We start from the raw sequence: 144,179 nt of genomic DNA on the forward strand, positions 1-144,179 counted from the left end.
TATTCTGTCAATGACATAGCTAACAAGTGGCCATCCAGCTTCTTCAAGGACAAACAATGTCCCATCTCCTAAATCAGCCATTCCACTTTGGGACAGCTATAACTATTTGGCAGTTTTTTCCTGTCATCAAGACTCAGTTGGCCTCTTTACAACTTCCTGATTCTGCCTTCTGGAGCCAAAAAGCAACTTTAATTCCTTTATGTTAGCTCTTGAACTACTTGAAGACAACTATTATGTTCCCTATAAGTCTTCTCCAGACTAAACATACCCATCTCTTCCAACTTTCCCCACATGACGGAGACTCAAGGTCCTCCATTGGTTGCCCTCCTCTGGACACTGTCCAGATCATCATCTGCTGTGCCAGATCTCAGCTGAACGTAATACTTCAGGTCAGATGAGGGCAAAGTATAGTGGAACTATCATAACCTCCCTATTCCTGGAAGTTATGACTCTCTTAATGCAGCCCAAGATTTCCCTAGCTTTTTTAACTATCGTATTACATTGCTGACTCATACTGAGTTACAGTTCACTAAAACCTCCGGATCTTTTTCAGATAAGTTGATATCTAACCCTATATCTCCTATCTTTTGTGAAGTTGACCTTCTGAAGCCAAGTATGAGACTTCATATATATAAATTTCAACTTATTAGACTTGTCTAATGTTTGAACCTATCAAGATTCTTTTGGATCCAGTCTCTGCCTTTCCTCATTAACTATCTTACTCAGTTGTGTGTCCTCTGCATATCTGATAAGCATGCTATTATAACTTTATCCATCTCATTGATAAAAAATGTTAAACTGAACAGGGATAAGCATAGATCCCTGAGATATTCCACGGGGCCATCATTCTATGTTGTTACTGAATCCTTAACAACTACATCCGAGAAATGGGAGTACAAAGACATGAATGAAATAGTTACTGCCATCAAGGAGCTTACATTCTATTAGGAAAAACGGCTTATTGACATAATAAAGTACAAAATAACTAAAAATTATGTCCCAGGCACTGTATTAAGTGCTTTATAATTATTTCTTTTGATTCTTACAACAATCCTGGAAAGTAAATGCTTTGATTATCCTCATTTTACTTATGAGGAAACAGGCAAACAGAAACTCAGTGACCTGGTCAGGGTCACTCAACTAATAGTGTCAGAGACTGGATTTGAATTCAGGTTTTCCTGAGTCTTTGACTCCAGACAATGCTTTATACGCTGCTGTTTAGCTGCGTAGTGTATACAATATAAATAAATGGTATTTGTGTGAAGTGAGGTTTTTTTTCCTAAGAGGACTGAGGGTGAAGGCAGTAGACGATTGCTGAGATTTTTTTCCAATTCTGAGATGAATATCAGGTACTACTTGTGCCATGAATTGGTTAGGGGGACTTTGGAGGGACAATATAGGATAGGGTTCTTAACTCAAGTCCCTTTGGAAGTACATGGTTAGATTCTGAGAGAATCTATGAACTTGCACAGGAAATTTGACTTTTTATTTTTCTAAATCTCCAACTGAAAATTAGCATTTCCTTCGATTATGAATTGACAAAGAAAAAAAAAAGATTACGAATTGACAAAGAACCCAGGAATTTGAGCAGAGGTCTGTAGGTTATACTGCCATAAAGGGATCTAGGACATACCCTGCATTAGGAATTGACGATCTAATACTCTTTTCCTTACTTGGCATTCCCAATTCCTTCTTCTGCAACAATTCCCATCCCAGTTTCTTGGAGAAAGGGCTTCTCCCACCCCTCTCTGATTTCCCTAAAGTGTTTGTAGTCTATACCCTCCATCTACACCAGCAGCCACAGACCCACAAGACCACACATGATCCTCAATCCTCTGCCCTCTTTTTGTCCATGGCACCATTTCTCCCAACTCTCAGGTCTGGATCTTCGGTGTCATGACACTTTAACTTAACATGACCTGAGCAAATCACTTCACTTTTCCTTTAGACTCAGTTTCCTCATCTGTAAAATGAGAATAATATAATTTAACTTCCAGGAGTGGTGTAGGGATCAAATTACCTAAAGCAGGTAAATCCCACGGCAAACATTATGGTGTTTATTAAACATTAGCTTTTCTTGTTATTCAAGATGCACCCTTATTTCCTCTTCTCCCTTATTTCATGACACCCATCCCCATCTTTGGAGTCACCTCCAGGCCAGTTCCCCCAGGACTCCTGCCCCAATACCTGTTAGGCCTTGACTGTTGCCTTATCAGACCTCATGCTATCACTTTTCTCACATCTCTCAACCAAATTGTCAAGTATTTTAGCAAGCCCCTATTTGGTGGGAGGCTGGACCTCCAGACACAGCCTCGAGCCTCAGAGAACCCACTCTACTTCAGTGGGAGCTGGCATTTGGGTTGAGCCTTGATTGGATTTCAGGGTGTGGAGGCGATGAGGGAAAGCTTTGGGGACAGGTGGTTCAGAACAACATAGAAAGGAGATGTTATGGCATGTAAGGGTGGAACAAAGTGAGTCAGGGAGAGAATAGGGAATGTCTCCCCAGTTGGAGCCAGACCGCGGAGGGCTTCAAATGTCATAAGAAGGCTTTGCCTTTTGCTTTGGGGAGTGGGCCTGGGATTTCACAGGTGTAGATCTCATCGGTGCAGGAAGTTGACAGTAAATTGGCCCCTCCGCTAGTGTAGACAATCAACACTCTGCATCTTATCTTAGGAACTGCCTGCTTCCTATTCTAGCTCTGCAGGCCACTATCCTATCTGTGTTGCCTTTTATTGGATGCAATAATATGTGTTATTAAGAGTCATCATCTTTATGTCACATCCCCACACGTGTCCAATTCTGCACGGAGCAGGAACTCAATTCAAACAGCACTTATTAAGCACCTACTAAGTGCTCCAGTAGCTCCAGCGTTACTACTGAAGCCAAAAGAACTCCTTCCTCCCCACAAATAAACACTTTCTGTCCACAAGCAGCAGCCGTGGCTATATTCCCAGGAATCTGTTCGTGGGATTTTACAGTGTGACATTTCAGACTTGGCTCCTGCCCTCAGGGAGCTTACCGTGTGGAAGTGGGGAATGAAACTAATTCAGGGAACATTTATTAAGTGCCACTAGGTGCCAAGTAGTGCGCTAAAAGCACTGGAGATACATAGGACTCTAGAGACAGTCCCTGCTCTCAAGCAGCTCATTGGCTAACGTTAAGTATAAAAAACCTAGGATAAATTGTAAAGAAACACGTGAGTTACATGTATTCGCTGAATTCTCGCCCCCCACAAGGGTGCGTGGAGAATTCTAAGACATCAAAGAAGACGTCTGGGAACCACTAGGACCCTCACCTTCACCTCGAATTCATAGGGAGGGGGAAAGAGCGCCACATCGTTCTGTCCTTTCCGGCCCTCCCAATTGTCGCTCCAGTCCTTCCCACCCAGCGGCGAAGTGTCGCTGGAGAGAAGGGGGTCTCGCGTGGGAGGTGGCGGGGTGGGAAATGAGGTAGAGGGTCACGTGTCTCACGAGAAACGCAAGTCCGTCCGGCACGCGCCCGGGAGGCCCCGCCCCTTAGGCATTCTTCCCTCCTCCCGTTCCTTCCCCGCTTCCCTACGACCCGGAGGAAGAGCTCCAAATTGGGGCGTGCCAGCTTGCTTTTCTCAGAAAGGGTCGGAGAGGGCGGGGAGAAGTGGGGCGCGTGCGTATCCCGGTTCAGGGAGGCCATTGTCATATGACGCCACCAAGGGGCGGGGTTAGCAACTCCAGAGAGAAAGAGGAAAGGAGCTCGGCGTTGACTAGGAAGCTGGCACTGGGGGGAAGGAAAAAGAGGCGGGCCTGAGGGGGGGGAGGAAACGCGCGCACGCGCTCTTGACCTCACGTTTGGAAAGGCTCATCGCCTGCACGCTGCCGGGTGGGCGGGGAGAGGATGACGTAAAGGTGAAGGGGCGGGCCCCAGGGACTCCGCCCCCTTCCCCCGATGGCCTGCGTGCGGGGAGCGGAGACAGGAGTGGCGGGAGGAGGAGGAGGAGGAGGAGGAGGAGGAAGAGGAGGAGGAGAAGAAGAAGGAGGTGGAGGAACAGGAGGAGGAGGAGGAACAGGAGGAGAAGAAGAAAGAGGAGGAGGAGGAAGAGGAGGAAGAGGAGGGCAAAAGGAGAAGAAGGAAGAAGGGCAGCTGGGCCTCGGCCGGGTCCCGACGGGCTGATGGCAGCGGCGGAGGGCGAGGGGGGACGGCCAATGAGGGCGGCCGGAGGGGGCGGGGCGTCGCCGTCTATTTTGTCCCGCGGCCGCTGAGGGGAAGCGTCGTCGTTCGTATGCAGAAGTGCTGGCGGCCAGCGCGGCTTCAGCTCCCGGCCTGGGCTGTGGCGGCGGCGGGATCCTCGGCTGTGGAGGCGAGCGCGGGCCGCCCGCACCTCCGCACCCTGTGCAGCACTTGCCGCTTCCGGGCCCCCCGACGGCCGCTGCCGCCTCCGGCTCCCGGCTCTCGGCTCCCTCCTTAGCCCGCGGCGGCTGCTCCTGCCCTCGGGGTTCACCTCCCCTGCTCCGCCTCCCCCGGGCACGAGCCCGGCTCCAGCACCCAGGACCCGGCTGCCGCTGCTCCCGCTGTTCCCACTGCCAGCGGTCGTGCCCGAGCCACAGGTATCCGCTGCGGAGCGCCCCGTGTCCGTCGTCCCGTGAGCCGCGCGTGGCACCCGCGCCTGGTCCTAAGCCCCGCGGGCTCTGGGTTTCCATTTAAAACCACAAATTAAGTTTCATTTCTCCGCGCACTCCTCTCTCTCTCTTCCTCTCCTTTAGGTCTCTCTTCCGTTCAATTTTCTTTCTCTCTCTCCTTTCTCCCTTCCGCTTTTTTCTTCTCTTCCTCTTCTTTCTTCCGTTCTCATCTCTCCTTCACTTCTCTCTTCTGCGCTCTTTCTTTTTTCCTCCTCTCCTCTCGTTTCCTCTCTTTTTCTTAACTTACCTATCTCTTTCTTTCCCTCATTTTCCCTCTTTCTCTCCTCTCTGCTGCTTCGCTCCCTGTGTCTCTGTCTCTCTCTCTCATCTCTGTCTCTCTCTCTCATCTTTTTTTCTTCCTATCTCGGTGTCTCTCTGTCTCTTCCTCTGTTTCTTTTTCTCTCTTTCTCTTATCTTTCTACCTCTTTCTCTTATCTCTCTCTTATCTCTCGGTGTCTGTCTCTTCCTCTCGCTTTCTTTTTCTTTCTGTCTCTCTTATCTCTGTCTCTTATCTCTCGGTGCCTCTCTTTATCTCTCTTTCTCTTTTTCTCTTATCTGTCTCTTTCTGTTTCTTCCTCACCCCCTCCTTTTTTTGCTCCGGTTCTCGTGTCCGTGTCGGGCCGCTCAGCTTTTCTCCGGACTTGCCAAGCCTCACTCTAGGGCTGGTGCAGCCGGAGGTTTGGAAAGGAAGGGCTTGGGAGAGCCGCCGGGGGGCTGACCCCTCGCTTCCCAAATGGAGGAAAAGGCTCTCCCTGAGGGTCTCCATCTCGAAGGATAGCTGCGGGCGAGTCCCGGAGAGTGGGGGTGGGGGGTTTTTTTTTTGAGGTAGAGCCTGTGCGGAGGAGAGTTGGGCCGGCGGGGTCGGGGCCATGCCACCTGGAGGCTGCGGGGGCCTCCCAGAACGGGCCAGCGGCATCTGTCACGGGCCGCGCGAGTGACACCATCTGAAAAATGAACGAGTTAGGTTTCTGCGAATTAGTTGAAGACAGCTGCAGAAGTTTTGTGGGTTTTTTTTTTTTTTTTCTTTTCTTTTTTGCAAGACTTTCTTTGGGCTCTTCGTGACAGTTCTAAGGCAAAGTGATTGTACAACTCGAACCCCATTTACTTTAGTCATTGATAAGCAGTCTTATGGAAAGGAACTTCTGGGCCATCCAATATTTGTCTTTGAAAGAAGAAAAATTTTTTTAACCATTCCAAGGAGAAAAATGTGATCAGAATGCAGTACCTTTTTTTTTTTTTTTTTTGCATGTAATAGGCGCTTAATAAAAAGTATTAAAATTAATGTGTTTTTTTTTAATTGTTGACTTGATAAACATTTTAGCCACTTCAAGGAAGAGAGGAAATTTTGATTTCAGTGTTTTGGCTGAAACTGAGGTAATGAGCAGATCTGCCCAGTCCTAATGGAAGATGGTTCAAAATAGATCTTTGTAGTAGTAATAACGGTACTTAAGGGTGTCAACAGAGATGAAACCAGTATTCTGAATGAGTCAGAGTAGATCAGAGATTAGGTATTTTTAATGTGCACATGAAGTCGTAGGCCCCAGGATGAGTTGAACCAGCTGCTTGAATCTCTTTTCCGGTTCACTACACCTACTTTTAAGTTAGCCACTAAGAGCTGTTAATTCCAGTCATTGCTGTTACATTGCTTTAAGCATATATGGGTGGAAATTTTGTTTGAAAGGGTTTTTAAATCATCATATAACAGTAAATTGAATAGGTAATGCAGTATTTTTGCTGTAGAACTCCATAATAAGATTCTATTTTAAATGGTTCTTAATTGAATAGATAGTTGGAAGTTTGCCCTTTTGGTCGGCAGGAAATTCAGAGAACTTATTTACTTTCTAGAAAGAAAATAATTTGAATGATTATACTGGATTTCACTTTCACATTTCTGTCATCTTTGACTTTTGTTAAATTATTGAAACCTATAATAGCTGATTTGAGAAGTTTACCAGTCTACTGTAGATACATAATTTCAGACTTAAAATAGAGTACCTGTTTCTGTTATCAGCTCAGTGCTTTATAGATTTAAAATACTTTATAGATAAAAGGACTTATACTTGGGCTTGCCTGGATGTTCAATGGGTTGGCTTTATTTAAAACCTATACTTTGGCTTGTTTCCTGAATATACTTTTGGTATGGGGATTTATACTAGTAGAATTTAACAAAGACTTATTCCAGTTATACAGTTACATATTAATGTAGGGTAAATTGAGATGTGTAATATAAAGAAAGCGGTTCATTCTGTGCCTAACCAAAGTACTTGAAGAAATTTACAAATAGAATTATTTCAAAGTAATAAGGATAAGAGATTCTCTGGCTTTGCTCTGTGCTTGATTGTGTTGCATTTTGTCCAAAACTTCAGATGTGAATCCATACATTTTAGCTGTTGTTTATCAAGTTGGGATGCTTAACGTGGGAGTATAAAAAAAAAAATCATTCTTTTGGGAGGTTAATATACCTTATTTCATATCTTTTTCTTTTTCATAGGAATTCCCTTGGAGTCTGGCAGCCATTGTTTTCCCCCAAGCATTCCTTTGTGCTAACAGCAATAACGGTGGCAGTTCTGCCACCTCCTGTGGTTTGATAGATTATTCCCTTTATAAACACGTGTACTTAAAACTTTCCTCTCCTGATCTTTGTTCCTGCAATAAATTTTATGATGCCTCTTTGAAAGTTGACATTAATTTTTTAAAAATTGCTCTCTCTTTCAGTGGCATTTAAAATCATTTATTTAGACAGTTTCTACTTCTTCCATTTTTAGGGGGTGCTCTGGGATTCTTTCCTGTTTTTTATAGTTAGACTCTCATGTACATCTGTCTTAATCTAACTTTCACATTTTATGGAATAGTCTTTAGTTGCTAAGTTTCCACTTATGCATTCATACGGGATTTGCCAAATTATATCTCAAAAGACAAATGGAAAATAATTTAGCCAGATTGTCTTGACTTGTTTCCTGCAATAATGCATTTTCCTCAAATGCACACTTTTTTTGCAAGAATTCTTTTTTTTTTTTTTAACTGATTGTCACATTCAGAACTTATGGCTTTATTTTCTTTCTTTCTTTCTTTCTTTTTTTTTTTTTTTTTTGGCTTTATTTTCAGTGTAGAAACTTTTTTTTTTTTTTTAAGGTTTGTAATGTCTAGCTTTTGTCTAGATTTTTAAAAGTTAACAGGAACTTTCAGTTAGCAGAAATAAGTATTCTCCAATTTGATTCCCTGAAGTGATAAATGTAAGAAAATTCTTGGTATCCCTTTTAAAATAACTTTTTTTCCTTATGCATGTTGATCTCCCATCTTCAGTTTTATTTTTTTCATAACCTCTAAAGAATCAGATGACATTAACTTTATTTTTTAATGGTCTAATGGAAACTGAGCTAAAGGCTAGATGTCCTTGGAAAGTAAATGGTAACTAGTTCTTTTTTTTTTTTTAAACTAAGAAGAGTAAAACAATTTTCTTACTATTTATTCCAAAATTACTTTAAATGAAGAAGGCCCCCAAAATGGGAGAAATCAAGAACCAGGTAAGAGTATAATTTTATGATCCTGGTTAACACTTTAACCAAGTTCAGTGACAAGAGGAAAGGTTTTCAGAAGATCAAATACTTATTACCTGCCAAGCATTTAGCTGAGAGGCTTTTACATGGCCGATGGCCAGATACAATGGAGGTGAGGAAATTATGAGAATGAATTCTGACTGTGCAAAAGTTATAAATACAGGTATTGCTGTTTCTCTGTGATTATATTGGTAGATTTGTCAGAAATTTGGTATTAGAGTTAGGTCTTTTGTTATGATTTCTGGCTTATCAAGTTCCTTTTTAGTCACACTTAGATACAAAGATGAAAATTTTATGGAGCATTTTTTCTCTCTGTTGCTACTTTTTCTTATTTTTTACAAACTAATTTTCTCCCTAGTCTGCATTTATACCTATTGCATCTTATTTCATGGACTTTTTGAAACACTTATTGAAAAAAAGCCAGTGTTTTTATAGGGCAGCTAGGGGGCGCAGTGCACAGAGGACAGGGCCTGAAGTTAGGAAGACCTGAGTTCAAATGTGGCCTTCTCAAACACTTATTTGTGATCTTGAACAAAGGCACTCAACTTTGTTTCCCTCAGTTTCCTCATCTGTAATATTAACTGGAGAAGGAAATGGTATTCCAAGATCTTTCCAAGAAAACCCCAAATGTGATCACGAAACATTAGACATGACTGAACAACAACCACAGGATTTAAAAAATACTTTTATTTAAAAATTTAACTATCTTGCATTTCTTTATCAACTCTAGTGCCATTTTATCTGAGTCTCCTGTACTCATTGGTATAAACACACAAGTGAAAATAAATTGAGTTCTCTGAAATAGAATCTGTATTTACATTGACCATGTGATAAAAGGCTTCATACATAAGAATTATCAGCATATTTGAGAATGTAAAATTTTCTTGATCTGTAAAAATATAGGAGTTAGATCAGATGATTCTTAAAAGTCTTATTCTTAAAAACCCATGAGAGTGGAAACAGAATTTTGTAGATTTTGAATTAGGAGAATGTCAAAAATCATTTAGTCCATTTTGGCCTTTTTTCTTTTTTGAATCCCGTGACATTTTTTCTAACAAGGAAGATTATGTTTAAAAATTTTAAGTGCCTTTTGGGGAAAAAAAATATACGAAAATGTTCAGGGAGTTTTTTGATTTTTGATTATTTGTTCCCAAATCAGTATTCATTGGTTTAAAAGTGGAATAATAGTTTTGAATCTTCTATAAAATGTAGGAGAGACTAACAGTTCATTTTCCCTTTAAGCCATGTTATTTTCAGTTTGATTTAACATTAATGATCTTTGGTGTGCAGAACTTAATGTTGATTTTGTCAGTACTAAAAGGGAGATGAAATGGTTCCTGCTGTCGAGAAGCTCACATATTGACCTTCACAGGCAGAACATCAGAAATCTTGTCAGAGGCCACCTCTGGGCTGTTGTCTAGAAAGCATTGAGGATTTACAGCTGGGGCAAGTAAGTTGAGGGAGCAAGAGCTGTACTAGTAGACTGGGAGCAGCTTAGACAGAATAGAGTGCTTTTAATAAGGCAGCTTTGCAATTTATTGTCCTGAGAGGTGCTTGAATGACTTGACCCTGGGGTCACCCAGACAGCAAAATGTCCAGGTTTTCCTGCTTCAAGGCCAGCATGTCATCCTGTCAGGAGACAAAATAATAAGAAATAAGATCGGAAAATATCCTGAATGTATTGTGATAAAATGGTAGTGCCTTCCTATGTAGTCTGTCTTTGACTGCTCTGCAGAATGCTAACCTACATCTCAGGTGGGATTCCAGAGGAAATAGTAAATGGTTGTATTCTGTTATCATCCATCTTTGATCTTGGAGTAAAGGGCATAACACTTTAGTAAATTCTTCTCTAAAATGATTTTTCAGAATGGTTGAACTAATTCATGTCTTCAACAATCTTAATGCATCTGGCTTCTGTAGCAGTTCCAGTATGTAAGTAGAGTTTTTTTAATCACCTGTACCAGGTGTGACTTGAAGCCTGGGTGTTTTAATTTGCATTTCTCTTACTGATTTGTTCCTTTTACTTCTTTTAAAACTACTCATGTCCTTTGCTTTTCTTGGGACTAATCAGTTTTACATATTTTTGCCAATTTGCCTTAACTCTTAGGTATCAGACTTTTATCACAGATGATTGATTTAGAGATTTTTTCTCCCTGCTCAATAATTGTCTTACTCTGATTGTTAATTATAGTTGAATGTGTTGAAAAAACTTGGATTTTTATATACCAAAATTGTCTATTTTGTCTTGTGACCACTGCTATTCCATGTTTGGTTATGAATTCTTCCTCTAAATATAGTTGTGAAAGATAGCTTTTTTTAAAAATGAGTCCTTTTATGTTGCTCACCCACTGTGATAAAGTTTAAGGTGCTGGTCTGAAGCTGCTTTTTTGCCCAATCACTTTCTAGTTTCTGGGCAGTTCTTTTCTAATTTGAAGTTATTTCCTTAGTAGCTTGTGTTCTGGGGTTTATTGATAATGGGCACCCATGTCTGATTACTTATTGCTTGTCTTTTCTGTTCTAACCTACTTTAAAATTTTTTTTACCTAGTATAGATAATCATGTAGTCTGAAATTTTTTAATAAGCTTAACACTCAAATGCTAAATATTCAAAGTGCACTTTTTGTGGATAGCAGAAAAACAGGTGCCAATAGAAGGAAGCAAGCATCTATTAAGTGGCTACTGTGTGCCAGATATTCTGCTAAGTGCTTTACAAACATTCTGCCTTTTGATCCTCATAATAACCCTGGCAGGTATTATTATCCCCATTTTATAGATGAGGAAACTGAGGCAAACAGAAGTGGTGACTTTTTCAGGGACAGAGCACTTGGAAAGATAAGGGCTGAATTTAAGCTCAGATGTTCCAGACTCTACTGCTGCACTCCATACTTGCCTCTGGCTGCCCTTGAAGGTGGAATGGCAGAATTAGTTATATTATAACTAATGTGAAGATTTTAGAGATACATGGACTTAGCTGGGAAGAAGGAGGAGCCAGCAGAACACCATAGAAAACATGTCTCTAATGTAAATGAAAGCTGCACATGAAGGATCTGAGTTCAGATTAAATGTTCTCTCTCTTCACTCCAAAGGAGAATGAAGCCCACTTCCTTTGGGTGAACATGGCCCACTGAATGCATTGGCATGGCTTTGCTGCCTTTTATTAAAGGGACTGTACAGGGATCAGGTGGGCAGGGAAGTATTGGGAAGTAACTGGCGTAAGAGACAGATGTCGGGATTTAAATTATGATCTAGTCGAGGCAGGTTTGAGCCCTGAGTTTGATTTTTATGGAAGAACCTCGGCTAAGTCAACTTGAGTCATATTTTGGTCATCTGTAGAATATGGTTAATGTTTGAACTACCTTCTCAAATCATTCTGGCAAAAGGACTTTGGAAGCCTAAAGTCTCTGTAAAAGTAAGAGATTTGTCCCCACTGCTAGGTAGTAGTCCTTATTAAGCCCCAGCTGACTACACTTGAGATACACGCTCTTTATAAACTTGACTTTGGTATAGTTTTCTCTCCATTTCTAGTTTAAATTTGTTCTGAAGATTTCAATAGATTTTTAGCAGTACTTTTCACTTGGTTAGTTTCACTTTTTAATGGAAAAAGATTAAACAGGGTAAAGTGAAAAACCAATACCAGTTTGGGGGTATCTTAAATCCTGATCTTAAGTTTTTATTTAATTTTGAAAGATATTTGTTAGTAGTGGGTAGATGGAAAGACTCTCCTAACTTTGACCATAGCTTCTTTAATTTATTTAATAGTGTTCATCAAGTGCCTACTATCTCAAAGTATAAACTGGTTCTTATTCTTGGGTTTGATTTTTTTTTTAAGCTAAAACTTTGTTTGGAATTTATATTCTAATTCTCAATCCCTTATTTTTTCTCAGCAGTGATTGTAGCAGCTGCTACAAAAAGTCTAGAGCAGCATTTATTTCCCAAGTGAATTTGGCCTACAACATTTTTAAGTTTGAAAAATAATAGTGGTACCTGTCAGTGTTATTCTAGGGAGAAAGGGTAGTCAGGGAGACTTTGGTACAAAATGGAAGAAATTCAGTTGATTTCGAATTGTACTGCATCTCTGTTCTGGCATTGTAATAGTTTTGAAATGGGTCCCGTTTTAATTGGCCTCTCCCACTGCTTTCATACTTAATTTCCAACTGATGATGCATCTGGTCCCTACTCATCTACCTTTTAGGATGATATCATTCCCTGTGTGGGTTATTTGTCCTAAGCAAGGCCACAGAACTACCAGGTGATGCTATCTTGGGAGTATGAATAATCTCCTGTAATTTTATGGCATCCCAAAGTTTACAATATTAAGGATTGAGAAAAAGACCTAGAGGCAGCTTGGAAGCTTGCCCAGGGCCACAGCAAAAAGACCCAAAAGTGGACTCTACTCCAGGAATTCTGACCACTCTGGAGCTTTTTGTGTGCTGAGATTTTTTCTTTTATTTCAAATCTCTTCAGCCTCTATTTTACACTAAAAAAGACCTCTGAACTTTTTCAGGATCATATAGTTTTTCATATATCAATATTGTGCTTTACCTTGTTCAGTCAGATTAACATTTATTAGAGTGCTTACTATGTGCTAGAGGCTAGGGATTACAAAGACAAAAAAATGGAACAATCCCTACTCTCAAGGAACCACATCAATTTATGTTAATGAGATTTATTTTAATTATTTTACTTTTTCCCCTATTGTTCTAGATCTTTATTTCATTGACCAGAAAATGCCACCTGACAAGCTTCTGTCAAACTTGGACAGAAAAGAGATAGAATAGAAAGTTTTGAACTTTGCTAACAGCTTGGTAAAGGTGGCTTATTCGAATGTTTTAAGAAGTAATGGGTAAGAGACTTGTATCAGTAAATGGTTCCCATATTTTTCCAGTCCATGGTTTCAAGGAACAAATAAAATTAATTCCTACTGTGGAAAAGGTTATTTCTCAAGGAATTTTGGCTAGTTAAAAAGTTAAATAACAATAACTTAATTGCACATTACATTCAGATACCTGCTATTAATTGAAGTTTGGCTAAAACAAGAAAAGTTGGGTACTTTAAATAAGCAACTGTTATAGATATAGGATGGCGACATTCCTTCTTCTCATTCTGTAACCTTAGGAATTATGGGGTACTTTTCTTTAAGGTGACTTTGTAACTTAATGAGGTTAAGATTCAAATTCTATTCTAGAAGATAAGTTTTGTGAATTATTGAGTCAGTAAATTTTTAAATTGAATTTTAAATTTTTAAAAGTTCAATTTTATTTTTTTAAAAGTTCAATTTTGTTTTCAGGTTCACATTCTCTCTCCTCCTTCAACCCTATTCTCTGTCATTGAGAAAAAGAAAAATAATACATTGCAAACCTGTATAATTGAATAAAACAATTTCTCTCATTGATCCAAGTTTAAGTTTTTCTAAGTTTATCACCTCTATCTGGAGGTGGGTATGTTTCAACATAAATCTTCTGGAGTTATGGTTGGTCTTTGTGTTGATCCTAGTTCTCAGGTATTTCAAAAGTTGTTTGTCTTTATGTTATTCTTATTATTATATAAATTGTTCTCTTGGTTCTGTTTGCTTCCCAGGTTGTTAGAAAACTTCCATCAGTTCTTACAGTACAGCGACATTCCATCACATTCATATATTCACCTTAGTTGTTCATGGACATCCCATCAATTTCTAATTCTGTGCCACCACAAAAAGAGCTCCTATAATATTTTTTTACCTATGTTCATTTCCACTTTAAGAAAAATCTAGTAGTAGTATTACTGGATCGAAGGATATGCAGTTTCATAGCTTTTTGAACATAGTTGCAAATTTCTTTCGAGAATAGCTGAGTCATTTCCCAATTCTACTAGTAGTGAGTTAATGGACCTGTTTTGCTACAGCCGCTTCAGCTGTAGCATTTTTGGGGGACAGCTTTGCCAATCTGATGGGTATGAGTTGTTTTAACTTGTATTTCTCTAATGATGATGATTAAAACATTTTTTTTTCCATTCAGCTATTGTGAGCTTTTCACTTTTTCATCTAAAAATTGCCTCTTCATATATTTTGACCATTTATCAGTTGAGGAATTAGCCAGTTATTTTAATCAAATTTTCCTTTCTATACAATGATACCTTGTTAAAGCTTATTAAAATAAAGAATTTGAGAAGATTGCCTTTTGAAGCAAGATCAATGGTAGTTTAAAATCAGTGGAAGTACATATTTCATACAGTATTGGCTGGAATGTTAGGCTTGGCTCATGAAGCCTTATTTCATTTCTGGCCCATCACACTTATGCCCCTTAGAGCCAGTTTTCTCTTCTATAAAATAGGGATAATAGCCCTGTCCTATACAGATGTTGTATCAGGAGAGCTTACAGAGAATAAAAACCTTGGAAAGCTTAGATCACTATGCAAATATGAAACTGCTACTGTTCTGTTCCTGCCAAAACAATAATTGTAGAGAATAGGTTTGGGCTGTGTAGTAATTAATTAAAATATGAATTGTGATGATACTTTTCATATTTTTATTCACTTTGGGCTTTTTTTCCTTCCAGTAAAAAAAAATAGTCTTGGTCATCCTGAGGGGGGGAGGAAGTGCTATAATGTTAATATTTCTGTATAAATTTAAAAAAATATATAGTGTGAGGAAAGGAGGGAAGAAATAATTTATATACTGTATTGCTTCAATCCTGCTTAGCAAAATACTAAGTGCTTACTCTCTATGGAATTTTGTTAAGCCTGATAATAGTTACTGTCAGGTATGAAGAGGCCAAACATGAGGCCACCTAATCTTGACAAACAGCCACATGGAAATTGTTGTTGGAAAACAAAAGTGCTAGGGAAGAAACAGTTGAGAAAAAGTCCCTGCTTTTGTGGAATTTACTTATTTGTTAGTAACAGTATTGCCTGTATTTAAAATATATAAGCAATACATATATGTATATATATATTATTTTTATTTAGCTTGTATATATTGTTTAGTCTACTGGTCGAGTAAGTTGTTCAGTTTTAAAGCAGTAGGACGCTACTTTTCTACTTCAATTACTGTACATTGTGGGTACTTTACCTAGGTAAATACCCATTTTCTTTAGGAGCTGCATAATATTCCTTTGTTTCATGGAAAGCTTGAAAGGTGAGATGGGTAGAAAGATGAGGAAGGGAAGAGAGGAGAGGAACCAGAGGCAGTTTTTACTTTTCTTCTTTGATAAATAAGTAGTTTCCTTTCTCTTTGGATAAATGATTAGATTTATTGGGAAGTCTATTATATCATGGAAGGGGAAGTCAGGTTCCTGCTTTAGGGCCCACACAGATTGTGGTGATGGCTTAGGGAGGCTGCAGGATGGTTATGCTAGGCAGGAGTACCAGAGGCTTGGGAGCAGATGCTTAATTGTGTAGCTGCTTTCTTCATTCTTCAGAAGTAGACCAATTATTTGGAGAAGATAGCATGCTTGTGTAGATAGAAGGAGAGATTTTGAAGGTAGCTCTTCAAGTATTATATGAGTCTTTATTGGATGGGGAGTGTGCAATCATTGGAATATAGATTTTTCATGTGGAAAGGTCCTTTCCTAGCCTACCTCCACATCAAGGCCCCCAAAGTGCACATGATTTGCTAAGGATCCTACAAATAAAAGTGCTAGAAGTGGGGTAGCAAACTTGGAGCTCCTGTTCCTGATCTGATGTTCTTCCAGATACCTTAGAGAGAAGGAGGACTGCGCTACAGAGTAAATAGCTCTCCATCTTGGTAGAGAAGATTTAAAAACATTTCTAGAGCCAATTCTTATATTTAAACTTATACCTCCCTGTTTTGAAAATACAATATGCCGTAGGACAGAGACATCTTAGGAATGTCTGAAGTTATGAAATGGGCTAGTTAACGTTGAACAAACTTTTTTTTAGGGGGGTAAAATAGAAACTTTAGATAAGATACCATCGATGTCCTTAGGGAGCATCTACTAATGCATTTTCTGCTAGACAATTTTCTAATCAATTTTAAATTTCTCTGTTTACAAAAGATTTATACAGAACCCTTCAGTTAATTGCATAAAATAAACCAAATGTGTAACTCAGATGAATTGACTTAAATTCCTGATAAATCTACCTTTTTCGAACCTTCTCTCCTCCTCCCAAATGCTCATCTTCAGCTAGTACTTGATGACTCCACTCTTTGCCATTTGTCCATTTTTCTACATCCTTCTCTTGGATTGACTTATCTGTTTTCTCATCCTTACTGTCTTCCTGTGAACCCATGATTTCATGCCTCTCCCTGTAGGAAATGATTTCTCTTATCTCATTTTGTAGAGACTTTATATTTTTATTCTAATTTGTAGGAGACAACTTTCCTAGTGGAGAGATTTGCCTTGGAGTCAGGAGGAACTTGGGTTCAAAGTGGAAAGGAGAGTGTAGCCAAAATCATAAATTCTCTGTTGAAAGTCTCCTTAGTTTTTGTGACTCTAGGTAAATCACTTAATCTCTGAATGCCTCAGGCAACTTATTAAAAAAAAATATACAACATTTTCTAATCTATACTGATAGGCGTTTCCTTTCCAAAAATTGAAATCAGGGGTTCCGATTGCCACTTCTTTGTCCTTCCTCATACCATCACCATTAATTTTTATTGTGCTATTTATACACACATAAATATGCATGCATATATGCATTATACACACATCAGTTATATATACACAGTGTAGCATAGACCAGCCTGGAAGCAACCCAGATGATGATTTGAGTTCAAGTTCTGACTTGACTCATACTGGCAGTGTGATTATTAATGTAAAAAAAGGGGGTACTGGTTATATAGTAAGGAGGGGAGGGAAAATTGATGCATATAGATTTAGTATGCTGCTCCCACTGTTATTCATTAAATACTCATTAGATTGAAAGTGGGGTATTAAGGGAACCTTTTGAGAAGGACTTAGAGGAGGAGGTGGAGATCAATGCGATCCAGAGCTCTTCAAGTGCTGGTCTTTTAACCCCTTTCTGCCCCTAATTATATGCTCCTTTTTCTACCTTTCTTTTCCCCCTCTTTTTCTTTCCCTTGAATGTTATCTTCACCTATTAGAATGTAAGCTCCTTGAAGGGAAGCACTGTCTGTTTTAGTTATATTTGTATCCCATATCTTAGCATTGTACCTAGAATATTGCAAGTTCTAAATGTGCTTTATCTATATTCTTAAAGTTAGATATTGCATATTACTTATCTTTATTTGCTCCAGCATCTAACACAGTGTATTACATATAATAGTTACTTTCCTAAATTTCTATCAGTGAGCTCTTATGGGAAGAGAAATTTTTATTTCTTATCTATTCTCTTGCAGATTTCATTTAATTGAATAATTCAAATTTAAGTGAATTTTAAAATAGAGATGAATTTTTCCTGAAGTATTTGCTTTCATGATGTGTTCCATGGCCACAACTCACAGGAAGGAAGAAAGGAAAAGCAGCTGAGTGGTTCAGTGGATAGAATGCTGAACTTAATCAGGAAAACCTGGGTTCAAATTCTGATATGGATTTGTGGTACAATCTTGAGCAAAGAGACTATTCTCAGCCTTAGCTTATGCATAGGTAAGATGAGAATAACATGCCTGTCTCCCAAGAATGTCTTGAGGATCCAATGAGATCATATAACACTCAGCAAAAATCTAAAAGAGCTCTAGAAATCAATTCTTTGTTATCAGTTTTATAGAGAGTAATCAAAAAACTAAGGTCAGCATGAGAGGAGGTCAATGAAGCTAAACACCTAAAACCCTTCATTTTGTTTGTTTTTGATATCAGCTTCCAATGAGCAGAAACTGTTTGTGTTCTGGAGGATAAAAATTAAAGGGTCTGGGGTAGCTAAGTGGCGAAGTAGATAGAGCACCAGCCCTGAAGGCTGGACCTAAATTCAAATATGCCCTCAGACACTTAACACTTCCTGGCTGTGCGACCCTGCACAAGTCACTTAACCCCAATTGCCTCAGCTAAAAAAAAAAAAAAAAAAAAAAAATTAATGGGTCTATATTAAATAGAAACATTGCAGAATGAAAGAACTGTGCAGTATCTGACTATTGCATTTTATAGAAGTTTTAATAGTGGAGTTGACATGAAAGGCCGTGAAATAAAGTTTTTAGGATCTCTGATACTGTCCTTATTATTGAATCTGTATGGCAATTTACACTACAGCCTGCCTTTCCTTCCGCTTACCTTCACCTTTAGCTTTCATGACAGCCCTCTCAAGGGGCTTATAATACAAAGCTGCTCTATCAGAGTTTCTGCCCTGGGATAGTTGATTTTTTTTTTTTAAATAACTTTTTATTGACAGAACCCATGCAAGGGTAATTTTTTACAGCATTATCCCTTGCACTCACTTCTCTTCCAATTTTTCCCCTCCCTCCCTCCATCCCCTCCCCCAGATGGCAAGCAGTCCTGAAAACATTAAATAGGTTACAGTATATCCTAGATATAATATATGTGTGCAGAACCGAACAGTTCTCTTGTTGCACAGGGAGAATTGGATTCAGAAGGTATAAATAACCCGGGAAGAAAAACAAAAATGCAAGCAGTTTATATTCATTTCTCAGTGTTCTTTCTTTGGGTGTAGCTGCTTCTGTCCATCCTTGATCAATTGAAACTGAGTTAGATCTCTCTATCGAAGAGATCCATTTCCATCAGAATACCTTCTCAAACAGTATCGTTGTTGAGGTATATAATGATCTCCTGGTTCTGCTCATTTCATTTAGCATCAGTTCATGTAAGTCTCACCAGTCCTCTCTGTATTCATCCTGCTGGTCATTCCTTACAGAACAATAATATTCCATAACGTTCATATACCACAATTTATTCAACCATTCTCCAATTGATGGGCATCCATTCATTTTCCAGCTTCTAGCCACTACAAACAGGGCTGCCACAAATATTTTGGCACATATAAGTCCCTTTCCCTTCCTTAGTATCTTTTTGGGGTATAAGCCCAGTAGAAACACTGCTGGATCAAAGGGTATGCACAGTTTGATAACTTTTTGAGCATAGTTCCAAATTGCTCTCCAGAATGGCTGGATGTATCCACAATTCCACCAACAATGTATCAGTGTCCCTGTTTTCCCACATCCCCTCCAACATTCCGCATTATCTTTCCCTGTCACTCTAGCCAATCTGACAGGTGTATAGTGGTATCTCAGAGTTGTCTTAATTTGCATTTCTTTGATTAATAATGATTTGGAGCATATTTTCATATGTCTATAAATAGTTTCAATTTCTTCATCTGAGAATTGTCTGTTCATATCCTTTGACCATTTATCAATTGGAGAATAGTTTGATTTCTTATAGGATAGTTGATTGATTTTTTTAAAAAATATATTCACCCTGGATGACTATTTCCATTCCTGTGCCTTGGAAGTTATCACTTTCAAGTAGAAATTCCAAAAATACCTATCTGAGTGTGTCTATACCCATATTTATTTCCTCTCTCTAATTTCTGTTAATGGGATCCTCATGTTCTCTGACTTACAGTCTTAAAACCTGATTGCTGTTGTCCTCAGCCTCCATGTTTTAAATTGGCAAGCCATGGTAGTTTCGGGGTAGCATCATAGATTTGGAGCCCGAGAGGATTCGCAGAGATCAGCCAGACCTGCTCCTCACTCTTCTGATGGGGAAGTGATGTGTGCAGGTCTGTGAAGCTGGGAAGTGGTGGCATCTGGAGCTGGAGCTTGGTGCCTGATTCTAGGCCTGCTGCTCTTTTCCCTACACCGCCTTCTTGTGCCTCAAATTTGCCCACTCTTCTCTATTCCCATGGTTGCTACTCTTGACTTAGATACATATTTATGAAGAGGAAGATGTTAAGCATTAAGTACTTAAGCGGTACTATATTATCTCATTTGATTCTCACAACTACCACTTCTGGGAGGTATAAATGTTATTATTCCCATTTTTACAGGTGAGAAAACTCAGGCAAACCAAGGTTGAGTAACTGGCCCAGGTTCACCCAGGAAAGTGCCTAAGGCCTTATTTGAACTTTCTGACTCTGGGCCCAGGGTTCTACTCACCAATAAACCTGCTACCTGCATTACTCTCCCCTTGGCTGCTGAAGTACCTTTCTAATTGATCTCTTCCTCTATCTCCAGTTCATCTTGAACATTGCCGCCTTATTAATCTTCCAGTCTCATAATTTTGATCAAACCACTCTTTACTATTTAAAAAACAAAATTTTGTTGCCTCTTGCATATAATTGCAATATAATTTAGAGTTCTTTCTGTTTGTGAACATGTGTTCTTCCTTCCTTCCCAAGTGCCTTTGCTTAGGATATTTCTTGTACCTGAAGTTCTCTTCCCTCATTTACTCAGTTATGCTACCTTCTTCAAGGACTGACTCAATACGAGCCCCTTCATGAAACTGGATTTTCTCTACTACATACATTGTTATTCTGCTTTGTATTAGTTATTTCTATACACAGCTTAGGCCTTGGAGGAATGTGCTCCTCATTTTGGACAGAAGACAGTTAGATGTCTGAATTTAATTATGGCTTGGCTCTGTTGCTTTGTGATTGCATTTATATCTTGTATTTAGAGTACATCAGTCAGTAACTTGACCAACAGATTAATTGAGTTCCTAATGTCTACTCAGTTGTGCCAGGTCTCCAAAGGGCCTGCGATTGCCTTGCTTTCAAGGAAATAACTTGGTTTTTATATAATTTTAATTTAGAAACAAGTTTAATTTTCTTTGAGGCTGATATTAATTTTAGTTGTAAATTTCTTAGCTTTTGTAACAAATTACAGATGTTAAGTTTTGACTTGAAAGCAAGTTAGTTACAACAGTTTGAAATTGTGTGGGCAGAAAAATGGATGATTAGGAAAAGAAGAGGCAAGAGTGTAGGATCATTAAAATGGAACCTCTCTTTCTCCCTAAGCTTTGCTGTTTGGTGTTGGTGACATCCCCATCCTCCCAGCCGCTGAGGCTTCCAAAGTCATAGTCATCCTTAACTCTTCGCTCACTTTTTCTTAAACCTCTATTCAGCTACTGTCTTTTTTTATTTTTAAATGAGTAGAAATTTGTTTTCTCTCTCTCCAGCCCCTTTAACCTCATTGGAAAAAAAATTTTTTTGTGACAGAAATGAATAGTCAAGTAAAACAAATTAGCCTTCTGACTGAAGTCTCATTTGTACCCATGAGTGTATCATCTCTCTGTAATGGAGAGCACACTTCACTTCATCATAGGTACTCTAGAATCATGGATGAGCATTGCATACATCAGAGGGTTGTTGGTTTGTGTGTGTGTGTGCTCTGTCAAATTTATTTTTAATTAAATTTATTGAATTAATTTTTTTTTATTAAACCTTTTTATTTTTCAAAACATATACATGGATAATTCTTTGACATTAACCCTTGCAAAACTTTGTGTTCCAGTGTTTTCCTTCCTTCCCCCATCTCCTCCCCTAGATGGCAAGTAGTCCAATGTATGTTAAACATGATAGAAATATGTTAAGTCCAATATATGCATACATATTTATACAATTATCACCTGCACAAGAAAAATCAAATCAAATGGGAAACATGAGAAAGAAAATAAAATGCAAGTGAACAGCAACAAAAAGAGTGATCCATACTCAGTTCCTACAGTCCTCTCTGGGTGTAGATGGCTCTCTTTATCACAAGATCGTTGGAATTAGCCTCAATCATCTCATTGTTGGAAAGAGTTACATCCATAAGAATTGATCAAGTTGATCATCACTTGATCTTGTTGCTGATACATCAGAGTTTTTATAGATTTCACAATTGTATGTCTTTGCAATGTTATCATATAAATTGTTCTTATGCTCATTCTGCTCAATTTATTTGTTGTGAATTTGTAAAAATCATCCAAATTGTTTGTTTTTGGAACAGTGATATTATAGTATAAATTGTTCTTCTGGTTCTGCTCACATCAATCTGCATCAATTTGATAAGTCTTCCCATAGCTTTTTGAAAAAATGTATTTTCTTTCCCCCATTTCTTTTTTTAAGTGTATTCATTTTATTTTAAATTAAGTTTTATTTTCAGTTCTGAATTGTCTCCCTGCCCTCTACCCATTGAAAAGACAATAAAAACAAAATCCATTATAATTATATATAAATCTTGCAAAATAAATTTCTGCATTAGCCATGTTTCCTCCTTTTCCAGAGAGAGAGAAAGAATTGTATGAAAATTTACTTTGGTTTACACTGAGTATCAGTTTTTTTTTCCCTAGGATTCTAGATTTTATCTTGATTCTTTTGGAATTGTGATTAGTCATTGTGTTAGTTATTAAGTCTTTAAAGGTCATTATCTTCATGACCTTTATAGGTCATGTTCTCCTGATTCTGTTTGGTTCACTTTTTACCATACAGGAAAGATTTGTTTATACAAATCTTTCCAGGTTTTCGTGAAACTATTCTCCATCATTTCTTATAGTACAGTAGTATTATATCACACTCATGTATCACAACTTGTTTAGCCATTCCTCAATTGATGGGCATCCCCCTAGTTTTGAGTTTTTGGTTGTCACAAAGATCCTGACTCCAACCTACCTGTACAAAACTTAGTGGTTCTCTTATGGCATAATGAGCAAAGAATTAGCCTCAAAGCCAGGATGAACCACAGGTTCAAGTCTCACCCCTGACACATATAGCAAGTTATTCAGTCTCTCATGACATGAGTAATTTAATACTGTAATTGTTTTTACATCCTAAGATTCAGAGAAGGTAACTGCTTGCATTGGTAGAAGAGTTTTTGCATCTAGGAGTTCTTTTTACCTGTGAAATCACAGATCTAGTCTCCCACCCTTACCATTACTCTTTTGTAGCTCAACTACAATAGTAATCTCTATACATTTCTCCCTTTAACCATGCTGTCTGTCATTGCAAATACTGATGCTTTCCTCACATGTAAAAAATATTTAGGGTCAAAGCTCAGTACAGATAGGTGTCTTTTCTTCCATGAGTTTTCCCTGTAGATGCTAGTATTCCCTGATATTCTGAATTGTTAATGTTATCTCTGTGCTCCAGTTACCTTTGCTGTATGCATATTTTAATCGTTCCCACTCCTTAAGACTTGGAGAATTTCTTGTCTTTGAATCCTCAGCTTGTTTGTCAGGTGCTTATTAAATGTTGAATTGAATTACTCACAAAAATAATGTTTCACTTATCTAGACTTTTAAAATGAAGAAACTAAAGTCCAGAGAAGGGAAATGCCTGACCCAGAACATTCAGAATATTTGTAGAAGGCGCCTACTCAGGACCAGGCTTTCCTGGTTCAACACTATGGCCTCATTTTTTCTGTTCCTCTACTTATTTGTCCTTGCAGGATGATGTGGAAAAGAACTTGGAAACTTCATAGGAAAAATCCAAATTCTTAAATCCCTCTTTTTAAAAAGAAGTATGCTAGATCTTTTTTTGCATGTGTGAAGAGCCTAATATAAAATGGAAAAGTCAGCAATGAGAATAAACTGCTTTGGAGGAACCAGAATAGGGAAAGTGAATTTCATTTGCCTCTAAAGAAATCAATTTCCTGTATATTCCAACACTTTGCTTTTTCTCATTCTGAACATGCACATAAGTATATACATATACACGTGTGTTTGTATAATGTTTTTCCCCCCTGTATGTCATCCTTGTAGTTTCTTAGGCAGATCTTAGCAGTCCTTTTCCTTATTGTTCTAGAGCCCTTCTGAAGTGAAATGATCACATGACCTCAGTGGCCAGCATTCAGAGTAAAGCTTTTTCATTTTTTGATTAGGGATGCATTTAAAATTTTTTTTTCTTATTTCCTAATTTGTTGAGAATATTTAATGCTTGTGTTTACTAATGCTATTCTTTGACATTCTGTGTATTTTTCTATGTTTATCAAATGGAGCTCATTATTTCTATGAAAACTAACTTCTTCTGCCTTGTCTGTTTCTTTGTGTGGCACCATCATTCACTTGGGGCCTCATTGTTTTGTTTTTTGTGGCAGTTTATCTTTGACCTCTTTCTTCCCCCTTCCCCCTTTTCATTTCTCATCTGTCAGATCATAGATTTTCTTTGTAGCAGCTTTCCCATCTTTCCCTTCATTTCCATTACCACCATCATTAATGTAGGCTTAGATGAGTGGGTCTCCAAACTTTTTTGATTATGCATCACTATCAGTGAAAAAAGTTTCAAACATATTATATTTATTTATTTAAAAATGATAGGTATGTACCACTCTATTATATACATCATAAAACTTACACAAAATAGTTATTTTAAGGAATGAGATAAAAATATTTGATCCTAGAGACAAAGGAAAGTCACTGGAGTGAGACCTGCATTTTGAGAAAATCAGTTTGTTGCATGAAGAATAAACTGGAGAAGGGAGAGATTTAAGGTAAAAGGTACTGCAGTAGTTAAGGTGATAGGTGATAGATAGGGGACTGGAATTAGGATCCTAGTTCCACTGGTAAAAAAGAATGCAACAGCAGCAAAGATAGAAGAGACAAGATTTGGCAACTAGATACATTGGTGAAGGAGGAGTGAAGAATTGAAGATGATCCTGGGGTTTTCAACTTAGGTTACTGGAGGATAGAATGCTTCCAACAATAAGTGGAAAATTCAGATCAGGAGTGATTTTGGGGGGAAAATGTATTGAAACTACTAATGAAGTTTATCTTCAGTGAAATTATCCCACTGAATAAAATGGGTCAAGGTAGGCTTGCAGGGGCCCATCTACTGTAGCCACAAGTTGATTTTAGGGTCAGGAAATGATTGTGATATTCTGGGGGGAGAGATTTTCTGTCTTGATAGCTTGGGCCTGGTTCAGAAGCGAGGAGCTTTAGGATTATTACAGGAGGGATAGAGTGGGACGAATGGTGGAAGATAAGAAAAGGTGAGAGTTGTATGGAAGAAGAGCCAGGCTTGGAGAAAGGCACCCCTGATCTCACTTTGGAGATCATGGGATTAGATTATTGTAATAACCTCGAGTTAAATTGGAAGGGACCATCGAGATAATCTCATTTGGCCTTCCTCCCCATTTTACAGATGAGGAAATTGGCACCCAGTGAGGGGCAGTGGCTTGCCCACAGCCACCTTGAGTAGGACGAGAACTCATGTCCTCCTGCTCTGGCCCCTTCTTTGTTTCTTTCCTTTCACGTGGGCTTCTGCTCTCTTTTGTAAGTCTGAAAGTGCTGCTCTGCTTGGCCCAAAGGTCAGGTCAGGTCAGGTCAAACCTCAACTCAGTCTCTACTGACTTTTCTCATGGGACTCACCTCTGGGTCCACAGCAGGCAGCCCTTTTCTGCCTCTAATGCTCATGTGCTTGCTTTGCTTTTGCTTATGGGCCTGTGCCCTGCCCTTCCTTCTTCAGGCCTCATGACTGAACCTGATGACCCACTCACCTGCCGGCTTCCTGAAATCTTCCCTGTCAGCCCAGGTCATGATCACTGCTTCCCATTCAGCACAGGAGTCATGTTGTTTGTTACATCCCTAGTGCCACTTAGGCAGTATTTTTGAACTAACTGTTATCCTATTTTTGGATTGAAAACTCTATGAAGGTAGGTGAATTAAGGATTGTAGGGCTCTTCAGCTTCTGTGTTTATGAGGAGTTGTTTTGTTTCTAGGTTTTATATCAAGGTAACTGTTTTGGTATGAGAGAGATAACCCTAAGATTTCATTTGTTTCTTTGTTTTAAGTGTGGTAAGACTTAAATGTCATTGTCTTTAAATAGTTGCATAGAAGACAACTTGAACCTTTTGAATTAGAATATAGATGGATCAGCTTGGTGTCTTAATAGCTAGAGCATTCCTGGAGACGGGAAGACCTGAGTTCAAATGTGGCCTGAGACATTTAAATGGCCTTGTGAGCCCAGGCAAGCCAGTGAACACTGTTTGCCTCAGTTCTTCATCTGTAAAATGAGCTACAGAGGGAAATTGCAAACCACTTCAGTATCTTTGTTAAGAAAACTCTCAAAATGGGGTCACAGAATTGGGCACAACTGAAATGACTCAGCAGCAGCCACCGCCTTCCTTATTCTGGAGATAGCAAGTAGACTCGGCCTTTATAGTAAACTGGGATTCTGCCCAGTGTGCTCACTGTGGGCCTTTAAATATGCATGCAGTGGGAGATAAAAGTTTTTTTCTTTCTCTTCATTCCTCCCTCCCCCCCCAAAAAAAAGCCTTACTTTTTTTGTTTGTTTGTTTTTTTGTGTTATTTTAAATAACTTTTTATTGACAGAACCCATGCCAGGGTAATTTTTTACAGCATTATCCCTTGCACTCACTTCTGTTCTGATTTTTACCCTCCCTCCCTCCACCCCCTCCCCCAGATGGCAAGCAGTCCTGTACACGTTAAATAGGTTACAGTATATCCTAGATACAATATATGTGTGTAGAACCGAACAGTTCTCTTGTTGCACAGGGAGAATTAGATTCAGAAGGTAGAAATAACCCGGGAAGAAAAACAAAAATGCAAACAGTTTATATTCATTTCCCAGTGTTCTTTCTTTGGATGTAGCTGCTTCTGTCCATCCTTGATCAATTGAAACTGAATTAGATCTCTTTATCGAAAAGATCCACTTCCATCAGAATACATCCTCATACAGTATCGTTGTTGAGTTATATAATGATCTCCTAGTTCTGCTCATTTCACTTAGCATCAGTTCATCTAAGTCTCGCCAGTCCTCTCTGTATTCATCCTGCTGGTCATTCCTTACAGAACAATAATATTCCATAACATTCACATACCACAATTTACCCAGCCATTCTCCAGTTGATGGGCATCCATTCATTTTCCAGCTTCTAGCCACTACAAACAGGGCTGCCACAAACATTTTGGTACATACGGATCCTTTTCCCTTCTTTAGTATCTCTTTGGGGTATAAGTCCAGTAGAAACACTGCTGGATCAAAGGTACAGTTTGATAACTTTTTGAGCATAGTTCCAAATTAAAGCCTTACTTTTTTAAAGATTATGTTTCCATCCAGTTTTTAGGGCTTGTGCTGAAGAATAAACTAGTATCATAAAGAGGTCTTAATCTTGATGGACTTATTAGCAAATGGTATTGATTTTAGCAGTTTTGCTTTTTCTCTGAATACTTAGTGTAAAGCTGTTGTCTTGTTCATATATTGTGAAGGGGCATGAATTTATATCTAGCTTTATGGGGCTTAGTGGAAGTTCTTATTTATTGTTGAATAAAGTGACTGAAGTGAGTGTTAGGAATGAACAAAGGCCCTGAAGGTAGTCCAGACGGAAGTGGCCTGGACTTCTAAGCCTCCGGCTGAATCTCCATTTCCAATAGTGGCAAATTCCAGAAAGTCACATTCCTTGAGCAGACTTTTTGTGCTTTGGAAGAATGAATATCACTTGCCATCTGTTACCAATTAGTGTTGCAAGGTAACATGGAAACGTTAAGATTTGTTGTGCCCTTCTTGTCCGCCTGTGTGATGCTGCCACTCACAGGTTTGTACTTTATCCAAAGGAAAATGTTCTGTCCTTGTAGATTTTCAGGTACCCGAAATCCGTTGAAAGCTCTCACTTGTTTCACATTATGCTCTCTACCTAAAGAATTAAAAAGCAGAAGAGCTTTGTATTTTCCACAAAATTTCCATGTCTGAATAGCCTGTCACTAAGTCTGAGAAACTAGAGGAGATTTTTCTGAAACAGCCTGGAAAAACTTGGCATGTTCTTATTGCATTGGGTTTTACTGTATCCATATCATTGTATTTGTTAGTAGGTTATCATTTTTATCCAATAATAATTTAATTTCTGGATTGATCAATATTTAAGGGTAGTACAATAGATGGGATTGTTCTTGGAATCAAGAAGCCCTGAATTCAAATGCAACCTGAGACACTTAATCTCTCTGTGATCCTGGGCAAGTCAGTTAATGTATGTGCCTCAGTTTCATCATCTGAAAAATAAACTACAGAAAGAAATGATAAACCATGCATTATCTTTACTAAGAAGACCCCAAAAAGGATCACAAAGAGTTGGATACAACTGAAAGGACTAAAAAACAACAGTAAGTGCTGTCTAACCGGATAGCTATTTTTATCATGTAGTGATGATTTAACTTCTGAAGTTGATAAACATTTATTGATCTTAAGCAGTGAAATGGTACAGTTGGAGTACCTTGAGCCAGAATTTCACATCTGGCCTCATAAACTTAGTAGATTGATCTCGGTAAATACCTGGCACATTATTGGTGCTTAATGAAGATCAATTATCTTCTCCTTTTCTTTCCTTTTTCCTTCATTCATGGAATTTATCCCCTGTTTCTTTATATTATCACAATTGGAATAAGATAGTAAGAAACACTATATGATATATGTATGTTTCTGCTAGAGAAAGAACAGACTTTTATGGATCATAGTATCACAGGCTTGATCTTATAGGTCATCTCATCTATCTCCATCCTTATTTTACAGAAAAGGAATCTAAGACCCAGAGAAGAAATGACTTAACCATAGTTACAAACATAATAAGTGGCACTTGAATCCATTTTCTTAGCCTATAGTACATGAGCATTTTTGAATGAATAAATCACCTAGATTTATAAATGATTAGATTTGTTACCTTCCTGTCATTAAACAGTCTGTTCTTTGTGGATGATTTTGTTTGTTCCATGCCTGGAGTGAGAAAAATTTCCAGGGCCCAAATCAGGGCTATTCTAGGAAAGGCTTTACCTAAGTATAATAAATAATGTATTTGTTAGCAGGCTATTCATCACTTCCTTTTTTCCCCATCTCATTGGTTTGGAAACTGAATGTAAGTCAGATGGTTTTCCTGGGCTCATGGACATCCCTAGCAAGAGTAGGAACCAGGATGTGAACCAATGTTGAATACTTGTTCAGACTCTGCCTTGTTGCCAGGTCAAACACCTACTTATTGATTGCCTACTTTGTGTAGGGCAGTAGCTTGTGGAGTGGAATGAGGAAAGGACTTTTTTCAAAGCACTGGTTTCCTTAACTTGGGTAGATTTTGAGTGTTTGTGAGAACTTGTATGTGTCTTGGGGTCCTTTTTGAATTAGAAAGGAAAAAAAAAGGAGTTGTGTTAGTGTCTTTAGATGTGTTGATAAGTTTTACTTTTAGTTCTGTTAATTCATGTTTTAAATAGTCATTCAATAAACCAATTTTGTTAGTCTTTTTAAAAATCTTTTTTTTTTTTTTTTTTTTTTTTTTGCTGAGGCAATTGGGGCTAAATGACTTGTCCAGAGTTACACAGCTAGGAAGTGTTAAGTGTCTGAGTTCAGATTTGAACTCAAATCCTCCTAACTTCAGGGCTGGTGTTCTATCCACTATGCCACCTAGATGCCCCTCCCCCCCCTTTAAAACTTAAAATATTCATTCTCTGTGACAGGGAACAACTAAATTGGATGTGAAAAATTCTAATAGCAATATAAAATACAAACTTTTTTATGTTAATGTTTTTAAATCATAGTGGGGTAATGGCTCTTATATAATATGTTATTTAGAATAGTTGGCTTTTGTGAATGAGGATAGTCTAATGAATTAAAACTTCCAAGTGGTGGCTTGATTGAATTAGGATTTGTTGCTTCTTTGGCCCTAAATACCCTCTGTGCAAGGTGTGTTCCCATTTCAGGTGGTTTTCTGTCAGTAGTTAAAAGTTCTTTCATACTTTGATATTTAATTAATAACTGCTTTAGAAAGATGCTGATTGTGAAGTCTATGGGACTTTGAGAAGTCTCCTTAAGTTAATAAAAGCTTCTGATTCTGCTTTTTGTGCCAGGTGCAAAAGAGGAGTTAGTGAGCAGGTCTCTGATCAATTTAGGGAAACTGAGAGTGACATGACTTTGAAACAGGATCATATTCTTGGCAAGCTTGGGGGAAAGGGGAATATGGGGGCAAGATTGGAGAAACATCCTTTCTTTTTAAAAATCATTTTTAAAATCTTGATTTGTTCTGTATTTGTAGTTTCATCCCTCCTTTTGCCAGTAGGCAAGAGGTGAATAAATGGCCATAGTGTCATAGCTCACTCTTGTTCTTGAAAGTAGCTGTTCAAGTCTTTACATAATTTCTTAAGTAAATTACTTAATTTACATAATTAAGGCCAGGGACTAGGCCTTAAAAGTTTAACATAAACAAAAACTCCTCAGGTCAAAAATCTGGGAGTCCTGGCCTGAGCTTAGGCTGGTAGAAAAGACTTTCAGAGAACATGGAAGTAGAATAATGGAGAGGAAATCAGAAACGCAAGACAAGAGATATTGGGATCTTAGTGCTAGATCTGAGGTGCTAGAACTTCTTTTATACAAATTAATGCTATCATCTGTTTCTGAAATAAATCTTTCACATGAACACTTTTGGTCACAGTTTTATAATGGTTGAATTGTAGGGTACAATAGTTGGGAGTCGAGGCGTTTTTAGAGTGGAGTATAAGTACAGACAGTTTCTAGATTGCTTCTCAGAAGGGAGGTTACCCCCCCCCCCCCATGACTAAGCTTGTCTTCTAGTTTTTTTACTGGTTTAATTAAAAATAAAAATGAATATTGGTGTTTTTTTGTTTGTTTGTTTTTGTTTTTTGATGGGCTGAATCTGAGGGTGATCTTGTTAGGAATAGAAAAGCAAGCATTTTGTTTGTCTTATTAATTTTTCTTCAATAGTTTGGGCCTTGATACATCATTTAACCTGTAACAGATTATGATTTCTGTCGTGTCTTTTTTTTTTAGATCCAATACTTGGTCAGAATGCTTAGGGCTTCCTGAGAGATAGAATCCAGAGTGGCTTTGCAGTCTATCCTCATGGGAAACTCCTAATAATCTCTCTTCCCCCCCCCCCCCATCCCTTTAAAGTATTTTACACTGCAGTTTACTTATCTACCTTCCGTTGTTACAAAATAGCAACAAAACTCCAATAAAACTACAGTTTCTGATGATGGCTGCAACATTCTATACCTATATATTAGTGGGAAAGTCTATTTGTTTGATTATCTGTTTCTTCCTCTGCTTTCTTTTGATTGCAAGGCAAATCAGAATTGAAGAATTGCTGCTTATCATCACTGCCTCCAAGCATGTACTTGGTGAGAACAGCAGAAAAAAGTTTTTGTTCTTTGGTCCAGTCTTTTTTGTGTTCATTTGTTTTCTTGCCTGTAGCTCTTGCTACACTTGAGAGCTACCTTTTACAATATATTTATTTATTTATTTTTAAAAATCATCTCTCATTTTGTTAGGATCTATGATTACATTAAGTTGGGGAGTTCCCAGTATGAAAACCTCCTTCATCTGAGCAAATAGCTTCTCAAGGACTTGTTCTTAGAATTGTTTGGGGCCACTGAAATTATGTGGCTTCTCCATTACCATGTAACAAGTCTGTATCATGGGGAGGAAGTATATTCATGTCTTTTGGATTGATTCCAAGACAGAATCATGGATAAAGATCTAGTGCTTGTGATTGAATTGATACTGTTTTAAAAATTTTGCTTGCATTTATATAACGATACAAAAAAACCTTGTTCACCCTGTCTGTCTGTCTTTCTCTCTCTCTCTCTCTGTCCTCTTTTTTCTTTTCTTTCCTTTTTTTTTTTTTTTTTTTTTTAAAGAGCAAATGATTCTGGAAAGTAAAAATTCTCAACAATAGCATTTTGAACAGGACAATCTTTGAGGCAGAAGCAGATATAGATAGATTCACTAGAGTTTTCAAGAATCTGTACATTTTTGGAAATTTATTCTAAATTTATATTTAACAATTTTGGGGAAGATTTGGAGGTATAGGTAAAGTAACCTTACTTGTGTATTTTGAGTAACTTAAATTTTAAGTCCGTTGGGTAGAGGCTTTAAAAAACTGTCTAAAACTCAAAATTAAGGAAACTAAGAGTAGATTAATTTCTTTTAAATCCACCTTAAAAGTATATCTTGTGAATGTAATTTGTGTTAATTGTAATGATTTAAAGATTTTAGGTGATTTTTAAATTAGCTTTTCATAGTTGCTGAAAATATATTAAAGCTCATTAAAATACAGACTTAAAATTAGAATTAATAAAATGAAGAAATTGAACAAATATGTACATTTGACATTTTACTAAAGAATTTATTAGACATTTTTACAAACGTAGTAAGCCATTGCTTACTAGTAATTACTAGTAAGTAATATGCATTTTTAGGGCTTTTTATATCTCAAGGTAATTAATTTGTTTTCTATGTACATATATATAATATATATTTAAGTATATTATGAACTTCAAATTTTTTTCAACATTCATGAATTAATCAATTCTTTCAGTCTAATACTCATTCTAGGAGTCCCATCAACAACAGCCCTTTGATCTTTCCAATAATGAGGAGTATTTAACTGCAGAGCCTCTTTTATCCTGATTCCAAAAAAACCTCCCAAAAATCACCTAGAAAATTATCAGTAAGCAGAAAGCCATAAAATAGGGATTTTACTATCTTGAATCCATTAAATAGTTATCTCTCCTTCCTCTTAAGTCTTCTAGAGTATGTTTGCCTATGGGGACAGATTATCTGTTGCCCACTTGTGTACAAAATTTTGACTTTCTTATTGTCTTTGTGCATTTGGATGGATGTACAAATTATACTCATAAACATTAAGTAAGTGATTACAAGATTGATGTTTATTGGGGTTATCATTGTAAAGTAATCTAATTTGAAAGTGAGGTAATTTTGCCTGTAATTCTTAACTTAATGGTTAACTGTTGCTTTGGGGACAGAAGCTAGATGATAGAAATGATGTTTAGATAACTATGTTGGGTAGAACATTAGATCAGGTGAGTTTTCAGGTGCCATTCAAATAGAATATTGTATAAAAGATAGCATAGAATATGAAGTTTTGGTATGGGTTAAGCATAGGATGATGAGAAAGATACAAGATAGAGATTAGGGCTTTAGAGCTTTAATTTAAATACTCTGGCTGGAAATATAACTACCGTGTTTTCCCGATAATAAGACACTGTCTTATTATTTTTTTGGAGAGAAAAAAAACCACCAGAGGGCTTATTTTCAGGGGAGGGCTTATTTTAATGAACATTGACAGCAATTTTAATAAACAGGTAAATGTGAACCAAAAAAAGTACCTTTATTCAATAATGATCTCATCATCTTCTTCAACAACATCGTCATAAGTATCCATATCCTGAATTCCATCCTGGATGTCTTGTGCCTCTATTTCCTTCAGAAGAAGTGGACCCAATCTGTCATGTCCAGCAATATAGCTCTCTTTAAATGAACGTGTCTTGTCCAGGTAACCTGCTCATAGTGCCTTGGTGACACAGCTGTCAGTAATTTTATCACCCAAGTCACGACTTCTTGCAGACAGGGCTTCACAAAGTTTCCACACTGATTTCTTTCCATTCTATTTTCAGTGTAGTCATTGACTTCCATGCGCAAATGGTCCTTGAATGGCTTGTTTATTGCAATATCAAGGGTGTGGAGATAGGCAGTCATTCCTGCAGGAATCATTACTTGATCTATTTCCTCATTTCTTTAGCGCGGTGAGTGCTGGCTGAGTTCTTTTATCCTCCATCATGCCCCCTGAGTTCTTCTTTTATCCTCCATCATGCCCCTTTTATCCTCCATCATGCCCCCTCACTTCTGCTTACATACCGGGTTTTTATGTTGTCCTGCCTCAGCTCTCCTCCGCAGCACTGCTCTCAATGGCGCCAGCCAGCAAATCACTGGGAAAGAACAGGATGATGCGCTTACTGCTGCAGCTCTGATCGGATGCAGCTTGGAGCGCGGCGTGTGTTTCATGGGGGGAGGAGGGGGGATGGTGCATACAGAAGGTACCGTAATGTAGCGTGTAGCATGGGGGATCACCTTCACTACAGTAGCAATCTCAATAGGGCTTATTTTCGGGGGAGGGCTTATTTTAAAGGAATCTTACACAGTAAGGGGAGGGCTTATTTTTGGGATAGGTCTTATTATTGGGGAAACACGGTATATATATATGTGTGTGTGTATATATATATATATATGTTTATATATAAACAATATATAATAAAGTTATTAAGCTAGAATTTGTTTTGGCTTCTCTAGCTGTTCAGCATTTTCTTAACAATATTTCTTAACAATTCTTCATTAAGAGAAACTGAGATAGCAGTCAAATGAAGCACCTTTCTCTTTTTAAAAATCGTGGTTTACGTTTCCAGTATTGAAGAGAATTGGAAAATGGAAGCATGCTCACCTATATGCTAATATCTTGACTTCTAGTAGAAAGGAGTTCCACAACCTTCACTAGAAGAAGAACCTCTTTTGAAATTCTGCAAAAGCTGCTACCTCTTTGTACACACAGGAAGATTAAAGTGCTACTTTAGTTACTAACACCGTGAATAAAGATGGATTTGAAAAAATGTGCAAAACTAAAGGAAAGAAGGGAGCTTATGAAATATCTTTGCCCTTGGATTTTCAGAAGAAGATAATTGCTGATTTGGTGATTTTTAAGAGTAGTCTTTCTTGGAAGGAAGAGGAATCAATGTAAATTTTAGGGGTCATATCTATCACTGACTTAGAATCTGATAACCTTAAATAATAAAGGATTGTAAAGTTGGCATAAATCTTAACCTGTAAGGAGTGAGGCTGTGTAATTTAGTGGATTGAGTGATTAATTTTGGTCATTTTGCCATTTCTTATGTTAAATTGTCAATTTAAGCTTTTTCAATTGCTGTCTTAATTTCTCCATTGAAAAAATTAGAGGATACTGCCCCATATCATAGGATGTTTTAAGTTAAACAAATAAAAAGATGATGATTTAAAAGTTTTTATCAGTATGATGCTATGTATATAATAGCTAAGTGGCATAAGATGATGACATATGTAGTTATATGTGGTAATTTCTCTTTACAGAAAAGTAGGCATGAACCCCTGAGAATATCTTCAAAGTAAACTCTTCATCTGTAAAATGGAAGTGTAAGTCTTGAGATTGACTAGCGTAGATCCAGAGATGGCCCAAGATTTGTGAAGTGGGACACGGAGGAGCACTGATGCTTGTCAGCGTGAGCAGTGGAAAAGGGACCCCTACCATGGTAACATTAATAACAGAAAAGCTACAGAACCAGAGCTTGGATGATCTCACCTGTAAAACATACAATATTAACCTGGTAAGTATCTACTATATAATCGCTAATTCTCTCATCTCTGGCAATTATTTATCTAAATTCTCATGCTTTCCCCCATTTGATTATCTTCAATTTATGCTGTATGTTTCTTGTTTTTATATAGCCCATTAGGCTGTGAGTTCTTTGAGATCAAAGTTTGTCTTTGTCTTTTCTTTGTCTCCTTAGAACTTATATCAATACCTAGTAGGTGCTTAATGAATGCTTATTGATTGATTGACTGATTGATATTTGGGACAGCAGCATCCAGATTGAAATTATTGTGGTGATAATATATAACATCCCATATCCTTTTGGTAGGTTTTGGTTTTATCTGAATTCTGAGTTCTGTTGCTTGTTATTTATTCATCTAAGAAACTGTCTCCCTTTATTAAGTTTGGGCACTGTACATTTCCCCCTCGATACTGCAGACTGTAGCAAAGCTTTTCCCAGTTTGTTGTTTGCTTCATTCCCCTCTGTCGTGTGCAGGTTCTTATCACTTTCCTCATTATACTTCTAAATTGTCCAACTAAGGTACATGTCAGAAGCCCTAGAAATTAGAGGAAGAAAACTGATATGTTATCCTTCTCCTGCAAAATAGAAATAGACCTTTGGCTTGTCATTAGTAATAAGGTTCTAACCAGTGAGGGGAGGAGCATTCATTAAGTACCTGCTCTGTGCCAATAGCTGTGGGACACAGATGGGAGAAGGCTTGGGTTCCTGCTCTGCAGGACCTTACCTCAGCTTAGAGAAGACAGCACATCAAAGAAAGTCCAGTGGGGATGGGGAGAAGGCTTTGTGTAACAAATTTGTGTACTGGTTTTTACCAGTTGTCCAAAGTAGAACAAGTTGTCATATTGCGAAGGAGCATCTAATGCATTGAGGTGGGCATACACTCTCTGAGTAGAGGCTAATAGGTCTCTTGTTGGAGATTCACTTTAACGTCTGAGGGCCCTTCTAGTTCCAACTTAAAGACCTTCTGCCTGGTGACCTCTGATGCTTCTCTAGAATGTTATCTTCTGACCCAGAAGAAAACACTGACCCTCGGCCCTAAAGTAGTGGTTAATATTGCACACTACTCATCTAGACTGTTCAACTCTTGTCTGGAGAGAGCTCTGCATTCTTCTCTGAGTATGAGGCTGTGTAGTCAGTGGAATGAACTCTGGATTTGGTGTCAAGAAACCTGGCTTTAAGATCTGCTACTGACATTTGTTAGTGATGTGACACTGAGAAAGTCAGACCCAAGTCAACTTTGTTCTCATTGATAGGAGGAGGACAACAGAACTGCTCTGTAAACGTGAGGCAGGATAGCACGTTATTAAGAAGAATGAAGGAACTGACAGAGCTTAGTAGTCTAGGAATTTAGACCCCTGTTCTAGTTCTGATTTTCCTATTAATTAGCTATGTATTTGACCTTAGGAAAATCACTTAATGTCTCAGCAGAGTTTCCTTCTCTGTTAAACAAGAGTTACTCGTTTGAAAGCTTCTCAGGTCTAAAAAGAAATGATTTTGCAATGCCTTGAGTTTTATATAAAAAAAATTCTGACATTCAAAATGATCCATATAAATATATTAAGTCTCACAATTTTAAGTTGAAACATTTTGTGGTATAATGTGTTTTACAATTCTTGTGAGATAGGTGGAGGTGAGGAGCAGCTGGGCCATTTTTTATAAATTAAAACATAGAAATATTGAGAATTATCAGGCATTGTGGCTCCTCATGAGGCTCAGAATAAAACTTAAGTCTTGTGATATGCCCCATTCAATACTGTTTCCTAAAATACAAGTTGTAACTGTAAAATAATATTACAGACTTTCTGGGTGGCTTGTAAACTGTTTCTGAAAAGCTGTTCCAAGCAAAGAGCTCCAAAAATATGTTGGAGCAATGGCAGTCTCCCAAGGGGTGGGCCGCGGGCAGCACATTGAAGGTCACTGTTCATTGGCATAGAGAAGTTCTAGTATGCTTGAAAAAAATCCATTCTTATTACTTTGTCATTCCACATACGTGGCCCTTTGCCTTTTATGACCAAACACAGTTATACTATTGTTTGAATCCGTGCTAACCATGATTCAGAAATAATTTGGAGCTATGCTTGATATGTAGAGTTGAAGAGGAGGAGAAGGAGGATCTGTGTCTCTGGATGCTCTTTTAAAAAGACAAACAGTGTTTGGAGCCAGAAGACCTTTATGTAAGCTACGAAATGAAGATTACAGCAGTTTAAGTACACTGTTAGAGTTAGCAGAATTTTTTTGTTAAGCCAGGCTTGTTGGGACTGCTCTTTGAATCTTATGTGCCATTTAAAGGCATGAATGAGAAAAAAATGAAGAAAACATAACTGACCTTCTTTCTGCCCCTCCATTAACTTCATCCTGTATATATATTTTACTGACAAATAGGAAATGCATGTAGTTGTACAATAAAGACTGGATCTGCCATTAGCCCTTTTTTTAAAATTGGGGAATGGTGGCTATATGATTTTTGACTCCTTTTTGGGAGTATTTAAAAGGTGTGAATACTTTGTTTAGCTTAAAGATACTGAAGTGGCCCAGCTAACGACTGGCTTTGCTGACCCTATTATTGTTCCTCACAAATGAGCTCGTAGCAGGGTCTTGAAGTGACACCACAAGATCTGGATCTGCCAGGATGGACGTGTCCACTGATCTTAATCGGGCGAACATCAGTGCTTGTCTCAGAAATTATTCTTGCCTATCTCTTATTTGTCGTAATTGAGTTTTGTCTGGTTAGTGACCTCATGCTTTGGAGCCTATATAAAATGGGCTCCTATGAGGTAGGTACTGGTAGAATGTAATGTGAATTGAGTGTATGAATGTAAGAATTGAGTTTGTTTATGAAGGTTCTCCATTTAGATCAAGTTGATACATCTGACACAGTCTGACAGTGTCTCAGTTGTAGTCATTACTAATGAACAACACTTGGTTTGATAAACCTTGGACTAGATTTTTTTTTAAATGGACGAGGTATTAAAAGTTAGATCACTTCAAACTTAATGTGACAGGTACTGAGCAGGAAGAGAGTCTGCGCTCCTGCTAAAATCAGTTTAACAAACATAACCTGTGCCACTTGTGTTCAGGGCCTAGGACTAGAGAGACATAAATAGTGCTGCCTTTGAGGCGCTTGTGTTCTACATAGGGATGGGGGAAGAGATGGATACTCCACCTGCCCAAGTCATGCTGAGAGAACTGGGCATCCTAAGCAGCCCCACAGAGGTCTTGAAGGGGCATACATGCCAGGGAGAGAAAGCATAGAAATGGGAGGTGGGATATTAGGAGCTGAATCTGAGGGAAGAGTCACTGGTAGGGGTAGACCAGAGGTTTGTGCAATAATCTAAGCAAGAGTTGCTGAGGGCCTGAGCTAGGGTGGCTGGTTAGGAATGGGGTTTATATAGGCAGATGTTGCTAAGATTAGGGGAAAAGTATAGATCAAGAATGGTTCTGAAATTGTGAATCTGGGTGACTTGGAAATCTTTGAAGAGTGATGGATTTGAGGGAAAAGAGAATGAGGACTGTTTTGGACATTTTGAGTTCAAGATAACTATAGAATCTGGCTTTGAAATGTCACATAGGCTTTTAGTGATGAGAGGCTGAAGCTTGGGAAAGAGGAGGGCTGAAGAAATGATAATTAGACTCGTTAGTGCTAATGAGGTCACCACAAGAAAGTGTCAGGTTAGGAGATAGTCCGGACCAGAAGTTTGGGTTGGGGATGTTCCCAGATGTGTAAGAGATGAGGAAATGGAGACAAGATGAATAGGCAGCTTTGGGCAGGGAGGGGTGAATGTTTTTAGGAAGAACATTATTTCATTTCACAGGTAATATAAAAGTATGATATTGTACAAAAATACAATAGACTCAAAGGAGCCTGTAACTAAATTTAGAAAATACCAGGAGTAGCCCATAAAGTCAATACAAATGTCCTCTATTGCATGACAACTGCATGTATCTTCCATTTCTGGAGGATCCCAAAGTCTTCTAGATAGAACTGGTGTGGTTTGGGTTCATTTGAAAGGTGACTGGTCTGACCTTCACAGGTCTTTCCGAGATCTATAACTCTGGCCAGTAGCTGGGTATAATTCAAGATTTCACCAGGAAAGTAACATATGTGGGACTTGAACCAGGCTTTTTTGCTTTTCACACAGGACTCTTTCTACTCCACAACATGGCCTGGCTATTCATAGGGAGTAGTTGACTTCTGTGTAGTTTTGAGAGACAAAATGAAGATCCTTAGGTGGAAAGAGCAGGAAAAATATCTTTGTAAGAAGTAGTTTGTATGTAAAAACATTGGGGTTCAGAGCATGTGTGTGCTACAGGAAAACTCGGGTTCCATGGGATCCTGAGTTTCATGTAGCTGAAATCACTGTGATAGTTTGAGTCTTTGGCTTTAGAGACTTGGTTGGATTGGCTTAATTCTGTGTTTATTCCTCCATTGAGACTGTTCCCTCTGAGTTACCCAGTGAGCTTTTTGTTTTGTTTTGTTTTGTTTTATTTTTAAAGAAAATGTGTTTTTATTGCTATCTTTTCTTCTTTCATTGCCCATGTTTCCCATTGTCTTATTAACTCTGTGGATCTCTTGCTTAGTGACTCTGGTATCGTCATACTATTTCTGGGATCACATAGAAACTCCTCTGTTTGGCCTTTATAGGTTTTGATGACCTGGACCCAGCCTAACTTTTCAGATTTGCTGTGCATTTGTTCTTTCTTGTTCTTTGTCCGGCCCAAGACCCCTTCACCTTGTCTGTGTAGTGGGCACCTTGGGTCATGTGGGACAATGGGCATCACCTAACAGATGTTCTTAAGTGCATCATAGAAAATAGACAAGATCAAATGGAAACAGTTTGCAGTGAAATAATTGTCGAAACATTAAAAAGATAAATTCATTGACTAAGGTAAAAAAAACTCTGTTCTATTTCAGTTGGCTTTCTTGATATTCATCATATCTTTGTAGGCTGAGCCCTACGTTTGGGATGCCCTTTCTTCTCACCTCCACTCCCCACTGTCCTTCATCTCCTTACAGACTCAGATCAAGTCCAACGTCCTAAATGAGGCTTTCTCCATTCTCCCTCCATCCCACCAACCTGTGACTCTCCCCAAAGTACTTTTAATTTATTTAATATGTAGGTACTTTTGTGTGTCCTTAAATGTTCCATTGCCTCTCCTAAGAGAACATAAACTTCTTGAGAATAGGAATCATTTGCTTTTTATCTTTGGGTCCTCAGTAGCACAGTGCTTAGCACATGGGCACTCAATAAATGCTTGTAAATGGATATATTTAGGGGTCTCTAGATGGCACAGTGGATAGAGCAATGGCCCTGAAATCAGGAGGTCCTGAGTTCAAAACCATCCTCAACACTTAACATTTTCTAACTGTATGAGCCTAGGCAAGTCACTTAATCCCAATTACTTCATCCTCCAAAAGAAAATAAATTCATATATCTAAAACTAAAGCTTAGGTTTTTGATTGGTCCCTTTTGATTCATTCTTTTCTACTTCACAGTAAAACCCACAAATAGAAAGAGTCATTGAATTGGCCCAGCTCCTAGGGATATAAACGTGTTTGTATAACTTAATTTTGACTAGTGCAGGGTAATTTCCGTAGGACTTGTTAAGACTTGAACTCATCATACCACAAAGAAGTCAAGAAAATGAACTTTTTTAGTTCCAGTTCAATAATAATGGAATGTAATTTTTTTCCTGATTCAGAATTAACTTGTCTCATACTTGCTGAATCACTTAACTTCAGTTCTGTGTGGAGAATTTAGAAATCTGAATAAGCTATATATATGTGTTCATCTCATTGAATGAAAGTTGCATAATTTGTCAAGAGTATTTAGGATTGAATCCCAATTTTAGTCTCAGTTTTGATGCTTCTTCTCAGTTATATGAACTCAGGCAAGTTATTTCACTTAAGGTCTAATTTCTTGGTCTGTGAAAATGGAGGTGGTGCTTCAGGAAATCTCAGAATTTGAGAGTGGGAGAAAAGGTGATCCTCTGTAGAGGCCATCTTGTCCATCTTACCCACATAGGAAAAAAAGCCTCACAAAAATAAGTAGTTGCAGAGCTGAGGAGAAGGACCGTAGCAGCAGCTCTCATTGTCAGGAAGTTTCTTCTCACATCCAGGCTGACTTGAGTTGTCTCTTTTTGGATAGACTTGCCCTTTTCCTTCAACAGATCCTCCTATGACAAAGTCCTTGATCATTTGGGTTATCCTCCTTTGTATGCTGTCTAGTTTATCAACGTTTTTAAATTGTGATGCCCAGAAGTAAATACTCCAGATGATGTCTGTAATCTAGCTGCAGTGAAGTGCTTACCTCCCTATTTCTAGAAGCTGGACCCAAAAGTCCTCTTAATTTTTTTGACTGCCCAATCACTGCTTGGCTTGTCTTGATATTGCTATCATCCAGACTTTCAGATCTTTTTCAGAAATGTTATCTAATCAGACCTCCAGATTTGATTTGTTTATATCCAAATGCAAGACTTTACATTTATTTCTCTTGAGTTTCAGTGGTACTAGGCACTTTCAGAGTTGCGAGAAAGCATTTTGTAGATCTTGAGGACTCATAGAAATATGATTTGCTATTATTGTTGTAGAGTACAGAGTTATGTGAAAGCCATAATAATGATGATGTAACGATTGCTTTTGGGAAAGCCAGTATAAGGGTGTTTGTAACAGACTTTTTGCCAAGAAGCCCCTGTGGGTTTTGTCCAGACTCTTAAGGGATTGGTAATTTCATGGAGGTGGGATATATCCTCTTGGTACAAATCCTAACCCATTCACTCTGTCTTCTGTGCTATTCTTAGTCACGTTAGAATAGTGCAAGATTATGGGAGTGTCTATGTACTATAACAATATTTTCAAATATTCCTACTTCATTTATAAAGAGATTTGTTTTCTTTTTGAGACAGGATTTCTGAGAGCTCATCCTCCTCCTCTCCTGTTTCTCCCCCTTTTTTGAGATTCATATTTACATGTGAATTTTAGAAAACTGATAAAGGTAGGCATATTTTTTACCAACATAATTTGACTTCTTTGGAATTGTAGCTAATACCATTTCTTTATTCCACTGTGTACTTTTGTATTTAAATTACAGAAATGATGTGCTCTGAGATGCTGGAATTTTTTCCAGTAGTTGTTCTGAGAGCAAGTGTTGTGGGCCAATTGCTTTTAAATGTTTGATAGTTAGAATAAATCAAGATCCAAAGACTTCTGTGAGTTAGATAAAAAACTGGCTTTCCCCCCCAAGGTATTAAATAAAAATTCAAAATAATGGGAGTTAGAAATGTTAGGCTAGTTTCTTAGCCATAGAATTATTGCTTTCAAATGACAGGAGGATTATTCTTGGCCATTTCCTTTGGCTACGTTTTTCCATGTCTAGTTTGTAGTTTCAAAGGTTGATGATCAAAGAAGTGATTGGTAAATGTTTAATATTTATTGTACATTGGAGAGTGTTGAAGATTTGCCCAAAAGACCATAAAAATTAATGGTAGCTATGGTACATTTAGAAATATTTAAGATTGTAGGGTGTTTCTGTCATGTCCATGTTTGTCTTTTAAATGTTTTATTATTAATCTGGTTAGATATCAATTTCAGTGAAAACATGCCTCATTTATGAAATCATGGAAGGGGTAGTGTTTGAAGCTGTATATCATTTTGAGCGAAAAGCTTTTGTTGTTTTTAGTGGCATGTGACTTATGAAGGAGAAAAAGGCTTGCTGTGGGGTCAGGTTGCCCAGAGTCAAATCCTGACTGTGACATTAGCTGTGATGATGGGCCAATAGAACCAAAGTCAGTCTTTGCATTAGCCCCTTCCCAAGGTGGTTGTGAGGAGGAGTAGCTGGTGGCTTTCATGCTGAATTGAGGGCCTTGTTCTTACAGGTCATCAGCATGGTGGGATTTAGAGCCATAGAACTTGTCTTAGGTGTCACTACACATATCTCTTGGTCTCTCCCACCTTTTGCGTGCTTACTAAAGCCTAAGGTCTAATTATCCTAGAATAAGAGGAAAATAATTTTTCCTTGTTGGTTTCAAAACATTACGTAGTATGTTGGGAGCTTTTGGTATTTAGTGAAGTGAGAATCTTAAATGCATTAATCTTATTCAAAATTAAATTCAGGCTCCCTCTCCTCCATTTTTAGGAAACCTCAAAACTTCAAAAAAGTGATTTTGAATAATAATGGCAAGCTGACTAAGAGCAATTTGTTGAGGTGTATCATAGGAGTGTTTGCTATTCTCACTTTGCCAAGGAGAAAATGGAGGATTGAGAAAGTGAAATGACTTGCTTATGAGCCCCAGTGTCTGAGCAGGGATTTGGAAAAGATTTTATTATGAATAGCCCAATATGTTTTATCTAATGTAGCCAAGTTTAAATGGCCAGATTTCTGTTTTTACCACAGACTGTTTTTATTTTTCTCCATTTTTAATAATAAGAGACAGGTATTCTAGTGAAATATTTTCCTTTAAAAGTACATATACAAAGTGTCTTATCCCCGTGCTAACTGTATTAATGTTAAGGTACATAAACCAATGACTGGATAAAATTATGAAGCTTAATCTTAATGAAACCTTTACTAAATTAAACTGTTCATATCACTCTCTCTCATCAGTGATTATGATCCAATTCCTCATTCAGAGTCTTAGATTCCCATATCCTTTAGCTGTTTATTATTAGCCTTTTGCTCTTTTTCTTTACCCAGGTAAGGAAATAAAACATCTCTATTAACTTGAAAAATATTTGAAAGCATTTCTAGCAAGTTTTATCTGGTAAAAGGTAGTCTTAATTTCCTTAAGTATTTCTTACAATAGTATATTAAGCATTTTTATTATAACCTTCAAGGTTCAAGGTCTTAACATGTACAGAACTTCGTATTAACAAACAGTATAAATTTTTCATTGCTCAAGGATGTTTACTTAAAAACTGAACCTGTATCTAGAAAGGAAGTCTTAGAACAATACTATCTTCTTTTTGGTTTAATAATAATAAAACACACGTACACAAAACAAAACCCAGGATCAAAAAAATAGCTTGTAAAACAGGAGGCATGTTAAAATAATCAAATCTTTTTTCTGTCTTGAAAAACATATGAGCCTCTCTCTCTTTTTTTTTTTTTTCAGACACAAACTTATAGGAAGGAATGAATATGAAGTCATAAAGGCATTGTAGGGAATAGTTCAAAATGTTGGTGTGAGAAATGTGTTGTTAAAATTCCTTTTTAATACAGTTTTAATAAATAGCATATGTACCTCACAGAAGTACACATGAAGCCACAATCACAAAATCTATTTATCTGCTGAGTGTCTAGAATAGCTATTATGTATCTCCCAAAGCCTTCTCTTTTCCAGGCCAAATATCTCCAGTTCCTGACCCTCGTGATATGATCTGATCCTTCCTGGTAGTCTATCTTCTGATACTGTCATTGAGTTTATACTTCTGATGAATTGAAATTGGCTAACTCAGTACAAAGTTACTTGAAATTTTTATATACATATAAACTTTATGATTACAAAGACTATACTAGATGCTGAACAACATTAAGTGTATCTGTGATGTGCCTAAGAAAAATATTCAGATAAATAAATTGTGTTTCCCTTCCCTTAATTAAGAAGGCTACAGTTTAGTTAGGAGAGATGAAATAAATTTACACATAAAGATAATATAATTTGGCATTGAGGTGCATTTGAAAACAGCCAAACTGAGGTCTTTAGGAGGCTTCTTGAAAGATGAGGCACTTGTAGATAAAGGGGAAAACTTCTTTAAGGAGAAGGAAGTAGCAGTTTCCAGTATGATATATTTTATGTAAGTTTCATAGACTATTTTATAATCCTGCCAATTAATTTACAAGGTTGTGAAAGTTTTGAAATTAGAATTCATTATGAATTTTCAATCTGAGATATGCCATTTGAGATATTTCTAAGGCAACAATTATACTTGATCAATGAGTTTATATAAGTTAAACATTTTAATTTTTTTTAAACAAGAGTTAAAATTAAGTTTATAGAAAATCCATTAATTTTTGACAAATCTGAAGTGTCAGAATTTTTCAAAATTGAGATTTTCTTTCTAAATCTCAGTTAATTTCAGGGTCAAATTTGTAAGGCAGTGAGTGAGGTACAGATGGAGAGCTGGAAGGACCGCAGGATCTCAGCAGGTCCACACCCCTAATTTTATTGAGGAGGAAGCAGGCCAGACAAGTGGGGTGAGGTACCCTGAGATGCTCAGGTCAGCCCGGCAGAGCCTGGGCTTGAACTGCCAGGTTTGTATTACAAATAGAGTATTCTTTTCTCTCTGCTACTGCTGCCTTTAACCCCATCCTGGCTGCGTGCCCCACATCCCCTCCACTTCCTCAGACAGAGCACTTGCAAATGGATGTCATAGGAGAGAATTTCCTTACCTGGAGTTCTACCCAGGTGTAATTTCAGATTTGAACCATGCCCTTCCCCCAGACTAGCCTTATGTTGTTCCTTGGGAGCTTCGAGTTCTTTCTGAAGCCTTAATGTGAAACTGTGCCCACCTTGTCCCCTATGCCCAGGCCCCATCTCCCAGCAGGTTTCCCCTTGCTGATGCCTTTGGAGGTAAGGGGCAAAGCTATCTCAACTGCCCCTCTGCCAGAGAACCCAAGAGTGGCCCTGGTGCCGGGGAAGGAGGAGAGCAGATTTCAAAGAAGCCAGCATCAGGCCAGCTCCTCCGCCATTGGAGTGCCAGGTGGCCAGATGGCTTGTTTTTAGCTTTGTTAAAAGAGACTAGGTACCCAAATAAACAGCCAGGAGTGAGTCTGAGTTTGGTAAGAAGCAGAATGAAGCTCTCAGACATTTGCCCACTCTCTGACACAGAGTTTGTGTGCGTTTTCTTTCACACCATGTAGAGTTGTGCGGTGTTGAAACCTCTTTCTCTGATTAATTTCAGTACTCATCTGAGGAGCTGAACAAAAGTGGCAGCTTGTTTCCTTTCGAAATCAATGGTAAGTTCTTCTAAAAGCCCTGGCTGCAGAGACACTGAGGTAATTGGGGCGCTCCGCAGCCTTTCTGTTGCAAATCAGGTGAAATGGGGGCTGGGACCTGCTGCTGTACAGCCTGCTGGTTTGAGCTGGCCTTGGGACAATGCCGTGAATCACTGCTTATTAGTTTGCTGCTTGTGATCTGCTTTGCATAGTAAAAGCTCTCGTAAGATGTTTTTGTTCAATATCATTCGGTATGTCTAAATGCCCACTTCATGTGCCCATCCCCTTTTGAGACTTTCTCTTGTGGTAGCTGTTAGGAAAATGACAAGCATGACTACTTGCATCTTTGGGTGCCATGACTATGTTCTAGTCCCATGTGGCAAGAGGGTACCTTTTTTTTTTTTTTTTTTTTTTAATTAACAGATTCTTTACTTTCTAAAATCTGATTTAAAAGGAGCTAAGAATGAAGGAAATATTTGGGAGAAAGAGATATGTTTTGATTTATTTTTAAACCAAAGGAACAGAAATCCTACTGTTGAAACTGTTGGTATGAATATTAGCTGGATAGAGTTAAAATACTTGATTAGTTTTGAACCTTGATGTCAGCACATGGTATCATGTGTAGCTCCAGGAGAAGGAGCTTGTTTGCGTCACCTTGTACACAGAGAATGAAGTCAATGTTTTGCTTATGTTACAATTCTTAGGTAATCTGAGAATTTCTCAGTGTCTAAGTAATTGGATTTTGCTTAATTTAGAGGATGAGTTGTATCTATTTGGTTTTAAGTTGTCAGTTTTGTACCCAAACTTTAAAAATTGTTAAACACAAGAGGGCTTTTCTTTCTTTTTTTATCACTTATTTTTAACCCATCATTATACCATGCTTAAGAACAGTTGTAGATTTATGCTGAATGAAGCTGGAGAAAGCAATTTAATACAGGAGTCTGAGGTTTGGCCAATAGCTTTAATGCCCTTACCTCCATGGATGATACTTCTGAAGTTCTTAAAACTTTATTTGGTAGTTATGAGAAATACTAAAGCTAATAAGTAAAAGCTTTGTTTAAATAACTAAAAACTTCTAAAAAGGAGAGAATTATTTTTACTTTGTTTACAATTTGTGGCATAACACTTTCAGAAGGGAGATTCAGTCATTTGTATTAAAATTTTAGCTTTCTTTAAGAATGAGAAAAAAGATTACCTACTATAATATAACATGTTAGTATAAATACTTTTTCAGGCTAATAAAAAGAATATTTGACTTGTAAGCAGAGTAATTAAAACAGAATAATGCAGAAAAATCTTAGTAAAATTGAACTAATAAAGGAATATGTTTTAGATATCATAATTTGTATAAGTGTTAGCTTAATGAGGAAAAAAATCCAAATTGTCCTTCATACCTTTATAATGATGATAGACCTAATGAGAGCAGACCTACTTAGGGCTTTTATTGAAGTTCTTCTTTTGTCTATCCTATAGTGGTCCATCACCTTGAGCATCTGGATGAAATCCCACAAAGTTAGTTATAGGGAAGAAGCCTTGGAATTAGAGACAGAATGTATGAGGCTTAATTTAATCTCAGCTCTTGAGAATTACTGCCTGTGTGATGTTGGGCAGGCCATTTAATTTTCTAGGCCCCAGTCTCTACCATTATTTACTTAAAATAAGTAAATGATGACTTTAGAGATTCTGTGGAGCTCTATATCTGTGATCTGTGACTTTATGATATTTAGCTCCTCATGCAACCCTTAAGTAAAAATTATTTGTATTTGAACTAGACTCATTAAACAATAAAAACTAATAGGTCTCTGTTGCAGATAACTGAAAATAAGATTGGTTTCATTTCATGGAAGTCTTAAGAAACAGATTAATCAAGTCTTAGAAGATGGACCTAAATAGACAGGAAATAGCTTGTTTTGTAATATTGTATGTGTTAGTATTTTTAGGAATAAAAATGCTGTCTTTATCATTACAGCTACTAAGAAGCTTGTCACCATCTGAAAGATTACAGTGAAGTGTAGGTGGGCTAAATGTCTGAAATATTTTATAGATCCTGCTTATGTCTATATAAACATACATAGTAGCTTTCTTAGTCATGGGCAGGAACAGTTGGGTTGATGTTAATTTTTTAACTTTTAGTTTTATTAACCAAAGGCCTGGCCTTGTACTGGTCTATTGTTGAATTCATTTTATAATGGCATCTTTACACTTGTTTCCTGATAATTGGCTTTTCCCCTTGTCCCTCTTCCTTGCTGATCTCTGTCCTTCCCTGTTTCCTTCAGTAGAAGAAAATCCTTGGAAAGTGTTGAATGGAGGATGCCCAATCCGAACCGAAGTGACCAAGGTTTCAGCTTTCCCTTTCCCATCATGCCCATTTAGTTCAGCAAACATGTGTCTCCAATGGCAGAAAGAATCCCCCAGCCCATCGATGGTGTCAGGATGGATCAGTGAACTCAACCTGAATGAAAACTCTGGGCAGCCTCTGGCCCCACCTCCTAAGCGACACTGTCGATCCCTGTCGGAGCCCGATGAGCTGGCTCGCTGCCGGTCGCCATGGAAACCTGGCAGTTCCAAGGTCTGGACTCCCGTCTCCAAAAGACGATGCAACAGCGGCGGCAGTGCCACCTTGCAGCGCTGTAACAGCGGTGGCAGCGCCACTCTGCAGAGAAGCACCAGCATCAGCCTGCCCCAGAGCGTCCTGTCACTCCAGAACGTGTTCCCTGTCACTGGCTTCCACACGTCTCCAGTGCCCAGGCCCTCTTCAGCCAGCAGCGGCTTTGTGGACAGTAGCGAGGGCAGTACCAGTTCTAGCATCCGCTGGAATTCTGCTGGACCTTGTGATTTTAACCCCAGGCGTCGCCTCTCTCTCTCCCAGGAGCACATTCCCGAGGCGGGGAACCTCTTGCCTTCAGCTAATAGCACTCCCACATCCACACCAGAGCTTAGCCGGCGCCAGGGCTTGTTGAGATGCCGCTCACAGCCTTGTGTACTGAACGAAAAGAAAAGCCGGCTAAAGCGCAGACGGGAGGAAGACGTGCGGTGGAATCGCCCATCTTTAGACTTTTTTAAAATGACACGGGTGAGATTTTTACTTTGTTCAGTAGGGCTTGAAGCCTTCTGGTGTGGGATATCGTTTCACCTCAGTAGAGGGTGACATGGAGGGCAAGTTCTTTAGATGGGCTGTACAATCTAGAACTTGAGGTGTATTTGGAGGGTCCGTTCTTTGAGTTACTTGTTGGATTTTCTCTTTTGTTGCAAATCCTTACCTCAAGTGTTTAGAAGGCCCAGATGTTGAAATACTTTAACTTCAGGGTATTTTCAAGGAGTAGTTGTTTACTGATAGATCTAGGTGAGGTTTTGCAATCTGATTTCTAGGAGTTATTTGCTTCCCTTTCTCTCACATGTCCCTGCGACTTTTGGTTTTTAAAGTCAATGAAAGATAAGGTTGGTAGGTTTTATTCTGTTCCTTCACTAAGTTCAGTCCCTAGGATTGTCCTACTGGCATACATTTATTGGAGAGTCTGGATCTTTGATTTCATTCATGGAACACCTGGAAGCTATTTTTACTGAAGCAGATCAGCTGCTCATATGCAATTTATAATCTTTAAAAAGAGTCACCTGGGAGCCAGAGATGAACTTGCTCTTGGTGATATAGGTAAATGTCAGAATCAGATCTTGGACCTGTATCTTTCTGACTCCAGTCTGGCCCTCTTCTACACCATACAGTCTCTTCCAGCATCTGACAAACTAAAAACACTTCAGCCCAGTAAGTCTTGGGGCATGCTTCATTTAATATGTGCTGTTATGCTGGTAGAAGACCCTGTTAAGTATGTTGCTTTAATAGTTGGTTATAAGAGGAAATTATTGGAAAAGAACAAATCCTAAATTAGAAGCAATATTAGAATTGTTTTGATATACTTTTCATTATCTTTATAAGTAGATAAAATTATGGTAGAAGTCTTTGAATCCGACCTCTCTAATCACCTATTTACTGCTTTGGAAGGGGGCTCACTTATCTCTTGAGTTGTTTGTTGGTGTTGCTGTATTTGGATTCTACTGAACATGCTATTGATTGATTATAGTTAAGTCTAAAAGTTTTGTATTCTACTTGTGGAAATCAAAGTATTCATTTAGAATAGGATTCTGATTTATTTTTCTAGAAAAATAACATTGTTGGTTTGAGTAGTGCAGGTTCTTTCTTAAATTTTTTTTTTCTTAAACACAAAAGAGAGAAATAGAAATCTCTAAGTTGCTTATTAGACTACAATAGTGGTAGTAGGGAATATTAACTTACGGTAAAGAAAAGAACTTTGGAAAATGAGATGCTATTTAATACCAACTGTTGAACTTAGCAAAATAAAAAATAAAAATAAAATAAAGCCCAAGCAAATCCAAACAACCAAAGTTTTATACTAAATATATTTTCCAGAAGGTGGTGTTGAATTTCCAAATAAATTTTGACTACATTGGTCCATGGTACTCTGAAAGAGTTTATCTGAAGAAGAAAAAAGTTGTAGTGAGAATGCTCAGGTTTTCAACCTTTCTTTGTCTAGCTTTATAATGACTTATCTTGAATGGGAAAATAACATATAGGCTATCAAATAGTTAATAGATAAATATCTGATAGGTTGTTTAACTACTATATGCAAGGTACTGTGCTGAGCATTAAGATATAAAGATTCATATGAAACAGTTCCTATCCTCAAGAAACATACCTTCTCCACTAGAGAATAAAATATTTACACAAATAAATCAATGCAAAGATTTCCTGAAGAAGGAAGCCCTGATAATAGGGGATCAGGAAAGACTTCATAAAGAAGGTGGCACCTGAGCCGAACTTTGCAGGAAAGTAGGGATTCTGAAAGGCTGAGGTGAGAATCTGTATCCCCTGTGACATGGAGAGGAGCACAGACAAGGATATTGAGTGACACAGGATGACTGGTACATAAATGAGAATTGGCTACTAGTGTAAGAGCTGGAATGGAAATTTTAATTATTTTTTTTTTATACTTTAGTTTTGTGAATTTTGAATAACTAATTTAAATTTTAACAAGATTATTCACTTTATCCCTGTGTCATGTGTGCAACAATTTCAGGCTGCCACTTAAGAGGGTTGCTCTGGCCACCTTGGGTAGCCTGTTTTCTCTCCATTAGTCTTTTATCTTGTGCTTTTGGATCCAAGCAGTAGTATATCCATCAAGACCACATTCTTTGAATAATCCTAGGGATAGACTGAATAGCAGCTTCTAAAAGTTTTACCAAAAAAGTTCAAAATGTCAGCTATGATGAATTTTAGGAAAAGAAATTTAATTTTAAAAATCTTTCAAGTTTTCTTTATAAGTTTGTAGCATTTTTACTTCTGAAGTTATTGTAGTTTAAAATTTTTTTAAGTCTTTTGGGATTTGGGGGATACCCTGTGTCTCAGACTCATCTGTTTGGCATTTTAAGCCCCTTTCACAACATGGTCCTTTTCTACTTCTGGCCTGTTAGCAAGCACGCTTATTGGCTATTACTGTTGAGGCATCATCTTCTGCCTGTATGCTAACTGTTCCCCATGCCTGGAACCATCCCCCTTTTCACCTCCTTTACCCCTAGCTTGGAAACCTGGTTTCTTGCAACTCAGCTCAAGCAAGACTTTCCGTCTCATCCATTAGTGTCCTCCTTCACAGAACCTCCATGCTTATGCACAGACATGCATATGCATGCATAACATACATATATACATAGATATTAAACAATATGTAAACATTTTGTGTTAATTTGCAAATCTTTACATATGCCTTATATATATATATCTAATTATATAGACACATTTATATACATTTCCCGTTAAAATGCAAGTTTGAGGACAGGGACTGTTTTACTTTTGTTATGGGATCTTATACTGCTTGATGTTAGTTGACCCTTTAAATAAATATTCTTTAATTGACATTTAGCTAGAAAATGTGAGTCTTGTATGAAAGCTTAACTAAAGAAGGCAGGTTTCTCAGTCAGATTATAAATTTTAAATATTTAACTTCCAAAGCACATCTGTTGTATAAAATGAAATTTATCTGAATTTTTTGCAGAAATGTTGTTATTCCTTCCTTCTGCAATACAGATAGCTCTTTACTCAGCCTTACTTCCTGCAGTTAATTCATATCATCAACCACATTGTAAGAGGGGACTTTGGAATACCTGTAAAAAGAAAGGCAAGACAGCATGCTTAGGGGCAGAAGTCTGCTTGATTTCTCAGGTGACCACATTTTTGTAGCTGTCATCATCTTTGTCTTATATTTGTGCCTTGTCTACACAGTCATTGTTGATTGTGAACTCTTACGGGCAAGTCCTAGTTTATGTAACATATAGCTTTATTGAAAGAAGTAAATGTTAAGTGTTTTTGGATGTTGTTTTTATGAGAAATTTCTTGAGCATGAATGAGATCTTTAGGGACCAAAAGAAAGGGTTTTGTGTGTTTTGTTTTTTTGAAATTTAAGCCTCTTTCTTTGGAAAATCTTGATGATTTTTCTTGCTTTAGCAAATTAAAAATGTTAATGATATTGTTAGAAAAATTTTATGGTGTTAAATTTAGTCTGGGATTAAGTAGTTAACATTTCAGTTCAGAAAGATTCTCCCAAAGATGAAAATGACTAAAAGAGCCCAGTAGTGTCCACATAACCTTAATTGTGACGGCTTCAGTATCAATTATGCAAAAGGAGCAAACGATGAATTGTTATTGGAAACCCTGATGTCTAGACTGGATAACCAAGTGTAGAGGATTAAATAGGTATATTGAAATATTTAGCCAAAGTCTAATGGGCTGAATTGCTGAGGCATCTGGGCTTATCAGCCAAAGTAGTTTTGTAACCCATGTTATGATAAGAAGTGTATAAGTATACCAAATATAAAATAAATTCTTTTTTGAAAAATTGTGATTTTAAGAGAGCGAACATAATCTCAAAGATGCTTTTTAGCTCTGAAATTCAATGATTCTGCAATAGCAGTGGAATATTATATAGAATAGAATAAATAGCATACAATATCTTTTTTTTTTTTTTTGGCTATCTATGTGGCTTTGGACTCATTATCTTTTGGAAATAAAAATAAAGAATAATCGTAGGGGCCTTTTGGACCTGAGTTGGGGAAGTTATGCCTGAGAAAGGAATATTCCTTACCGAAATGGCTATTGCCATGGTTGAAAGAAAAAGAATATAGGATTTTTCAAGAGAAAAGAAAGATGGCCAAGTAACTACATTAAATCTTACTAGATCCTGTTGCTTCTTGTTACCATCTTCCCCTATGCTGTTGTCCATTCTTTTCATGCAGGTAGGTAGTTGGAAGAATAACAAAGAATGCTATACATTAATTGCAGAAGGCAATTAATAGACCTTTGAGTAAAATTAAGTTGTCTTTCTTTGTCAGTCAGTACATCATTAGCATATTGTCTAAGCAGGCACTGAAATTCAGTCCTAACTTTACGTTCTGCTCCTGACGGAACATAGTAGTGAATGTTTTATCAAGATTTGTTGAATTCTGTAAATCAAGACATTTTGGGAACTCTTCAGATTGATCTGTGATCAGTTGCAAGCCATTAAAGGATTGTCATGAGCAATCATTTGTGTACAGTAATTTCAGAAAGCAAAGTTACTATTTTGGGGCAGTGTCTTATAGATAGGACTTAGATGTTTGGTCAGTGCCCTATTACATGGTTTTGTACAGATTTTTATTGTGGTACCATGGTAATAACAGTAAAATTCAGTTTTGTTAAACAGTCAAGCTAATAATAAAAATAAGTTGCATTCAGAGTGCCTCAATTTATAATTTTATACTTTATCATGTGAAAAGTCTGGAAGTCTAAAGAAGTTGGATTTCCTTATTGTTTCATTTCCTTCATGTTTTTGCATTTGATACCATATTCCTCTATAGAATAGTTATAAATTTATATCAAAATCATAGTTCTAAAAATAAGAACATAAAATATGTATCTCATGTACTCCCATTTATAGTATTCTCTCTCCTAGTTTTTCTGGACTGCCACCAAATATGTATCTCCTCAGCCGAGTTCCAGTGGATCAAAAACTATGCCAATAGCTAATTTTAGAAGAAAGTCTCCTATGATTGGTTGGTGTAATTGGTAGAGTATTTTGATACCATTCATCTCAAATAACTTTTGAAGATATGCTAATTTTCAAAATATATTCTTGTATAAATGAATAAAACTAACTTTTCTCAGTATTACAGTTTTTCATAATAACAGTAGCTAGCATTTATGTAGTGCTTTAAGATTTGCAAAGCACTTTATGTATGGTATCTCATTTGGTCCTCACAACACCATCGAGATACTGGTACAATTATTTTCTCTGTTATACAGATGAAGAAACTGAGGCTGAGAGGTGAAGCCTCTTGTTCAAGGTAACATAGTTAAGTGTCTGAGTCAGTATTTGAACCCAATTGTCAACTGGATTCCCGAGTTAGTGTAACTTTTTTATTTTAAATAAAAGGATATCGACTGGAGGATCTGGGGTTAGAATTGACTTTCCTACTTAGTTGCTTTTTGACCATGAGCAAGTAGAATTCCCTCTTTTAGGACTTCATTTCTTCTTAGATTAGAGGACTTTCATGTGTTTTCTAGCTCTAATAATTGAAAGACTTTATATTCCAAGGACATTTGATTTTGATATTTTAAAGTATTATTTAAATATTGGTCCTTAGGAGAAGGCATTTGTTTGAACTAGTTTGGAGAAAGTAGTCCTGGCAAACTTTTCTGTTCTTGGACAACTTTTGAAAACCAAAGATTTTTCATTTCTGCATTAAATTAAAATGTGTAGGATGCTGGACTAGGAAGTATTGTGAGGAGCACAAAAATCAGATTGCCCCAGACTGCAGAGGACAATCCCATGGGAGTATACAGTCTTTGTAGTTCAGATCTGTATTAAATACCTAAATCCTTCTTGTTTATTCACTCACAACTTAGTGGTGAAATAGAGAAGTGGACTGAATGTCCTCACATAAAATCTTCATTTTAGTATAGGTATATGTAGAGGTACACTCATGGAAACAGTGCTCTTAGTGATGTAACTAGAATCTGATTTTCTCATAGATGAGTTATATTGAGATTTATTCCTGATCAAGACTGGGTGATAGGAAGAGTGTTGGCTCTGTAGTCATGACCTGAATACACATTCTGGCCCTGCTGATCAGACAGCAAAACACTAAATAATTACTGAGATGGATAAAGTATTTGAAATTGGATTGCCTGCTCTGTGGGCCTCAGTTTTCTCATCTTTAAAGGTGGGGGGGGGGGGGGGGAGAGAGGAGGAGATGAACTTAGATGCTCTCTAAGGGCCTCTTTCTATTTAAATCCTAAGGGCTTTTTATAGAACCACCTCTTCCCTTTGGTAACCTTATCTACCCCTGTGGCTTTAATTATCCTCTCTTTGCATATGATGATTCCCCAGTCTATGTACATGGTTCTGACTTAACCTGTGCCTTAGCCCTGAACTCCTAGTTCCCTGATAGACCTGAAAGCTAGGTGGCACAGTGGGCCAGGAGTCAGAAGCTGAGGTTCATATTTGGCCCCAGGCATTTACTTATACCTGTGTGACAATGGGCAGATCACTTCTGGTGTGTTTGCCTTAGTTTCCTCATTTATAAAATGGGGTTTAAAAACCTGCCTTCTAGGGTTGTTGTGATGACCAAATGGAGTGAGAGCTTTAAAGTACCTAGCACAGTGCCTGGCACATAGTAGGTACCTTCCTTTCCCCTTCTCTTCCCCCTCCATACTGGCACCTCAAATTTAGCTGCCCCAACCCAAACTGGCTTGCTTTCTAACTTCATTGTTTTTGCTATTGACTTGTTCCAGGCTCATCCAAGCTTAAAATGTCTTGACTCTACTTTCATGCAATCACGCAGCATTCAGTTATCAAGTCGTCTCCATTTTTACCTTCACACTATCTTTGGTGTTGTTCCCGAACTTTTGTCTTCACCCTGCCATTACCATAGTTCAGGCCCTCCCTTGGCCTCTTGTAATAGTCCGTGATCTGTTGTCTCTACTTCTAGTTTGTCTTCCTTTCACATAGCTGCCAAATTAATCTTCTGACTCCCTCCCTAACCAAAAAGTTTCCTAGCTCCCCATTGTCTAGAGCATAAAATACAAATTTCTTAACTTGGCATTTATTGCCTTCTCGTCCAACTTCAACCTACATTCCCAGCCTTATGTTCTTAGTACTTTCCTTCAGATATGCTACAAGAATGGACAGATTGAAAAAGCACTTAGAAAGTGCTGATTAGGTTCAGTCACTGTGCAAAGAAGCACTGGGGATGTATTGCAACCACGCTCAACTGACTCTTCTTCCCAGGTCCTGTCTTGAAGCCTCCTGTCTCCATTCTAAGGTTCTCCCTCTCTGGGACTCTCAGTATGCCTCAAATCCTTTAGTCATTCCATGTCTCTCTCTCTTTAGATTTAGATTAGTATAGATGACCTGTCTTTCTCATATTTTCTTATGGTGCTTAGTCTAGAAATTGCTTTGGTCATCATTGATTTCTAATTGCATATCCCCCCACCACCACCCCGTTTTCATAGATGATAAAAGTCCTTATGTGGTAGGCATTATATCATGCCATCATTATGTTCTTAAGCACAGTGACTCACATATCTGGGGGCTTTATCGTTTGCTGAATTGAAATGATTGTAGAGCATATTCAATCTTTTTTGCTTTTTTAACTAAAAACAATTTTTAAAAATCTGTTAATCATTTACTTTAACATATTTATACATATATGGGACTACCTGCCATCTAGGGGAGGGGGTGAAGGGAAGGAGGGGAAAAGTTGAAACAGAAGATTTTGCAAGGTTCAATGTTGAAAAATTACCCATGCATATATTTTGTATATAAAAAGCTATAATTAAAAAAAATTAAATAAAAAAATCTGTTAATGCTTAATATATTTGTATAAAGAGTATAGAATGTTTTTCTCAAATTAGAGAGGACTTGCCTTATAGTTTTTTCAGGCTTTTTTCAAAGTTCTCTCATGTTGCAGTTGGTTTTGTTTGGTTACTGAGTTGGTTGCTTTACAATTTTCCAACTGGCAAAAGTTTCAGATAATGCTGTCTCATCAAAGTTTTTCAATTAAAATTAGTCTTTTCATTAAGCAAAGAATAGGTACATCTAAGTGTTAGTATTCCTTGATCAAATAGTCTTACAAAACTGATATTCCAAATGAAGGATAATTTAAAATGGATGGGGATGAGCTAGATAATGGAGTTTCTTGGGAGTTAGTATGGCCAGACACACAAAAATAAGTTTTTATACAGTAATTAAAATGATTTAAATATAAAATCGACTCCTCTCTGCATGAAAGACAAAAGCTGTTGGTAAAATTAAAATCTATATTAAGGCCTAAAGAATTAAACATGTCTTTTCCTTTAAATCAAAGGATTGAAAGTCACTGCTTTTCTTACCTTTCATGCATTTATTTAATGCTTTGATATTTATTTTAATAACTTATTGATTAATATGTTATTTGAATTATAATCATACCTTGTATAAACTCATCTGACTTCCATTGGTTTCATTAAAATATATTAAGATGTCTAAGCTTTTATGCCATATCCCCTTACATTTTACTTTTCCTAATATCTTCATTTCTGTTCAGACATGGCCATCTCCTCTATCACTCAGGTCTCAAACTTTAGTTGTCTTGGATTCTTTATATATGGCCTTAATTCCCCACATTCAATTTCTTTCCAAGTCCTTTAGATTCTAACTTATGTTACCACTGCCTCTCCTCTGCTGTTCCCTTCTCTCCTTTCTTTGGGACTGTTAGTTTTTCTTTCTCAAATAAATTTGTTTTTCAGGTTACTACTTGGGTGATCTTTCTAATGTACGGTGTTAACCACATTATTGCTTAGCTCAGAAATTGTCATTAGCTTCCCATTGTCTGTGATATGAAGTGTGAATGCCATGTCTTGGTATCCCAGGCTATCTGCTCTTTGGTTCCAGCCAGCCTTTTTGGCCTTTTCTCACACTCCTCCCTTTCAAGTACTCTTCATTGCAAATGGGACTACTTTTCATTTTCCCTCTTCACCATCTACAGCCTCTCACCCCCAATTCCTGTCTTGCCTTCTCGGGTCTTCATACCTCTTGCTTAAGAAGTCTCAGATTTCTGAAATAAACACTTTACTTCTCTCCTCCTACTCTAACTCTGCCTCTTGAAATCCTCTCCCTCCCTTCAAGGCCCAGCTTAGATTAGCTCTCTCCTTTCTAAAAGTAATCCTTCCCTCTGCAAATTTCTCATGTACTTCATCCAAGCCTTTCTTTTGCATTTCTCATATTCTTGACTTGTATTTTTGATATGCATGTACACGTCTTGCCCTCCTTATTTATGTATAAACTTTTTGTTAGCTCAGTTAAAATGAACAACTAACTAATGTACAAGTCATTGTGCTTGGCGTTGGAGGCACCTCTTCCTTGTCTTTCTCCAACTCTTTCTTTTAGATGTGAGAAAATCAAAGCCCAGGGATTATGAACTTGAGATCAATGTATATAAAACACTAAGTAAACTGTATGTGCATTTGTATATGTATGTATGTATGTGTTGTATGTGCATATTTGAATGTCAAATGTTTCTTTTAAGAATCAGGTGTTTTTTGTGGAAAAATCTATCAACTCTTTAACCTTTTATTCCAGAAGATAGGTATTAGATTTTCTAATTCTCGAATGTATAATGGTAAAAGAAGTTCTTCCTTTCTGATGAAGGTTTTCTTCCCTTCCTCATCCTCACACTGACCTGATTGGGATTGTGAGTTCCTAGTACAAATAATTAACTACAGAGATGAAACTGAGAAGGATTTTTTAAAATTAAAGAACAGTGGAATAATTCATTTGTAATGTGGTATTCAAAAACTTGTAAAAGTAGTGCTAGTTTATGACTTTTTGATGAGTTTTTGACTCTTAAGAGATCCATATAGCAGAATGATTTGGAAGGCTTTTAGAAACATACCTCTTTCTCTCTAGGACTAATATAACTACTTTAAGTATTATTCAGATCAGAAGGTTAGTGTTAGCTCAGCACTGATTTGCAGGGGCCATTGCCATTTATGTATGCAGTGACTCAGTATTTCAGTGTGATGGTCTGTGCTGTAAACTGGTGTCTCAATTGATTAGGATGAATCACCAGTAACAGGCTTATTACACCAGTTTATTCATTCAATATGTATTGGGTATGTGCTCTATACAAAATGCTGCTAGGGTTGGATATGTGGAAGACTAAGGTACAGATTTCCTGGAGCTGTTCTATTCTGGAAGGGGGAAGTTGGTTATTTCAGTACTAAAGTTTCAGTCACTGTAAAATGGAAATCACTGAAAGGTACAAGGGGCCCTGGTAATTAGAGAAGGGAGTCTGCTTCTGAAGAAGGGGCACCTCCTGAAAGGAGAAGGCAGCAGCTGCTTTCATTGGTCAGTGGAAACTCCGTAAGGGCAAGGACTGTTCTGCTTTTGTCCTTAAAGCCCCAGTGCTTTGCACATAGGAGGGATCAAAATGTTATTTTGAGTCAAATTAAATTAGTGCAGCTATTGGGTTTGGTTGTTGTTTGTTGGTGTCGAATTCTTGGAAGATCTTGTCATTGCCAGGAGAGCTTCTTTCTTTGGTGATAATTTAAATTGTGGTACATAGCTTTACCAACAGATTTATAGCATTCCCTGTCCCTACAGTGATTTTATCTATGGATAAATTGAGTTTGTTTTCTACCTTCTCCTCCCCCTTTTCCCCCCTCCATATTCTGTGGTTCTTAATGGGCAGGTCACTGGAGACTTCTCTTTCAGAAAACTGGATACTTGAAGAAAGCTGCCGTCTGTCATTTCTTAGAAACACCTCTTAGTTCCCATTTCAGCTGTCAATCAGGGATAGTGTATGTATGGTTAGTAAGTTGGAATTGAAGTAGAAATAAAAATATAAAAGTGAATGGGTTGTCCTAACGTTTTAAAGTTCCAATTTTAAGATACATTTTCTGATCTTTTGAAAAGATTTGTCCATATCCTAAAATCTATATATAATTCTTAAATTTCATTTGTTGGCAATTATTATAGTAGCCTGAAATAATTTTCAATGAGCCCTGAGTTTTATGTGGTTTGAATTTCATTTGTCAAAGGTGTTGGCACGTTCATTTTTGTGCAAAATAACATATACTTTCTTTAATGTCTGGCTTAAATTATAGTAAGTTTTAATTCCTATTGGCTGCTAATTATGAGGGTCCCTGTGAACTGGAGATAAAGAGAACTTGAAAAGCCCAGAGAATGGCTAAGTCAGTGCCATACCTTTTGTGTTGTGAAGAGAATGCAGGTGTCAAGATTCCAGCTACGTGAACCTGGGCAGTTCATTTGCTCGGGCTGAGTGAATTTTCTCACTATACAATGAGGATTTTCAAATGAGTTCTAAAGTCACCCAGTCAGTTAGTGTCCAAGTCAGAATTAGAACTTAGGGCCCCATATCATTTCTTCTTCTTCTTTTTTTTTTTTAAATTTTTAAATAACTTTTTATTGACAGAACCCATGCCAGGGTAATTTTTTTACAACATTATCCCTTGCACTCACTTCTGATTTTTCCCCTCCCTCCCACCACCCCCTCCCCCAGATGGCAAGCAGTCCTATACATGTTAAATAGGTTACAGTATATCCTAGATACAATATATGTGTGCAAAACCGAACAGTTCTCTTGTTGCACAGGGAGAATTGGATTCAGAAGGTATAAATAACCCGGGAAGAAAAACAAAAATGCAAGCAGTTTATATTCATTTCCCAGTGTTCTTTCTTTGGGTGTAGCTGCTTCTGTCCATTCTTGATCAATTGAAATTGAATTAGATCTCTTTATTGAAGAGATCCACTTCCATCAGAATACATCCTCATACAGTATCGTTGTTGAGGTATATAATGATCTCCTGGTTCTGCTCATTTCACTTAGCATCAATTCATGTAATTATCGCCAGTCCTCTCTGTATTCATCCTGCTGGTCATTTCTTACAGAACAATAATATTCCATAATGTTCATATACCACAATTTACTCAACCATTCTTCTAGCCACTACAAACAGGGCTGCCACAAACATTTTGGCACATACAGATCCCTTTCCCTTCTTTAGTATCTCTAACCCTAACCCATATCATTTCAACAGGAAAGCTGAATTCACAAATTACTTAATACCATTCTGAGTTTAAAGTACATCAATAATTTTATTTTGGTATAGGTGAGATGCCCCAGAATACTTGCATCAGAAATGCCTTTTAAGTGCTGTATAAAAGTGATGTATTTAGTAGCACGAAGGCATCAAAGCATGCCATTTCTTTTGAAGAACTGGTCTGAGTTATTTCCTTGGTATTGTTCTTCTTTACTCATGAATTTTGTTGGGTAGCTTTTGATAGAAGAGTGGATGTTTTGCTCTCTTTTTCCATAGTAGGTGGGAAAAAGTGTTTTTAAATTAAATCATGTAAAATGTACTTAGCTTACAGGAATCCATGATAAATGTTTAGGTTACGTAGTGTATGCCCACAATCAGAGTTTGCATTGAGATGTGAATAGAGCAGCTTTTTTTTTTCTCTTTTGACATACCTGTGTCTGACTTCAAATAGATTTTGTTACTTAATAGGCGGTACTAGTTTGTATCAGAAGAGTGTCGTCATAGCTTCAGCTTTTATTTTGGTGAGGGAAATAGTAATAAAACATGTGGGTTTTTTTGGTGCCTTTCTCAACTCAGTAGCATACAAACCTTTGAATTTTTCAGAGTACATTCTGATTTATTTCTTTCTCTACTGGAGTCCCACAGGGTATTCGGACAAGTAGCCTGAGAACAAGAGCGGCCCTTTGTGCTCCTGAAGAAGTTGTTAGGGAAAGCAAGTTAGAAGAGAAGAAAAAACTAGCACTGAACCACCAAAAAAGCAATACAGTGCAGGCAGATAGTATGTGCTCACACATTTGTGGATGGACACGCTTTAAGGGAAAGGATTTAGAAAGTTGGCTTGTAAGAGAAAATTGGGACCTTGAAGATCAAATGATAATCCATTTGGATAGCATAAGGGATGTAATTGTATAACTAAATATTGGATCGATTCCTTATAAACAAGCTTCCTTAGAAGTTCTGCTTATTTCAGTGATGCCATTTTGTTGTTCTCAAAGCACTTTGTTATTCTTAGAAATTGTCTTCAGAAATAGCACTCACTTTTAAATATCCTTCATCTTTTTGGAGATAGATTTATTTTTTAAAAACTGCTAAAAGTGGTCCCTTTCAAAATAAATAAGGAGATCATTGTGATAAAGTAGAAAGAATGTTGGATCTCAAGGTGAAAGACCCAACATTTGAGTCCTGTTTTGGCTACGTCACCTTAGCTTGAGGTCTGTTTCCTCATCTGTGAAAGAGAAGAAGTTTGATAAGGGACTCTTCCAGTTCAAAATCCTTTTACTTTATGGTAGATGTAATTGGATACCAAAAAATTATATCTAGCAAGAAAGGCAGTTACTTGATTTGAGAAGTGCATCTTTTTTATTCTCTACCTTCCTGCATCATCACATGGAGTTCTACTCTGTGTTAAAGGAGGAGTAAAGGAATAATTGAATATTGAAAAATATGCTTAGCTTCATGCCATCCCTTGGCACAGCAGACATTTGTATAGATCTCTATCCAGGAGTCATATCCAATCATGTGTAAGAATGGAGGTCATACTTAAGATTGTGAATTTAGAGTTGAAAGAAACTTTTTAAAGGCTATTTAGTCCAACCCCTTCTTTGGAAAGAGGAAATTGAAACCTTAAACAACTTGCTCAAGGTCACCCAGGTAGGTACTGAGTTCCAGAGTCAGATTCTAAGCCTCCTAGATCTTTGACTTCTAAGTGGGGCACTTTTTCTACTGTGCCAAATTGAACTGAGGCTGTCTGGATGACCTGAACACAAATGTTCAGTCTTCGCATTATGGCATTTTGGGAAATGAACCTAGCACTTTGTTTTAGTGTAATACACCCTCTCTTGTGGCTTAAAAACATCTTTTCACCTTCTGAGATGAAAAAGCAAACTTCATTCTCTCTTCCTACCCTTACAAAATAATAACCAAGAAAATCCTCAAACCAAAATAAGGTATAGTCCAATCTTTATTAGAAGGTAAGTGACAGGTTTTAGAAGTCTTATGACACTGATTGATAGCTATATTTGTGACATGTTCATTCTGTGGCAGCATGAACACTTCTCTGGGATGTTGGGAATGAAGTAGGGATATGGGCTTTTAGTCAAATGAGGAAACTGAGAAATACTTCCTGAAGTCAGATGACTGGTTTGTGGTTTAGAAAATAGTCCAGATTAGGACCCAGATTATATAATAATGTTTTTTCAGTAGCATTAGCAAAAATGGGTGGGGATAAGCTGGATAATGGAGTTTCTTGGGCGATAGTATGGCCAGATACACAAAGTGAAATTAATGTTGACAAGAGAGGCAAAGATTTTTTTATTATTCTTATTATTCCTTGTCTTGATAAAGACACATTAGTTACTTTTTAAATTAGTTCCATTTGGCCTTCAACAAAACCAATAGACTGAAATATTTACCTTCCTGAGTGTTTCTTCCGTTCAAGTACCCTCTGATGATTTAATTGTTAGTTTTGTAAAAGTTTTATGGAATCTTTTTCAAGTTTTCCTCTGTAGACTGTATGCTTCTTAAGGGTAGGGGCTATTTTCATTTTTATGTCTTTATATTCCCAGCATGTAGTAGTGCCTTGCACAGTAGCAGTTGCTTAATAACTTTTGAAAAATTGAACTGATATAGTAGAAAGAGTCTTGAACAAAAGAAATAAGGGTGGTTGGTAGACCTTGCTCTTCTAAGGACTGGCTTTAATAATGGAGAACATTTAGAGAGAGAAAAATCAAAACTTCATGTCATGAGTGAGACAGATGGTCTGTGGGTTTCTTTAGCATGCACACGATGGCCAGAGATGGAGAAAAGAAGCTTCTTAGCACATTGGCCAGGAAGACATGAGTCTTCCAGGATCTTGCTGCATGGATGTATGCTGATCTACATGGTTGGAAGGAGCACTAGTATGGAAGTGAGAAGATTCATTCAGAAATGGAATAGGTCACACTGGACATATAACACTTCTGAGGCTGACAGAGCTCCTCACTTTCACGATCCCTTCTTTAGCTTCCAAAATCATACTGTTATGGTGAGCACTTAAGGCATTATTTTTTCCAGGAGTTTCAGAGACCAGGAAACTGAGGCTTAAAGAGGTTAATTAACTTAACCATGATCTCACAGCTAGGTAAAGGTCAGAGATGGATTTAGGTCTAGATAATAACAGCAGTAATGATGTTGAAAATATAGTTACAGTACATGTGTTAACTCATGTCTTAAATGGCTTGTGTTCTTCCTATCAGTCCATGCTATTTGGAACAGTGATAAAACCTTAGACAAGCCCTCTCCCTGATTTTGGCCACAATTCTTTCATCTATAACATTAATGCCATCAAGCTACATGATTTCTAAAGATTAACATTTTATAATTCTGTATGGTCATTTAGATACAGACATAACTCAAAGCACTTTCATTCTTCCAACCTTCTTTCATTGACATCCACAGAGGAATGAGGTCTGTATTCACACAGTAGAAATGAGCTCCTGTAGTAGTAGTAAAACTCCCAAATTGAAGAGTGTCCCATTTAACTTGGAAAGTAATGTCATGTTGTAAAGTTGGTGGTGACTTTTCTGAAAGAAAAGCAAGTAATTGAGTAGTTCTCAAAACAACCAGTAATGAAAGAAAGCAAATATGCTTTATTTCTTATCCAAACAAATTGCTGCAGCTTGTGAGCTTCTTCCTAGAAATGATTATCTTAATCAGAACTTTCTTATGATTGTTCAATTGGAATCTGTTAGATCTGTATGTCTGTTTTATGTTTTTTTTAAAAATATATTTCATTTACTGTTTCTCACCTGTAAAAAATTTTAATATATTTTTTTTAATTTTGAGTTTCAAATTCTTTCCTTCTTTCCCATTCCTTAAGAAAACAAACAACATGGTATCAGTTATACATGTGAAATAATGCAAAATGCAATTCCCTACTAGTCATGTTGCAAAAGAAAACACACAAAAATCCCCAAGAAAGATAAAGAAAGCTTAAAAAAATTTGCTTCAACCTCCATTGAGTTCACCATCAATTTTCTCTTGAGGAGAGGGGAGGAAGAGCATTTTTCATCCAGGGTCCTTTGGAATTGTTTTGGATACTTGTATTGATTAGAGAAGTTAAATCTTTCACAATTAATCATCATTATAGTATTTCTGTATTCTTTTGGTTCTCCTCATTTCACTTTTCATCAGTTCATTTAAGTCTTAGCAGGTTTGTTTGTTTGTTTTTTTTAAACCATGCTCTTTGGTCATTTTTAATAGATGCTTTGGATTATGTGATCTTAAAAGTTCTTTCCAGCTCTCAAACTCCAGTGTGTCCTATGAGCCCATTCGTCACATGTACTTTTTGTAAAATTGTTTCTTGACAGCAAAAATGATTGATTTGAAATATTTGGGTAATTTGAACCAACTGGTTTTTTTTAAAAATATATAGTAATAGCCTTTTATTTTTCACAGTACATACAAAAATAATTTTCAGGATTCATCCTTGCAAATTTTTTCCAAAAATCTGTTCCTGTGTTCCAAATTTTTTCTTCTTCCCTTCCTCCAAACTTTTCCCATAGACATCAAGTAATCCAATACGGGTTAAATATGTGCAATTCTTCTAAACATGTTTCCACATTTTTCATTTTGCACAAGAAAAATCAGATCAAAAGGAAAAAAATGAGAGAAAAAACAGCAAAAAAAAAAAAAAAAAAAAAAAAGGTGAAAATACTGTGTTGTGATCCACAATATCCCTAGTCATCTTTCTGCACCAATTGATTTTTGCAACAGCTACATTTCCAGATGTTCCTAGCACCCTTTCTGGAATCAAGAGTCTTACCCCTTTGTGACAAAAGAAAAAGAGGAGGAAAAAACATTTCAGGAAAACTAACCATATCATCAGACTTTGAGTGTAGGTGCAGTGACTTGCGAAATATGTGTGGAAGCAAGTTTGAATCTGAGTAGATCAGCAAAGACAAATATGGATTTGAAATTGTTCCATGCTTATAATCTAGTGTTAGAACTCCCCTCTCTGTCCCTTCTTTCTTTAATGCCATAAATAGAATATTATCTCCAGCTGTTCTTTATTGCCTTGATGTATTCAGATTTAAACCAACCTTCTAGGCTTTTAAAGCTCTCTGCATCTGGCTTCAGCAGGACTTTGTAACCTTGTCCTTGTCTCACTCTTGGATCCATCCATTTAGGTCTTCTTTGCTATTCTTCTACTTCCTTCTACCTTCCACATGAGCCTTTCTTCATCATCCCCACAAGTTTTCTCAAAGGGAATTTTCATCAGATGAAATGCTGTTCAATAAGTCGGCCTTTTCTAGGAGCTAGGAAATTCTGTTTTTGGTACAGTGGCTAGAGCACTGAATTTGAGGTCACAGAGACTGAACTCAGCACTTGTTTCAGATATTTACTAGTTCTGTGACTCTGAATAAATCACAACTTCAGTTTCCATATTTATAAAATGGGAATATATCTAGTGCTTTGTAATATGTTCTGTACTTGAAAACCTTAAAGTACTATATAACTTTAAGCTATTGTTGAGTTTATTGCATGTTTTTGTTATGGTGTTCAATATGAAGTTTTCCCTATTATGATCCAGAGCTCTGTAGCATAGAACATCTACAAAAGTCCAAACAGTTATTTCAGCATTTATTTTTTTCTCTTATGTTGTATTTATTAAATCAGAAAATTAGGTTTTCATTATACCTATGCCCCCTGTCTCTGCAAACTCTAATAATGTTAAAAGTACTTAGGAGTTAAATGTATCTTCTTCTCATAATAAAAATATAAACAGTTTAGCTTATATTATTTATATAGTAAGAGAAGGGTGTTTGCATTGAGACAGATTTTGCTTATCTAATATAGAAATATATTTTGCAAGTTTTACATGTTTTGCAAGTAATCTATGTAATTACTCTTTCATATTTACTTTTTTTATGCTTCTCTTGAGTCTTGTATTTAAATGTCAGATTTTCTATTTACTTTTGATCTTTTTAAAAAAAATTAAAATTAAAATTTTATTTATATTAAATTAAATAAAAATTAAAAAATTTTTCTTTTCTTTTCTTTTCTTCCTGATTCCTGTTTCATACTGTGTCTTCAATGTAAATACAAAGAATGAATTGATCCTTACCTTTAAATCTGCTCTGCTCTTACATTCCTTATCCTGTTGCTGCTCAATGTCTTACCAAACCCTAATCCCTGATTACTGCCATTTTTTGTTTCTATCTTGCTTCCTCATGTGTTTATGAAGGAAACTGGAAGTATGCAGTGGTCCTGATGGAGTCCTCTAACAAATCGATAGTATCTTATTTTATCTTCCCTAATTTTCTGTGCACTTATCTCAGTGTTCTAAACCTTTTCTTCTTGGTTCAGATCTCCCTCCTTCCTCAATATGTCAATTTAGGAGCTTGTTTTATGCCTTTCCAAGGAAAATTGAGACCATTCACCATGAACTTTCCATGATCCATCTCTCTTCTCTCTTATACCTCTGAGATCATACCCATAACTTCATCCTACATTACAGTCTGATGAAGCAGTAGTCTTTTTCATTTGATTTCATCTTCTTCTGTCTTCTCTATTATAGGTATATTCCTGTCAGTATTCTTCCTCTTCCTCAATTCCTACCTTAGATCCTAACAGCCCTACTAGCTATTATCCTGTATTTCTTTTTCATTGGAAATTTCTCTACTCTTCATGATTCTACTGCTGCAATATGACATTCTTCCTCTTAATTCAAGTGAAATGGCTTTTTTAACCACAAACTCTAGTGTCCTTTTTCTCAGTCCTCATCTTTTTTGACTTCTCTACAGCATCTGACAAAATCACCTTTTCTTTCGCAATATCCTTTCCTTTCTGACTTTTCCCATCTCTTTCTTGGCTCTTTTTCTTTCTTTCTATTCCTTCTTAGTCTCCTCTGGTGTGGTCATATCTTCACATTCTATATTGAGACCTTTTTTTTCCTTCTTGGAAATCTCCATGAAGATTTCATCCACTCCTGGTCTTCTGAGCTTCAGTCTCACTTCACTGATTGCGTACTGAACATTTTGAGCTGGTTTTCAGGTTAATATGTCTCAAACAGAATCATATTTTGCCTTGAAACTGACTCCTTTTCCTGACTGCCCTGTTACAACTAGCCCAGCCTTTTAGGCACTGACTTTTGTATCATCCTCAACTTCTTACTTTCCTGCATCACATCTATAAGATCAGATGCCAGAATCTGTCATTTCTTCTGTCTCCATGAGGGCTCCCTTCTCTCTCCTCATTTCTGCCTTCTTATTTAAGATCCTTGGAGTACTCCGCCAGCTTCCTCAGCAGTGTTTTGGTTTTAAATCTCCCTGAACTCTTAAATCTGGTTTCCACATCCCTGCCAGAATGGTTTTCCTAAAGCACAAGTCTCACCATTTCACATTCCTTCACCACCAACAAATTCCAATGATTCCCTATTCCTATCTTTAGGATCAAATGAAAAACTCTTCTGACATAGAAAGCTCTTCCCATGTATGCAATCTTCTTACACATTCCCTCCATGCATACCTGAAGATTTTTTTCTCCTTCATGCCTTTTGGGCTGTTGTTTCCTCTCCTGATCTTGGAGATCTTGGAACCTCCGGTTTATTCAAGATTCATCTAAAGCACAAACTTGTGTAGGACCAGGCCTTTCCTGGTTGTCTTGCCCCATGTCTCTCTCCCTTAGTTGCTGATAGTTTCCTCTCCAAACTTTATACACACATATATACTTGGTGTTTTCCCCATTAGATATGAGCTCCTTGAGGATGGGATTGTTTTTGCTTTACCTTTGTATTCTTTCTGACACATAGTAAATGCTTAAGAAATACTTGTAGATTCATTATAATTAATTTTCTTTTATATAATTATAACAAAATAGCACCCCAGTGAAAGATGCGTATGACTTGAGTTCTGCAATCCTTTCTTCAGATGCAAAATTAAATTGGGATGAAGATAGCCTTTCTTTTTTGATTTTCAGTTTGTTTATCTGGATTTTAGTTCTGAATTGTGAGACAACGCAAAATGTTTTATTTTATTTATCAAAGCTGGCAAAATTAGTTTCATGCTCTTGACTTTGATAGTAAGAGAAGGGTATTTGCAGTTGGAACAAATTTTGCTTATCTAAAACAGAAATATGTTTTGCACAGTTTTACACAAATAATTGATAAAAGCTTATTCCTTGCTTTCTTAAGGGGTGAGTCTGGAAGGGAGGAAGAGAAATAGGAACTCAATTTTAAGAAATGTTAACATCTATCCATCTATTTATCTAATCTTTTTATCTAAACAAATGATCTTCAGATGTCAATAATCTGAGTGGGAGGTGCAATTCTGTATTGCACTCTACTTGGCACATCTACTTAGGCAAAAATCATTTTTGCGAGGTAAGTGAATAAAAGTCATTCATGCTATATTTTTCTCAGACCTTATTCATTGACCTTTATTTTACTATTTTACTTGCTTTTAATACATTTTAACTGGGAAAAAGCCCATAATAGTGCTATCAGTGAGTTCAGTTTTGTTTGTTATTATAGTTTCATTTTTAGATATGAACAATGAAACATGATATAGTTGCAAATGAGATTATCTCTAAAAGTTGCTGTGTAAAAGTACTCTGTTTATATAGTACTTCAAAACTTAATATTTTAAGTGAATTATCAGAATGTTAACTTCAAAGTATCTTTGTGTGGTGGTTGAAATACTCATTTTGGAGGAGTCTCAAGACCTGTATTTTAATCCCATTTCTCCTGCTTACTAACCTTGGAGAAATTGTGTGTAGTCTTCTCCAGTCTCAGATTTCCTGTCACAAAATGATGAAATGAAGTAGGTCATTTCTAAAGACCATTCCAAGTTTAAACCTTGCCCTATCAACAACAGATGAATATTTATTTCCTTTGTCTTCCAAGGACTTTTTTTCCTGTATCTACATTTAAAAAAAAAAAAAAAGGAATTATGATGTATTGAAGTGAAAAAGAATAGCTATTTTTGAAATTTGTACATTTTTAAAGTTTATTTTTAATACACATTGCCTTATGAATCATGTTGGGAGAGAAAAATCAGAGCAAAAGGGAAAAAACCATGGGGGAGAGAGAGAAAAACAAAAAAGAAGTGAACATAGTATGTGTTGATTTACATTCAGTCTCCTGAAATCTTTTTCAGTATGCAAATGGCATTTTCTGTCCAAGTGTTTTGGGATTGCTTAGGATCACTAAACTGCTGAGAAAAACTGTGCCTTTCATAGTAGATCATCACACAATCTTGCTGTTATTGTGTACGATGTGTTCCTGGTTTTTCTTGTTTCGCTCAGCATCAGTTTGTATAAATCTTTTCAGGCCTTTCTATAATCAGCTTGTTCATTATTTTTTATAAAACAATAATATTCCATTACTTTTATGTTCCACAGTTTGCTCAGTCATTCCCCAATTGATAGGCTACCACAAAAAGAGTTGCTGCAAACATTTTTGCACATATGGGTCCTTTTCGCTCCTTCATGATTTCCTTGGGAGACAGACCAGTAATGGAATTGCTGGGTCAAAGGTTATGTGCAGCTTGATAGCCCTTTGGGCATAATCCAGATTACTCTCCAGAATGATTGGATCATTTCACAACTCCAACAACAATACATTAGTGTACCAGTTTTCCCTCATCTCCTCCAATATTTATCATTTATCTTTTCTTGTCATCTTAGCCAATGAGAGGTGTGAGGGGATAAGTCAGAGTTGTTTTAATTTGCATTTCTCTAATCAATAGTAGAAATTCACATTTTTTTAAATGTCCCACACACTTTCCCTGTTGCCTAAATTTGAAAGGTAAAACAAAAATTGTGATTTCTCTCTTTAAATGAGATTATTGGGGCAGCTAGGTGGCGCAGTGGATACAGTACCAGTCCTGAAGTCATGAGGACCCGAGTTCAAATTTGGTCTCAAACACTTAACACTTTCTAGCTGTATGACCCTGAGCAAGGCACTTACCCCCAATTGCCTCAGCAAAAACTAACTAAATAAATAAATGTGATTGTTATGGCACTGTGCTTTTTAAAAAGTTCTCAGAGTTTACAAGTCATATTTTGGGTATTGAAATTTTATTTTTCCAGTTGTTTTATGATAGTTACATATGGAGGCAGTAAAGGTCTTGTGGACCAGAAAACAGGAGATACTCAGATTTGAATGTTACTGTGTAACCATTGGGTTTGCCTTACTTAATTTTAGTTTCATCTGAAAAATGTACACTAACAGGATTATTGAGATAATGTGTGAAAAGTGCTTTGCTAACTTTAATAAGTAAGGTATTATTAATCTAAGTGTCTTTTCCAGGTAAGTTCTATAATTCCTAAGCTTTAAAAACAACCTGAATAATTTCATATCAAAATGTTTTTATTATTAGAAAAATATTGAATGAGTCAATTTCCTTAGTTGGTTATAAGAGAGATGTTTATTATTATTATTACTAAAGCTTTTTATTTACAAAACATTTGCATGGGTAATTTTTCAAAATTGATCTTTGCAAAGCCTAAGAGAGATGTTTTTAGAAGATTTTTCTCTGATTATTCATGGACCTAACTAAAATTTCCAAGAATAGATCTTTTAGATAATAGTAAATTCATTCTAATTACTGTAATTAACATAGTTGTTGGCTTTAAGACCATTCACTTGTTCTGAAAACATACATATTTTATGTATCTCAGCAAAAGATAGTCAGATTTTTTTTTTAATACCCTTTGGATCCAATGAGCAGGTTCCTATTCGGATATTTAAATAAGAAAGTGTGGAATTAAATAAACTTAACTAATGTTATCTTTGTTATTCAAAACATTATGATTCTTGATTTTTCTTTCTGATGGATACAAGAACCAAAGGGAAAAATCCCATGGTATTTGTATACATAGTAAACAAAGGTTGATGAATTAGAACTATCTTTAATCACTGTACCATCACTGTATGTCACATTTCCACTGTTGTACTGTGGTATCTTTTGACTGAACCAAGAAACATGAAAGGCTAACTTTTTCCTTTCATCCTTACTTGTACTACCCTACTTGAAAACATAACAGATTCCAGAAAATGTATATAGTGGGCCTAGGCTTTTTAAAGAGAACTTTTTTTGTTGTTGTGGTTACTAATCCTGTGAAGCCAGAGTAGGAATAACTTGGTTCAGTGCTCTTCCAATATGATTGGGTGATGATTAATATTAGTGGTTTATAGATGCCTGTTTAAGGCTAATTTATAAGAAATAGCCAAGTTTTTTCTTGCCAGTTGCTGAAATTTCCATTTTCTACAGTCTTGAGAGATTCTTTACAAAGATAATAATGTTAATTATGGTGGTTTGGAAGTTCAAAGGAAGCTGTTTTCTTTTATTGACTGTATGGAGACGATCAAGTCTTTGGCCAAATATTCATGAATATGGATCCTGAATTATAGTTATCTATGTACCATTCGGGTGCATTTAGGGTTTTAAGACAGTTTGTTTGTCTTAACTGCTTTCATCAGAATGTTGAATAGTTATGTTATTGTGACATATGTGCAGTTCTCTGGCTCTGTGTCCACAAATTACTTCCTTGCAGTTTGGGGACATGGGTAATTATGATTTGTTTTGGATTAGACTACATTTTAGATGTGGGTAAAATGCTTGTGTTATTTTTTTCCCCTGTCTTTATAACTCTATACATTTTCCACTAGAAATATATTTATTAAAGCACTTGGTTTAGTTAATGGCTTTTACTTCAGTAGCCACTATCTGCTGAACACTATGTATGCTAATAAGAACACTTATTAATTTTATATTTGGAGGAATGAGACCATATGCCTTTTCACCTTAAGTTAGGTTCTTTGTTTTATTAAATATTTCTTATGGGGAAAACACTTCAGGGGTATTATGTTTTTTTGGTGGTCATTTACTTTAAAAAATAATATTTTTGCTTTAATATTGCCTATATTCCCCACTATAATCCTCCATTCTCTCTTCTCAAAATTAATAAATGATTTTTCTTTTAAAGGAAGGAGCAAAAAGTTCAGCAAATATAATTAACATATCCAAAGTTGGATGTTATATGCAGTGTTGTACATTCCTGTTGGTCTCTTCATTCTGCAAAGAAGCAAGTATGTCTTCTCTTATCTCTTCATATGCAAGAAGTTTAGTAATTATGTTTTCATAGTGTTCAATTTCTACTGTTTCATTGTTCTTTTACATTGTTATTGTCTGTTTTCTTCTCTTTATTTTGCTTTGTATCAGTTCGTATAAACCTTTCCATTCATCTTTATATTCATCATATTTATCATTTCTTGCAGCCTAGTAAGAATTGCATTTGTGTACCATAGTTTGATTGTTTAGTCCCTAATCAATGGTCATCAATTTTGTTTCCAGTTTTGTGTTATAAAATTTGGCTGCATATGAGGCCCTTCCTTTTATTAATAACCTCCTTGGGTTGTATGCCTAGTAGTCGACTTTCTAAGTCAAAGGATACGGACACTCTAGTCGCCTTCACATAATTTTAAATTACTTTCCAGAATGGTCAGACCAATTTACAGCTCCACCAACAAAAGTATGATAATCTGCCTATATTTCTGTAATACACCAATACTGACTTCCATCTTTTGTCATCTTTTCTAGTTTGTTGGATGTGAGACAAAAGCTGTCATTTGTTTCATTTGCAGTTTTCTTATTATTATTGATCCTGGAGCATTCTTTCATTTGATCATTAGTAGTCTGCAATTCTTTTGAGAACTGTGTATTTACATTCATTTGAAAAACTTTTGAGTGTCATAATGTAAGGATATTTTATTGATATTTGCATTTCTCACTGCACTAAGTTCAGGGTCTTTGCACATAGTAGGTCTCAGTAAATATTTCTTAAATGAATTGCTATAAAACTTCAAGAAAAGCATTAGCTCCTTCTGAGTGTGAAGGTGGGATTGTTTGAGTCTTTCTTTTCAGCAGTCAGGAGAACAGCTGCCAGGGTACTCAGCTCTGCTGCTTTCTGTTTGGACATTCAGCAGTCCAGCTGGACTAACGATGAAAGGAACTTTTTTCTTCACCAAAATGATTGGGGTACTGTAGTAATTTATGTGAGAGAAATAGAAATTTTGACCCAATTAGGAGAAAAGCTTTAGGCTTTACAGATAATTATCTTTTGAACTATAGTATACTAGAGGTTTAAAAAAAGAAGAAAAGTTTTATTGGAATTTGTAATTTTCACTTTGAAAAGAAATTTTTAAAAACTTTGCTAGACTTTTCTTTAGTGCTTGGCTTGTATGTTTGCTTTGCATCTACCTTTGTTGTGTTCTTTCTAATTAAAAAAAGCATTTTAAGCAGATGAGTGTCACTTTAGCAAGAATCTTTTGAGATAAAATATGTGAATGGAGTTTGCTATTGTGATCATATAACTTATCATAATGTTAATTTGACACATTTAATCTTATGTGTTAATGTTATGACAGCTTAATGTGGTGACAGCTAAGTATAAATATTAAGCAAGTCACAAATTATTTTTTACACTATTATATAGTTAAATCAAGAATTTTTAAGGTCAGCTTATGTAGAGGAAATATAAACTGTGTAGTACAGGAAGACCCTTGGGAATCTTACTTCTTGGTGATCTACTTCTATAGTAGATTCTGTTTCTATTCTTAGACCTTGGACTGACAGGTATATTGGGAGCCAAAATTAAGGGGGGGGGGTAAATTTAGTTAAGGCATGTATGCATGTGTGTGCAACGCGCGCGCACACACACACACACACACACACACACACACACACACACCATCATCACCACATTTTATAGGAAATTCTGCTTAGTTCTTATTTTCCCATCCCTTTCATTTTCTTGGACATTCTTAGAGAATTTTGTTTTTTTTTTTTAAATAAGACAAGATTTTAAACTTTACTGAGATGTTCATTTTCCCATTCCTTGATACTCAAGGTAGAAGTTTATATAGAGAATTCTTACATTACCTTCTTCCCTGCAACAAGGGCCCCATTCTGTGCCTATTCATTAAAGTAAAAAAGACTTTTTGCCTTATGCTTATCAGTAGGCATGTTCAAATTTGTTGGAGGTCTGATTAGTGTATAGACTCTTTCAGAGTAGTTCTTAAGTGTGGTAGGTATTTGTATGTTTATCAAGCATTTCTTTTTTTTTTCTTCCTTTTTTTTTTTTTTTTTAGTTCCAATAATTTTATTTTATTTTATTTTATTTTTTAATTGTCTAAAATTTTCTTTCTTTCTTTCTTTCTTTCTTTTTTTTTTTTAATAACTTTTTATTGACAGAACCCATGCCAGGGTAATTTTTTACAGCATTATCCCTTGAACTCACTTCTGTTCCGATTTTTGCCCCCCCTTCCTCTACCCCCTTCCCCAGATGGCAAGCAGTCCTTTACATGTTGAATAGATTACAGTATATCCTAGATACAATATATGTGTGCAGAACCGAACAGTTTTCTTGTTGCACAGGGAGAATTTGATTCAGAAGGTATAAATAACCTGGGAAGAAAAACAAAAATGCAAGCAGTTTATATTCATTTCCCAGTGTTACTTCTTTGGGTGTAGCTGCTTCTGTCCATCCTTGATCAATTGAAACTGAATTAGCTCTCTTTATCAAAGAGATCCACTTCCATCAGAATAAATCCTCAAACAGTATCGTTGTTGAGGTATATAATGATCTCCTGGTTCTGTATCAAGCATTTCTTGAGCGTTAAACCCACAGTAATGGTAGGTTGTAATGTATATACCTCTACCTGGTCAAGGAATAAATAGTAATTTTGGAAGAGAAAAAAAAAAAAAACCTTTATATTTTAGCCTATAGAACACAAGACTATAGTATAAATCAGAACAGTTAGCTCTTGAAGGTATGTTTGTTGAGCTTGATTCCCCAATGTTAAATGGAAATTCAAGTCTTTTGAAATTATGAAATATTTAAACAAATTAAAGCCAGGTGAAAATCAAAGTACAAAATCTCTAGCAGTTGAAGATGTGCTCAGTCTGCTTCTGACTCCTTGGCACAGAAAAGATGAGAGAAATTATTACATTAATTCACTTTTGTTTAACAGTTAAATCATGAGGAAATTTATAATTTAGTAACTCCAATATTTGTCTTCTAAAAGCTTCTTTTGCATAATAATAATGTTTCACCAGTATCTGTCCATTTAAGAAAACTTTTAAGTATCTACTATACTATGTACTGTACTAGATCTTGTGGGAGATGCAAAGGTCAAGTGATAAGATTAAGAGAACTCCTTCACTCCCTCATTTTATAGATGAAAAGCAGGGGGTAGGGAGGGTCAAGGGATCCCCATAGATAGTTGCAGAACTGGAATTCATACCCAAGTTCTCTGAAACTAGTACCTTTTTATCATTTTTTACAACACAATAATATTCTATCACATTTGAAAAATATAACTTGTTCAGTCATTCCCCAGTTCATAGGTACACTCTCTATTTTCAAGTCTTTGCCACCACAAAAAGAACTGCTACAAATATTTTTATACATATAGGTTCTTTTTCTCTTTCCTCAATCTCTATTGGGATATAGACCCCAGTAGCAGTATTGCTGGCTCTAAAGGTATGCACCATTTAATAGCCTTTTGAGCATAGTTCCAAATTGTTTTCCATGACAGGTGAACCAGTTTGCAGCTCCAGCAACAGTGCACTGATGTACCTATTTTGCCACAGCCTTCCCCACATATTTGTCATTTTTCTTTTTCTGTCATCTTAGTCTGATATCATCACCTTTTTTTTTTTTTTTTTTTAAGGGAGTGAAGATCAGTGGGAGAACTAGATTTATCATCACAAATGAGATCATTTGTATAGGAAACTGCTTGTTTTCTATTGGCATCATTTCTGTAATTTCTAATCAAAAGAAATGATTTAGTTGTCCATATTATGCAATCATTATGTAACAGAGATAACATTAAATACAGGTTCTTTTGACTGAGAAGCCAGATCTCTGTCCACTTTATTGTTGTTGGTTTTTTTTTTTTTTTAAGTCATATCTGACCTTTGCAACCCCATTTGGAGTTTTCTTGTCAGGGTTATTGGAGTGGTTTGCCATTTCCTTCTCCAGCTCATTTTACAGACCAGGAAACTAAGGCAAACAGAGATAAGTGATTTGCCCAGGGTCACATAATTAGCAAGAATCTGAGGCTAAATTTTTTTTTAAATTTTATTTTATTTAATAATAACTTTGTATTGACAGAATCCATTCCAGGATAATTTTTACATGACATTATCCCTTGCAATCACTTATGTTTCGTTTTTTCCCCTCCCTCCCTCCTCCCCCCCCCCAAGATGGCAAGCAGTCCTATATATGTTAAATATGTTGCAGTATATCCTAGATACAATACATATTTGCAGAACCGAACAGTTCTCCCGCTGCACAGGGAGAATTGGATTCTGAGGCTAAATTTGAACTCAGTCACAATTTGACTCCAGGCCCAGCCCTCAGTGCACTGTGTCACCTACCTGTCCTACCATACCTGTCATACAATACAAATGAGGCTCCTTTCCTTTAAAGAACTTATAAACCTAAGCTAGTGAAGAAATTGTGTGTGTATATGTACACATACATATATATTCACCATATGTTGATGAATATATCACAAATTAGAATGGGGATAGTATAAAAAGAAAACATTGTGATAGAAGATGAAAGAAACCATTCTTAAAGTTACAGGTTACTAGTGGGTGGTGGTAGGGGATATCCAGATAACAGCCATTCATGGTTCGTGGCGACTTACTCCTGTTTTTCACATTTAAGTTTTTAAAAATAACACTATCATTAAAAGAACTGATGTCTTTATTTTCTTATTTCTAAGTGATATTAAAAATGTCAAAAGCCCAAAGAAGTTAATCAGTTTGCCTTGGGTTACATGGTTAATAAGTTGTGGGAGTTGGCAAACAAGTCTAATCCTTTGGTGCTTAGTTCATTGTTCTTTCCACTTTTCCACAACTTTCTTTAGAGAAGAATCTAGTAGTGTTTGTTTTTCATGTAAAAATCCTTGTCACATGTCACATCAGTTAGAACTCTGAGGTCCAAGTTGGATTACTGTTTATTTACACCTGTAAGCATGCTGTGTTACAACATTTCAGGGAAGTCCCAAAATAGTTCAAGGTGAAAGATGCTCTATAAATTTCATGATACAAGTCATAATTAATATATTTTTAGAAGTGCAAACTGCTTTGACTCTCTTTTGCAGAAAGCACATTACTTCTCATATATTTGTGGAAAGTTGTCCATAATAAAATTACAAATGGAGAAGTTGATACAGAAGGGAATGTAGTAGTCACATAATATTTGAATATGGACATTAATGACCTATGACTATTTTTTTCCCTGGATTTGTCCCTTATTTTCTAAATTATCATGCCTCTCATGAAGATTTCAAAATTAGGTTGTTGAATACATACACACACACACACACACAGAGTTTATATTGCAAACTACTTACAGTAGATTGTAATATACTGGTTGTTTATAAGATTCTACAGTTGGTTTTTTAAAAAATGTTTTGATCTTGGCCTTTTGAGGAGAAAAATCCATATTTCCTCATATTTTAAGTTCCCACAATGGTAATATCTCATTTGAGAATTCTAGAGTTCTAGAGAAATCCAAGAGCTGTAGTTTAGTCTTTTGGTCTTTGAGAAATCTTGCTATTGGACAATATGTGAAATTTAATTTTTAAGTATAAATGGCCTTGTTGGGTGGGTAGGTGGCTTAATGTCACTTTATGTATAAGTATATGTATCTTTAAAAGTCTAACATGTAACATATATCTTTTTAGTCTAAATATTAAATTTTTAGCATTAGAGAAAACTTTAATGTTTCTATAATTGATTTAATCCTTAAAATATTATTCATGAGAGCATTTCCAGAATAGGTTAATTTTGTATTTTTGCATATGTAAAAAATGGCTTACTTATAATTATGCCATAATTATAATTTTCCTTTTGACCCAGGATTGAATCATTATGTTTATGTTGGCTGGGATCATTAATCTTTGGTTTTTTTCTATATTCATATTCGTGTGTGTGTGTGTGTGTGTGTGTCTATGTATGTATGTTGGTGGTGATGATGCTAGTAGTTGTAGTATGGGGACTAGTTTGCTTCCATCCTGGGTTTGCCTATTTTGCTTTCAGTTAACAGTCTCTAATTTCTTTGTCACATAAGCTAATAAGTCATGGAACAAAGAACAAATTTATTACACACAACAAATAATGGAAAAGGACTCAGTAATACTGGCTCTTTGTGTTACTTTCCAACTCTCCATCCTCTCTAGTGATTTACTTAATCCAAGCATTATAATTTGCTTTGACTTTCTAACGAGCCTCAAGGACTCACTAGGAATACTGGAGGAAGACCAAGGGAAGGAAGCTAAGAAAAGTACCTGACTGTGGGACGTGGTAGAAATGTTGAAATTCCAAAGTACTTCAGCCAGGTGAGATATGAGGAAATGTTCCTTAAATAGGAACATTGGCTCCACCCTTCAGCCACAATGACAAAGGATGATGGTGATCAGATAAAGTCACCAAAGCTAAAGGAATCTTGTTGGGAGAAAAGATTTTCCCAATTATAAACATAGGGTTGTGGTGAAGAAGTCAGAGAAGTCCCAAAATGTTATTCAAAAAGGAGGTTTGTGCTGGGGAACTTCTTGTCACCCCAGTCTAGTATTCTATAGACTTGATTGTTTCTTAAATCCTTTTGCTTGCTACCTTTGCTTTGCTTTATTCTTGAACCTGTTCTCTGAAGTGTTTTTAGCCCTGGGTGTAAGCCTAACCAGAATGGATGAAGAAGCCCCGTATTGTAGTTTAATTCACCTGTGGCTTCAGTCCTGGTCTAGCATTCTGACAGATATGACTTATTGCCATAAGATATATAGACTAATGAGGACAAAGGAGAGAAAGATCCCCATAGTAGATATGTGAGGAGAGAGGGACTAGGCTAGAAGGGTTCAGAGAAGTCCTCATGGAAGAGATGATAGTTAACTGGGCCTTGAATGAAATGAAGGATTTCAGCAGGTTGATAGGAAAAAAATCATAGAAAGGATTTGAAAGTTGGGATGGTCCAAACAAGTGCATGAAGAGGACAGGGTGAGATGGAGGTATAGTTCATCATCCCATTTGGCCTGAAGCTAGAATTTGTAATGGAGATGGAGTGTTGTGAAATAAGGCTGTCTAGACAATTTGGAACCACATTGCAGAAGGCCTTAAATAAAGATAGGTTAAGAAGTCTCTATTTTAGCCAGTAGGTAAAGATGCTGGAAAGTTTTTGAAGAGAAAAATTATGTGGACAGACCTTTTCATTAGGAAGCTGAAAAAGAGTCATTCTAGTGGAGAGCCCTAAATTTTTTTTAAGTCCTTTATTTTAAATTGACATTTCTTTTTCCAAGTCCCTCATTGTGAAATTTTGACCAAATCATTTTTGACAATTTTTAATATGAACCCAATAAATACCAGTAAGAATTCATCTCATCTCTCTTCCATTTTGATCCTATAATCATTATGTGTCCTAACTTCATTTATTCTCCCATAAGCATTCGACTGATTGCTCAGTTTTATTTAAAATTTAAACTCCCAAAGTTTCTTCTTTAGCAAATCTTCTTCACAAATAGTTTTCACTTACGTAGAAAATCACTTTGGTGTAATTGGGAGAGTACTGGATGTGGAATCATCTTCATTCTAGTATAACCTGAATTTTGGCTTGGAATCTGATAAATCATGACCTTAGCCTCAACACTTCATCTTCCTAAGCCTCAGTTTCCCTATCTCTCCAAGACAATACTGACTATTTACTTCACAGGATTAACAGCATGTCAGATGAGACAACATAAATCAGAGGTTTTAAAGCATATAGTTCATAAAGATAAGTTATTAGTTCTACAATTTACCATAGAGAGCCTTCAGACATGGCCAAGTCTCCCTCATCCTAGATCCTTCCTTCCCCTTCAAAGTACCACCCTCTATTTCCCCTCTTTCCCCAGCCAAATTCCTTGAAAGAGCTATCTTATACTATTTCTACATCTTAATCTCATTATTCAGTTTTGAACCTTTCTGATCTCATCCCTTAATTAAACTGTTTTCTCCAGTTATCAGAGACCTCTTAATGGCATAACTGATAGACCACTCTCCATCTTCACCCTTCTTTTCCCCCTCATTTTTCTGAGTTGGCAAGATGTTTGCTGGTTCTTTCATCCTTGTGGCTGGTGTGGTTCTGTCCTGGAGCCCAATTTCTCTTCTTTTTATACATGTTCCCATTGATCTCATCAGTTCCTAGGGTTTATTTTCATGAAATCATTAGATAATAGACTTAACCCCTTAATGGGAAAATCAGATATATGATACTAATCTCTAATACCTTTTTCAACTCTAAAATTTTATTAAAAACAAGTCATATTCGATGCACAGATGACATTTTCCTCTGAGATGTCACCAATTGTCTATTGGAAATTTTGAACCCAACTACTGAACAATATGTCCATCGGTATTTCCGAATTGAACTTGTTAGCTTTTCCTCCAGACCTACTTCTTTTCCTATATATCAAAGGAATCACCAATTTTACAGCCGTCCAGGTTATAGCCTGGTGTTATCCTGAGAGCCTCCCTTCCTTCCTCTTACTTCCCATCCTCCAGTCACTTTATATTTATTTTTTCTATTTCCTGAATTTTCTGATCTCTCCTTGAGGGCAAGGATCATTTTCCTGTCTTTATATTTCTAGACCTAGTTCACTATTTAACACATAATTGGAGTGCAATAAATGCTTGTTGATTTTTAATCAGTAATAATTAGAAGACTTAATGTTACCATCTGCATGGATTTCTAAAGACCAAAAATTATGCCTCTAATATAACTTGTTTTTAATAATTTAATTAATAATAATTTTGGAATTGAAAAAGGCAATTAGAAATTAATATCATATATCTGATTTTCCCCATAATCAAGGGTTGAATCTATTATCTAATAGCTTTTTTTTAAACAAGTGAATTCAGCTGTTCATTTACATAGATTATGTCCATCTCGTCTTTAGGAATCTTTGCCAGTTACTACTCTGTAAATCCCAGTAGCACTTCGCATCAGTATTAAGAGTTCATCCTGTAAGCTGACTATTTTAAGAATAAGATAATTTAGAATGAAAGGTTTTTTTGATTAACATCTGATTATTTCTCATTCTTGATATTATATTATTGTTTAGTTTATTTAATGTTAGCATTGTCATTGTTTTCAGGTTTTCACTTCAGGAGCTATTTCTGGAATATGAGTATTATTGATGTTCATACTTTAATTATTAAAAACTTAAAATAATGAAGACAGATCTAAACACAACTGCTTATTTTATCATTGCCTCCAAATAATTAATATATCAAAGTAATCCAGTTCTCTGACTGTCATTAGTGTGTCTTTGAATTTGAAAAAAATTTCTAGGCAAAACTTGTGTTTTGGGTGTCTCTTATATTCAGCATATTCCCTTGCCAGATTTGCTTGGCTCCCCTTTTTAATCTTAGTGTGCCATTTATGTCTCAGTGTATAAAGAACAAATGGATCTGTTGTTCATTGCCATCAACAGAACCAGATCTTTAAATGTGACACTGAACTAAGACTTGGTTTCTCAGACTGCCTGCCTGCCAGATCCTCCATGGGCTCAGCTGGTGCTTCAGTCTTCTAAGCAAACTTAACACACACACACACACACACACACACACACACACACACACACACACACACACACACACACACACCATCATAGCCCTGTTGTACATTAACAGGAACATGCAAGTTAGATTTAAAATTTGTTTTAGCAGAGAATAAAGATGGTGATTAGTAAAAGACAGCAATTTTAGAACAGAGAATTGTAGAATGAGGTATTTTGCTTTGGCAAACCGATTTGGTTTATGAAAGGAAAATCGTAGAGTAGGCAGTTGTTTTGACATGCTGAGCAAAATGATCAATTTAGGTAATTAAGTTTCGTCTTTTTAGTAGGATTTTTGTTTTAAATTATACATTTCCCACAAAATGCTTTTGGCTAGCTTAAGGTTTGGATAACAACTGAGTGGTTGGTGGTTGTTAAGGATGTGGTCGTTGTATTCCAGAGGTCTGAATATTGAACCTCATCCTTGAGGATTTGAACACTTCACTCTGCCAAGCATAGGATTGCTGTCTGTCTGTCCCATGCATAGATTGAACTCTAGAGGGAAGGTTTAATTCTTGCCTTTCTTCATATGCCAACAGAGTATGCCTGTAGCTTTAGATTATAGACATTTATTAAATACCAACTGTGTGCACAAAACAGTGAGTCGTATGAATATTTCCATTAACCAACAGGTGAAACAAGATATCTGTTACTATAACTATAACCATACATCAGGGCCATGGAAATTAAGTTGTTGCCATGACAAGTACATTTAAGAACCAAAACAATTTCTCAAAGACTTGAAATTTTTTTGGCGGGAGAGGTAATCTTTTTGTTTTAGGGACATTCATAAAAACTTTTCCTGAGTTTAAATTGAAAGACAAATGTTGCATAGACTATTTGTCAGTTAATTTTGTAATTATGTTTAAGTTTTTTTTTTTTTTTATTTTGATGAATTTATTTTTATTCTGTTTCACTGAACTTTTTTTTTTTTTATTACCACTTGGCACTGAAAATAGCTTCTGCTTAATTTCTAGCTTTCACAGTCACTCTGTGGATCATTGGAGTGACACTATATACAGTGAAATCATTCTTTCCGTTTAAATCCCTTCGCCCCCATTTTCAGAATTTTAAGTAATACTCATAAAAAAAATGTGCTGTCTGTCTTTTCTCTGAGAGGTTTCCCCTCCCCCAATTCAAGAAGTAAATTTGGAAGTTCTTTATTTGAGGGCCAACTTACTTATTCTTTCTGTCTTGTTTTTTAAAAGCCAGACCCACACCTGAAAAGATTAAGTTCCACCACTTATTTACAGTGGAAAAAAATACTAATTTTGTTTAATTAATTGTAGGACTTAAAATTGGAAGTGACCATAGCAATCAGCTTGTATGTATAGTCCCTTCCTTCTCTCCTCCCTTCCCCTCCCTCTTTCTCCTCCCCCCCTCCCCCCCAGGGTAAGATTTGCTTAAAAAGGGGAAATTTTGCTTTGAGATCCTGTACCTCTGGGTCTATTGTTCTCTCTTACACCCCACTGCCTGCCTGCTTCCACTATGGAATTCAAGAATGAACCTGTACCAGATTTTTTGAATAAGCTGTTACCGCAATTCATTTAATAGTCACACTTTTGTACATAAAAGTTAAAAATAGGATTCTTCTGGAAATTTCCATGACTTTTAATTTTTTGTAAGTTATCCTTTTGGAACAAGAATTATTTTTAAGGAACAAGCTTAACCTTTCTCTCTGGTTCCCAGGAGGGTAATCTTTCTTTTTTTTTTTTTTTTTTCTTATTTAAGAGAGGCAGATCCTTGGAAGAGCCCCTCTGCCTTAAGCTGATTTTGGTTATGCGCATTTCAAAGAAAGAGTTTCATTGTAATATGACAGTTTTAATGGACCTTCATGTAAAATAGGTTGTGGTTCATACACACTACATTTATTCAGCCTTTCAAACTTATCATTAGGGAAGGAGATGGTTAGTTTAGACCTTCCTATGTGGGGAATGAGCTTGACATATGACTGAAAATGTCAGAGGGCCATTAGAAGAGAAAAACTAGTGTGAGATTTTATAGAGCCACACTAAAATTTGAAAAGCCTGTAAAAGTAGGTTTTGAAAGAGAACCATATAAATAAAATGAATAAATACTTGATATCATTATAATGATAATATTTCTTTATTCACTCTGAAATTCTAATTGATAACTCTTCCAAAAACTGCTATTTTATATAAATACTGATGGAAAATTGAGAACACTTTGTTTACTAAATTCTGGTGAAATTTATCATACTTTGTATTGGAGGAAAGTTTCCACATAAACTGAATATTTGTTACTCATGTATCTATTGCATTAGATAATAATGAATCTTGTATCCTTCATAAAGTAGAAGGTCAGTTCATTAGCACTGCAGCTATTAACTTTTCTTAGCTCTAGTAATTTCATTAACTTTGAAAAGGTTGCCAATGACGACATGTTGGTCATGTGCCAGTAAGGATAGAAGACACCTTTCTCTATTTATAAGACTACCCTCCTGAGTTGAACATTATTTTTAATTTTATATTTTGGGGGATGAACTAATCCTTTTGATTTATTATAAGCAGAACCCAAAGGTTTATTGTTGTTTTTTCCATTTACCAGAAATTCCAGGAAAAATAAAGTCATTCTACCTGCCATCCAGGGGAGGGAATGGGGGAGAAGGAGGAGAAAATTTGGAACAGAAGATTTTACAAGGGTCAGTGTTGAAAACTTATCCATGCATATGTTTTTAAAATAAAAAGCTTTAATAAAATTAATAAAAAAAAGAAAAAAAATCACTGACTTGATCAAAAATGTCAGTACAAAGGTAACTTATAATAAAATAGGAAACTAACACAGTTTGTTTAACTTTTAATTCTAACTTCGACGAGTTTTGGGATGAAATGTAGTCTCTTGCTTTTTTTTAACCGTATAAATAAATACTATGACAAAAGGAAAAGAAAATTACCAAATTCTGGGAGCTCAAGTGTACGGTTAATTTTTGTGAATTCTGTCTCTATATCTCTGACATTTTTCTACTTCTCATTCACTATATAACTATCCTGGTTTAAACCGTCATTACCTCTTACCTGACTATGGCATTAGCTTCTTAATTGATTTCCTTCCATTCATGTTTCCCTTCTCCAATTCATTCTCTACAGAGCTGTCACAGAGATATTCCTAATGCATGTCCCTCCCCAGTTCTAAAACTTCCACTGGCTCTCCATTACCTCTGGGGGTGAAATACACACTCTTCTTTTTGTCATTTAAAGAACTTCCCAGCCTGGCTTTTTCCTACTTTTCTGGGTAATGGCCTACCTTTTCCCTCCTGCAGGTTCCCTATTACAACCAAACTGATATTCTAGCTGCTCCTCATACAAGCTATTTCCTTTCCCATCTCCAGGCTTCCACCCCGAGACTTCACCTCTTGGAGTTCTTAGTTCCTATTAAGAGTTTAGCTCAAGTGTACTCTCCCACACAAGACCTTTTTTGATTCCTCTTAGTTTAATTAGTATCTGCTTCTTTCCAAATTACTTTCTCTTTAACTTGTGCATATTTTGTGTTCATGTATCTGTGTACAAGCTGTCTCTTTGCTAGAATAGAATTTGCTTGAGGGTATGTTTGCATTTAAATTCCGAGGCCCTGTATAGGGGATAAAATACCTTCTGAAGCATAGTAAAGTTCTTTTACAGGAGAAGTTAATGGTAGTTATTGGTTAGAATATTGACTTGTGCATTATATTCTAAAGCCAAATTTTGTTGTATATGTCATGATACTAAAAAGCCACTTTCTTTCTTTTCCTTCAAATGTTTTTAGCCCAACCATTTGGAATGTGGTGCTTCCCCCCCGCCTCTCCGTGGAAATGTAGCTCTTGTTTTAACTTTGGTAAACATTGGAAAAACAGAGTGCACTTTGCCAGAATCTGTTCTATAAAGTGTAGTCTGCCTAGGTAATGGGTACAAAGACAGTTGGAGAAAACTATAAATGAGACTGTTTAATAACCTTAAAACTTGAGAGAAGTAAGAAAAAGTACTTTCATGGAAGTTTTAAAACAATTATCCAGTTAAGATGTTGAGAAAAAAGCTCTAGGTTACTTTGCATTGATTTGGTGAATTCATGAGATTAAGGTGGTTATTGTGGTAGAGATGGGGCAGTTTCTGATTAATCTTGTGTCTTAACTTATTTCATCCTGGTAGACAATGCAGTTCTGTTTGGTACTTGAAATTACCTTTTTATATTTTGATGATACTCTGTTAGTAGTACTAGTTAAAGGAAATAACTTTGGCCACTTGAATATTCTTTTTTAACATTTGGCCAGTAACCCCCCCTTGTAAATTAGCATGGACATACAGATTTGCAAAGTGAGGGGCTTGCGCGCGCGTGCGTGCGTGTGCGTATGTGTGTGTGTAGAGAGAGAGAATTGATTAAGTTAGAAAGGACGACAGTGTGATCGTAAAAGCAAGTCAGTAATAAGCTTTAAAATTTTAGCAGACTTTGACATTACTACATATTCCATATTAAAGGAGCAAATCTAGCCAAGTTGTCAGAATATTAGAAAATGTTTTATAACCACCAGTTTATCGCAGGTGTCTTGTGGTTTAACAGTTCATGCATTGCTTTGTAGAATTGCAATGCTTGTCTTCTAGTGATATGAACACTAGATTCCCTGTTCTTTTCTAAAGCTGTGTGTGTATTTCTAAATCATTTGCAGGCACATGCTAGTCTTGGCCTTAAATGGGAATGATTTAAAATTTCTAGAGCATGGCAGGTGCAAAATAATGGTATAAGATGCCTTAATGTACACATTGAATATCTACAAGGCCATTCATAAGTTGTCAGCTATCCAATGTCTAATATCAGTTGCTGCATTAATGAATGCTGGCACACAACTTAATTAGGAGTAGCTAAACACTGAGTGAATCAAAATAGGTGACCTCACTTTAAACTCCAGCTTGTGATACAGGACTAAGCCTGGATTGAAGTGCTATGTGCCCAGCCTAATAATTAGACATCTTTGGAAGTGGTTAATGCAGATGTTCTCAGATGCGCCTGCTTCTCAGCCTTCTGCCTCCTGCTGTGTCCCTTTTCTTTCCCCCTCTTCCCCCACCCCCAGCAACCCCCCACTTGTTCTTCAAAACACAGTCCTGTAAATTCAGGAATGCAAACTTAAGCTGAAAAGTTAGCTGCATGATTGGGGAGAGGTGGATTAAGTACTCCCCCCCCCCCCCATTTATATTAAATTCTTGGTTACAGGTCAGAAACAAATATATAAGTAAAAGTTTTCTATTTAACAGATATGTTTAAGGGAATTCTTCCAAATTCTCCCTATATGCTACTTTTCTTAAACATCAGTTTTACTAGTTGTTTTATCAGAAAATAATAATTTGGGCATCTGTTTTAATGAACTATATCTTATTTAACTATATTATTATTAATCGCCTTTTTTTTTTTTTTTTTTTACTTCTGTAAACAGTTATTATACATTTACTACACAGGAAGAGATGCCATCCTTACATTTAGTATTTTACAGTCTGGTTGGAAAGATGATTTTGTTTGAAAGTTACATAATAATACAAAACTGTATTTTGTTAAGTGCCAAATGAGTAATTCACAGGACAGTGCTATCAGAACTGAAGAAAGGAAATTTGGCATGTGTTTGGATGGTTAAAGAAGAACTTTGAATTGGGGCTTGACATCTAGATGGGTAGGATTCAAAGGATGTTGTTGGCTATTAGCAGGCAAAGGAAAGAGCACATTTAAGACTACAATAAAGAGATCTAATGCATAGATGCCAAGATAGAGAAGGACCAAGACATCAGAGACCATTTAGTTCAACTTTATCAATTGGTAGAGGAGGAAACAGTTTGGGGGACCCAACACTAACCACTGTTGGGAAGGAGCTGAACCAGAATGCAGACTTACAAATCAGCATTCTGCCTTTGCCTTGTGGGCTCATCAAGTGTTAAGCCTAGGTGATTGGGACATTATCATTAAAAATGGAGGGGTTGAGTTGGGGGTAGGAGTTTTGTAGAGATCAGGACCCCTGAATGAACATATCTAGTGAGCGGAGCTCATCTTTTTTGATGAGGGAATTGGTGAGAGTAGATTAGTCTGACATGGTATCCACTATCCTGTTTCCCCTTTTTTTCTGCTATAGTTTGGTCTCTTTACCTTCAGCTCCACACCGAGATCAGTTTTGTCCCTTGATAGGTTATCTGGGAGCATCCCCTGCCTTTCAAAGCCATTGGCTCAGTTTCAAGTTCTATTCTGGATGCTGAGTGTCTTGCTCCTGTTACCCAACTCCTTACCTATTTCCCCACTGTCAGTTGCCCAGACACTGTTTTGGCTCTGTTCCCTGACCCCTGGTTTCCCATATCTTCAGTCTAGGTTCCTGATCATGCCTTAGCTAATCTTCCTAGACTTGACCCTTGTCTGCCAGGGCCTCTGTAGTATCTGTTTACTTCGCCCTGCTGTAGTCTGCCTTGCCCTCTTGAAACGTGGTCCTGACTCACTTGACTTATGTTATCTACCAGCTCCTTTTAACAGACGTGTATTAAATAAATGCCTTCTAAGGCACTAGGAGCTGAATGATATCAGGCTGAACTCTTGACTCTAATCCCTTTTGACCACACCTGTTTTGTTGCAATTCAGGATCGAGGAGGGCAGAAGAGGTCTTATGAGAAAGAGAATCTTATTTTAAATGTGAAATCAAAATATTTCATTGAAGTCGAAACTTTGGAGCCGAAAAAACCTCTACAGAATACTGACTAATTAGTACCTTTGAAATTATCTCCTGACTTTCTTAATAAATAGGTTTTGTGTGACTTGTGAATATGTGATTTAAATATTAGCCATTATTCAACAGTCCAGTTTAACGGTTTGATTTTTAAATGCTGATAATGATGAAAAGTTCCACCTTTATCCTTTAGGCAGTCTTTATTTCAAGATTTGTGAATAAATCCATTTTAATAAGTAGAAATACACACACACTTATTATTTAAAAGGATTCTGTTATAATATTTTATAAAGAGAAGAATTTTAATGACCATGCTCTAATTTACATTTTGAGACCACCACAATAACAACAAAAGAAGTCCTATATTGTGATGGATTTGCCTGGGTTCCAATGCTGAGTTCCCCATCCTTCATCTCACTTGGAGTTTAGTTGACATGGGACCACTTCGGTGCCCTCAGATAGTTGTTGAAAGGGAGGGCACTTTTCATTCACACCTCTCTGGTCAATATCTATAGAATGATTCCTGAGAGTAATTGAATATTTCAAAATGAGCTCTTAAACCTTCAAAGGATTTGGGGGTAACAGAGCTGAACCTCCTCAAATAGTCAGCTAAGTGGCCTGAACCCGAAATTGAGCTTTGATACTCTGGGAAAGATCTACAGGCGCCAAGTCTTTCTTTCTAGATAGCATGTAAATATATGAACATTTTCATAGGAGCACACATTCTTAGTGGTTTCAATTATATAAGCTAGTTTTTAAAAAATAATAAAAACTACCAGGATATATGCATGATTTTTTGTTAAATTGAATGAGTTTTTGTTAAATTGTAAGGCAAAAAAAAAAAAAAAAAAAAAAAGCTTTTAAGGGAGAAGAAACTCCTCCATATTATGTAGGGCTGCTCTTTTGATTATAAAGGAAACCTGGCTCTGGCCTATGAGGGTAAGATGAATGTCCTTCTGCCACGCAGGGCATTTCTGAGAACTTAATCAGTATGCAGGTATCCGAAGCATGACTTTAATCGGAATTCAAAAAAGCGGCCAGCTCTTCAGGCTTATCCCTCTTGTCATGCTGAGGAGGCCACCAGTGTTGGGTCCCACGCTAAGAGCAGAATATAAATGTGAGTTTGAAGAGTTAATTTGGTGGGTTTTCGGAGCCCTTGGCCTGGGCGGCAGCTGCTGCTTGAAGGCTCCTCTCGGGGAGGCTAGGTGCCTGGAGCAGCTGCTCCTCCCTTTCATCCCCCTCTCCCTCGTGGTGGCGGGAGGGCCTGGCAGAATGGACTGGTTACAAAATATCTATGGGTTTAATGAGGTTGAAACTTGGCAACTATCTCCCAGAAAAACATTGCCAGGGAGTGTGAGCATTTTTCAGATGGCTTAGCGTTGTTAATGAGCATTTGTTACTTTCCACAGAGTAACATTCTTTGTATGAAATGTATTGCTCTTTGTGAAAAGGTTATTAAATTCTGTTGGAGTTTGTAACGGAAGACTCTGCATATTTGCAGTCTCTTTAGATTGTCACTTTTCTATCAGGCAGATTTATTTTCCCATCAGAAGATGGAAAAGATCGAATCCAGAAAACTGCTCCGTCCCTCCACCTTGCTTGGGCTGTGTTTGACCTCATACTCGTAAGTTCTGTGAACAAAGAACTAAAACTATTCTCTGTGTAAAAGTTTTAGGCTGGTACTTGAGAAGTCGAACAAAGAACTTGTACCTCGGAAAGGCAGGAAATGCAAAAAAAATGCCCCAAACTCCTTTTTTATTGAGTCCTATTGCCCAGTTACTCCCCCCTCCCCTTATGAATAATGCGGTTATAAATCCTGCCAGCAATCAATAAGTATTGAATTAACTCCAAACTGCAGTGTGTTATAGAGTCTCTTGGCTGCATTCCAAGTTTGGTGTTGCCCTTCATTCACAGGATCAACATTTCATTTCTTAACGGGAAACCTGAGGAATTCATCCCTTTTGAAATGGAAACATAGACACTGTGAGCTTGAATGAGTAGCTACAGGCTAAAGCGTCCCTTTGGAAAGGAATGAGAGCTGTGCTTGATGAGATCCTGCTAGGTCTCAGCCAGGATGAATCTTGGGCCTTTTCTTTTCAGCAACGCTTGAACAATCAAAGGCCCCCTTTTTATCTATTGTTACCAAGGAGGACATCCATTTAAAGTTCAAATTCCAGCAGGCTTGGGAAGAAGGAAAGGCGATAGCTGTAGGCTGGGCTAGGAGATGATAATCAAGCATCCGAAGTGGGCTGAAGACAAGCCCTCACTTTGTCCTTTGACAGGAGAGAACAGGCTGGAGCTACTTAGTTCTGAATGGAGGCTTGAAGGTGGTGCCCCGACAGCATCTGGTGCTTTGCTTCCCTGCTTCGGAAAAGGGGGCCACAATGTGAAATTAAGCCCCAAATGGCATTTAATGAAGTGAGCCTTGGGGTGGCAGGCTCCCCAAGCCCCAATGCCAAAGGGCTCTGAAGGAGTGCAGCCCCAGGACTGGCCAGAGAAGGGAAATCTCCTTGAGGACATTTCTCTGGCTTCCCTCCTCTACTTCCCCAGTCCCCCTCACCCCAGTTGCTCTTGCCACCCTCTCTCCCCAACGTTGCTCTGTCATAGACGCTCTACCTTCCAGAAGTGCTCTGCAGATGCACCATTGCTTGGCCTCCCGAACGCAGAACCCACTGGTGCCTTTTGCTCTTGACTTGTTACCTACTGGTGACACTGGAAAGCTTAATAGCAACTGCAGATTAATTTCACTTCTTTGGAAAGTTATCCAGCCGCAGTGACTTTCACTGTTGGAATAGTTAAGGAAGACCGGTTTTTGATATTGTGGAAATGTTCTAGTAACCCCTTAACATCTCCGTCCCCCAAGTGCACCTATGGCCAGCTGGATAAATTTGTGCATTGCTTTTTTCTCCTCTAGATCATTAGAGGCAGTATTTATATATTAAATCTAGAGATGCTTCCATAGCTCTCCAAGGAAAGTGGTTTTCAAAGGGTGGTGGTATTTAAAGTGTTGGGCATGGAAAGGGTATCCCGGGGCTTTTACCCCTTAGGGTGGAAATTCGAGCCTTATTGACCAGGAACTCTGCCTAAGTTAAAAGCAAACTTAGTTTTTGCTGCTTAGTTTTGACTTTTCCATTTGCTTAGTTCTATGTATATTTGTTGGGGGGTTTAAAAACCTGAGGTTATGAGAGTCTGGTGTTTAAAAAAAAAAAAAAAAAACACTTCTTTGCTGCACAGCTGAATCAATTTAACTATCACTTCTCTCCGTGTTAGACTTACCCTGTACAGACCAATTTCTGTTAAACATAGATACTGGTATGTAGGTGTGATTAAAAACCAAACAGATGGCTGACGTTTAGCAAAGTGGAACAAGTTAGCTGGCGATGCCCATTTTACTGCAGACTTGGACTTTCCCGTTTTGGAAAACGTCAGCTTATCATTTATTACCCCCTTTTCCCACATACCCAGGAACTTAAAATTTGTACAGAGTTTAGAAAAATAAACACAACTGTGCTTTTACCCTTCTGACCAAATCTCTCATCTGAGCATGACCCTTTCTTACCCATTCTTCAAAACAAAACTTAAAAACCAACAGTATTATGATTCTGTGCCATTCCAGAAGATATTGAGAAGATATTGGATATTGTTGGGAAATGATCAGCAAATATTTATCAGGCACCTGTTGCCTGCCAGCCACTGGGGATACCGAGATAAACCTGAGGCCAGGACTCTACCCTGGAGGAACCCATAATCTTATCAGAAGAATACATATAAGGTTCTACACAACTATGAGGAAAATATAGCTGATTTTAGGGGTAGAAGAGGCAAAATCAGCCCAGAGATATAAGTATGGATGAGAAAAGAGTGTATTTGAAGTATTGGAGTGATTGGGGAGGGCAGCCTGAAGGCATGGAAATAGAAAATGTCAAATACCAAAAAGAAAAGTAAGAAGTCCAATTCAGCTGTGGTACTGAGTGCATGAAGGGGGAATACTGGAGAAGGGGTCTAGAAAGCTAAGTTGGAGCTAAGTAATGACGGGCTTTAAATGCCAGAGGACTTTGTATTTTATTCTGAAATGAATAGGGAGCTATTTGAGCTTATTGAGCAGGGAAGTGACAGGATCAGACCTGTGCTTCAGGACAGTTTTTCTGATGATTCTCTATTAAATTTTTTTTTAATTGAGTTCTGAATTCTCTTTCTTCCTGTCACCTCTTCCCCCACCCATTGAGAAGGCAAGTAATATATGACATTAGTTGTAAGTGTGAAAACATGCAATATTTCCATATTAGCCAAGTTATAAAAGAAAAAGTGAATGATGCCTCAGTCTGCATTCAGACTCCATCATTTCTCTTTGAAGGTGAGTAGCATTTTTTTATCATGAATCCTTTGGAATTGTTTTGGATCCTTGTATCACTTGTAATACAAGTCATTTCATAGTTGGTCATTGCACAATATTGCTGTTACTATGTACAATGTTCTCTTGGTTCTGCTCACTTTACATCAGTTCATATAAATCTTCCCAACTTTTTCTTTAACTATCCTGCTTGCCATTACAATAGCGTTCCATCATAGTCCTATACAATAACTTGTCTGGCCATCCCCTCAATTTCCAATTCTTTGCTATCACAAAACACTACTATAAATATTTTTTGTACATATAAGTCTATTCCCTTTTTATCACTTTAGAATACAGATCTAGTAGTGATATTGTTGGGCCAAGGGGTATATAGACTCTTATATCCCTTTGGGCATAGTTCCAAATTGTTCTCCAGAATGGTTGGACCACTCTGGTACAACAGCTCCACCAGCAGTTCATTAGTGTCTCAGTTTTCCCACATCCTCTCCAACATTTATCATTTATCATTTTTCTTTTGTATCATCTTAGGTATGAAAGGATACCTCAAGAGTTGTTTTAATATGCATTTCTCTAATCAGTATTGATTTAGAGCATTTTTTCTATGATTATAGATGACTTTTATTTCTTCTGAGAAATCCTTTGTTCATTTATCAATTGGGGAATGATTCATTTTTATAAATTTGATTCAGTTCTCAATATTTGAGATATAAGCTTCAGTGAAACTTGTTGTAAAACATTTTCCCCCCAAAAACATTTGCCCACTTGGGCAAAAAAAATAACCACTATCACCCCACCAACCCCCAGTTTTCTGACTTCCTTCTAATTGTGGCTGCATTGGTTTTGTTTGTGCAAAATATTTTTATTTTTATTTTTTAAATTTTCTTTTCTTTTTTCTTTTTTTTTTTTTTTTTGCTGAGGCAATTGGGATTAGGTGACTTGCCCAGGGTCACACAGCTAGGAAGTGTTAAGTATCTGAGGTCAAATTTGAACTCAAATCCTCCTGACTTCAGGGCTGATGCTCTATCCACTGTGCCACCTAGCTGCCCCCTGCAAAATCTTTTTAATCAAAAATATCCTTTTTATTTCCTGTGATCCTCTCCCTTCCCTCTCTTGTTTGGTCATACATTCTTCTTTTATCCATAGATGTGGCAGGTAAAAATTTCCATGATCTCCTAATTCCCTCATGATAATCCTTTAACTTTAAATTATATATTTAATCTTATCTTGGTATATGATGCAAAATATTGGTTCTATACCTAGTTTACAATAAACTGCTTTACAATTTTCCCAACAATTTTTGTTAAATAAAATGAGTTCTTGTTCCCAAAGCCTGTATTAAGACTTATCATGTCACTTTAGCAATTTGGGGCAATATAGATTGAAGAGGGGAGAGATTTGAGTCAGAGAAACCATATCAAACTAGTCCAAGTGATCAGTGATAACAGACCTAAACTAAAGTGGCTGTTGACAGAACAGGAGGGAAAGAAGGGATTCTGTAGACTTGGAGTCAGTAAATCCTATCGAAGGGGTTGATTGATCCACTCAGAAGTAAAAGGAGCTAAAATGGGAGAATAAAAGAATGAGAGTTCCCTTTAGCATGACCCTTAATGGAAGAGTTGTTTAAAGTGTTTGCTTTTCCAAACCATGTATGTTTCATGTTATCATCAAAACAGAGAAAATGTGTGTGATAGAATTCAATGTTCAGAAAAGTAGTTTAACAGATGTTGTGTTGAGTTGTACAAAACTGTATTTTTAGATTTTTAAAAAGCATTTCAGTTTACTTTACACTAAATTCTAGGTATTAGATTCAAACATATCAAGAGAGGGGAATACTGAAAGATGATTCGACTAGTACATATTAGTACCTAAGAATAAACCATTTGTGGCCTTATTACTTAACAAAGTCCACTTTGACTTAAGTATTTAGGTCCCAGCTTCCATGCTTAAGGTGTCTATGATACAAATATCTCTTCCGCCTTTCGGTCACCAAATCAATCAATCAATTAATCAAAAACAATACCTCTTGCCTCTCTGGGCTTTTGCTTTCTGCTAGGAGCATTCACCAGTTACGTAGGTAAGTAAATCCAAAGTAATTTCTGGAGGAAGCAAGCACTAATGGGGTGGGGGTGGGGGATCAGGAAAAACCTCCCTGGGGAGCTAAACCTTGGGAAGGAAGCTAGAGTAAGGAAAGGAATACATTTCTAGCTTTGGGGGATGAGGGACCTAGAGGTGTGAAGACTGACTGTGCTGTTGTATTCAAATACCTATTTACATTTTAAGAAGAAAATGTACTTCAACAAACAAAAAACCCCTGCCCCTTCTTTTTTCAAATCATACCTGAAAGTTAGGTAACACGTAACTGGTTAAATAATATATATAATTTAATCATTTCCTAACTTTAAAAATTGGAAAATGGATTCTCCAAAATGTTAGGTAACTTGACTGTGGCCAGAGAACTTCTTGATAGTTTAATGGGGCTCCATACTATGCCTTCCAATGGCTCCTAGCTGGCTTTCTGCCTTGGCACCCCTGATTTTATGTGTGTGCATTATTTCCTCTACTCAGATCACAAGTGCTTTTGCTGTTGTTTGTTTGCTACACCGTACCTTACTACAGGACCTTGAAGATAGCAGGTGCTTAATAATTGTTGGTCACTTTGCTGCCTCTCTTCTGGTGCTTGAGAGATGTTGTCCTCTGTGACTGCCTGCTCTTCTCTCCCTTGAATTTAGTGGTTACCACTGAGCCACAGGGAAGGCTCCCAGGGAAGGATACTGTTTGGGAGAACCCCAATTTGTTAGCGTATACTTGGGCTTTATTTATCACTCTATAGTCTCCTGCTTGAGTCTCTCAGCGTCATTTATTGACAAGGCCATATGAAAGCTGAGATCCAGCCATCCTACTGATTAGTCCATAGGCAGAAAGCCCATGGGGTGGAGTGGACTCAGACCTCTGTCCTCATTCTTGACTCCCCCACACTTTCCTTACGGGTCTACGCCACCATCTTCTGAAGGTCCTAGCCCGTTACCTGTCCTGACCAAAACGGGAATTTTAATTCTACATCATTAGAATCCCTGTTTTTCTTTGAAGCTCAACTCAAATGCCACTTCCTCCCATAGGAAGGTAGTGCATCCAGCATTCCCTTTGAAGGCTCTCTTCATCTTCTCCTATGCCAATTTATGTACAGTTTATCTCCTCCTCTGGGGTTTTGTTCATTTTGTTTTCTATCTCAGGCATGTAGGACAGTGTCTGACACATAGTAAGCACTTAATTAATGTCTGTTAATTGATTGTGGTTGACATACTCACCTGAGCTCATCTCTCTTACCTTTTAGAGACCTGTATACTATAAAAGCTACAAAGTGAAATCTTACAAATGAGGGACAAAGTGACTCACAGGCATAAATGTGTTTTTAAAAACTCAAACCAGGTTTTTATGATTCACTTGATAAAGGTCTCTTCATCCAAGTAGTCTAAAATATAATCTAAATGATTTTTCTTACAAATATTATTCAAGTTCATTATATTTTCGTATTTCTGGGAAAGACAAATAAATTAGCCCTAGGTCATAGCCTCAATTTGGCCAGAATAGATGTACTGATAGAATTCAATAATATAGGCAAAGTTGATAGTTCTACTTGATGTAATAACTGTTTACTTGATAAGCATTTAAAAAATATGTGTGAATATCTAATTAGCTTAGTACTTATTTTCATTTTTGTTAATATGTCTAAAATTTGTGATCAGCTAAAAAAAATGTCCTAAATATAGATGCAAAGTACGGCTTCCCATGCCACCTCTTCTTCCCCCAATGAAACAAATCTGATTGTTGATTGGATGAGAAGGGGCTTGAGCCTTATAGAAGCTTTTAAAAGAACATTGTTTTCCTTTACAGTGTCACATGAACTAATTTAAGGGGGGCGGGAGTCTAAAGGGAATTTGAGTTGTAATTTAGAGCATGGTTATCCTTTGCGTTATTTACCAATAATTACTTCTAGAATTCTTGAGGGTTCCATAAGATAGATTGTTTTTTTTTTTAGACAATTTAATTTCCTATCACTTTTTTAGGGTAAATCAGATCTCTTTATAATTTTTGCTTAAGTGAGTAATAGATAACATTCTTGCACATATTAGAATGTTGATCCTTGCCATTTGTGGTACTTTATGTTCTACAAGTCAGCAAGAACCCTGACCAAGTAAATACTGAACCAGTGCTGATCAGGGTTAGGTTCTTGAACGTCTCTAGGTGCCTCCCTCAGCTGAATTTCCTTACTCCTCTTTCTGGATATGCCTAAAGGGTCTCTTACTTCCTTGTACTCAGGAATGCTTGGAGGCGATTTCATTTACTGATTGATTTGGGTAGGGAGGAGGTAATTTAAATAGTAAAATCACCATTCCAAAGCATAAACAAAAGTGAAAGATAAAAAACATGGCCCCAAGGCGGGTAGGGATAGAGACACTTATTTATGGTGTGAGAACTGAAACTTAAAGTCCTAGCATTCAGTATCTGCTAGGAATATGTACCCCTTGGCAATTTTCCACTTGAACCATATCTGCCGGGAAAGTGTTGCTAAGATTGATTTGAAGGTGCAGATATGGAAGCCTTGAGCAGCTATACTTTGACTTAGAATTTAATCTATCTTTTGTTCTATTGTATTTAAATCAATGAAAGTTATTCCAAATTGTCTGCAGGAGTGACAGTAGCAGATAAATAACTACGCAAATGAGTGAATTGGTGCCCAGCCTTCTGGTAATTAAAATCCTTATATTTAGCCATGTTCCACCTGGGCACATACTGATGATAATCAGACCCTCAGGACAGACTTGGAGTAGAACGTGCTGGAATTTATGTTCCTCTGGCCTATCCCAGCTGTAGAGCCTCTCCATGCCATGTTTATAAGGCATCATAGTAAGAAACATTAAAGACCTAGTATAAGGCGAATTAATCAGATGTTTTGCATTTGAATTTATGTGTATGGTAGTAGTTTTTTTCCCAAAAGTTGCTTAATTTACAAAATAAGGGATTTTGGCTAAAAGATCCACCCTCAAAGGACTTTCCAACTTCAGAGCCTATTTTGTTAAACTTTGTTAATCCCCCATTCAGTGAGTGAGCAAGGGCAATAAGGAAGGGTAACTTCTGTCATGTCTTGATCACAGCCTTGTTTTGAAGGCATATTAGATTTGAAGATTTACCCTTACAAGACTATGAAACTTTATAAAAATAAATTTCTTTCACTGTAGGTTAATCTACCTAGGAAACACAAAAATTGCAAGTATATATGTATATGTTTTAGTAGGTTACATGCCATGAAAACTTACGGTTATTTTAATAAACTTTTAGGGGCATTGTGAGAAAGGGAGAATGTTATTTAACATTTTTCTAAGAGTGTAAATTGCTCTAAAGAGAAACACACAAACTAAAAAAAACAAATCTTGACTAAGTTATTTGGAACTCAGAACACATTCTCCCACAAAAATTATAGGTGGTTAGGTTCCCAAGTTGGCTCATGTTTCACCTATAATGACTTATGGTACCAGTTGCACTTGCCTCAGTTCTGGGAATAGAGGAGAATAGATTAAGGAGAATTTCTTTGTCCTTTCCTGAGTGCAGGATAGGTTTGAGGCAAAATTTCATTGAAATCTGTCACTTTCTCCCTTTCAGATCTGTATTTTTCTCAACCTTCTGCAGCCCCTCTCCTTTGGCTATCCCACCCCCAGCACTTAGTCCCTGATGTTGCCAGTCACCCCCCTTGGTTCCATATTCCCCTTCAAGTGTTTCATACCCCCAAATTCCCTCCCTCCACTCCCCATTGCTGTTCCTATTTTATAGCTGATCTAAGTGTTAGGAAAAAAGCAATCTGATTAAATGATTAAATGGATCAGCTCAGACCTTAAAAAGGTCACAAGGTACAAAAGGTGTAAGGAGAGGTAGGCTATCCAAAGAAGAAGGTGACATCGATCTGCAAGAACTGTGTCAGCAACTCTAAAACCATATTGAGCCGAGGCTTAGGAAACTGGGAAGGCCAGCGGGGGCTGAAAAGAAAAGACCCTCCTTGAGACAAAAGAGAAAAGCTAATTTCCCTAGAAGGGTGACCTGTTCCTTTTAGGTGAGGATCCTACGCAGAATCTGAGGATTCCGAACTAGAAAGGAGCTTCTCTGATAGCGTCATTCTGTCCATGAGACTGAATGAAGCCTCCTAGTGGACGGTGACTTAGTTACCCAATTTTCTGTAAAGACTATTCAAACCCAAACTGGAATTCTGGTTCCATGAAGGATCTGTGAAACCCAAAATGAATGAAGAAATAGCAGAACAGGTTTTATTTATTTCAATAAATATTTCAATATTTATACTACATACAAAGCATTGAAACAGGCATAATTTTATTGTCATAAGAGACTTAATTCTCTGATGACTATCATCAGGATCTTTATTTTTTTATTTTTTATTTTTTATTTCTTGTAAGAAGGACAGATCATTTTTCCTGCTTTTGATGGGAGTAGGTTACTACAGTAGAGTGGATAGACCCCTTCCTAAAGGTACTTTTACATTTTCCTCTCCCCTTCCCCAACTCCCCACAAACATCTTGCCTGATCTTTGCCATGAAAGATATATTAGCTTCTCCCACATTTTTATGTGTCCAGTATAATCTGACCATTAGAGACTAATTTCACTGATCAATTGACGTTAGTTCAAAAACCTATAGATGATGTTATTACTCATAGGATAATTATAGATGAAGATAGTGATTGAGCATGTTTACTTAAAAAACACACCAAAAAATCCCTTAAGTAATATATAGTCTCATTGAAACCTATAGCTATTGCCATATTACCTAATGATTAGAAAAAGTAGCCCTTTATTCTTGTTAGAAATAGGACTTTTAAGGCTTTTAGATAAACAAGATGAATCAGTTTTTGTATAACTCAGATGGATGTTTCTGTTATACTATTTAAAACCTTGAAGCACCATCTTAGAATGTAAATTAAAAGTTGAGCAAAACACCAACTAACAATTTTTCCTTGTGTATTTTCCCCTTTCCCCCTTTAATCCCCTCTCCCTCAAGCATTTTATCTTACTCCTTCAAGAGAATTGGAGTTATAATCAGTATGTTAATCATTAAAGACACTTCAGGGTAACAGCTGGTCTTTAGATGATATTCTTGGTTGATAGAACTCACTGTATCAAAGCTTAATAAATGCAAACATTTCTTTCTGAAATAAGCCTTTCCATTATCTGGTGACCTGGCTACTTCACTGACTGTTATGTGGTTCAATATGTTCACATAATGAAAGATTTATTTCTCTATGAATTCACCCAAGCATAGGTTTCAAAACAGATGGAAAAGTTGAAGTTTTAATTTTGAAAGACACTTCTCCAGTTCCTTTCATTCTGTCCTATTTTTGAGGATTCAGTCTGTAGATGACAGAATATAACCAGCTGTCATGGGTGTAAGACCAGATGTGTCCTTAATATGAAGGGGGAAGGGTGTACAATGGCCTTGATTCAGGGTCCATGTGGGGGAAAGAAAGCCACATTAGAAAAATTTAAAGTTGTTTTAAGAAGTTTAAAAGTATTAAAAGTGGTCCCCTTAAAAATACCTGTTACTTTCTGTTTACGATTGAGTGATGTGTTTAGCAAAAGGGAGGAACATGTATAAATTTAAAAGGCAAATAGTTTTTAAAATGACAGATTACTGTAACTGGATAACACATGGATTTCACATTTGGGACAGAGCATCCATGGACTCAAATATATTTGAAAGTACTAAATTGGGAGGGGGACCTGAATGTTTTTTTTTTCCCAATTCACTTTCCATCAATAACTTTCTGTTTACTTTTTTCAAAAAAGCTTTACAAATAAGAATGAGAAGAAATTTAGCAAGTTATTATCTTCTTTAATACACTTTAATAATAGGACTTTTTGTCTGTTTTACTTCAGGGATGAAAATGTATTGAATGCCTTGTTTTGTCAACAAGCATGTTTTTTGTAATGACTTTTGAATTTAGGTAACAACAAGGAATTACTTCACATTATTTTCGAAAGTTGGTTAATCATTGTTAATAATTGCCCATCTTTATAGACTTAAGGAGTTACTGTGTAGAATTATAGATTAATTTACACATCACAACATTTTAGATTTGCATAATGAAAAGTAACCCAAGTTTACTTTTGCCACTATTATTTTAGAATATGAATATTTGTAAAACCCTAATATACATGTTAAAATTTTAAATAATAATGTGTGGTCTCTCATTTTATACATTTCTGAGGCCAATTGGTAGTTTAAGTAATAATTGTTAGACTTGTTGAATTTATTTCTGCAAGAACCAGACTCATTCATCACTAGTTCTGCTACAACTTCTACAAACAGGACTTGGCCATCTTGATGTGATAAAGAATGATCTGAGAATCAGGAAGTGGGGCTTTATTCTCAGCTCCCCTATGAACTCTGCCCCCTGTTTCTTTACTATTAAAATGAAGACTTTTCTATTAGATGATCTTGGCAGGAGGCCCTTCAAGTTCTGGGACTCTTTACTGTTGTGAGGTGTAGAAATGAATTTTATTATTTTAGCTACTATTACCACCTTTTCTGTTTAAGAATTATAATTAAATTATAATGACTTGGTGAAAATTATAACATCCCTGAGGCTTGAATGACTTTCTGCCAGTTCTGGTAATCTCTTTGCCTATGAGCAGAAGTTGAGAGAATTATTTATTAAATCAAGACTGTGATTACTATGGGAAGTACTTGACACTGCTGATCATAGCTTGTCTTTATTGTTATTTTTGACAAACTTCCTGCAACTAATAAATGCTCTTTGGGAGAGACACTACATGAGCCAAGAAGTGATAGCATCACTGGGTCCTGGATTGAGAATTTGGAGCCATCATTCCTCTCTTATGGATTTGGAAACCAAGTCCCAGGATGTTAAGTGAGGGAGAATCAGACATGGTATTTGAACCCAGATCCTCTGACTTTGTCTGTTCAAGGACTGTTCAAGGAAAATCAAATGTAGTTGTTACTAAGCAAATTTCATTTTTGTATTCATGTTCAATATTTTTTGATAAAACGTTTAATGAGAAAACTAGATTATCTAGAAGGAAATTGAAGCCCATTGAGGTTAAATGTGTTAGCCTAGGTCACACAGTCAAGACTTCTTTAGAAGAGAAACACAGATTCACATGTTCTATAAAAAGAATGCAGCCTTTTCTGTCTTGCCAATCTGATTGTGTAGTCAGATGACAGTATGTTTCTTGGGAAGCAACTGTGTATTGAGTGTTGTTGGGGTCTGATAGACGTGTACAGTCATGAAAGACCCAGTGCTAAAGTGATCAGATGCTACTGCTTTTTGTTAGACCAGGGTCTAGAAGAGATTAGAAGTGGGATGTGATCTAAAGATGGAGAAAGAAGAAAAAAGAATTTGTGGGAGGTAAGAAAATGATACACCATAGCAGGAAGGCTGGAGAGCTTGCGGACAGAAGTGGGAGAATGCCTCTCTGACAGGGATAGGAGGATTTGACAGTCTCTGAGGTCTGGATCATGAGGGTCAGAGCAACCCTTCTTGTGGAAACAAAGAATCGAAAACAAAAGAAGATGCCTCTTAGCTGAGAAGCAGAAGCAGCTAGATAGATTGTAGTATTTAAATGTGATGGAATTAGAGAATCCTTGGAAGATAGATTAACTGATGCAAAGTGAGGTAAACAGGAAACTATATATGCACAGTGACTACATCTATATAAAGGAAAAGAATTAAAAACAAAGCCACCACACCACAGAGCTATGATCTCCAAGCTTGGCTCCAGAGTAGAGATGGGGAAATGGTATCTCCTTCTCTTCTTTGCAGAGGTGGAAAGTTGTGGGGATGCAGCATCACATATATTTTCATATTTGGTTGCTGTGCTGGTCAGGTCTTTCAACTGATTTTCCTTTCAAAGGATGGCTCTTTGGATAGGGAAAAGAACAAGATGTATATTCAGAAACGAAGATGATACATAAGCCAAAATGTTTTAAACAATAATTAACTTATATTAGCAAAGACTGCTCAAATCTCACCTCTTCCTTGATGCTTAAGTACCAGGGACCTGGGACTTGGTCCTTTAATGTTTATATTCTACACCGGGAAACAAAGGAGATCTGCTTGAATTTAATGACAGTTTAGGCCATGGGCAAATACTTTACACTATACTAGAATAAACTACACCAAAAGTCATTGCAGAACCAGCATTTTTAGTGATTTGTTAGATAAGACTTGGATTTGTATTTCCTGTTAAGTAGCAGCTCATTTAATTGCCCTTTGAAAGAGTGGTGAATCAGACTAGAGATTAACTGGGGATGTGACAAAAGGCAGTTTATCTTCTCATCTACATTTCAAAAGCCATGACCCACCCCTGTGTCTGTCTTGTCTTGGCTCTTCTTTGCCTCCATTCTGTGGGTCTCTTCTGTCTTTCTTCCCTATCTTTAGTTTGTCTCCTTTTTTCTTCCCTTTCTCTTCATTTTTGCCCATCCTATTTCCCTACCAACCTGACCTCTTTTATTGGTCTTATAGGAAACTAAAGTACCAGATTTATTTTTTTTTTGGGGGGGAGTATATGTTTTAATATATTAAATGAGCCGGTTATGTTCCTTGGCATTAAAAAACCTACCAGTGGAACTTTGTACATTTCTTTAAAGGTAGGTGTTTTTGATTTGTTTTGTTTTGTGGATCTGGACCCTTGAAAGAGAAATTGGTTCTGCTCACTGCTCTCATCCTATCATTATTCCTCTGAAGCAGTTGGGATAAAATGTGTCATAGAAGTGGGAAGGAGAATTAGTGTCTACATACAGCTTCCTTGCACCTTCTTTCCCCTCTAGACTTGTCATCTCTGGTTTTTGTCTTTGTCCTTCTGCCATATTCAAGATCACTATCACAGCTTGTTTTAGTCCCTGTCTTGAGAAGAGCATGCCTCAGGATTTCCTGGATACAAGAAATGTGACCCTCGGATCGTTATGGTCAACCAACTAATCAGGCACCTGGGTTTTATTCCAAGTTTCATTAACTAACAATTTTTTTGTTCTTGAAAGTGAGAGAAAAACTTTGATAAAATATTTTCCCATCTTATGGGCAGAATCTCTTTTTATTTGTTTTGGGAAAAGGAAGGAGGAAGGATATGAGGGACATTGATTTTTTTTCCCCTGCATTTTGTGATCATAAAGTGCAACAGAAACATAAAACTTATGTTTTATTTTCCTTGTCTGAAGTTTGAATCCTTGGGGGGAATAGTTGATTTCCCGAACTGTTTTGAATGTGCAGGTATCTTAATTTTTTTTTTCTTTTGCCTTGAATTTGACATTCATGTGCTTTATATAGAAGTATAACTGCATTGAAGCAGTCTGTTTCAGGATAGTAGAGGATATGAATAAAGCATTCATAGGCTTAAATAAAGAATGATACTATGAATTAATTAGGATATTGTAACAGGGCCAGCAAAAAAAAAAAAAAAAAAAAAAGTGTTCTTTAAGATGGTAATTAATTTCTTTGTTAGTAGTGATTGTAGCACCAGAAGGAATCTGTGCCAAATTAAAGCAGGAAGTGAGTATAATTAAACTGCACTTAGATCTTCAGGTTCATTGTGTCTTGACATAATATGAAGATTTATTAGGAGCCTTTATTTATTCATGAAAGACAATGCTGTGCTCCCACCAAAAGAGTCAGCTGGAATACAATTCAGATTTTTCCCTGTGTTTGTTTTATTTTGGCATTTGGGATATGTTTTTTGTGTCCCCCACCACTACCACCACCACCTTTCTTTCTTCTACTTCCCCCAAAAAGGAAAGAAAAAATGCTTCTAAATACCAAGAATGAACATTATTTGCAAAGTTTTAATAATTGTTGGTCATAGATTCAAAAGTCTTTTCTTCTCTAGCAGCATGAGGTACCTTAAAAAGTATCATTCTTGAGAAGAATTGTTCAAAATTCTATTAATAAAAGTGTAGGGTTTCTTTTTTTTTTTTTAAACACCTTTGCTACTATTAACCTTTTAACCGCTAACTAGAATTTTTAAGAAACTTAATGGTGAATATTTTTTCAGTGCGTTTCACTAAATGGGGGAATTAAGAGACTTTAAAGAGAGAGGTTCTAAAATGTGATTTGTTGGGGGGAAATGCCTTTGCTCCTTAGAAAATTCTCATTGGAGCTATTTATGTCAGCATTTTTCTCTTTAATATGCTGATTACTAAAGTTTACTTTTCCACCCAACAACAATGAAAATGTTCTGAAAGGAAGCCAGCCTGATTTTCTTTGTGTAGATTGTATAGCGAAAGAGTCACTGTCAGTATTCTTACACTTTTCTAATTTCCTCTTAAGATCTAGAGCCATTTTTACTCTTAAATGTAAAATCTTCTTTGCCTCTTCTATGCATAAATCCAGGTCCTTCATGTACTTGGTGACAAATGTGAGCAGACAGTACCTGACCAGGTTTTTATTTTTTATTTTTTTTCCTTAATGTTTTCTCCAGTGATTCATTTAGGCTTGGGCTTTCTTCGAAACTCAGTTAATGGATATGTGAAGTCTCTGGATTTTAACTTTGTTTTATAATAAGAAATAAATTTTACAGTTATCAAAGTTGGCTTGGCCAAGGTGTTTTACTTTTCATATAGATCTTTGTAAAGTTAATGTTGAGCTTCTGTGACTTTACCCTTTATGAGTTTCTTCCCAGAGAAATAAAACCTAGCAAAAGCTTCTTGATGATGTTAGTGACCAGCAGATAATCCATGTTTTATAGTGTACAGCATGTGATTAAGAACTGATGTGGCAAATGTACCTATGGAATTCCTATGGGAATTCTGTCTGTCTGTCTCTTTCTCTCGCTCTGTCTCTCCCTCTGTCTCTCTCTCTCTCTCTCTCTCCCTCTCTCTCCTCTCCCCACCCCCACCCCCCTTTTGGTGTTTTCATTGTGAATTTCAGAGCTCCAAGTTTGATAGAACACTTAGACTTTGTCTTGCTTTCAATTAAAGGTAAGCCTTATTTGTTGATTGGAAAAGGAAGCTTTGTAGGTACTTTACTTTCCCCACTAAGTCTTTGTTTTCTGAAGAAAGTCGAATATTCAGCTATTTACTATCCCACTCTTTTTGGAAACTTCTTTACATTCCTTAATAAACAAAGACCTAGGTTGAGTGCTTTGAGTTCTAGCCACTGCTAGCCTTGGATTCTCACCTTTTCTGATGTAACATCTTTTATGAAGACCCACGATTAAACAAGTTGCTCCTACTGGGTATATGGGATTGTCTTAAGTGGCTAGAGAACGGGTGGTGGTGGGGAGCCCTTGACCTCTATCTGTGCAGTGGAGTTAACCTGCCGATTTCCACTTTCTTTATACACATCCTTTAGAACTGTGCTTAATCTCCAGGGAGTAAATTGACTTAATAATTTAGAGATTCATAAACTTACCAATTGTAAATTATGTTTTAAACTTGCCTACTTATGTGCACATAGGAAACAGTCTCTCCTTTGCCACATGGGTAGTCCGGTGGTGTAAGTATATTGTTCAACATCTCTAAGTTTCTTGGTTCCTTGATGGAGGGAAAGGTTGTCCTAAAAGATCCCTAGGAAACTCCAGCTCTAACACTGCAGAATGTAAACTGCTTAAGGTCTGGGACGATTCTATTTGCTCTTTGTGTACTCAGTGCTTACCCCAATGAGTCCTTAAAAATGTTTGTTGAATTGTGATTCTGTGTTAAATATGAAACAGATTTTGTGATCTATATAAGCATATTGCAGGGAGAAAAACATATCAGGCTTCATTGGGCAGGATCTTAAATATATGTATTGTTTAAATGCAGTAAATAAATAACATCAAGAGAAAGTAACTTATTTTTCAAGTCTCAAGCTCAAGAAGCTTTGGATCCTTAAAAAGGTTCCATGTTGGAGTTTTTTTATTGGATTTTTAGCTATGTTCCATTTTTTTCTTTACAAGTATTAATGACATGGTAACTATTACAAGAACACCTTCTATAAATTACATAAACTGGAAGTCATTAAGAAGCCTGCTGTTTGTAGTGCTTAAGCTGCATAATTGCAATCTGTGAATTTGGTACATGCTGCAATGACATCCCAGCAGTTGTCATTGGTACCATCTGTCAGGTAGATACATACAAACATGCATAAAAGATTGAGTCCAGGGTTTTTTGAATCCAGAGAATTATAGTAAAAGACATAATTATTTATTATAAATTAATTATTATTTATTTAGAGTAGTAGAAGAAATAATTATAAAAAAGTAAAACTTACAGGAAATAATTTGTGTATATATTTACAAGATAATCATAATAGCTAAACAATATTTGGCTTCCACCTATACATACTCAGTTTAAATCCTGTGTGTGTCTATTATTATTTTTGTGTGTATAGTCATATCTTAATTGCTGGTCAAAATGCAAATTTAAATATAAAACAAGCTTGTCATCGATTTTTAGAGAGTTGGAAAAGGAAAAGGTAAAAACTGGGTTCTTAAATAATTAGCTTCATTAACTTCATGAGATAATATACTCTCATTTGCCTCATTTGAATGAAGGATGAATTCCTTTGGATGTATCCCAAATGTGTATGGGGGGAAAAAACAGCAATTTGTGGACTATGTTTGATAGACTAAGTTAGGATTTGATCTTCATTTTGAGAAATAGAATTCTAGCCGAAGATGACAGTGGCTTGATCTTTGACTGGGGTAAAATGCCATTATACATTCCCTGGCATCCTCATGGAATTGACCCTGATTAATGGCCTGCTTGTTTTCTATCACCGATGAGATTTTTTATAACTGGTGAGGAATCTTTATATTCTAGGCACCAAACCTTTTGTTGAGGAATTGTGGTTTGAAGGGAGTAAACTACTTAAGTTGTAAGGACCTCACTGATTTTGGTTCTTGACAGTTTTTTTTTCCAGATAGACCCAGTCTTAAGTGGTTGGTGTTGCTAATTCTAAAACAAACACATTTTTTGGTTTCCTTGCTTTCTAAGTAGAGTCTTCACTGCCATCCCTTCATTCTTACACCAGCAGTTTGGGTGTAGTAAAAGACACTTCATATTTTGACTAGAAGGACAGGGATTCAAATCTATGTCTGCCGCTTAGTGTATATATGATATTGGGCTTATATGATCAACTCGGACTCTTATTTTCCTTATTTGTAAAAAGAGTGAGTTGGATTAGAAAATCTTTCAGTTCCAAATCTACAGCAATGTTAAAAAAAAAAAAGGTAAATAACAGGATTGACTATTGAAAGCTATCTTGAAGATATGAATTTATGGAAATATGAGTAAGCAAGCTGAAAACTCACTTAAACGAACCAACTCCCATTTCGTACACTGCTGAGCACTAAGGAAGGTCAGTCTAACTGAAAAAATGTGACAAATCAAGAAAACTAGCCACCTGTTGTTCTCTGTATGTCACAAAATAAATTCATTTTTATGTTTTGTTTTATTGCAGACTCTAAAAAATTCAAAAAGTCTTTGCTCCCTTGATTATGAAGATGAAGATGAAGATGATACCCAAATGAAGACAATTGTGTCCTCCCCATGTGACTCAAATGACCTCATGAGCATCATCACCCCTGGTTCCAGTCCAGTGAAAGAGCAGCTGGATGAAGTCAGACATCACGGACCTTGCCAGATTGGCTTCGGCACAAGGGCTTGTACGCAAGCAGCTGCAGGATGTGAAAGCGAAGAAGAAGACCCTAGTGATTGTGAGAGCACCGAGGAGGGCATATTTCCTTTGGACTGTGGAGACCTAGATCTAGAGCAAATCGAAAACAATTGAATCAGTCCTAGAGTTGGGGGTTAGAATCAGTGAGTTCTCCTAAATTTCCAATGAAAGTGGATTGCCTTTGCCATGTGTAATCCATATCCCCAGATGTCTATAGTGGCCATTCAGGAGGGGACTGTGTTTAAAAAAAACAAAAAACAAAAACAAAAACAAAAAAAAAGCCAAAAAAAAAAAATTCAGGTGGGGGAATGGGAAATGAAATGATATCACCTGTTTATAGTCTGTTAATCAGTATATGGACAGAAAAAAAATAGGTTAAATGTTATTTTGAACATTAAGGAGTAATTTTGATTAAAATTTTCCTAACAAAAATATTTTGCATTTTTATGGCTTTTACAGTTGTGGAGAAAGCTTCTCTATTTTGAAATGAATTTTCTGAAAGGCATTTTATTAAAGTCAATCTGCCTACAGTGATTCTAGTGCGGGTATCCGTTCCTTTTATTCATATGCTTACTGGGAATAACTGAGTTGTGTAATGTAATTGATAATAAACATCAGGTATGAGATGATCAGAAAAAAGGCTCTGGTTGACACTTAGTCAGAAGTGCTTGTCCAGCGGTGTATAGCCAGTGGTTACAAAACCTCTTGAAATGAGACAAATTTTTTCCCCCTCTACATTCAGACTTTTTGGCCAAAACCTAGTGGCGACCTTACAGGTTTACTATTTCTCCAGCTTTCATTACTTGAATCTTTTCTAACCTGAAGCCATGATAATTTAGGCAGGTTATAAATTCAAGTAGCTTCCCAGTTTGGTGGTCAATTTTATGTTTTCTGTGCTTCAGAAGAATGTATAACAAAGAGCACTTGAACTTTGAGACAGGGGCTTTGTAATGCAATGATCAGTTCCCCAGGAGGTGATCCCTTGAGCAATACTAGACAGAACCTTAGTCCTTGAATTCAATAAAAGACATTTTTGCTTTGCATATGTGGCTTTCTGCTTATTAATTTGGTTTAAATGTTGCTTCTTTTATAATTCCCCGAAGATTCCTTGACCTTGCCTGGGCTTTGTTCAGCCCAAGAACAAAGCATGTATTTTTATTTTCACTTTTATAACACTGCCCCGCCCTAGACAGCCCTTGAGCTCTGAGCCAAAAAAATCTCTAAAACTATAAAATTGGGAGCAATGATGGAAGGAGTGGGAATGGGGTGGAGTTTGAGGGTGGTGATGGTTGTTGAGGTGGGGAGTAGACCATTATCTATCTCTGGAAAATATTTGTTGGTTATCAAAAGAAAATGTGAAGGATCATCATTTACACGGGTTTTTATAGACTCATGCCAGGAATGAAAATGTTGCCATGATAAGTGACCCTTTCTTGAGAAGTGGTCTTTAATCTGATGGAGGCCTTCAGTTATGTTAAAATAGGTGAGGTCAGAAGTACCTGTGACTTAATTTCTGATTCAGTTTACCACATAAGACTTCCTTCCTGTTTTGAAGAAGAAGAGCACTATTTATACATCAAGATTTTAGCAAGATTTTTAGGTCAGAATCAGAAGCTTTGTCTGCTGATGGTTTAAAATTAGAAAAGCCCCTGTTACTAATCAAAGAACTCAGCTTTAAGAGAAGCCGGTGAAAGAAATTGCTCATTATAAATGACCTGGAACAAAAATAAACCTTTGACATTGCACAAAAGCTTGACTCCAGAAATGGTACTCTTAAGTGTTCCTGAACTTGCCCATTTAATTTCCTTCTGTATTACATCTAATAGCACATCTATACTACTGTAGGATACTATAGTAGTATGCAGTATGTACTATCCTCAAAGGTCTAGTTTCTACCCTTGATGAGTGAATATTGCCCTTAGATCACTTGATTACTTCTTCATTTTCCTGATTATTTGAATTTTTTTTACTTAATTTAATTAAATAAATGAATATCTTATATTCGAATACTTAATCTTTTTTTGCAAATAAAACACCTTCTCTTCCCACCTCTAGGATTGGAATATAATAATCTTTGGGGGTATAGTAAATCAAGAACAAATATTATGTAATAGAGATTCTTAACCAGGTAGCTGGGGATAGATTTCAGGGTATCTGTGAACTTGGATAGGAAGAAAAGTTACATCTTTATCACTGACCTCTAATTGAAATTTAAACTTTCAATTATGAATTAAAAAAAAAATTCTGAAAATGTATCTGTAAGTACACCTGACCTTCAGTTTTTTGTTTGTTTTTTTTTTTTTTTCCCTCCTGGAAAAGACATTTGGGTGTGTCCTGTCTTTTGATTTTTGGTTCTTTTTTCTCCTCCATTCAAGGGAAAAGAAATAAAATGATTGCCATTTTATACATAAAGTTCCATTTCCATTAGAACCTTTCAATTTCCTTTCCCTTTCCCTCCCCATCCTAAATCTGGAAAGAAACATCAATCTTTTCAGTGCATGTATGATCCCTCTTTAAAGCCTTAACAGGTTGTAGGATCATGTAGTTAGAACTGCAAAGGGACCTCATCAAAGGATGACCAAGATGGAAACTGAGGTCCACAGAGATGAAGCACCCTGCTCCAAGTTATGCAAGTAGGAAAACAAGTATCAGATATTTCTGCCAAATCCAAACGAACTCCAAGTCTAGCATTCTTTTTTGTATTCTTCAGTTTCCCTCCATTTGCCATGGCTCTTGAAAGCTTGGTGGTCAGCCCTGCCTATTGCTGACCATCTCCAATTGTTAGTGATATTTTTATTATAAATTGCTCTATCTCACATGTACTTTTTGATTAATTTTTGTTGACTATATGTGGCAGTAAGAGAAAGTATTAAAAATGGAATCAGGAAATAAAAGGAAAATAAGTCTTTCAGCAAGAAACTTCCAAGTAATATGATTAGTATTAAAATTTAATTTGTTAAAAAAAATGGCTTTATTTTCTGAATTTTTAAAACATTAATCTTTTAAAATAATTTTTATTCAATTGGTCTGTTTTACACCTGGTACATATAAGTATAAGTACTATGTAAACTTTACAGAGATTACCTTCAAGGAACTAGAGGTACATGGCTGAACCTGGGTTGGATTCTAATCCTGCCTCTAATTTGGTTTGACTAATCTTTCTGAATTTTGTTTCCTGTTGTGAGCAATGGAGATAATTCTTGTAATACCTATTTCATTAGGTTGTTGGGAGACTCAAATGAGATTCTAACAAAGTATTTTGTAAACTTTAAAGCACTGTGATGTTATGTGATCTGCTTGTACACATTTTTGAGAGTGACATATATGCTTTTCTGTGCATATATACATTTCTATGCTTTTCATTCTTTAATATACTTGCCAGGCAGTGTCCAAGCTCTTTGCCTCAATTTTTATGGAATCTCGGGAATAGTGTTTCAGTAGTATTTTTATAGATCAGTATTATCTTATGTTTTCTTGCAACACTTAAAATCCACTTGATTTTGTTCTTTTTCTTGAAAAGAAATGGGTTATACCAGATGGTATCTAAAGGCACTTCTAGGCAATGATTAATGAATCACTGATCCATCATGCATGGTTCTGCCATCTTGATTTTTTGCTATTTTGATTTTAATGTTGGTCTTAGAAACAGCAAGTTCTGGTAGTCTCACAAAAACATGTCAGATATAACAATTTTGCCTCCCCTTTTAAAAATCAGCAGTTAATTAAGAGATATACAAGTTTATTGTCCAGAAGACGGGGACTCAATTTCATCCCCATCTTGAACTAGGTGTCCCACAGACATCTTCATCCATGATTCAGTATGTCCCAAATTCAACTCATCATCCATGTTGAGGGCAGCATCATCCTCCCAGTCACTCAGGTTCACGACCTAGGTACCATCCTCAACTTCTCATTCTTACTCTGAAATCTCTGAAAATCTCAAATATTCCCTCTTTTCTCTTCTGCCACTGTCATAGTGTAGGTCTCAAACAACTTACATCTTACCTGTTCTGATAGCCTATTAATGGGTCTAATTCGGACCCCAAAATGGTTTTCCTAAGCAAAGTCCTGACCATATCAACTACCAACTTAGTAAACCCCAGTAGTTTTCTTATCACCTCCAGGATCAAATAATATAAAATCTTCTGGCATGCAAGTCCTTTTTAACTTGCTTCTCTTTCCCCTAATCTCCAACCTTTCCAGTCTTCTTACATTTTATTTATACCTCCCTTTATTCCATACTCTGATCCAACACACTGGATTGCTTGGTATTCTTCACACAACATACTCAATCTCCCTGTTTTGATTATTTTCACTAGTTGTCCCCCATATTTGGAATTTTCCTCCTCATTTCTACTTCCTGCTGGCTTCCTTTAAGTTCCAACCAAAATCCCATTTTCTATGAAAAGTTTTTCTTCATTCCCCTTAATGCTAGTGCCTTCACTCTATTGAATATCTCCAATTCATCTTTAAATATATATTATTTGAATTAAATATCAAATAAATATAAACAATTACATCAATATATTTAAATATAAATAATAAATACAATAAATATAAATACATATGATCAATTTATATAATATGCAATATATGTAATTATATATGAAAAATAGTTGTTTCTTTGTATCCCCATTGCTTAATGCAATTCTGGGCCCGTGGTAGGATTAATAAATGTTTATTGACTAACCAACTAGTAACTAAGTTAATAAGCAATATGATAACTGCACAGGGGCGGTGTAGACAAAGACATTTGAGAAAGACAGATGAACGCATAACTTTAGACTATATGTAGTTTCTTTCTGACTAACTTTGCAAAGATGATCATAGAATCATAGATTACAATTTTTAATTTTTTTCACTTAAGCATTTTTTCTTCCTCTTTTTTTTCCTCTCATTGATAAATGATGATAGCTAGCATTTATATGTCACTTTCAGGTTTGAAAAGCAATATACATATGGTAACTCATTTGATCCTGAAAAAAAAGAGAAAACAAAATTTCATTGATTTAGAACTGCAAGGAATCCCAGCTATCATCCAGCTACCTCCCCCAAATCAGGAAAATCCCATCCATGACAATCCCACACCTTTGTTTCCAGACCATCTATGACAATTCTCCCTTGGGAAGGTGGGCTGGGAAGATTTTGAATAGCTCTTAGGACGTTGCCTGGAAAATCTTTTGTTAGAGAACTTTAGTTCTCCCCCACCCAATCCTCAACCCAGCAATCCAAAGGAACAATTATTGAGCCCCTACCATGTATTAAGCCCCCTCCTGTAAGTATGCACATACAAAAAATACAAAGGCAAAAACTTGTCACAGTGTCTGCACTCAAGGAATTTACAATCTGGAACCAAGGGAACAAAGTACACAACCATAATCCAAAAGCATGGGAGAAATCCAGAGAGAGAGAGCACTTGACTGCCTTTTTTCTTCTTTTTTTTTTTTTAAAGCCCGTTGGGGAAGTAGGCAGTTCAACATGACAAACTTTTCTGCCATTGCAACTTGGAAAAATGGCAAATCCTCTTACACAAACACATTAATTAGGTATAGCTGGCGGTCATTAAATTCATGGAATGCCAGTAGAATGTCAACTTCTGGATGATAGAGATTATTTACATTGTAGCCTTTAACCCATAGCATAAGGAAGGATTTGTAGGTCAGTAATGGAATGTAAGCTGTTTGAGGGCACAGAGACTCATTCTATTTTATTTTATTTTGGTTTCTGTTATCTCCAAAACCCACAGCACAGTCTCTCCACTTATTTTAATCGGCATTTATTAAACCCCAGCGGAACCTAGTATGGATCTTTGCATTAGGAACTTAATAGCTGCTGCATATTATTGAATGAAACTTTAGTCGTAGAATACCGTTAGCTCCAGCATGAGAAAATATAAATTAGTTAAGACAAAGCTTTCTTTGGTGTTTAAGAGCAGGAGCCTAGATTTAAAAGGCTAGTGTCAGTTCAAAAAGAAACTTGGTTCTCTCTCACTAGTTCTCTGCCTTGGAAGGATCACACATAATAATTAGAAATGAAAACAATTATCGTCTTGCTTCTCTATTATCTATTACTAGAAATCTCACAACACTTGGGTAAAATCGTCCCTGAAACCGGAAGCCAGCTGAGTGCCCCAGCCCAGAGCTCAGCAGTTTTTGATGATTTCACAGAGGCCCTATCTAGGTCAGGTTTGCACCTGAGGATGCCACCTGCCTGTAGAAAGCCTTTGGAGGTCCTGCGAAGCCACAGAAACTTGTATTTTTCTGAGAGGTGGGAAGGTGACCTTCTGACAATTCAATTCAACAAACATTCATGACCTATAACTTAGCACGGCGCTTGACACAATAATTTAATAAATGATTGTTGCCTTGACTCAGTTTCTAAAAGACATTGTTTGGGCTTCTAGGAATAAAAAGATTTTTTTTAAATGACTGTCCCTCAAAAAGTTTAATTTTTTTTTTAAGAGGGCAAAGCTGTCTGGATGCAATACACACACACACACACACACACACACACACACACACACTGTAAAATGTGATAGAGGCAAATAAATGCAAGAGGAAGTGTCCTAGAATGGTAGTCTTCAAAGTTGGGGCCATGACTTGACCCCCAAGGAATGTGTGTGATCAGACAGTGGAAAGGTGGGGAAAATGCATGCAATCCCACCCTCCTATGTAGCCTCCTCCACTTCTGATAGATTTCCCATCTCCATTCCCCTTCCTGCTGGCTTTCTGGGCCCTCAGGGCAGTTATAACTACCCCCCAAACCTGACACCTGCTGCAGCTGTGGGAAGCAAGATACCTTGAGGCAGCCCCTCTACTCCCCAGAGTCTTTCCATCCTCCTGCATCTCTCACCTTGAACCTGCAGCAGGCACCCCTCAACTGCCACCCTGCTCCTGGCAGTAAGCCTGCCTTCCTCCCCCTCCCTTTGTAGATTTTTCATTTTTCACTATGAAAGAGCAAACAGCACAAGATGAGCAGACGTGGGTCCTTCCGACCTCATCCTTCCACAGAAACTTCCTTTTCCAGAGTTCCCAGTGATCTCTTCATTGCCAGATCTAATGGCCTTTTCTCAATCCTCCTCCTCCTTCAATTTTTGGCAGTCTCTGATGCTGGGTTGCCCTCTTCTCTTGAATATTTTCTCTAGTTTTCATGACATTGCTCTCTCCTAGTCTAGTGAAATAATATTTGTAAAGTATTTAGCACAGTGCCTGGCACATAGTAGGTCCAATATAAATCCTAGCTATGTTGACTTGTCTACCTCTTTGTTAGATTTTCATCCAGGTCATGTCTCCCTATATACTCTAATAAGATTGTCCTGGGACCAGTTATTATTTCCCTCCATAGTTTCTCACTTGTTTATCTTAGGTGCTATGGTTTCAATTATCATCACAATGCAGATGGTTTAAAGATCCAGCCCTAACCTCTTTCCAGAGCTCCATTAGCACCCTTCTCCCATTAACAACTGCCTTTTGGAGATCTTGAAGTAGGAAGTCCAGTTGACATCTCTTAACTCATCATGTCCAAACTCCTCCACCCCAAACCTTCCTTTTCCCCCAACTTGACTCCTTTCCTAATATTCTATGAAAGGCAGATGATAAGCACTTGTATAGTGTCTACTATGTGCTGAGAACTGCATGAAGGGACTTTTAAAACATTATCTCATTCAATCTTTACAGCAACTTGTGGTAGGTTTAAATGGTAGATTTAGACCTAGGTAGGTTTAAGGTAGATTTTAAATGTAGGTACTTTTTTTTTTCTTCAATTGAGGAAACTGAGTTTAAATAACTTGCCCAGCTATTAACTGAGGCTGGATTTGAATTCAGGTCTTCCTTACTCCAAGTCCATTGTACCACTAGCTGTCTCATGATACAGCAACATTGACCTTCCTACTGTTCCCTTGAAGGTGATAATCTACTTTTTTTACTGGCCAGTTGTCTCTATATCTGGAATGCTCATTCTCCTGACTTCCCTAGTATCCTTCAAGACTTAAATTCCATATTCTGCAGCTTTTCCCAGACCCTCTTAAGCAGAGTGCCATCCCTCTGAAATTATTTTCCATCTCCTCTTTTGTATGTATTTAGTTGTATATGTTGTCTTTTCCATTGGAAGGTAAACTCTTTGAGGGCAGGTACCAAGAGTTTGCCTTTTTTTTTCTATCCCGTGACTTAGCACAGTGAGTGGCACATATTGCTTAATAAATGCTAATTGATTGACTTGACTTAGTTTGGAAAAGGGGTGGGTTTAGGGGATAAGATGAAGAATTCCACTTTTGAAGTTCTAGTGGGGGCATCCAAAGAGAGACAGTTAATAGGTGGTTAGCAGTGCAAGACTGAACTCGTGAGAGAGATCAGGGCTAGATATATAAAAGATGATATTGGATGGATATAAAAGATGATAAAACAAGAGTAGATTGGTGAACCGAGGAAGAATTTGGACAAAGAAAAGGGAGTAAATGAAAGACAGCCTGGGAAGAACCCTAATATGAAGAGAGAGGAACATGGATGCTGAGACAGCCAAAGGGATGGAGAAGGGGGATCAGCAGAGAGAAGATGGTAAAAGTCAAGGGACAAAGAGTATCCAGTCAACCAGTACCCCCCAAAAGTATCTGAGAGATCAAAGAGAAATAGGAACTTAGAAGCTAAGAGATCAATGGCAGAGTTTGAGAAAAGAGTTTCCTTCTGGTGGTAAGATGGGAAGCCATGGAGCCAAGGACTGAAAAATGATGGGAAGTATAGGAAGGGGAAGCAGTAAGTGTAAACAACTTTTTGTAGGAGTTGATAGGTTAAGGAAAGGAGTTTGAAACAATTGTGTGAGGATGCTTTTTGTGTGTTTGGTTGGTCTTTAAGGAAGCAGAACACTCAAGCATACTTATAAATAGGGATAGTAGTGGACAAAGTGCTGGGTCTGGAGTCAGGGATATCTTAGTTCAAATCCTGTCTCAGACACTTGATTCTGGGCAACTCCATTAAGCTTAGTTTGTCTCAGTTTCCTCAACTGTAAAATGGAGATAGCAACAGCACCTACCTCGCAGGATTGTGGTGAGAATCAAATGAGAATCTGTAAAGTGTTTGGTGCATATTAGGAGCTTTGGAAATCGTATTCCCTTCTCTCCATCTCCACCCCACAGCAGGGTTTAATAAAGAAAGCTATTTCTTATATGAGGCAGGGAATGGAAATGGCCACAGATTGCTAAAAAATAAGGTGGGATGTGATAGAGATTATGAGAATTCTGCAAAATGCAATGGGAATTCCCAGGAGTGAAAATTGTAGTGGATTAATTCATTGAGTGCCTCCTAGGGTCTGAATCCTGGTTTGGACCTTCACAAACTGTTGTCCTTCTTTACTACTGCTGTTGCCCTTGCCCTTGGGGCCCCCAGGGCCCCGGCTTTTCAGTTACTTGCCACCTGGTGGGAAACCCTCCTTCTGACAGAGCTGTTCTCAGTTTCATCAAACGAGGTTTGGGGTTTTCATCTTGAGCAATCCTGCCTTCCGCCCCTGCCCCCCTGCTGCAGCACTGAGGCACACCCCCCTTCCACGGGATGCTGACACGCTCGTCTCAGTTTCTGGGCGTGTGGTTTCGAGATCGCCGCGACCTCTAGGATACTGCGATTTCTCACGCTGGCTCAGCATGCCAGCTGTGGTCTTGAGGGTGACTGACGGGCTCTGAAGAATAAAGACACAGTGGGTCTGTTTGGCCCCTGACCTCTACCAGGTCCTGAACCCCTGGGCTCCATGTCTTATGACAGAAGGCCTTGACGGGAGCGAGTCCCAGCATTCCCTGGGATTGCTGCTCCTTGACCTTGGCCAATGTCAAGAGTTCCCCGGTTAAGACTCATAGGACCCCTGCAGAGCATCCTGGCTGTCTTATTGATTCACTGTGTGACCTTGGACAACCTATTGTTCCTCCCTGAGCCGCAGCTAAAGGTTACTGTCTGGTGGGATAGAAAAAGCTTTGAGCTTGTAGTTAGCCTTTCCCAAGTTGTGTGATCCTGTGCAAGTCACAGCATCCATCTGACAAATAGAGATAATCATGTCTGCCTTGTCTACCTCATGTGGCTCATACAGAACAGTGTGACTTACATCTACTTCCCTGAGACAAATTATCTTTATGGAAATGTGTGGTGTTCTCTTCTTTTATATAATATACGATCGTTCTCTCTGGGAGCAGGTTTCTTGGGGAGATTTTCTGGAGGCAGTCCTTAAATCTTTATCCTTGTCACAGTTATTTCTCTGCCTTTTCAGTCCTGAATCATCAGCTTCTTCTAGACATCTCTGCTTGGATGTCAGGTTAGCATCTCTAACCCAATATATACAAAACATATATAAAACAAAAAGATGTTATTTCCCCTCCTCCTAATACCTCCCATTGATCATTATCATCATCTTCCTCACCAACCCTGTAGTCATCTTTTTATTTTATTTAAAACTTTTAATGAGGGACAGCTAAGTAGAGCACCAGCCTTAAGTTCAAATCTGGCCTCAGACACTTAACACTTCCTAGCTCTGTGACCCTGAGCAAGTCATTTAATCCCAATTGCCTCAGCAAAAATAGAACAAACAAACAAACAAATAAATAATAAATAAAACTTTTAATTGATTTTTTTGTTTTTAATTTTAATTTTGTTTACATACTCGTTTTCAAATATCTCTCCCTCCCAGAGAGTCATCACTTGTTTAAAAAAAAAAGAATAAAAAAAGCAGTTCAGGAACTCTAGCTAATAGCTCAACCTAGTCTGACAGTCAGTGTTGTGTTCCACCTCCATAGACCCTAATCTCTGCAAAGAAAAGAAGGTGGAGGGTGAAGAAGAGCTGCTTATCTCTTCTGGGCCAAGCCTGGTCCTTGTTGTTGCCTTTTTTATGTACATTATTTTGACTCAGCTTATTTTACTTTATCAGTTCATTTAAATTTTTCATGCTTTTTTGGGAATTCTTCATGTTTATTGTTTTTCAAGATTCAGTAATAATCTATTACATCCATATGCTACAATTTGTCTGGTCATTCCCTAATCAACAAACATCTATTTTTCCATTACAAAAAAGTGCTGCTTTGGAAGTTTTATGTGTAGGGAACCATTCCTTCTACCTTCAACTCACTTGAGGGATATATCTAGCACTGAACTTTCTGACTCAAAGAATAGACTTATTTTAGTCACTTTCTTAGCATAATCCCAAACTGGTTTTCAAGATGGTTGTATCAATTCTACAATCTTAGTGCATCTCATTTTTCACAATCCCTACAACATTGATTATTGATACTAGTTGTCATTGTCAATTTGAAGATTCTCTAAATGGTTTTTGAATTCTTCCTTTTCCTTGCCCCTAAACAGCTGCCAATTCTGTAATTCTTCATTGGTAATATCTCTTGCATCCATTCCCTTTTTTCAATTTTTGCTGTCACCCAACATAAGTTGCCCTACCCCCCATCTTTCTCTTCTTTTATCCATATTCCACACAATTGTCGAGGTAACCTTCCTCAGGCACAATATTTAGCCCTCTCACTCTCCTGGCAAGAATGATCTTTGGTTCTCTGCTGCCTGAAGCCTGTAATAATAACCTCCCCTGGCACAGAAGGCTTTACTACAACATAGATTCAAGTTCTAACCTCCAATCTATATTCCTTTCAGGCAGCATTCTGGGTTTCAGACCAACTAAACCCAAACTGACTGAACTTGACTTATGTTCTCTGATGTCCTTCAATGCACCTTTTCCTCCTCTCTTCAAATATATCTTCCATTAAGGTTCAACCTCAGGCTCTTTCATAGCAGTTACCTGCCTCCACAGGCTCCCACTGGCCAGGACCTCTCTCTTTCCCTTCTCAAATTTTCTCGAGTACCTTGCCTGGAGCTCTCCTTTGCCCTTGTACATACATACACATTGGTGTACAGTACATCTTGTCTTTGGTCCCTTAGAAGCTGGGAGAGCTGAGACTGCCATTTTCTGCTTTACATCAGAGGCATCAAACACCCAACTTACATACCACAAGCTGCAGCTTGCAAAATAACTCCCCAGTGTACCCTAACCAGATTCAAGATGGTGCAAGATAAATAAAAATATAATACAAAATAGATAAGGTCAGTTTGTGGTTTTCTAAGTCAATCTGTGGCCTGCAGGGACTGGGTTCTATCTGTTGCTTTACATTTATTTTTTAATCCAGACCTTTGATTTAACTGGCACAGGAAACTCCACACCCTGATGCGGACTGGCATCTCCTAAATGCAAAGCGACAGGAGTTCTTACTCTTTTGGTATGTCATGGATTTCTTTGATCAGGTAAGGCTTTAGATTCTCCCTTCCCCTTCTTAGAATGATATTTTTAAATGCATAAACTAAAATGCATGGGATTCTCAAGGAAATACATTATATGGAAATATAATTATCAAAATAAAGATATTAAAAAAAAAGAAAAACATTGTTAGACCCTAGGTTAAGAACTTCTGCAGTTATTTCTTGGAAGCACTGAAATGAAAATTAAAAAACTTTTGAGACTGAATCTTTCTGTGTTATTGGGACTGGGAGTATATCAACCACTCTCCCAGGATTATCCCAACACTGTTTGGGATGAAGTTTTAACCTTCGTCATTTTTCCAAGCCAGGCTGATGTGCCCAATTCAGGCCTTCTGTTGGCTCTCTGCCCCTGGTCACTCTATTGGTCCTGGCTTGATTTTATCTCTCAGAACCTCCTATTGAGTCAATCCACTAGCCTCAACTTCTCCAAGTAGCAGCTTTGTGTCAGTCAGGTAATAGAGAGATAGTATGTGTCAAAGGGAGAACTCGAATGTGGTTGTTCCTGAATCTAATAATTATAACTAGCGACTAACATTTATATATCACTTAGTATGTGCCAGGCATTGTACTAAGTGCTTTGTAATTATTATCTCATTTGAGACTAACTCTCAGGTTTGAACGTTTATTTAGAAGCTATTGATGGCTTTTAAACAGATGAGTCCAAAACAAACTCTTGATTTGGAAGTTATTAATTGTTGTTCAGTCATGTCTAATTCTTCTTGATCCCATTTGGGGTTTTCTTGGCAAAGTGCTTTGCCATTTTCTTCTCCAACTCATTTTACAGATGAACAATTGAGGCAAATGGGGTTAAGTGACTTGCTCAGAGTCACACAGCTATTAAGTCTCTGAAGCCAAATTTGACTCCTTACTCCAAGGCCCTTGTTCTATTCACTGTGTCACTTTGTTGCCCCACAAAATGATTTACCTTCTATATATTAATGCAGGTAAGAAATGATGGAATGAATTGTTTCCATTGAAATCAGAATGTCCACTGTGCCAGGGATCATATACAATGGTCATAAACATAAAAAGCATCAACAATCACAAACCTGAAAGACATTTGAATTCAGATCAAATAAATCGTACACCACAAATCCCAAAAGACTAAAGTTGAAACATATCACTTTCTACCAGAGAGGTGATGAACTTAAAATGAAGAGACATCTATTTTTGAACCCGGCCAATGTTAGTCTATAAATAATTTATTTTTAGTTGCTTAATTAGAGGGGGCAGTGGAAGTAACAGATTTAATTTTTTTTTCAAAGAAGAAAGATCACTTTTCTTTGGCACATGGGAGTTCTTGGATTTGGATTTGCTCTTGAGAAACCTACCAACCTAGACCCAAAGAGATTAAGCAAATCTTGCTATATCCTGGGGCTTTGACATGGAAGGGAAAGGTATTTGGAAGCCTCCAAAGCTCAGTCCAGCTGGGAGCAGTCCTTTTAAAGAGTTATTTAAGATTCTGAGGAAAAGATTTGGTTCTAGGTAATAGGTCTGCTTTCCTATTGACTGGATGTGGGTAGAAGTGGGTATTATAATTTTCATGGAGTAAGACCCAGATTTCCTGATTTAAAGGCCTAAAAGAATGATTTCCTTCTATCTGAGCAAGCTTAATAATTATGTCATCATTATAGGGACCAAAGGAACAGAACTTGACTCTGCCCTCAGGGTGATTCTGGTCTGGAGGGGACCCCGAGGAAGAATAGATATGGGTCTCGCTCTGAAACGTCACTGTCTGGTCAAGAAGACTAGATTCATAAGCAAGGAAGAAAGAATACTATTAAACAAAGATAGAATCAAATTCCAAATTATAATTATTAAAATTTCAGTGCTTGGCCAAGTATAGGATTAATCAAGAATAGGAGAGACCACTCATTGCCTGAAAAGCAAATGATGGACTTAGGGTACCAAAGGAGAAATTTTTTTTTGCATGACCAAAGCAGAAATTTGTTTTGCTTAACTATGCATATTTGTTACAAGGGTTATTATTGTGGTTATTATTATATATTATTATAATTATTATTATTAACAGGGACATAAGGAGAGAAAATAGATTTTTATTTAAAAATTCAATTTTATTTTTTAAAAGAATAGATCTGGGGTAGCTATGTAGTGCAGTGGGTAGAGTGTGGGTCTTAGAGTCAGAAAGACCTGAGGGAACCAGGAGAGCATTGTGCATAGTAACAACATTCTGTGATCAACTACGATAGACTTGACTATTCTCAGCAATATAGTGATCTGAGACAGTTCCAAAAGACTCATGGTGTAAAATACCATGCACCTTCTGGGAAAGAACTATAGACGCTAAACATAGATGGAAGCCTATCATTTCCACTTAAAATTTTTTTTCTTTCTCTTGTTTTTTTTTTCTTTTGTTCTATATCTTCTTTCACAGCATGACTAATGTGGAAATATGTTTAACATGATTGTACATGTATAATCTATATCAGATTGCTTGCTGTCTTGGGGAGGAAGGAGGAAAGGGAGGGTGGAAGAAAAATTTGAAACTCAATATTTTATAAAAATGATGAAAATTATCTTTAAAATTAATTGGGAAAAATACTATTAAGTGCAAAAAAAAAAAAAAAACCCCAAAAACCAACAACAAAAAACCCCTAGGAGGATGTGAGTTCAAGTGTGGCTTCAGATCTTTGACACTTGCTGTCTGTCACTTAGCTCTATTTCCCTTGTCAAAAAGAAAAAAAAGTATGAGCTTGAGCTTCCTGGAAGAGGGCTTTGAGCAGAATGGGGAGGATTTGGAAAAACAAAGAGAAAATGAGGGCTGTTCTTGGCTAGGGATGCTGAAGAGCCTAGACAAGTTTAAATAACATATGAACTGTAAATTGGATGTCGACAGTGTGACCTAAGAAGGGGTGTAGGAGTTTATTGAAACAGGAAGTTCTGGACATGCTTTTTTCCCCCCCTTAAATGGGGCTTTGAAGGAAAGGCAGAGGGAAGAGAAGGGAGTATTTGGGGAGGGGAAGCATTGGCAGGGGGAAATATGTGAGGTATGTAGAGTGGAGGTAACTGTGTCAGGCTGGAGGGGACCAGGAGACAAGGAGAAAAGGTAACTTGGGAGCCTGGAATGTGGATGACCTTGACTGCCAATCTGAGGAGTTTGGACTTGAATAAGATGATACCATTTCCCAATCAAAGCTGCCCCTGCAGCAGAAGCCTCAAGGTAGTGTGGGGATATCTTTGCTTCTCCAGGTCCTAGAGCTGCTCAAGGCTATAGATCAGAGACATCCTTCTTCCTCCTGCACATGTTATAACTTGCTCACCATTAGAACTGTCCCAAAGTGAGATGGGCTTCCTAGGGAGGTAGTGAGCTCTCCATTGCTGGATCGTCTTCAAGTAGCTGCCATTTGTTAGGGGTGCTGTGGAGGGCCAGGACCATGATCAGGCACAGTCTGGAATGGATGCTCTCTGAGGCCTTGCTTTTGCCAGTTCTTCAAATTATTCTATAGCAAATTATGTAAAAATATGTCCCAGAGCCTCTTCTGGGACCCTCAGAGTCTTCTGAGGTCATCCTGAGCCCAAGAAATGCTTGCGGCTGGCAGGGACCAGCCTTACATCATGAAGCTCTTTCTGCAGACATAGGGGACTATGACAAGAAGATCCTTTGGCATGAGAGACTTGAGTTATTGCTGCCAGAGGCTGATGGGATTGCTCCTAGTCCTGACTCTCCCTGTTCCTACTGCTCTTGGAAATCCCTGCTTGGGCAGGGAAGAAAGGGCATTCCCATTTCAAGCCCCTATTTGCTTTTGAAGACAATTTGGGCCACCCTCCTTCTGTGGAACCTTCTGAAGGGATGACCTAAGTAAGTAAGCTCTCCCACCATTCCCTGGATTTCTCCAAACCTCCACTGACTTATTCCAGGAAGGGATGCTGGAGACCAGGTTTATTTCTCTTCTAAGCAGGCAGAGGTTCGCCTCTGCTCCTGATACAATAAGTTAAAAGTCTGACAGAATAGAGAGAGTTTTATCAACCATAGGTTTGGAACAGGTGGGAGATGGATACCAGATTCTGTCTGGCCTATAGATATGATCAAAGGGCCAGAATTGGGGCTCTGAGCCAAACCAGAACTCTCAGGATAAGAGGAGTTAATCTAGGTAGATAAAAAGGGAGAAAACAAGAGGAGAAAGGAAGAAAGGAAGAAAAGGAGAAAGGGAGTAAGGGAAGGAGGAAGGAAAAAAGGAAGGGAGAAAGAAAGGAAAGAAGAGAGTAAAGAAGAAAGGAAGGAAGAAAAAAAGAAAAAAGAATCAGGAGGAAGAGAAAAAAAGAAAAAGAAGGAAAAAGCAACAGCAGGAAGAGATAAAAAGTGAAGGAAAGAGGGAAAAGAGAAAGAAGAAGAAAAATGGGAGAGTGAGGAAAGAAAAGGAAGAGTGATAAGGATAAGAAAAGAGGATAAAGAAGAGGAGAGAGAACATGGGAAGAGGAGGAGAGAACTGAGACAGAGAGACAGACAGAAAGACAGGGAGACAGAAACATACACACATGGAGAAAGATAGAATGTGTGTGTGTGTGTGTGTGTGTGTGTGTGTGTGTGTGTGAGAGAGAGAGAGAGAGAGAGAGAGAGAGAGAAGAGAGAGAGAGAGAGAGAAACAGAGAGAGAGAAACAGAGAGAGAGAGAGAGAGAGAGAGAGAGAGAGAGAGAGAGAGAGAGAGAGAGAGAGGAGAGAGATGAAAGACAGAGACAGAGAGAGAATGACAGAGAGAAAGAGACAGGGAGAGATGGATGGAGAGGAGCAGGAGGAACAGGAGGGGGCCAGGCCTTGCAGGCAGTGGGCAGGGAGGGGGAGCATGGGATGTGAACATCCCCTTTTGCTTCTGAGGCCCTGGGGCCCCCCAGGAATGGTGAGAGTGTCTGCAGGGGGTGGCGGGGCCTTTCAGAGCCTGAGCTTGAAGAAGCCTCCAAAAAGGCTCCACCTTTCTGCCCCTCCACACCCCTCCTTTCACAAGAAGATGCACAGCGTGGGGGGAAGACATGTACAATGTGAGAACTTCTCTATTCTTATCCCAAGTTCATCAGGGCTGGAGCTATTCTGAGTCCTTTGATTGACTGATAAAGACAGAGACAGAGACACAGAGACACAGGCTCGGAGAGCCGAGCATGTGTATTCTGTGACTTAAATGTCATGGTAAAGAGGCAGAAAGCAGAGGGCTTTGATGCCTGAAATTCCTCTGGGAATGGCAGGCAGCTCGTGGGAAGGCTGACAGCCGCCTGTCATCCCCGGAGACTCAGTGGGCTCCTGAGGTACTCGCTCCTTCTTTCATTGAGCTCGGGCCCCTCAGCTGGAGGGGCAGCGACAGCAGGACAGCCAGCAAACAAAAGCAGATTTCTTTGGGGCTGCCTGGTCTCCGGCCTCCCCAGCCCTCTCCCCGAATCTCCTGCCGCTTGCTCTTCCTCCCAGCAATTGTGGCTCTGAGTCTCTACCCTGCCCCCCCTTTCTAGTCACCTTAAATCGTGTGTAGCTTGGGGGTGCCAGGGTCTCAGAAGCAAGAGTGCAGCTGATCAGGGGGCAAAGTCTCCCAAAGACAGTGGAGTCCAGCAGAGAACCCACCTTGGTGTGGGGGTGAGTTCTCCACCTGCTGAAATGTGCCTTCCCAAAGCCTTCCATGGGTCTCAGGGAAGGGCTGAATAAAATACTCAGGAGGAGCAGCCTGGCCTGATCTTGGAACAAGGACACCTGGGTTCTGTTCTAGCTCTGTCATTAATTACTTGCAAAATGAGATGTCCCTTCCAGATCTGAATCTATGAAGGCATGAATGAATGAGGCACTTTAAAAGTACTTTGTGCCAAGAACTTTGCTAAATGCTAAGAATACAAATGCAGAAATGAGACAATCGATCTTTAGGGAACATGCCTTCTAATGGGGAGGGTGGGTCAAGGTCCTTTCTGATGGACCCCTTCTCAGAATAATGTTTCCAAGTACCTAATTCATAAGATTATAAAAGAATCTGTATTGAATTGTAGTTAACAAAATTAAGTGATCCTAGTTAGTAAATTGACCATGGAGGTTGTGTCAAGGTCTCTTCTGATGGACCCCTTCTCAGAATAATGTTTCTAAGTGCATAATTCATAAGATTATAAAAGAATCTGTACTGAATTGTAGTTAACAAAATCAAGGTCCCTTCTGATGGACCCCTTCTCAGAATAATGTTTCTAAGTACATAATTCATAAAATTATAAAAGAATCTGTATTGAATTGTAGTTAACAAAATTAAGTGACCCTAGTTAATTAATTGAGCATGGATTCTAGTTTAAGAACTTTGTAATAGGAGGAAACAACACATATAGAGTGATGGCCAGGAGATATACTTTGCCCTGGGAAGTCACAGGAATGGTGAGGGAAATATCTGGATATTAGTTGTCCCCACCTTTCCAGTAGTGATGGCAGTGAAGATTTGAGTTCTATTTTCAGAGCAAGAGGTGGAAGGGAATATCTACACTGCCCTGACTAGCAGTGTATGAATAGGTAGAGAGTTTGAGAAGGGTGCTAGAACAGAAGTATGACGCATGATTGGAGCTAGTTAGATGTAATGGGTCATATGAATTACTTTACTGACCTTAGGATCATTCATTTAACCATTTTGAAATGCACCTACTCTAGTTACCATCATCTAAGTCATAAACTCTATTCTGTCCATGAGGATAGCATGAAAGCCTGTCAGATACTTTCTTGAAATCGAGTTATCCAACATCTGAATTTATTTGTTATTGATGAAGCCATGTTGGCCCTTAGTCATCACTGCTTCCATTTCTGTGTTTTTGCAAATTATCCCTTTGATAATATATCGTAGAATTTAGCCAGGAGTTGAAGTCAAACAAACTGGCCTAGAATGTATAGATTTCACCATCTTCCTTTAAAAAAAAATTGGGACATTTACCCAATTTCCAAACTTCTTTGTTCTTTCTTCCATGAATTTTCAAAAATCTCTGACAGTGCTTCAGAACCCCATCAAGGAGTTCTTTCAGAACCTTGGGATATAGTTGCTTTAGACATAATGATTTGAATTTCTTTCAGAATGAAGTTTTGGAGAGGAACTGTAATTTTATTGTTTGTTTTTTGCATAATGTCCATTTTCAAATATTTCCAGCAGTATCCCTTTTCTACCCAGTGAGTCAACCCTTATAACAAAGACTTAAAAAAGAGAAAAAATTCAATTCAGCAAAGCTAACCAACATATGCATGTGATTGACAGTTTATGCAGTATTCCCATAGTCCTTCATCTCTACAATGAAGGGAAGAAGTGCATTTTCTCAGCCCTTCTCAATCTTCTCCTTTTTATCTATTCTCTTTTGAAAATAACATCCATTTTTCAGCAGCTGTTTTCCAGTCTTGAGTCTTATCTCACTGTGTTTCAGTAAGAGTACAGTGAAAAGACTCTGAAATCTCAAGTGCTAGAATCAGAAGTCCGAGGTTCAAGTCTCACCTCAGATACTTAGAATTATCTAACTAACTTTGGGCAAGTCACTTAAGTTGGGTCTCAATTTCCTCATCTCTAAAATGAAGATGATCTGTCAAGCTCTACAGATGGCTCCTATGATTTATTAATTTATCTTCTTATGTTAGGACTTAAGACTTAACTTTTTTATTCTTCATAATTTTTTTTGTGTTTTTTTAAATAAACATTAGAAGTGATGGGTTTTGTTCCTGAATTTCTCCTCAGATTTTTCTCTCTACTGAATTTTTAGCCCTTTCTGCTGCTATTCTCTTTTTTAAATTGTTGTTTCTGGTCTCTATGGTACCTAAACTTGGCAGGCACATGTAAGCAATTTTCTTTCTTTTCTTGACTTTTGAGTTTAAAGTTTGATTAGATTCACAAGACTTCCAGCACATATATTTTTACCAGCCCCTGATTAGGTGCATGCCATCCCTGGCCAAGAGATCATCATTCCTAAATTTTAAGCTGTGGTCCACAAATCCAAATCCTATTCTCAGTCACCATGTTCTGTGCCAGCAACTCCTCCACATTCCCACAGCTGCTTTTGCTTCCCTTTCTTACTTTCTTCAATCAGTAGCAGTGATGAATATACCACCTGTGTAACACTTCAGTTTCTCATCTAGGACTACATAATCCCTAGTAAAAAAAAAACAAAAACACTTTTTTTTCCTAGTTTCCTTCTGGAAATATCATTTGTCCATATAGAAATCACCAGAAGCGGGTAGTTGTCATCAGGTTTGACAGATTTGAGAAGCCATACCCCAGCTACGTGGCCATAGAATTCAGCGGGCCTTTCTGTTAATATCAGTTAATATCACTAGGTCATTTGGAACCCTTCACTGGAAACCATATTTGGTGGTGAAGACAGATGGGATTCTTGGCTCGCTCTAGTTGCCTTGTCCAACTCTTACTCATAATGGGAATGGAGCCTTGATAGCCTATTTCTGTTAGTTAATTCATTAACATTTCATTTTATTTTATTTTTTTTGCTGAGGCAGTTGGAATTAAGTAACTTGCCCAGGGTCACACAGCCAGGAAGCGTTAAGTGTCTGAGACCAGATCATGTTAAGTGTCTGAGACCAGATTTCATTTTATTTCTTAAGCTTATACATACATACATACATATATTTTAGTCAAAGTAAACATCTGTCCATGGCTTCTTAGATTTCTGATACTGAAAGATTTGACATCTCAAAGTTCCAAATGCATTTATTAGTGACCAAAAAAATTAGACACAACATAATGTGTATTTCTACATGTATATATGTACATGTATGTGAAAGCATGCATACATGTGTACATATAGAGGTATAGAGATGTGGATACATGTTCATGGCAATAAGGGGATCGGATCCCTATAGCCTACTTGTTAGTTCATCCATTAATAATTCATTTTATTTTTTAAGCTTACATATATATTTTAGTCAAAGCGAATATGTCCATGGCTTCTTAGATTTCTGATATTGAAACATTTGACCCCTCAAAGTTGAAATGCATTTGTTATCCCGATTGGTCTCTGCATGTATGTCTGCATGTGCGCGTGTATAGATAAGGCTATGCGGTCGGGTGCGGCGTGTGCGTTTGTAGCCAGCCGCGGCTGTTTGTACGGGAAGCTCCGAGTCCCACAGGTGGGTGTGAAGTCAGGAGGCGGGCGCTGGGCCGCAGGCAGGAGCCGTTCCTGGGTCTGGAACAAGTCACTTAACGCGGATTGCCTCAGTTTCCTTCTCTGTCGACGAGCCGGAGGAGGACGCGGCTCCCAGTCTCTCCGCGCTGGGTCACCTGCCCGGGAACTGATGGGGCCAGACCCTCCCGGGTGCTGGGGGCTCGTCCCCTGCGCTGGGGATTTTGGGGATGAGGCTCAGTCCCACCTTCCGGAAGTACAAAGTGCCTCCGAGGGTGAGGTCATTCCGCAGCAGGGACGCGCACGTCCCCGGCTGCTCCCACCTGGGCCTGGGCCCGTACCCGCCCCGCCCCCGCCCCCTCTCCGAAGCGGGAGCCGGCAATCCCGCCCTTCCCTGAGGCTGGGGTCGGGCCCCCGCAGGGGAGACAAACTGCCCCCGGGCTCCTCTCCGCCCGGGAGCCAGGGCCGACGTCCCCGCCGGGCTCCGCGCTCCGTCCCTCCCCCGCCCCGCGTCCTCAGGAGCCCGGCCCCGCCGCGGACAGGCCCTCCTTCCCCCCGAGCTCTTACCTCCTCCTCCGCCTTGCGGTGCCCCTGGAAACCGCGATCTCTGCGGGGCCCTCTGCGGCCGCCCGCCCTCTTCGGGACTGAGCGTTCTTTTCCTTTAGGTCTCCCCCTCCTCCCACTCATCACTGCCGCTTCCACACAGGCGGGAGAGCCCTGGGGCTGAAGGCGCAAGAGCCGAGTTCAAATCCAGACCCAGACAGAAAACATTCCAACCTCTCCCTCTTAGCAGAGAATTTGACCTTCTATTTTTGAGCTTAGTCTGTCATCTTTATCCTCGACCGTATACGTTTCATCTCTTTTGTGTTGCGAATCATCCTTTGTTTTGCTCCATTTTCTGAGCAGGACACACAGGATTTTTCTCTCTGCTGGTGCTCTTGGGCCCACCCCCTTCGGTCTCCCCTGGAGTTTGCTCCTTAGACCATTTCTTCCTTCTCTCATTTTCTTTCCTGGTCCCTCTAACACGTATACAACAAACTTTGAGGTTTCTCATCCTTCGTCTGGTCATTTCACCAAAATATCATTTCCTAGCCAAGATCCTAGAAAATCCTCCTCCTCCTCTACACTCAGCGTCTTATTTTCCTCCCCTCTTACTAGCAGCCAAACCCACTGGTCTCTCCTTGGTGCGCTTGCTAACTGGCCTCTGCAGGTCTTGGAGTCCCTGCTTTGCTTACACGCGCACACACTTAATGTGGCCTTCTTTGGAGGGAGGCAAAGAGGAGGAAAATAAAGTTACAAGTACACAGCACAGATCAAAAGAAAACCTACAAGAAAGCAAAAAAAAATCTCTGCATCTTTGAAAACAATGTATGGTATTTATTATATAGGTTTCTTCAAATGGAAATTTATTACTTTATATTGAATCTTCTATTATGTTTTGCTATGTACGTGGAAATGTCTTTTTTTTTTTTGTGCTTAAGTTCAAAATAAATTATAAAAATTTAAGGAAAAAAAGCCAACAACCCCCCCCCCCCCCTTCCAAAAAACAAAACAAAACAACCCAAACCCAACAACTTAGCTCAGCAAATGCTGTCTTTCACACTAGGTCTTTTCTGCTCTCTACATTTTCCCTTTCTTGATTTCCATAACACAGCCTTCTCTTGGTTCGCCTTGCTGAATTAACAAATCCTTCTATATACTGTGCATGAGTATTCCCCAAGGCTCTATTCTGTATCCTCTCCTCTCCTCTCTTAATACTTTCATTAACTAACATAGGTTCATTTATCACCATTTCACAAATTGTTTTTAAATCTTTTTATTTAAACTAACATCTTCCTAAACTCCTGTCCCTGAAGGAAGGAAGGAAGGAAAGAAGGGAGAAAGAAGGAAAAAAAGGAAGGAGAAAGCAAAGAAAGAAGAAAGAATGGAAACAAGGAAGAAAGGAAGAGAGGAAGAAAGTTATCTGTTATAAATCTTTATCCTTCCTCCAAACTTCTGGCTTTCTGTTGAGGACACCACCATCCTTTGAGTCATCCAAGTAGATAAGCTCATCTTCAATCCAATCTCCTGGACATTCTCTCTCTATATCATCTCTTTCATTTATTCTTTTCCATTTTCTACTTCTTCTCTCCTTTGGGCCCTGTACTTCTAGATGAGATTATTACAATAGTTTTGTAATTGATTTTCTTGCTTCTAGTCAATTCTATCATCCACAACAGGGATTCTTAAACTTTTCCCACTTGCAATTCCTTTTTGCCTGAAAAATTTTATAATATATATAAATATGTAAAATTGATAATAAATCATAATTTCACGAACTCCACATTCAGTTACATGACACCATATTGGGTCCCAACCCACAGTTTAAGAAACTTTGGTCAACAATATCATCTATATTTCTTAACATAAAGATCTGATTTTGTTCTTCCCCTCTTTAAAAAATCATCAGTGATTTCCTGTTGCCTCTAGGAAAAAATTGGAATTCCTCAGCCTCAAATTTATGTCCTTCTAGCTTCTGGGTCTCACTTTACTTTTTTAAATAATATTTTTCCCAATTACAAATAAAAACAATTTTTAACATTCGTTTCAAGTTTTCTCCCTTTTTCCCTTCCCTTGCCACACCCTGAAACAGTTAGCAATTACAGCCGTTTCACTTTACCCTGTCCTGCACCCTCCTCTGTTCTACAAGCTCGGGACTATAAATGTCTGAACTTGGCATTCTGTCTCTCTCTCCATGTGTTTGCTCAAACTCTCTCCATTGCCTGGAATGCACTCCCTCCTTATCAGCCATCTCTTAGAGTGCCTCACTTCCTTCAAGTCTCACTCAGGGCACCTCCTATGGGAAAGCTCCCACCCTCTCTCATCACTCCCTTGCCCCAAATATTAGCTTCTGTCTCTCTCCTGAGATCACCTTGTGCTTCCTTATTTGTTTACCTGTTCTACCAAGGCAGGAGGTGGAAAGAGCTTGTCTTTCTCTTTGCATCCCTAGCACCCAGGCCAGGCCAAGCACATGAATAAATGTTGAATTAAATTGAAGTACTGTTGGAAGGTGAACAGTGCAACAAGAATTAAATAAAGTAATATGGTAAGAGTGGCGTTTAATGGGCTGCTGCCTTGGTGGTGGAAGGGCTCGATGAGACCATGGGCAGTGCCTTTTAGTGTAACCCAAGATAGACAGTAATGATCCAGTGGGAGCAGCTAGGTGGCAGTGGATAGAGCACCAGTCAGGAGGACCTGAGTTCAAATTTGATCTCAGACACTTAACACTTACTAGCTGTGTGACTCTGGGCAAGTCACTTAAGACCGATTGCCTCAGGAGAAAAAAAATTGATCCAGTGGAGAAGAAAGGACAAATTATTCCAGTGTCTTTATTAAAAAAAAAAAAAATCCCATGGACAGTATTAAAATGCTAAAAGATATGACATCGGAAAATGAGCCCCTCAGATTGGAAGGGCTGGAATGTGGTGGTGAAAAGGCCTGTGAAAAAGACATGACTGAAGTTGAACAATGAATCTCAGTCGAACATCATCATCTGTTAATGCATTTTGTTAATTTTTATTAATAATTTATTTAATTAACAATTTAATTAGTTTAATTATTTGAATTAATTTGTTAATGCACATTGCATTAAAAGACATCCTATACTGAACACGACACTTCTAGAGCCGACTATGAGGTATGGATGGCAACCTTGAGAGGGGGTAGGAAGAAAAGGGCCATCTTAGGACCTCTGCCTATTCTTAGAGGGGAAGCCAAAACTTGCCTCACTCTTGGTTTCATTTTGATTTCTGATAAGTGGAGATAAGGGGGAAGGGAGAGTCTTATAGACATGGGAAATAGCTTGTGAAAAGTGCCAGAGATGGAAGGAATGCTGGGTTCAGGAAAGAGCTTCCGAGTTTGACTGGGGATGTATTGTACTCCTATTTGTGCAAGGCTGACCGTAAACATAGAGGGGGAAGGTTAAGGGTCAATTCTGGCCTTCCAAAATCTCACAGGCCTGAAAAATAGATCTCAGGTTGTGTTGCTGGAGACAATTGATATATCAGACAAAGAGCCGCCTTCTTCTCTTATTTCATAGGCTCATAACTCTGGGGGCAATCTGATCCGACCCCCCATTTTATTTTATTTTTTTTCTCTCTGAGGCAGTTGGGGTTAAGTGACTTGCCCAGGATCACACAGCTAGAAAGTGTTAAGTGTCTGAGGCCTCCTGACTCAGGGTTGGTGCTTTATCCACTGTCCCACCTAGCTGGCCCGACTCCCCATTTTAGAGAAGAGGAAACTGAGGCAGGGGGTTAAGTGATTTGCACCCAGGATCATCAGAGCATCAGAGATGGAATTCTGCCTTCAGCTGACTCACCTACTTATGGTCTTATGCATTGAAAGGGTTCTTAGAAAATCAGTTTCTGATTCACACTTTGGTCCCTGGGTCCAGATTTCCTACCTTATCTGTAAAGTGGGGACAAGGACATCTGCTCCACTCCCCAGGCCACAGAGATGCAGAGAAGACAAAAGAAAGAATAGGGCTGGGAAAGGGCCAGGTAGGGGACTGCTGGGCGTAGTTGGGACTGGGTGTGTCCCCTTAGGAAAAAAATTCCAGGCATGGGTAGGTTTCCTGGTTTTGCAAGGTGGGGGTGGAGGGTAGGGGACTCTGGGAGAGTTTGTGAAAAGTACTTGGCTGTTTGTCCAGCTGTTGGCGCAGCTGCCTGAGAAGGGGGAGGCTCCGGCCTAGACTGGATGCTTCCTGTCTGTCTGTCTGTCTGTCTCTCCATTTTTTATAAATCCTACAATGGCCTTTTCCATGTTCCAGCAGGAACAGCCACTGCTGGGAGTGGGAATGAGCTCACCCTGGCTTCTGGGCCGATCTGGTGGCCCAGCTGCTGGGAAAGGCCTGAGAGCCAGAAACACCCTGCTCATGGACATGGGCAGGATCTGCCGGCCTTCTGTGACCCAAGGGGAGCCAGGTTTCTTGCCTTTCCCAGGATTCCTGAGAACAGGCCTTTATTCTAATTAATGCACACAGCCAGTCATGTGGTTGCTGTTAGGATTATAGACTGTCAGAGCTGGAAGGGTCCTTATAGCATAAACTTTCAGGGCTGGAAGGGATCTTATAAGAGTCTATCAGTCAGAGATAGAAAGATCCCATTTATAACAGCTTTTGTTATTGTTGTTGTAGCAAAAAACTGCTCACAAGATATATGATCATCCATTGAGTGATGGTTAAACAAATTGTGTAATTTGGTAATGGAATATTACCATATCATTTAAAAAGATTAATATGGAAAACATAGAGAAGCATGGAGAGACTTATGAACAGATGCAAAGTAAAGTTAGTAGAACCAGAAAAACCATATACATTATGACTCTTTTTTCCCCTATTTTTTGTTCTGTGGGGTAGGGGAATGGGAGCAGCAAAGCATATGTTGAAATATTTGTATGTGAAGACATTTAAATCAAAAGATATCATGAAATATTTTTAAAAGCAAAATTAGTAATCTTAAAAATTCCAATTATGTATGCATTTATTTTAGTTATTTTCTTTAAAAAATTTGAATTCCAAATTCTTTCCCTTTTCTCTCTTCTACCCATTGAAAAGGGTATGATATCAATTATATTTTAGTAAAAAGAATTTAGATTCTCATTTCATCCAAAAAGAGGATTGTGGGGATTGATTGTGTATCACAACATAGTATTTTCACCTTTTTTGTTGCTGTTGTTTGCTTGATTTTTGTTTTCTCATTTTTTTTCCTTTTTTGATCTGATTTTTCTTGTGCAGCATGATAAATATGGAAATATGTATATTAGAGTTATACATGTTTAACATATATTGTATTACTTGCTATCTAGAGAAGAGGTGGGGGAAGGAAGAGAGCAAAAGGAACATAAGATTTTGCAGGGTGAATGTTGAAAACTATCTTTGCATAGATTTTGAAAAGAAAAAGCTATTAGATTCTCAAGAAGTGGGAGGGCCCTCAAAACATAGAATGTAAACTCTCAGAGCTGGGAGGAATCTTAGTTAAATATGCCTTAGTTTGGAACATCTATAGCTAAAGAATAGATGGGTTAAGAATAATGACATCTGATGCTACAGAACTACCAAAATCCTCTGTTGATGTCATTGGGTCACTCCATTGAGTTACTGTTACTCTCTTCTGACACCTGCTGGTCTTCAGCTACAATACAGCCTCAGCTCCACAGGGAAAGTGGTCTGCCAGCTCTTTAGCTTGTAGCCCCATGGGCCATCTTTAGCTCTTTCATACTGCTGTCTTGTCAGTTATAGCCAGACAGCAAGTCAAAAGAGTTCAGAGGGATTTAAAAATGTGTTTTTTGAGATGATTTTTCTTCATTTGCTATTCAGATCCTTCCAGTTCAAAGTTTTATTTAAGTTATGGTCTGACACAAGTTCTTTTCAATCCTTACACAATTCTATGTCAGTAGCCTAGGACCATATAAAATCATTCTCAGGACTCTATTTAGCAAAAATTCAAAGGAACTTGGTTGAGCTGGCATAAGGAGATTCTTTTTAATCTCCAAATACCTCAGGTTGCCTTGCAAATCAACTCAGGGGGAAGATTAAAAAAAAAAAAAAAAAAAGCTAGGTGGATCTTGTAAAAGTTGAAAGCTCTTGCTTTATTTTTCCAAGAACCTGTCAGGAAGTCCACAAATTCAAAAGTATTTTCAAAATTATACTAAGATATTTTAATTTCTAATATGGTAAATATCAATAGCTGTGATACACATAAACAAAAGTTCTTTGGGGTCCACAATAATTTTTGAGAATTTAAAGAGGTCTTGAAACCTTATAATTTGAAAATTGCTAGATTATATCATCTATTATTAGGCAGCTAGTGACTAAATCTGTTTAGAGGTCAGAGGTGTTATTTGAAGAGATAAAGAATCTTTCATGTTGAATGCCTTAATATGATATTGTGGTATAAAGTGGTATAAAGTTGACAAAGTTTGACTTTGATGATCTTGGTTTTCTGTCATTGTTCCTGTTGCCCATCCCAACTTTGCATGGGGTTCCTGCTGTCAAAAAGGGAAGCTTCTAACAAATGCATTCCTCCGGAAGTACCAAGGATGAGTCCACTTTCCCTCTGAGTCAAGTTGCATTTTCCCTGAGCTCCTCCAACACCCCCATTTCCCCAAAACCTGACCTTCCTGCTAACTTTACAATCTCTTTAGAGGATAGTACATCCTCCAATTCACATAAACTGTAAACTTGATTATTCCTGATTTTTCTTAGACACTTAGGTGGTTCAATAGTAGAGCCCTGGAACTGGATTCAGGAATAACAACTTAAATTTTGCCTCTGCATCGACTCAGGGAAAATTATTTAATCTCTCTGTGTCTCAGTCTACTCATCTTAAAACAGGGATAATAATAAGACCTACCCACAAAGTTGTTATGAGGATCAAATGAGATAATACATAATTCTTATTTGAATTATTATGGTTATTACTGTTGATTATTTTCAGATACACTTTGGATTGGATAGCCTTTAAAATTCCTTCCACCTGATTCTTTCCATTCGTCTTCCTGCTCATAGGTTTATCTTGTACTTCAAGGCTCAAGGAAGACATCATACAGTCAATTCCACCCCTCCCTTCTTTCCTCCACCCTAACCCCAGGTGAAAGCCATTTGTCTTTTCTTAAAGATTTTATTGATCCTTGCAGTGTACTCCCCCCCCCCAATTTCTTTTGCTTTTCCTTGTATATTTTCCCTGTTAGATGGTCTACATTCCCAGCAGCACTCCTAGGGTCTTGCACATAGAAGATCTATAATAACAATTGGTTGAGATAACTAGATTTGAGTAGCAGTGCCTTGAGAGAGGCAAGGAATTTGGTTCTAATGATGGAACTATAGCCATTGGTGACAGTTGGGTGGAATGATTTTTGAAAGGCCCAGATTCTTAAACTGTGGTTTGCGATCTCATATGGGGCCTTAAAACTGACGAGAGGGGGTTACAAAATTATGAGTTATATCATAAATATTTGATTTGTATACCTATTTTATATACCTATATACTTGGAATTGTATAAAATTTTGGGGGGTGAAAAGTGGAAAAAGTTTAAGATTCCTTATTATTTTAAGGCTTCCAGGCACTTCTTACAGGATATTATATAGGGACTACTTTTAGAGTGAGAAAGGTAGCATGGGATAGCACATTGGACTTTGATTTAGGAATCAGGAACTGATTTTTTTTTCCTGAAGTTTATATAAGACAGTTTATTGTAAAATTATATAATAAATTCTGCCAAAAGTTCTGAATACTTGTTCTGATTCTGTCACTAATTCAGGATATGATATTATATTATAGAATATTATATATTATAGAAGTTTTTTCACCTCTCTGGAAAGACATCTCACATAGCTCTCTCTTAAATCCAGTTCACTTGTATGTCATAGCATCACCTCCCTGATGTTATAGTCATCTTTGAGAAAGAAGGACAAATGACAACAAGAAGGTATGTTGTATGTCTGTAAAAGTATTCTGTGAAGTAAAATAAGAATTGTTGAGCCAGATTTTGTCTTTGGTTCCTCTTATAACTGAGATTCTTTGACTTTACCTAGAGAGAAGGTCATCCATCCATTCATGGACCCATGGCCCAGAATCTAGGGGGTTAATATCCTCTACAAGCAGATGACTTCAGAATTTGACTGCTTTAAATCTCTTGCCTGGGTCCCTCACATTTCTCTTTAGAAATTAATATTTTTCTTTTCTTAGGTCAAACAAGGTCTCCTCCCTTTAGACTCAGGGGGTCAGGGGAATTACTGATGTTTGTGAAACCTCATCAGTAGCAGGCAAAAGATCATGGAAATGTCCATTTGTTTCTGTTTACATATTTAATTCCCAGCAACTCATTTGACATTTAATTCCATTTCCGTGTTGCTGTGTAATAAAAACCCTGTAATTATGATCCCCATGATCCTCCTTCAAAAATGTAAAACAAGCCAAGAAAGTTGCATGGTTTTCGGGAAATGGCTTTTTGTATGGGTCATTTCCCTATCCTGGCTCATCTTCCCCCCCAATTCTTCCCAAAGGATATATGTGTCTGTGTATGTGTAGAGGGAGGTGGTGGGTATATGTGGGCAGGGTGGTACTCAGATACCCAGTTCTCAGCAATCAGAGCTCTGACCCCAAATAAACAAATCTCCATCCAGAGAAACATAAGACATCAAAACTGAAGGAACTTTGAGCATGGAAGATGGAATACCCAAGTGGTGTGGAACCTTGGAAGAAAGACTGTCAGAACCTAATAGGTCCTTGGAAACACAAAATATTAGAACAAGGGAAAAACCTCCGAAACTTGGTGATTCAATTTCTCTTTTATAGAAGGAAGCATGCTTGCTAAGGTCACAAAGCTAGCAAGGGACAGACTTTGATGAAGCACTGAAGGACAGCTGAGAGCTAAGTGGACAGGCAGGAGAACAGGAGGACAGGCTTGTGAGGAACAGTCTGATTAAAGGAATAGAGGCTGAATAGTCAGGGGATGAAAATTAGTAATCTGGAAAGATAAATTGTAGCTGGATAATAACACCAGCTGGCATTTATATAGCACTTAAGGTTTACAAAGTACTTTACATTTGTTTTCTCATTTTATCCTCCCAACTCTCTGAGGAAGATGCCTTTATTATCTCTGTTTTATAGATGAGGAAATGAAGATATAGAAAGGATCTCACATCTGTTAAGTATCTGAGATCACAATTGAACTCGGGTCTTCCTGATTCCACCACGAGCGTTTTGTCTATTATGGAGAGCTTTGAATTCAGTATCAGTGGGAAGGAAGTGACTATAATGGATTTATAAATAGCAGAAGTTAGTAAATAATAATAATAGCTTTTATAGCATTTATATAGAAGCTTAAGTGTTGGACAGTGTGTTAAATGCTTGGAGGTCAGTCATTTAAGGGTCCAGAGGAAGTAAGGAAGATTAGACTTTGAAGGTGACTGAGGAAGAAGATGGAGGAGAACCAGAATAGTGCAATAGGACAGTAAGGATCCTTAATCTGGGGGATTGCATGTATATCTATATAGTTTTATATATTTATATGTAATCATAGAGATCTAGGATTGTATCATATGTGTATCTATATATAGTTTTAATATCTATATATGATTATATCTATACATGTATCTACATAGGGTTTTATTTATATTTATAGATTATCTATGATTGTCTACATGTATGTATCTATACATATCATTTACATACATGTCTATATATCAGTAGGTGATTGTATATATATCTATATATAATTATATATCTATATATGATTGCATATATACATGTACATGCATCTATATATAGTTTTATCTATATCTAGTTATAGATATCTCTATATGATTGCCTACATATAGCTATCTATATACAGTATTACATATATGTCTATGTCATTACATATCATTGTATGGTTGTATATAGTTACATATCTATATATGATTGCTTATATATTTATTCATGTATTGATTTTTTTTTGCTGAGGCAATTGGGATTGAGTGACTTGCCCAGGGTCTTAAGTGTTAAGTGTCTGAGACCCATGTATAGTTTTATATATCTATCTCTAGTTATAGATATGTCTATATGATGGCATACATATATATGTATTTATTATATCTCTCTCTATGTCTATCTCATATGTCTCTATATGTAGTTATACATCTCTTTATATGATTGCAGACATAGATGTATCTCTCTATAGTTATGTATCTATATGTAGTTACATATATCTTTATATGATTGCATACGTGTCTATATATAGATTGCAAAGGAGGCAAATATGTTGAAACATATTAACATAAATGTGTGTATATCTATATGTATAGATATCTATGTGTATATCTATGTATCTATACCCACACACACATATATGTTTATAGATATAAAATACTGTCCTGAGGAATCCATATGTCCATGTTGTGAGAGGAGCCATGATACAAAAAAGGAGGGCTAATTAACAGGGTTACGTGTGTATTTGTTTTTCCATCACCCCACCTGCTTTCTTTGTTAATGAACCACTCCTTTGAACTTTGTAATAACCATTTAGAAATCCTCCTGCGCCTTCCCAATAGGAAGTTAGGGCTGTTTCCATATCTCCCCAAGGGGTGAGCAGGGAAGGGGAGGGAGGCACACCCAGAGCCAGCTGCATTGTTGAACAAATGTCTGTGTGTTCTCTGCCGGTCAGGGAGTGCGCAGGCAGCCCGAGGTTCCAGAGTCTTGCCTCTCGAAGAGATAGTGGGGAGCTGCTGAAATGTGGGGGGCCACTTCCCTGCCTCCCGGGCCTTAGGAGCTGGATGGGGGCTCTGGAGCGGTCCCGTGATTGGCGAGATGGGGAGCTCTCTGAAGGCAGGGCCTGGGGTTATTTGTTTTCCTGTTGTGTATACTTTGTGTGTGTGTGTGTGTGTGTGACTGCTTGAACTGAAGGCCTTTTGTAGGCTACATTTGGTTAGGGAGGCAACTTAGAACTCAGTTTCTTTCTGTGTCAGTGTCTAGCACACAGTAAGTGCTTATATATATAAAAATACATTTAATATACATATATTAAAATATATATAAATAAAAACTGTATTTTTTACTTGGCAATAAATTGTTAACTTTGAAGGGTTACGGAGGAGTGCATCTAGATTACCATTGGGCTGGAGTCTAGGCTCCTCTTGGGTTCAGAAGGAAGGAGGTGTGAATAAGCCAGGAGTGCATGGGACACACACACACACACACACACACACACACACACACACACACACCCCTCAGACAAGACAGGACAGAGTAGAATGAAATCCTGCCTTGCAGGGGAGGCTGAATAAACCAAGACATCTCGGGATTTGGGCCCAGTAACATCTTGAACCCTTCTAAAATGTTTTGGAATCTGCAGAATTGGAAACCTCCTTTGCCACCCCCTTTTCTTCCCCTTTAATTTAGAAACCTGTGCCTTTATTCTCAGGGAAATGTAATCCTGGAGTTCTGATTCATTGTCAGTCACTCCCTAAGTAGCCTGAGCTCTCTCAGAATGATCTGAGTCTTTGGCCTGAACCTTTTCAGCCTTGGATTACAACTGGTGGAATATTAGACTTGAAAGAGACCTTGGAGATCAGTAATCCCCATTTTATAGATGGGAAAACTGAGGGGACGTGACCCCAGTTATGTCACAGTTGTTTAGCAATCAGAACCAGGACTAAGAGCTAAGTCTCTCTGGCGTCACTGTCCCAATGATTCCCCTCCTTATTACATGTGGTTTATTTCTTTGCCTTCTTTCCACACTCTAATCTGCAAACTCTAGGGGCCATTTAATTCTGAGCCCCAACATTCTTTCTTACCCAAAGGATCCCAAACCCTTTTTAAGACTGCCTGGAAAAAATTGCAAGCCTACAACTGGGTGGGGTGAAGGTGTAGGAGTTCATGGAAGCTAAAACTTGTAAAAACATGTATCCTACTAAAAAAAAAATAAAAAGCACAACAAAAAATAAATCCCTATGAAAATGTTACCAGGAAAGGAAAATGCCAGAATGACGGCAGCTTGGGAGGAGGCGTGGGAAGAGCAAGGGTAGAGGAGGGACCACAGCACTGAATGCTAGAAGCTTTATGTACTTGGTGAAATGTGGGCCGTTATTTACCCCCAGCTAGGTGGTCCAGTGGCAAGTGGGAGGGGAACGGGGTCCGAGCCCTTAAAGAACCCATGTCTCCAAAGCCATGGAGTTGTCACTCTCTCAAATGAGACATCCAGCAGCACCCGAGTCCCTTTTCTCATTTCTCAGGACGCCCCGGCAGTCAGAAGCTTGGGCTTCTCATGCTGGGTCTGTCACTAATTTGAAGCATGACTCTGGACAAATCCTTTCCCTTTCTATTATGCTCCTCTGTAAATTGAGGGAGTTGGAAAAGAGAATTTCTAAGAGAGATCCTTCTGGCTCTGAGGACTATGAATTGTAGCCACAACCCGAGCTTGGAGGGAAAGATAAAGCAAGAAGGGAGCAGAGCTCTTCTCAGAGCTATTTGCCAGGATGTCATTGACCAGCCTCCCAAACAGGTTCTTGATCTTGCCATCATCCATCCCTGTAATGGACCACCACTGGGTTTCCTGCCTAGTTATTCCTGTACATTGGGCTGGTGGCTAATAGTGGGCCTCCCTGCTCTGCCACACGGATGCTGCTCGTGATAGAGTGGGCCTGGGACTTGTGCCCACTCCTAATCCCCCATCCCTCCTGG

General features: G+C 37.5%; 1 protein-coding gene and 1 long non-coding RNA gene across 4 annotated transcripts; one reads left to right on the top strand and one right to left on the bottom strand.

Moving 5' to 3' along the window:
- Positions 1 to 4,092: 4,092 nt before the first annotated feature.
- On the top strand, positions 4,093 to 110,669 carry FAM53A (family with sequence similarity 53 member A). Of its 2 annotated transcripts, none has more exons than XM_051966360.1 (5): positions 4,093 to 4,580; positions 34,937 to 35,190; positions 46,097 to 46,151; positions 48,410 to 49,203; positions 109,411 to 110,669. In XM_051966360.1, exons 2-5 carry the CDS (start codon positions 35,074 to 35,076, stop codon positions 109,738 to 109,740), a joined length of 1,296 nt encoding a protein of 431 aa, XP_051822320.1. In that variant the 5' UTR covers positions 4,093 to 4,580; positions 34,937 to 35,073; the 3' UTR covers positions 109,741 to 110,669. The 2 variants fall into 2 exon arrangements, with proteins under 2 accessions (XP_051822320.1, XP_051822319.1); XM_051966359.1 differs by having other exon boundaries at positions 4,095 to 4,580; positions 48,407 to 49,203.
- Positions 110,670 to 130,419: 19,750 nt separating this feature from the next.
- LOC127540483 (uncharacterized) lies at positions 130,420 to 135,480 on the bottom strand. Of its 2 annotated transcripts, XR_007948160.1 has the most exons (3): positions 135,422 to 135,480; positions 131,548 to 131,703; positions 130,420 to 131,195 (listed from the first exon to the last, which is right to left on the bottom strand). It is a non-coding gene; the product is annotated as an uncharacterized LOC127540483 (long non-coding RNA). The 2 variants fall into 2 exon arrangements; XR_007948159.1 differs by lacking the exon at positions 135,422 to 135,480 and having other exon boundaries at positions 131,548 to 132,511.
- Between the last annotated feature and the right edge of the window lie 8,699 nt (positions 135,481 to 144,179).

This window comes from Antechinus flavipes, chromosome 6 (assembly GCF_016432865.1).
Source record: "Antechinus flavipes isolate AdamAnt ecotype Samford, QLD, Australia chromosome 6, AdamAnt_v2, whole genome shotgun sequence".
Classification (NCBI taxonomy): Eukaryota; Metazoa; Chordata; class Mammalia; order Dasyuromorphia; family Dasyuridae; genus Antechinus; species Antechinus flavipes.

Bases quoted from the DNA above. Each gene is read 5' to 3' on its own strand.
- FAM53A (XM_051966359.1), top strand. From the start codon at position 35,074: ATGCTTGTCAGCGTGAGCAGTGGAAAAGGGACCCCTACCATGGTAACA. The intron at 35,191-46,096 runs GTAAGTATCTAC...GATTAATTTCAG, and splicing joins AAACATACAATATTAACCTG to TACTCATCTGAGGAGCTGAA. The intron at 46,152-48,406 runs GTAAGTTCTTCT...TGTTTCCTTCAG, and splicing joins GTTTCCTTTCGAAATCAATG to TAGAAGAAAATCCTTGGAAA.